This window comes from Nycticebus coucang, chromosome 18 (assembly GCF_027406575.1).
Source record: "Nycticebus coucang isolate mNycCou1 chromosome 18, mNycCou1.pri, whole genome shotgun sequence".
Classification (NCBI taxonomy): Eukaryota; Metazoa; Chordata; class Mammalia; order Primates; family Lorisidae; genus Nycticebus; species Nycticebus coucang.
In genome coordinates, this window is record NC_069797.1 from 35,084,720 (window position 1) to 35,193,994 (window position 109,275).

Genomic DNA, 109,275 nt, shown 5'->3' on the forward strand with positions numbered 1-109,275 from the left:
AAAGAATGCTTCCCTTCCAGGGAGGAAGGCCTGTGTCTGGGCAGGCAGTGTGACAGATGGTATTTACAATGTGCACTGAGAAGTTCTCACACAGCCTCGCTTGGACTGTGTGGCAGAGAGAGGGAGGAAACAGATTTGAGTGCCCACTGTCTCACTCCTCTGCCTGATGTTCCCAGGCCTCTGCCGCCGCTGCTGCTGCAGCATTTCTGTTCAGGGCTGTTTCCCTTGTACTAGCTGCCTCTTGCCACACTGAATATGGAGCTCTGAGATGTTTTTCTGCTGCTGCTGCTGCTGCTTCATCAGAAAGCCTGCTTCATGGACCCCCGAGTCATTCTTCACGGTAGCCCCTTCTTGGAGTAGGTGCCCAGTTGAACTGATGTTCTTCCCCAGAGGAGGCTAAAGAGGTCCCAGACGGCCAGACGCTGGGCAGACTGACCCATGGGAGGCCTTCTGTGGCCTGGAGAAGTATAAATAGGACAGGTTTATTCATTGAGCAAATACTTTTTCTGAACCTTCTATGTGCCAGGAATCATTCTAGGAGTCAAAGATAACTGCTGCGAACAAACCAAGTCCTTGCCTTCGTACAATACATTCTAATGTAAAGCTCTGCCATGGCTGCCTGACCTCATAGCTAACAGCCCATGGCCCTTCCGGACCCTCACTGTTTCCTTTCCCCTGCATTCTGCTGGATACCCTGCTGCCTGGCTCTGGGCGGTGGGAAATTAAAGCAGACCATCCCCTTTTTTTCTGCGGACACTGATTACACACGTAGCATAAGAGAAACAAAGCAGATAAACAGACCAATGAAAGCTTTTGCTGCAAAGCCAGAGACAGCCGCAGAGTTTCTGACTCATACAAGCCTGCAGCTGGAAAAGCCCTGCTTGTGTGCTCTGATGTAGCCCCACCCCAGTTGCCCTGGGACAACAGTCTCCGCAGGCAGTGGTCTGGTTAGGGCCAAGGGCACTGGCCACCGTCAGAGGCTTTTGTGTTTCACATAAGAAACTTGGTGAGAGCGATGGAGAATCAAACCTCTTCTCAGCCCAGGGATTTTAGTGTCTCCATTTGTGAAATGGAGGCAATTGTATCTGTTCTGCTTACTTTTTTAAGGAAGAAATGAAATGACAAATGTGAAAGTATTTTGAAATGAAGGCAGCAGGCTTACCAGTGTTATTATTATTTTCCAGAAGACTTTTTTTTCTGCATAACATAAAACGTGTCTCTTGGTGCGGGCTGAGAGTAATAACTATGTAATTAGACTTCATGTCATATCAAGAGAGGCATGCTCTGTTTTTCATTAAACAGACATTTGTTCCTTTCCTACGGCGTGCAATGTTGTGTATTGTGATGAATGCAAAATTGAACAAGCCATAATCCCCCCCTTCAAGGGATGTACGTTCTGGTATTAGGAAGTTAAAACTTAGATAATATAATGAACAGTCAAAAGAAAAAAGTGATTCAGAGGAAGGATGAGCTCATTTGAGTTGGAGAGTTGGGGAAGGGCTTTGTGTGTGTGGGGAGAACATTTACTGGAGAGATACATAAGATTAAACAGGATGTTTATTGAGGAGACAGGACCTACCTACAGCATGAGTGAAAATCATATAGAAGTGCTGTGGCCCATGGACCAGTGCCGTGGCTCACTCCTGTAATCCTAGCTCTCTGGGAGGCCAAGATGGGTGGATTGCCTGAATTCACAGGTTTGAGACCAGCCTGAGCCAGAGCCAGACCCTAAAAATAACCAAGCATTGTGGCAGGTGCCTGTAGTTCCCAGCTAGTTGGGAGGCTGAGGCAAGAGAATTACTTGAGCCCAGGAGTTTGAGATTGCTGTGAGCTGTGATACCATAGCGACAAATTGAGACTCTGTCTCAAAAAAAAAAAAAAAGAAGAAGAAGAAGTGTTGGGGCCCAAAGAGAATTCAGGTATGGGACACTTGGGACCAGCCAAGCCCCAAGGAGATGGCCAGAAAGGAGAGACCTGGTAAAACAGCTGTACGTTTCCCTGAATGTATGATTGGTTAAATCTTGGGACCAGGAAAGTTTCTCGTGTGCTTTTCTGAGCTCAACTTTTTGGGTGCCCACGCCTCTCTTTGAAAAGGTTCAGTCTGTGAACCTAGACATCTTTCAGTAATGATTTAAGTTATTCAGAAAATTGGGGGCCCTGGAGTGAGAGGAAGAGACGAAAGGGGAAAAAAAATCTGTTGAGCAGTCTTGTTCTGTTTGATCTGGCAGACCGCCGGCAATAGTGGAAGAAAGCTGGAGATGGAGATGGAGGGTGGTTGGATTCCACCACCCTGAGCTATGTCTGCTGTTTGGACTTGCAGACTTCAAACATGACTGGGGGATTCCTGGAAGACAGAAGTATTCAGGGCCCAGGCTTGGATCTCAGTCAAAAATAACTTATGTCTTCATCTGAGGCAGGCAAACAGCAGCAGCCCAGCTCAGGGCTGGTTTGCCGGTTTCTCAGAAGACAGGAGCCACAGGTGGGGCGAGGGCACTGTGAGGGTCAGCCTAGGTTCAGTTTTGCTTTAGAGAGAGAGGCCGGGCCTCTGAGGGTGTGGGCCTGGCTGGGGAGATGTCAGAACTGGAAACTGTTGTTGAAGAAGAGGCCTCAGCGGAAGAGGAGAAAAGTCCCCCCTTGTACCCACCCCCCCTTTTGGGCACTGCCATTTGCTTTGAGCAGTAATTACAGCCCTTAATGTTTCTTGCCTGGCTTCTTATTAACTCCAGGTATCCACAAATGAAGTGCTCAGCCCCCCTCAACCTCCTCCCTCTCCCGGCAGCTGCTCCTGGTTTTTCAGTGACAGCCCATTGTTCCTGCTCTCAGGTCCAGACCATCCTCAGGTCCTTAAAACACTTTCTTTCTTTCTTGGAGGCTACACCGAGAGACTCAGCCCCTGAAAGGCTCTTCTCTCTCTCCTCCCCTTTACCTCCCTGGCTGTAATTAAAAGATTATTAATTTTCTCCCAAGAGGCCAGGGCCTGGGTCTTATCCCCTTTGTATTCTCCGCACTTCAGCCAGGTCTGGGCAATAACGGACACTCACAAAATGTTGGTTGCACGGTGCTGTTGAGTTGCTGCCAGCTCTTCTTCCTAAAATGCTTCTCCACTGCCCATTGGGCAAGGCCCACCCTCCTCAGACTGGCACTCAAGGACTTTGGGACACGTCCTCCTCACCTGCCTTGCTGTCCTTACCTTTTTTTTTTGTAGAGACAGAGTCTCACTTTATGGCCCTTGGTAGAGTGCCGTGGCCTCACACAGCTCACAGCAACCTCCAACTCCTGGGCTTAAGCGATTCTCTTGCCTCAGCCTCCCGAGCAGCTGGGACTACAGGCGCCCACCACAACGCCCGGCTGTTTTTTGGTTGCAGTTTGGCCGGGGCTGGGTTTGAACCCGCCACCCTCCGTATATGGGGCCGGCGCCTTACCTTGTGTCCAGCCACTTGGTGGTCCTCAACACGGTCAACAGCTTTCCTGTCTCTGTGCTGGGCTGGGGAGAAGCCCAGCTCTCCGCAGAGAGCTCCCACTCTCTCCACATGGAAGCCGCCCCATCTTTCAAGACTTACCTGACAGCATGCTCCTGCCCCTTGGAACTGAGTTCGACCCCCCGGGGGTTGAGCTATTCTTCCCCAAGCTTTTGTCTTGTTCTCTGTTGACTCAGAGTGTTGGGAAGTTAAAAGAGGTCACAGGTATGGAGCACTTATAAGTGAAGAGTGGGATATCAATGCCAATCAGTCCTGTTGGCTGTCATCTCTCACTAGACCCCAAGGCTTCTCCCAGGGCAGGGCCATGCACAGCGCACCCCCAGGCATCTATGAGTGCCTGGCCCATGGCTACCATACAGTGAAAATGAGTAGCTGTCATCACCATTCCCTCCTCTGTCCCTACCTAATATGGTACAGAATGTGCCAGTCCTTAGGTTGTCTTAGATAAAAGTAGAGAGAGTGGAACAAAAGCTATCTGGTAGCCCCGCCGTTTTCATCCCTGAGGCTTGTAGGCCATGGCCCCAGGCCTCACGTCCCACACTGACTGCTGGGGAGTGGGTTGGGTTGTACGTAGTGCAGATTCACCTGGGGGTGAGGGACAGAGTGAGTGGGCTAGCTAGGCTTAGGCACCACTGAGGCCACAGGTGAGAGCATAGCCTCAGGTTCGTGGAGGATGTTGGCTATCACAACTTGTCCTAACAGTATCAAGGGTAGATGGCCATTCTCCTCCCAGCAGGGGCCAGAGAGAGGGAAGCTGGTGAAATCTTTGAAGGGAAGATTTTCGTGAAAAGTCAAGAATTCTTTCCTAGAAGACTTTTGGGAACAGTGTCTGGTAAGGTGCAGTAAATGGTACCAGTGCAGTGGCCAGCTGGGACAGGTACCAAGAGTCAGCACAAAGCAGGATAAGAGCCTGGGGGAAAACAGCTCAAAGTCCAACAGGCCAAACTCAGTTCAGAGGGGCAGGAGCATGCTATGGAGATAAGTTTTGAAAGATGGGGCAAGACTCATCTTCTCTCTTGGGAAGAGAGTATGGAAAGTCTTCCAGGTAGAGGGAACAGCTGTAGTAAAGGAGGAACAACATACCCTTCTGGACACTTCTCAGACCCGCCTTCTCCCTTTCATTCTAACTGTTGCTGTCCTCATGACCTCGTCCTTGGACAGCACCTCCCATGTCCCTATGTTCAGGCTAACTTCCCTCCTGTCTAGACTCCGTACTATACCCACAGGGGTCTTTTTATTTTTATTTTTTGTAGAGACAGTCTCACTTTGTTGCCCTCTGTAGAGTGCCGTGGCCTCACACAGCTCACAGCAACCTTCAACTCCTGGGCTTAGGTGATTCTCTTGCCTCAGCCTCCAGAGTAGCTGGGACTACAGGCGCCCACCACAATGCCCGGCTATACCCTCAGGGATCTTTTAAAACATTCCTCTCTAATTGCTTCTTGGTCTTTGGCTAAGATCAAGTGTAAAATATTACTCTCCGGCTCACAGTCCTTCAATGACTTCCCATTGCCCGTAGGGCCAAGTCCAAAGTCTCTTCTGAAACTCACTGCCTTTCGCAGATCCTCCCTCCAGGCTAGGCTCTTTACTTTGGCATCTTCCTGTAATTTCCAGCCACGCCAAATGGCTTGTAGCTTGCCTCCTGCGTCTTGCCGCTTCCCATGCCCATGCTGTTCCCTCTGCCTCGAACACCTCCTGTTTACCTTTCCACAGTGTCTGGCCCCAGAGGGGCTATCTTTTGGGAAACTTCCAGGTCTACAGAGACCCACTCCTTCAGCCTTCTATACCCATTGAGGTTCCCTTGAATTCAGTACTAGTCCTTGTGTTGAATGTGGCTGTCGCCCCCAACTATCAGTTTTTGGAGGGCAGGGTCTGAGTCCCATCCATCCCCAAAGGTCTGTCACTGGTACTTTTTAGAAGCTTCATACATATTCAGGAAATGAGCTGAGCCTACTAAGTTCCCTTCTACCTGAAGGCATGATGGAGTTGGACATGTTGGAAATAGCTGTCCCTGGACTGGTGCACAGGCAGAATCTGCACCAAGAACTAAGGGCAACTGGAGTCAGACCAATGTCCAGATCTGCTGGGCATTCTGCAGAGTGGCCAGCCCTTCCTTGTGCCCTTCTTCCAGCTACTGCGGAACCAGGCCTCCTGGCCCTCTTCTTCAGTCCCAGAGACCTAAGTGTAACAGAGCCAGCACCATGCAGGTCACCACACACGATAGCAGGAGGTGACAGAGGCAATGACACGGCCCTCAGGGCCCCTAGCATCTGCTAATCCTTCTGGGCTTCTTTCCACCAAGGAGTCAGCCTCTCTTCTGTCCCCTGAAGGCTGTTTTCAAAATCACACCCCATGCAGATAGTTTTATTTACAAGGAAATCTTGGCAGGATCTTGACTTGTTAGTAGAGTAGGGATGGGAAGGAGGATGGTGAGAAACAAAAATAGTTGAAATGATCACACTTTCTGAAACTGAGATGAAAATTGGTGTCTGTAGCAAACTCACCTAATTAGCATTGAGTTAATTTCCTTCTCTATGTTTAAGGGAGCAGTCACTGCTGAGTGAGATGGTCAGGGGTCAGTCCTAGGGCTGGGGTTATGTGTTTACTTTATGAGGAAGGAAGCCTTAATTGCAACTTTCAGTAATGGAAAAGAACCTCAGTTTCTGAAAGGGAAGGCAGGGGGCAAAGGCAAATGAGTGAGGGGTGGTGGGAGGAGGAAGGGAATACAAGTGGAAAGACCCAGTCTTGGTGTGGGCTAGGCTGGGCACTGAGTGAGGGTCATGGCCTCCTGGGGAGGACTGGCCAGCTGGCCGTCTGCACCAGTGCAGGCAGAGCGTCTGCTTCAAGATATAGTCTTTCCTGGGGGCTCTTTCAGCTTCGGTTGTTTTCTTTAAAAGATCACCTACTCCTTTTAGATAACTGCATTCCTGATTGCTTTAGTTTCTTTACCTGCCCTCTCCCAGGTGGGGCACTTTCCTGGGCTTACTTTTGTCAACTTGGTCAAAGGAAGACTAGGCATGGCCATATAATTCTGGGCGCAGGGACCACCAGTCTTGAAGAGTTTGGGGCCCAGGAAACCCGCCCCCGCCCCATTTCCAAAAAGATTTGATTTCTCCTGTCCTTAGGATTCCGGGACCTCCCAAATCTGAGACCGCAGTGAAGGGAAATCTAAGGGTGTAGGGAGTATCCCGTCCTCCCAGATCCCGCCAGCCCCACCAAGTACTGTTAACTCTGACGTTGCCAACTTAGTGAAAACCTCGCTTCTGTCTCCTTCACAAATCTGCCGCCTCCAGGAGATCGTTAACCCTGTGGGAGAGAGAAAGCAAGGCTCGGAGCGGAGGCTGCCGGTGATGGGGCAGGTGACAGCGCAGTCCCCATCCCCGCCCCGGGCCGTGCAGCCACTTCCCTGCCGGCCCCGCCGCAGCCCTCTCTCCTCCCCACCCCGGCCGCGCAGCTCTGACCGGCTGGGCCCGGGCGGTGGCGCCCGGGGTGGGGGGCGGGGACGGCGGTCCCCGCGAGCAGCCCCGCCCCCGCCCGCGCGCCGCCCCCGAGGAGTCCGCGGGGAGGAGGAGACTCGGGCCCAGAGCGGGGGCCGCGAGAAGCGGGAAGGGAGCGCGGGTAGCTGCGGGGCCGCGGCCGGCCCAAGGGCGCCCTCGCCTCGCAGCCGGGCGCGGGGGCCGGGGCGGAGGCGGAGGCCGGCGGGGCCGCGGGCGCGGAGAAGTTTGGCGGCGGAGAGGCCGGGCGTCCTGGGGTCGCGAGGAGGCGGCAGCGCGGGGGCCCGGGCCATGGGGGCAGGAGCGGGCGGCGGGGCTGGCGCGGAGGCGGCGCAGCGGGCATCGAGCCCCCCGAGCGACACGGCCGTCGCGGCGCAAAGTTAGCCCAGCGCCCCGGGACGAGCTCCGCAGCCGCAGGCTGCCCTGGACCCCCCGCCTCGGCCATGGGCGAGCACCCCAGCCCGGGCCCCGCAGTGGCCGCCTGCGCCGAGGCGGAGCGCATCGAGGAGCTGGAGCCCGAGGCTGACCAGCCGCTGCCCGCCGCGCCCGAGGACGTGAGTCCCCCTCCCCCTCCTGGGCAAACTTTCTGGGTGGCGGGGGGTCCGGGGGAAGAACTGCCCGGGTTTCGCCCCCCGGGGCAACTTGGAGGTTTCAAGGTGACGCGGGAGCGCCCGGGATTGGCCGGGTCCCCGCGGGAGGGAGGAGGGCGGAGGGACCCGTCTCCCCCAAACGCACGCGCGCGCCATCCCCTCCCCGCTTGGGTTCCCGCGGCTTCCCTGCGGGACACCGTCTCCGCTGCTGCGCGGGGATCCGCCAGCCCCTGGAGCCCTCCTCCCCGCGGCTGGTGCAGTGCCCTGGACACGGCGTTTTCCCGCAGAGGCGACCGCGTCATAGCAGTAACTCCCCCTCCCACCCCACTCGCGACCTACGGGCTCTCCGAGCCTGGGGAAGGAGTGGGCGCCGCAGAGTCCCCTGTGCCTGGCAGCGCAGACCCGGGTCTGGCGACCGCCTTCTCCGTTCCTGGATTAGCTTTGGCCCGCACCTGCTCTGTTGCGACACTGATTGAAATTCAGTGCTCCCTACTCTGGCCGATCCCTGAACCCGGCCGGCCAGAGCTGGGAGATGAGTGCTGGAAGGGGGGTTGCTCCCATATGGGGTTTCAGGAGTCCAAGACCGCGTGGGAGCCAGGGACGGTCCCCTGGGTGAGGACGGGATGGAGGGCTGCCCCAAAGCTTCCCCGCCGTCTGCTGCTCGGATCTCCATCCCTCTGGAGCCGGCACTGGGAAGTCCCGGGACCTGGAGTTTCTTAAGCTTCTCCCTCCGAGGGTTAATCTACAAATAGAGGCGAAAAACTGGCAGACACCCCGCCCTACCCCATCCTTCCTCGGGGTGAACAGACAGACGTGAAACCAGGCCCCCCAGCCTACAAAACCAAAGCTGAAAAGTCTGAATGGGGCTGGGGGAGTCTAAGAGCTTTCTTTGACTTCTATGGTTAAACCCATCACTTCCTTACTGCCCTCAACCAGTCGGACTCAGCCCTGGAAGAGAATGGGTAGGTTCCCCATTTGGGAGCTCCCGCCACCCCCCAAAACAATACTGTTCAGAAAAAATGTTAATGTTTATCAAGGGTTAGTTCTCCTCAATAGGGGTCTCTGACCCCCAGCAGGCTGAGACCCCGGCAGTGGGGTCTGCTGAATTGCACCTGGGCATGCATTCTGGGGCCAGAGAGTAGCCCTGTTATAAGCTTTAGGCAGCAGGAATTATTAGAGATGCTTGGACATAGTTGATGCCTTTATCTGTTAATTGTTGAGAATCACCCTGTTCTCATCCCTCACCCGCCTGCCTCAGAACCAGGAACACCCACCTTGCACCCCTAGGAGCACCCCCTCCACACACACACACACACACCCATCCCCTACCATGAGTTTCCACCCTTGGCTCTGTCATTTGGGGAGATCCTCCCAGGTTTTCCTTGGTGTCTGTGGCCAGTCCCTGAGCCTGGTGATGACTCCTGGGCAGCAGCTGAGAGGCTAGGTCAGAATCGTCAGGGGGCCACAAAGACTCTGGTGATAAGTGTGTCTTTCTCTCTTTTCTCCTCTTCTTCCTCTCCCACATGGCCTCCTCCTCTACAGCACTGGAAAGTCCTGTTTGATCAGGTATGTGAGCAGTTAAATCCCCCCCTTCCTTCCTGTCCTGAAATCAGTCTTAGTCTCAGTGCTTGCGTGGGCTTCCCTATCTCTGCGCTCTGGAGGTGGTGAGGTGGGGTGGAGGTGTGGCTTAACTGCATCTCTGGGGCTGAACGATGTTGCTCTCCAGGTATTAGTAGGAAGGGATGGGTGCCCCGGGGAGGATCCCTTTCTCTCCTCCTGCCAACTCCACCAGAGCCGGGTTTATACCTTGTAGAAACTGGACAGTATGTATTGAATGCCTGGGAAATTCTCTGTATGCCAAGAGATTGCAGTAGGGGGCTGGGGAGGAGAGAAGGGCTTGAATGAACAATTTCTCTCTCTTCTCTTTTTTACCTCCACCATGTCCACTGAAGTCAAATTTTTACCATCCTTAGGGGACAGGGGATATGTGTGTGTGACTCACAACATTGGCTCTTGTGAAGGCTGGTGCTATTTCTTTAATTCTGCAGTTGGGATGGGAGAGTGCTAGGGGGTCACAAAGGGGAAACAGTGTGTGATTATTTGCAATGCCTGGAGCATGGGTACAAGAAATGGAGTCAAGGCTCCGTGCCTGTGCCCCAAATGGTTAAGGCGCCAGCCACATACACCTGAGCTGGTGGGTTCGAATCCAGTCCAGGCCTGCCAAACAACAACGACGGCTGCAACCAAAAAGTAGCCAGGCATTGTGGTGGGCACCTGTAGTCCCAGATACTTGGGAGGTGGAGGCAGGAGAATCGCTTGAGCCCAGGAGTTGGAGGTTGCTGTGAGGTGTGATTCCATGGCACTCTACCCAGGGCGACAGCTTGAGGCTCTGTCTTCAAAACAAAAAAGAAAAGAAAGAAAGAAATGGAGTCAAGAGTGCCATGTATTGGCTTTTGAGTCTGGAGATAGACATTTGACCTTCAGCAAGGAAATGGTTCTCTTCTTTGGTTGGTCGTCATGTTGGGTGATGTGTCTTTCCTCCCACAGGAGGATAGTGAGTGCTGCAGTTCTGGAGTGAGAATGCTTGTGCCATGAAGTTTGTGCAACTTTAAGAGGTTGGTCTGGTCTGGTTGGGCCAGAGGGCATGTATTGAGTTAGAGAAGGAGATAAAGCAAAAAAAGTAGTTTTAACCAGACTTTTGTTGTAGATAAGGAAAGCCTATGAAAATTTTTTAGCAGGGTTGTTGTGAGATCCAAGCTATGTTTTAGAAAACTCCTGTGTGATCGTGGGAGGGGATGAGGTGGGTCACAGGATGAGAGAAAGGAGCCAGAGCCTGCAGCAGTGAATGGGGACTTGGAAGGTGACAATGAGAATGGAAAGGAAGAGGGACGTGGCGATGGGAGAACTGGAAGATCTTCATAGGCCTAAATAGATGAGAACTACATGTCTACTTTGAGATTCTGAACTTAGGAGGGAAAGGAAATGTCAAATGGTGGGGTTAAGAGTTGGCAAAAAATGACAACTTGGGTTTCAGAGAGATTCAATGTGAGGTGTCAGCCAAATCCAGACCCTGGAGTGGGACTGAAGACCGGGAAGTGCAAGGTGAGAGGCTTGGGCTGAGCTCCTGGGGTTATCACCCACATTAACCACAAGGCCTGGCTGTGGTTTGAGGAGCATCCCATGGGACAGAGCTCCTGAGTGCCCCCCACTCTCCCTCCAGTCCTGAGAGCACAGCAGCTGTTGGCCTGATGCCCTGAGGCAGGAGGGAACCCGCTGCCGCCACTGCTGCCACTATCACCAAGCTGCCAGCCCTTCACACCTCCTGCCAGATTTAGAATCAGAACCTAGAACAAAGTGTATCATTCTTTTTTTCTCTGTCTGTGTCTGTCTTTCTCATTTGATTAATTCCCTTTGCCAGTCCGTCTGTGTGTTTACATTATAAAACAAACCATTTGGGTGAATAGAGGTGAACTTTTAGTAGGAAGAATTTGGAACTTAAGGGCTCCGCGCCTGTAGCTTAGTGGTTAGGGTGCTGGCCACATACACTGGGGCTGGTGGGTTTGAACCTGGCCCTGGCCAGCTAAAACAACAATGACAACTGCAACAAAAAAATAGCCAGGCATTGTGGCAGGTGCCTGTAGTCCCAGCTACTTCGGAGGCTGAGGCAAGAGAATCTTTTAAGCCCAAGAGTTTGAGGTTGCTGTGAGCTGTGATGCTAGAGCACTCTACCGAGGATGACAAAGTGAGACTCTGTCTCAAAAAAAAAAAAGAAGAAGAAGAATTTGGAACTCACGGGAACAGAGGGAACATAGAACACCTAAAATTAGCCAGTGGGCTATGAAATTCAATTTTTCCAACTGGTGGCAGGTTCTGGGTGTCACAAAGAGCATCTCCCTGCTTCTGGGAGGCCCCACCATCCTGGACAGATAAAAATTAATTCTAGTATGCAAACTACTAAAACTTAACTCTGGACAGTTTTTACTCACAGTAAGTTCTACCTGATGTCTACTCCTCTTCCCTCAAGCAGTGTTAGAAGCCCTTTTCTTTTTTTTTTTTTTTTTTTTTTTTTTGGCCAGGGCTAGGTTTGAACCTGCCACCTCCGGCATATGGGACCGGTGCCCTACTCCTTGAGCCACAGGCACCACCCAGAAGCCCTTTTCTACTGTCTTCCTTCCTTTGGTGTTTGGTGTTTGAGGTTTGAGGAGAACTGCTCCTGAATGTGGGTTTGACCTCTGGCAGACATTCTGTCCCTCTGTGTTCATGCCTCCTGCGGTATTTTTTTGCAGTTTTTGGCTGGGGCCGGGTTTGAACCTGCCACCTCTGATATACGGGGTGGCGCCCTACCCCTTGAGCCACAGGCGCCGCCCAACCCCCCTGCTTTTTGAAGCCATCCCTCCACCACTCCCCCGTAGGTACGAATCTTCACCAATGGCTACATCACCTCGGAAGACTGCCAGGTTGATCAGAAAGCTGAGTGTTTTACCTTTTTGCCTCATCCTCTGGGCCTGCCAGGGGTGATTGGTAAACTTGGTACATCCAGAAAAAAGAAGTTCAATTGAGGGGGAGGCAGCCTCCCTGACATTTCACACAGAAGTCGACAGCCCTAATAGGTCATACTGTGATGGGATATGACACCTGTCAGAGTTCATCTTCCAGAGGTCAGTGGAATGGGAGGCACGTCCTTTCCTCCTAGGTCAGGCAGACACCAGTAGCCACCCACTTTCAAATTGGGATGTTTGGGGATCTGTTTTCCAGGTGTTAGGGTTAGAATTGGATCAGTCCCTCTCTACTGTCTGGTTCCTCAGCATATGGAGTAGCTTTGACCCAGCCTGAAGCTAAGTGGACCCCAAGAGCGTGAAGCCATGACATTGGTCTTGTTGGTCCTGTGTGGTCATGTTTCAACTAAATGGCCAGGATGCCTTTTGTGGAAATTGGAGGTGAAAAAAACAGGTGACCCCCGTCCCTTGGAAGTTTGTCGGCCTACCTGGTGTTCTGGCGTTTGTCTGGTCTGTTCAGGCAGGGGGAGAGGGGGCCAGTCTGTGCTACCCCTTCTCACTCTCCCAGCTCTTCCCCATGAGACCCAAGAAGTTACTGCAGGCGGGAAACCAGAAGGTCATCAGTTCAACCCCTGGTGTCCACGTGTCCATTTCCTATTTGAACTTCCTTTTGACAAAATTATCTTTTCATATATTTGGGATCTTGATAGTTTTCCTAAATATTTACTTTAAATTAAAAAAAAAATTCCTTAATATTTAAGTGGATTTAAAAGGTAACATAAATACCAATCTGTTGTTATGGTGTAATATCATGGTGAAAAATAGCTTATTTTTCTATCAAATCTGTTGGACTTTTTCTTCTTGATTCCTCCTATTGCTTCAGGCCTGAGAGGTTCCATCCCTCTCCAGATCTCATGAATACACTCTCTTATTTCCTATTACTTTTGCTGTAAGAAAAAATCAGTTATCCCTCTACTCCATCTGGATCTTATTCCTGTAAGAAAAGACTTATGAAGAAATCTTTTCTTTATACATTGTTTGAAAAATGTCATCAATTGGTAAATTTTTATTTGTAGTTAGGTTATTTTTTATTTCTGATCTGTGTCACTGATAATTTGCACAGGTAATGTACTATTTAGTTATTGCTTTATATTTGTTCCGTAAGTTTCTGACAAGATCTTTTTTTCCAGGTTATGCTTTCATAGTCTCAATCTGAGTCTCTTCCTGAATCTCAGGGAACTTTGAGTCAAGGTCAAATATTTGATCAAGGCTGGGAGAGGTGGCTCTCATGCTGTAATCCCAGCACTCTGGATGGCCAAGGCTGGTGGATTGCCTGAGCTCACGAGTTTGAGAACAGCCTGAGCAAGGGCTATCTCTAAAAATAGCCGGGCGTTATGGTGGGCGCCTGTAGTCCCAGCTACTTGGGAGGCTGAGGCAAGAGGATCACTTGAGCCCAAGAGTTTGAGCTGCTGTGAGCTATGATGCTATAGCACTCTACCGAGGGTGACAAAGTGAGACTGTCTCACACACACACAAAAAAAAGACTGTATTTCTAAGAAAAATAGGAAAATTAGCCAGGCATTGTAGCATGTGCCTGTATTCCCAGCTACTTGGGAGGCTAAGGTAGAAAATTGCTTGAGCCCAAGAAGAGCTTGACGTTGCAGTGAGCTCTGATGATGCCACTGCACTCTAACCTGGGTGACAGAGCAAGACCCTGTCTCAAAAAAATTTTTTTTTGATCAAAGAGTTTCTGGATTGGAAAAGCCAATTTCCAGGTTCACCCTTAAAATCCCTTCCAGATCTCCAAATGTTTAATGAGCAAAAGGGTTTGGAGCAGAGTTCTGTTAAGTCAACAAAGCACAGTTGCTTTTCAGCTCAAAAGAACAAAAAGGAAAGACTCTGTGCTGTGGCTCACGCCCTGTAATCCTAGCACTCTGGGAGTCTGAGGGAGGTGGGCGGATTGCTTAATCTCATGAGTTTCAGACCATCCTGAGCAAGAGTGAGACTCTGTCTCTACTAAAAATGAAAATCTGAGCTGGGCGCCATGGCTCACGCCTGTAATCCCAGCACTGTGGGAGGCTGAGGAGGGAGAATTGCTTGAGTTCAGGAGTCTGAGACTTGCCTGAGCAAGAGTGAGAACCCGACTCCTAAAAAAATGGAAAAACTGAGCTGGGCGCTGCACTGAGCACCTGTAATCCCAGAGGCTTCTGGAGGCTGAGGTGGCGAGATGCCCACAGCCTGAGTCTGAGGTTGCAGTGAGCTATGACGCCACTGCACTCTGCTCAGGGCATAGAGTGGGACTCTGTCTCAACAACAACAACAACAACAAAAGAAATAAAAAAATAAAAATAAATAGAAATGAAAAACTGAGGCAGGAGGATCTCTTGAGCCCAAGAGTTTGAGGTTGCTGTACGTCATGATGCCACAGCACACCACTTGGGGCAACAGAGTCAAACTGTCTCAAAAAATAACAGCAACAACAACAATCAAGTGGGAAATGGAAGACTTGAAAGTAACCTGATTATGTCTTTCCCCTCTTTCCCCCTTTTCACTGGAAGCATGCATCTCCTAGACCCTAAAAAGAGACTCCAATTTTGCTAATTTCCCAAAAGGAAAGCAGTATTGATTATCCACTGCAATTAAAACCATTTGCTGGCGTCGATGGGGCTGCCAAACAGCAATGACAACTACAAAAAAAATAGCCAGGAGTTGTGGCCGGCACCTGTCGTCCCAGCTGCTCGGGAGGCTAAAGCAAGGGGATTAGTTGAGCCCAACAGTTTGAGGTTGCTATGAGCTTTGATACCACAGGACTCTACCAATGGCGACATAATGAGACTCTGTCTTAAAATAAAATAAAAAATAAGACCATGTGCCATAAGCAGAGCATGGAGCAACTTAGGTGGGCCCTCGGAACCTTGGATTTGGCCTCAGAGAGACTTTGGGATTGGGGGCAATTATAGTAGCACTCTGAGCCTCAGTTTCCTCAGTAAAATGGGGATGATGATCTTTATTTTATTATTATTATTATTTTCTTTTGAGACAGAGTCTCACTATGTCGTCCTTGGTAGAGTGCCATGGCATCACAGTTCACAGCAACCTCAACCTCTTTCTCTGTCTCAAAACTCCTGAGCTCAGGTGATCCACCTGCCTCAGCCTTTCAGTGTTAGGATTATAGGCATGAGTCACCGTGCCTGGCCTTTTATTTATTTATTTATTTATTTATTTATTTATTTTTGAGACAAAATCTCACTGTCGTCTTAGCTAGAGTGCTGTGGCATCATCATAGCTCACAGCAACCTCAGACTCCTGTGCTCAAATGATCCTCCTGCTTTAGCCTCCCCAGTAGCTGGGACTACAGGCACATAGAGTGGCTGGCTAAGTTTTTCTATTTTAAGTAGGGATGGCGTTTCCCTCTTGCTCCAGATCTTAAGCAATCCTCCCATCTCAGCTTCCCAGAGTGCTAGGATTAGAGGTGTGAGCCACCACGTCTGGCCCCTAGGATGATAATCTTTAACTCTAGGGTACCAGGGTGACTGTGAGAATGAAACGGAATTGAAAACTTCTTTTGCAATATGCACTTCCCGATGGCCATTCCACAAATGTCTCTTGACTAGGAATCAGAATTTGCTGGGAGACGCACACGGGCCATTTCTGAGATCCAGGCTCCTACAGGGAGAAAGCTCAAGGCTCTTCCTTGAGAAAGTCAGTTCTGAGCTCATAGGATTTTTCTGCTTCCTCTCCCCCAGAGGGTCCCCTTCCCAGGCCCCTTCCCTCTGCCCTGAGGGTCTTCTCTCGGCCTGACCCTGACACCCTGTAGTCCTCCTGCAAGCTGGCCTACAGGGGTTCTGGGAGCCAAAAAAGAGGTTCAGATGGGACCACTGAATGGATTAGCAAGGAGGTGCAGAGAAGAAAGACCTGCCCCAGAGACAGAGGCATTGGCCACGGTCTCCAGAACACAGGATTAACCAGCAGAGTGGAGTTCCCAGAAAGGGACAAAGCTGTGGGCTTAACTGGAGGCCTTGCTCAGGCTGTGCAGCCCCATCCCCTTACCAAGTTGTCTCCAGGACTCTTGATGCTGTGCACTGCCCTTCACCGCAAAGCCAGCTTCCCTACCCTCCTCTTGCCCCAGTGACCCCATAGTCATGCTGGAGTTAATCCTTTATCCCTGACTACTCTTCAAAATGGATTTAATAGCAATGAGCTCTGGGGCCAAGGGAGCCAAGAAGGGACACTGCCCAGCGGCCTGCCTGACATGCTCTGTACATACATGTATGAGCGAATGACAGGTCGAACGACAGCCCTGTATTCATTATCTGGGGGTAAATAACCTCCCAGGACCAGGCTCTGACTGTGGTGCTCTTGGCGGCTCTTCTGTCATTGTGTGGCTGCTGCCATGTCAAGGACTTTGGGTGATTAGAAGGTTGATGGAAGCATCTTACCCAATCTCATTTTGCAAATTAGGAAACGGAAGTCAGTGACTTGCTAAGGTTACTTGGTGCCATAATGCCAGAGCCGGGACTAGACCCCAGCTTTGCTCTCTGTCTGAACTGTCCTCATGTCCCAGGCGCTGTGGGCTCCCGCTCACTTAGCTGGTGCCCAGAGTAACTAAGGCAGATGGAGAGGACACGCATCTGGGTCAAGCCCTAGTTCTGCTCCTCCTTGCTGCATGACGAACGGTGAGCCGAGCCTCTTCAGGCCTCAGTTTTCACATCTGTAAAGTGGCTAGAATGACACCTTCCCTCCGTGTTGCTATGAAGATGGGATGATGGCACAGCACACAGTGAGCACCTGATACACATTGTTGAGTGTTACTGGAATTTAAAGAAATAAAAACTTTTTACAAAAGGCACTGACATATAATAGACCTAAGTCTTGAATCAAAGTGTCCAAATCACCAATCTGGGTTCCTTCTACTTTATCGGGCTGCCTTCTTTAATGCAGAAGCTGGAAGCTACATTCCCTCTGAACTTTCCAGAGAGAAAGATTTTGTTTTTGTTTTTTGTAATTTTTGGCAGGGGCCAGGTTTGAACCCCCCACCTCTGGAATATGGGGCCAGCGCCCTATTCCTTGAACCACAGGAGCCGCCCATGAGAGAGAGATTTGGACAAAGGCTGCCTGGGGAGTATTATCCAGGGTGGAGGATGAAGGGTGAACACATCTGGCCAGCAGGTGGGCTGGGCCAACCCTGCTCTCTGTCTGGTGTTTCTGATTTGACAATTCCTACTATACCTTTCGTGGGAATGAGTCAATGTGTATCTTGAACTATGAACTACTAGAAGTAGCTCCATCCCCATTCCTCTGTCTTTTTTGAAGCCAGGTACAGGGTTTTTTGTTTGTTTTAGACAAATTCTCACTCCATTGCCCTGGGTAGAGTACTGTGGTGTCATAGCTCACAGTAATCTCAAACTCTTGGGCTCAAGCGATCATTTTATTTCAGCCTCCTAAGTATCTGGGACTACAGGTGCCCGCCACAACGCCCAGCTTTGTTTTTTCTATTTTTAGTAGAGACAGTCTCGGTCTTGCTCAGTCTGGTCTCAAACTTCTGAGCTCAGGCAATCTACCCGCCTCATCTTGTAGAGCGCTAGGATTACAGGTGTGAGCCACACTATGCCCGGCTCCAGGTACAGGTTTGAGTTAGTAAATACTCCTTTGAGGGACCACACATTGACTGTGTCGCCGCCAGCACACGCTTTTGTTGTCAGCAGGACGGTGAGGGGAGTGGTGCTGCCTCTTTACAAAGGAGAGAGCTGAGGCCTGAGGGACTGCGCCTTGTCCCCAGACACAGAGCAAAGGAGGACCCTCTGCAGCAGTTGTATTTGCCCTCCAGGCTTCTGCGTGGCCTCTGAAGCTAGGCAGAAGGGCCACAGAGGTGAAGGAATGGTTAGTGTCCCTTTGTCCCACCCATCCAGTTCCTGCACTGGAACCCTGTCCCCTCCTCGCTGGGTCTCCAGCTCCCTTTCTGGGGGCCGAGTAGGTCTTTTGCGTGGCTTCCAGGAGAAGCAGCAGGGGCCAGGATTTAGGCTGCAGGGGAGAGGGGGGCAGATGTCAGACCTCCCTCCCTCATGTCTGCTTGTTCCTCTGCTGCTTTGTTGAGACTCCTGGGCTTTGTGGCCCTGACACAGCTTCTGTCCCCAGGCAGCTGTGTCAGGCTGGGTCGGATGAGTCAGCATGGGTACTACCTCTGCTCGTCCTGGGTGTCCAGGGGTCCACCCCTGAGTCACAGCCCCCAATGCCCCCTCAGAGTCTGTGATGTGGCAAAGGCAAGGTCAAAGTCATCTATGTGCTGGGAGGCCTGGCGTGGTGGTGGTGGGGGTTAAAGGAGGGAAAAGCAGGGTCTTCTGTGTGGGCGGCTCTTAGGATGGAAAGTGGCTGTCACCCACCCCTCACTGTCCACCCAAACCCAACTTCCTGCATTCCAGAGAAGGTGTGAAGTCTTTCCTCCCCATCACTGCCCTGGTGTTGGGAGAGCTAGGTGGTTTTCTGGAAACATGCCGAGTGTCCAGAGGCTCGGCCTGGATTCTGGCCAGGCCGGCTGCTTCTCTGCTAAGGGAAGTGCCGCAGCTCCCTGAGCAGCCTGCCAGCCCCATCCTGGGATTCAGCTGTTTGACTTATGGGGAGGAGGTGCTCAGGCGCCTGGTGTGGGGCTTTTGGGAGAATCCCCTTGAGAGGGCTGAGCTGCCCTCTCTCAGTCCCCCATGGTGGCAGCTGAAATAGCAGAAATAGTACAGTGGGGAATCCTGGCATCTCTGAAGCCTCTCCAGCTGTCAGGGGCCTGGCCTGGCCAGATCCCAGCAGAGCAGAGAGCACAGGGACCCTTCATGCCTCCATCTGGGGAGGCCATGGGACAGGAGGGGTCAGAACCTGGTTTTAGGAGCTGGTCTCTCTCCTTCCCATGGATGCTTCAGGTCTGTGAACATCCACTCCCAGCCCCAGCTTGTAGCAGGCCAGACAGTGCCCTGTTCTGCTCTCTGGGAGTGCCTCTGGGCAGGTGGCATGTCTCTTGAGTATCTCAATCTGTTAAATGGGACTAGTCACACTTACTCCAGATTGGAGTGAGATTAAGAATAATACAATGTTTGTGAAAGTCAGTATTTTAAAGAGTTGGGGGAAAGGTCAGAAGAAAAATATAGGTTGTTTTCTCCATGGGGCGAATTAGCATCCTCATTTGCAAGAAATGAGAACTGGGAGAGAAAGCGCCTACTCCCATCACCTCCCCTCCTGACCTTGGCAGCTGCAGCCTGGACTTAATTTATGGGGCTGTAAATATCCCTGAATGGGCTTGAGTTCCCTGGTGGGCTCTGGCTGTTGGGTGGGGACAGCTCTGCTGAGCCATAAACCCCTGGGCAGCCGCTTTAATTCTGCTGTGCTCAGAAGCCGAGTAATGATGCCGGGAGCCAGCAGATGAGCCATGACAATCCCCCCACACACACACACACAGTGTGGAGGGACAGCTGTCTCCAGCACACATGCCCTGTGGTTATTTCCCAGGGTGCCTACTGCCTTGGTGAACAGGGAGGAGATGTGGGGACCCAGGTGGGAGCCTGTTTTATGTCCCAGGTCTCCACTTTCCAGACCCAACAGGTCTTCACCAGGATGGCAGCTTGTTTGTTGGCCTTGGGTGCTGCCTTTGGGGTCCTTAAGAGTGCTCCCACCCGTCACTGAGGTCCTGGGCTATCCAGACCAAGGAACGGGAGAGGGTTCTCCTGGAGGAGAGAACTCAAGCACTGGGAACAGGGACTAGACATATATTTGTCCTGGAAATGAAGTTTGTGCAAATCACACATATATAATAGATAGAAAATAGATGTGTTCCTTTCTTTTTCTTACACTGTCTTCCTGCTGGGTAGCTTCTGAAGCTTTGGCCCGGCTCACTGGCTGCTGGAGAAGCCGGGCTGCTGTCCTGGGTGCTGAGCAGGCAGATCCCAGCCCTTGAGTGGTGTGTTCCCCGAGCCCAGCTCAGCTGCCTGTTAGGCCAGTCACTGATTCCTCCACCTCTCCTGAGGCCTATTGTCCCCAGTCAACCCTCTGGCTGGGCCTGGATCTCATGGACTTCTAGCTTTGCTGGAGGACTCCAGTGAAGTGTCAGCTACCTTGAGAGCTTGTGCCACTCAGGAGATGGGAATGAAAGGCTGGCTTTGAACCACCAACAAAGCGGCTGGGTTTCACAAAAGGGAAACATGACCTGACCATGAACTCATGCCTTTTTCCCAAACAGTGTTCCATGGGATGTTACTGTGAAAAAAAAACATGCTCAAAGGTCAGATAAGTTTGAAAAATGCTGGGCTGAACAAAATCAGATAGGTTTCTGCATTGTTAGACCTTGTAGAGCCCTCAATAGAGCTCTGGGCAGCATCCCCCTCTAAGAGAATTTCCCAAATTTGTGGGACCACAGAATCCTTATTTCATATACTACCTTGGGCCTGGTGTTTCAAAAACTCTTTGCCAGGAGCTATATTTCATATGACTGAACAAGATATAAAACAAGGAACCAAGCAATCTAGTGAGGAACCCTGAACTATTTCCATCTCGACCTTTAACTTGCTCCCTGACCTTGAGCTAATTTCTATTGCTCATTTTGCTCTCTGTTTCCTCATAAAATATGTGTGATGTCCAGGCCACAGTTGATCCTCAGTAAAAGTGCTGGATGACTAGATAAGAGGATTGGACTGGGGTCTCTCAAACTCTTTTTAACCACAGCATCCTAATGAGGGGAGAGAATGTGTGGTCCCCTCTGCCTGGATGTAAATCCATCTGCTCCAATTACCAGCTGTTTAAATGCAGGCAACTCAGCTCTTGGTGCCTCTGTTTCTTCCCCTATGAAATGGAGCTAACAATAGTATTGTTACTGTAAAGTTTAAATGTGAAGTGGGGTTGACCATAAAATTTGTCAGCCAAATTGGGACACCTTGAGAGTGAAGGGGGCATTGTTAATCATCAGGCTTGGACAACAGATGTAAGTCAGGACCATCCCAGGCCAACCAGGATGTGTGGTGGCCTGAGGTTTCAATGAGGTCCTGCCCCACTTCTGCATGGAGCCCCCATCCTGATCCTGACCCTGAATTTTCCAGTAGTCCTCTTGACTGTGCAAGAATTCAGGATGAAGGTTGGCTGCCCCTGTAGGCTGTGTGGGCTATGGATTTCTCTGTCCCTCTCTCTCATTCACACATAGCATGTTTATATGCACAGAGGTGGGTATGGGCCTCCTTTCTTCTCCCTGAGAAGGGAGCGTTCCTACTTGATTGATGGAGAAACTGAGGCAGAGTGGTTGAATAAACTGCCCAAGAGGGCACAGCAGCTGAAAGTGGGGGGTCCTTCCTGAACTCTTCCCCTACCCCTTCCCCCACAGAGGGGGAAGGAGGCCCAGATGGCAGTAAGACAGAGAGAATTTGCTGGAGTATTTCCCCCGTCTAGGTGGCTTAAGTCCCCAGGAAAGGGCTCAAGGTGGGAGGTGGACGATGTGTGTGAGGTCCCACATTGGGGAGAACTGGCAACCTAGAGGAATAGGCTGGGTACTGGTGGAATTAAAAGTCCCCTCAGAGCCTCTGGAGCTCTTTTCTTTATTTTTTTGGACAGTGTCTCACTCTGTTGCCCAGGCTAGAGTGCCATGGCATCATCACAGCTCACTACAACCTCAAACTACTAGGCTCAAGTGATCCTCCTGCTTCAGTCTCCTGAGTATCTGGGAATATAGGCACCCACTACAACAAATTAGCCTGGCTAATTGTTCTATTTTCGGTAGAGACAGGGTCTCTTTCTTGCTCAGTCTGGTCTCGAACTCTTGAGCTCAAGTGATCCTCCCAGCTCGGCCTCCCGAATGCTAGGATACAGATGTGAACCACCGTGCCCGGCCTCTGGAACTCTTTTCAAGGCCAGCTCCACACTGCCTGTCTCCTCTGTCTACTCAGCATCCTCCACTCTGAGTGTGGACGTGGCCTGCCCTCCCTCCACGACTTTAGGAGGCAGCTGAGGACACTCCCTGGCTCCTGGTTCTCCACTGGGTTCCCCCAGAGCCGGATCATAGCCTGTACTGCTCCAGCTGCCCTCACCCCCACCAGACCAGCCCCAGACCTCACCCTGAGTGCCCTCCTGCTAAAGGCAGTGAATCCAGGGCATGCAGTACTTGGGGGTGGGGGCGGGAGACATTCAGGACCTTCAGCATGTTATTAACAAGGACCTTGCTTGTATAGGGCTTGTTTCCCCAGACTCCACACTGAGGAGCTGGTGTGATCTCATCCCTCTTAGCGGGCTATGACAGAGGCCAAAGTGTGTTCATTGTGCTCAGAGAGGGTCAACCAGGCTTCCCTGACAAAGGGGTGTGTCCAGTTTTGCGGGAGCTTTGCCCACTTGAAGTGTGCTGGCAAGTGGAGCAGGTTATGTAGCCCTGGGCCTGGTGAGCTGCCAGCCTGCCTTTGCTCCAGCCCACCACTCAGCCAGTGTGTAGGTCGGTGAGGTCACAGAAACCCTGGTTAGAGATGGAGACAAGACTAGGTTAGCCTTGTTCCTGGCTCCCCCACCCTGAGTGAGGGGTGTGGCCTCTGTTAGAAGCAGTGGGACCCACCTCTCTCCTGTGTCTCTGAGTCTCCTCCCTTTGTCTCCCTTTCTCTGTCCCTCACCCCCTTGCCCCATGGTCACAGTCAGTGCCTGCACTTACCCTCCTCTTCCCAGGTGTTGGGACAGGGGTGGAAAGGTGTCCTGTGTGCATTCACGGAACTCAAGCAGCTGCCGTCACTGCCTCTCCCTCCTCCCAGTCATCCTCCGAGCCTCCCTGGGGCCTCATTATTAGGGTAGCCATGACCCCCATTGTCTGGCCTGTCTGGCCCTGCCATGAAAGGTAGGGTTTTGGCAGGGAATGCAGGCTCGGCCTGATTCCAGCTTGTTCTCTGCAGTCTGGAGCCTGTCCTGTGCTGGGGCAGGGCGGGCAGGGTCGGGGCTGGAGGAGTCAGTAGGACAACAGCAGGGAGCCCTGGAGGGGGAGGAGGAGAGGAGAGCAGGTGGTTCTTTGTCTGGAGCCTGACCCAGCCCCCTACTCCCACCCCCATCCCAGCCCTCCCGAGCCTGTGAGGCAGCCCCTGGGAGGGGATTGGTCCCTGCTGCTCCCAGTGCAAAGCCACTGGGCCCCCTCCCCCAGCTGAGGCGGGGAGAGACTCCATGCTGGGGCAGACCCCTGTCCCCTGCAGTGTCTGCTGTTGGGTTTCCCAGGACTCAACCTCTACCCCCACCCCACTCCCATTTGTTCACCCAGCACAGGAGAGCCATGTGGGAGCTGAGTCCTTGCTGCAGTGGAGTAGGGATCGGTACAGGTGGCTGGTGGGACAGGCGGGGTCCCGGGCAGGAAGGAAGGAGACCACCCCTCCTGGCTGCCATTCCTACTTTCTCTAGACGGCACATCCCTTATCAAGCAATAAGGAGGTCAAACTGTGCTGTTTGAAGCTCTTCTCTGCTGTAAATATCTGTTTAGGATAGGACCATGAAACTCCTGGAACCCCTGCCTCTCCTGGGTCAGCACTTAACTTCTTTTGTCCATAAATTTTGCTTCTGAGCAGAAGAGCAGCCCTTGGACGCTGAGGGTCAGTGGCAAGCAGCCAGGGTTAGAGGGAGTGCTGAGCTGCCTGGACGTGGGATATCCTGGCTCTGCCACTTGCCGGGCAAGTCACTCAACTTCTGTGCTAACTTACCTGCGCCTCTATTTCCTCATCTGTAGTATGGGGATATTGATAGGATCTACTATCAGGTTGTTGTAGGAGTTATATACATCAAGTGCTTAGAACAGTATTTGGATCCATGGAAACACTCAGCAAATATTAGATATTTTTATTCTTTAAAAAAAAATTTTTTTTTATTCCCTTTTTCCAGCTGCTTTCCCACGCTCATTCAGGGTGGAAGTCTCCATGTTCAAGTTGCTTCTGGTCTTTTAAAATTTTTTTATTTAATCATAACTGTGTACATTGATGCATTTTTGGGGTTCAGTGTACTGATTTGATATACAATGTGAAATGCTTACATTGAACTGATTAACACATACATCACCTCCCTTACTTATTTGTTGTGGCAAAGACAATTATACTCTTTTCTTAATAGTTTTGTTTTGTTTTTTTTTTTTTTGGCCGGGGCTGGGTTTGAACCCGCCACCTCCGGCATATGGGACCGGCGCCCTACCCGCTGAGCCACAGGCGCCGCCCTTCTTAATAGTTTTGAAATGCACCATTGCATTATGCACATTAGGTGAGGTCCCCCAAATAACCCTCCTGTCTCCTGCCTCCTCTGTTCCCTCCCTTTCTCTCCTCTTCTCTTCTGCTTTCTGGAATACAGTTATTAGATTTTTTTTTTTTGAGACAGTCTCAAGCTGTCACTCTGGATAGAGTGCTGTGGCATCACAGCTCATAGCAACCTCAAACTCTGGGGCTTAAGAGATTCTCTTGCCTCAGCTTCCCAAGGAGCCAGGACTACAGGCGCCCACCACAACGCCCGGCTATTTTTTGTTGCAATTGTCGCTGTTGTTTAGCTGGCCCGGGCCAGGTTCGAACCCGCCAGCCTAGGTGTATGTGGCCGGCGCCCTGCCGACTGAGCTACTGGCACTGCCTTATTAGATATTTTTACTCTTAAAGATCTTGACGAATCGGCGGGTAGGTGAGTTTCCTGGAATACTTGATGGTGTGTGAACCAGTTAGGTGTCATCCCTGAAAGTTGATATTTTGACTTGATGGTGAGGGGGGGTCATGCTGATTTTATATTTATTTATTTATTTATTAATCACTCAGTTGCCCTGGGGTAGAGTGCAATGGTGTCACAGCTCACAGCAACCTCAAACTCTTGGGCTCAGGCGATTCTCTTGCCTCAGCCTGCTTGAGTAGCTGGGAGTGCAGCTGGGAGAGCAGCCACCACAACTCCTGGCTATTTCTTTTAGAGATGGGGTCTCACTCTTACTGAGGCTGGTCTTGAACTCCTGAGCTCAGGCAATCCACCCACCTGGGCCTCCCAGAGTGCTAGGAAGGTTTTGCAGATTTTACAATAGGCCTCAAACCGCGTATAGTGGCATGTGTTTGCAGTCCCAGCTGAAGCTGAGGCAGGAAGATGGCTTGAACCCAGGAGTTCCAGGCTGCATTGAGCTATGATGAGACCACTGCATGCCACCCTGGCCTACAGAGGGAAACTTCTCTCTAAAAAAATTCTTTTTAAGAAAAATAAATAAAATACAGCGGTACCCGTAGCTCAATGGGTAGGGTGTCGGCCACATACACTGAGGCTGGCGAGTTGAACCCAGCCTGGGCCAGCTAAAACAAAAAAAAATAGCCAGGCGTTGTGATGGGCGCCTGTAGTCCCACTTACATGGGAGGCTGAGGCAAGAGAATCGCTTAAGTCCAAGAGTTTGCGGTTGCTGTGAGTTGTGATGCCACAGCACTCTAACCAGGGCAACAGAGTAAGACTGACTCTGTCTCTAAATAAATAAATTCATAAAATAAATAAATAAAATAAGCCTTATTAGAGATGTCCTTTTCTGTTAGATTCTGATGGTGTGTGAACCAGTTAGGTGTCATTCCTGACATGGAATATTCTGTGACTGGGTCTCCAAGGGAGAATTGGAATATTCTGTGAATGGATCTCCTGACTCTTGGATCATCTTAGAAAGGCTGCACAGAATCCACTTTGCTAAAATATTCGTCATTGACCTTGTCTAAGGAAAACATAGGCTTCATCTCCTGGCCTTCTTTTTTTTGAGACAGAGCCTCAAGCTGTCACCCTGGGTAGAGTGCTGTGGCATCACAGCTCACAGCAACCTCCAACTCTTGGGCTCAAGCGATTCTCCTGCCTCCACCTCCCAAGTAGCCGGGACTACAGGCGCCCACTACAACGCCTGGCTATTTTTTCATTGCAGCCGTCATTGTTGTTTGGCGGGCCTGGCTGGATTCGAACCCTCTAACTCAGGTGTATGTGGCTGGCGCTAGAGCCCCAGGCGCTGAGCCTCCTGGACTTTCTTGTCATGCACATGCACACATCTGAGTGTCCGTTATCTTTTATTTTTTTATTTATATTTATGTATTTATTTATTTTTGAGACAGAGTCTCGTCACTCTCAGTAGAGTTGTCGGGCATCATAGCTCACAACAACCTCAAAGTCTTGGGCTCAAGTGATTCTCTTGCCTCCGCCTCTGGAGTAGCTGGGACCACAGGCACCTGCCTCAATGCTCGCTATTTTTAGAGATGGGGTCTCACTCTAGCTCAGGCTGGTCTCAAACTCATGAGCTCAGGAGATCTGCCTGCCTTGGCCTCTCAGAGTACTGGGATTACAGGCCATTTGTCTTTTAAAATCTAAGCAACTCAGCTCGGCGCCTGTAGCTCAGAGGCCAGGGCACTGGCCACATACACTGGGGCTGGCAGGTTTGAACCCAGCCTGGGTCAGCTAAGCAACAATGACAACTACAACAAAAAAATAGCCGGGCGTTATGATGGGTGCCTGTAGTCCCAGCTACTTGAGAGGCTGAGGCAAGAGAATTGCTTAAGCCCAAGAGTTTGAGGTTGCTGTGAGCTGTGATACTACAGCACTCTACCTAGGGTGACATAGTGAGACTCTATCTCAAAATAAATAAATAAAATCTAAGCAGCTCACATTAGCATGTCCAGATGTCACAAGTCCCTGTGTGGGAAGCACTTGGTGGACAGGAAAGCTCTCAGCCGTTAGTGTTGTTTCCTAGCAGGGGTGTGTTGGGGGTGCACTGGGTGGGCCTTGTGAAGAAAGACGGACAGAAAGGTTTAGGCAGGCCAGCACAGTGGCTCACGCCTGTAATCCTAGCACTCTGGGAGGCCCAGGCAGGTGAATCGCTTGAGCTCAGGAGTTTGAGACCAGCCTGAGCAAAATCGAGACCCCCATCTCTACTAAAAATAGAAAAGCTGAGGCAAGTGGATTGCTTGAACCCAAGAGTTGGAGGTTGCTGTGAGCTATGACATCACAGCACTCTAACCAGGGGGACAGCTTGAGACTGTCTCAAAAAAAAAAAAAAGTTAAGACAAAGGTGACTAGATCCCGCCTTTCTGACTGAAGCAGTGAAGCTTCTCATGGAAGAGCTGCGCCCATCTATTTCTCTGAGCATCCACTGTTTGTTCATCCGACAGGTCTCACTGAGTGCTGCTGATAATGCCAAGCTCTGTGCTAAGCACGGGTGGGGGTGGAGCTTGTGATACCAACCTGGGAGGGATTGGGGAGGGCTTGAAAGAGAATAGTCAGGGGCCAGTGTGGGCTGGGTCTGGAGGTCTCTCCAGAGTGCAGAGGGCCCACTGAGAACAGGCCGTGTCTGGGAGAGCCTCCAGAGAGGGAGACAGCTGAGTACTCAGGAAGGGTGAACCTTCCAGCGTGCCAAGGAAGGAAGGAAGGAGAATTCTGGGCAGGGGACACAGGTGTGCAAAGCTACAAAGGACAAAAGAGCAGTGTGTAAAACACAGGTGCACATGCACAAAACTGAACAGCAAAGCAGACTGTCTTGGGGGGCCCTGCCAGCCTGCGTGCATGGGTGCAGGTATGGACAGGGGTCGGGCCAGGTGCAGAAGTACTTACAAGGAGGGCTGTGCCTCCTGTGCCCCTGGGGCCCTCGAACAGCCTGCTGGAGTCCCTCATTGGCGTCCCTGAGGCCCAGCCCCCTTCCTCTTTGGCTGTCACCCTAGGTCTTCTGCTGAAACGTCCTCCTCCTGCAGGCCTCTCCTTTATCTCAGACCCCAGAGGTCTGTGCTCTCACTGCTTTTCTATTCCTGGCTTTCCTCTCCGGGTCAGCAGTAAGGGTTGAGGGGAGGCACTTTAACTTCAAGCCTCAGTTTTCTTATCCACATGAGATGTTGCATCGAGTGATCCTGAAGGTCTGTGGGGCCCTCTAGGACTTCCAGGAGTTATCCAGGCCCTATTTCCCTGTTTCCTGAGAGGTTTCCCAGGGAGCCTTGGAAACCTCTCAGACACTGCCTGGGTCTCTGCTGGCAGAGGGGTGGGGACAGAGCCATGGTGGAGGAGGGCTGGGGAGAGAGCCCGTGGTGGAGGAGATGGGGCACCCACATTCGTGCCGAGAGGATGGGCCCTGCTCACTCTGCTGCTGCCTGTGCTTCTCCCCCAGTTTGACCCTGGGAATACAGGCTACATCAGCACGGGCGAGTTCCGGAGCCTCCTGGAGAGCCACAGTTCCAATCTGGACCCGCACAAAAAGGAGGTGCTCCTGGCTCTTGCTGACAGCCATGCGGATGGGCAGATCTGCTACCAGGATTTTGTCAACCTGGTGAGTGCTCTGGGGCCCTTGCTGCTGGGAGAGGCCTGCTTGGAGTTGTGGCTGACACGCTTACACTAATGGGGGTGTAGACAACGAAAGGGGTCTGTCAGCCTGCAGCATTGAACTGAGCCAGGCTTCAGCAGGTGAGAGGTACTCCCAAGGACCCATTTTCTCTTTGTCTCTCAGGCTCTGCCTTCTGCAGTGTCAGCCCATCTGCAGGGCAGTCCCTGGCAATTGCAGACACTCCTACTGTGGCAGCCAAGTGGCTGCAGCTGTTCCTGCCCTCATGCCCTCAGGCCTCACCAGAAAGAGAGCGAGAAAGGTTTTTTGGTGGTAGCTCCTTTACAAGGCCTAGGATTTTCTCTGTCCCGTTAGTCTAGGTTGGGTCAGTAGAATGGGTGGATTGGCTCAAACTAATCAGTGCCCCACTCCTGGAGCTGAGAGGTGGGTCAGTTCCACCAAAATGCAGGGCTGCGAGTGGGGAGGGTATTGCTGGCAGGAGACGGAGCCGGGGAGTGGGTGCTTCGAGGCTCAGGCTGGACCTCCCCAGGCTGTGCAGCTCACGATGGAGGCTAGAGCTCATCAGACACTCCGGACAATGCCCTGGGTTGTTGAAGGGCCTGGACAAGGGAGGCCCATGAATCCTGTGCCATTTGGGGGTCTCCTGTGGGTGGGATTCCATGGGATTGAGCAGGCAGTACTTCCCCACTGTGGATGGACGTTACTTCAGCGGAAGCTGCGTGAGCAAGCAGGATGAATGCACTTGGTTTCCCTGTTGTGAAGTGGAGCTGATCACCTCTCTTCATGTCGCCCATAGAGGGAACGAGAGTGAGGTGACTTTTGTGATGTGCCCCAGGCTCTCAGAGTTCAAAGGCACCAGCAATGGAGGAGCTGGCACCACTGGTGCCTGACATCGAGCCACAGGAGCTCGCTGATGCGGCTGCCCAGGGTGTGGAGCTGCTTTAACAGCCTCTTGGCTGAAGGCTGGCCTTGGCACAGGGGTTGGCATGATTGTAGGAAGCTGCTGCGGGGCTTTCGCAGGTGGGTGGAGGAGTCTGCTGTTCAGAGTGGACTCGGGGAACAGACCTCTGAAGGGCAAGGGACAGCACTGAGCTGAGTGGGGCAGGTAGGGACGGTGAGGATTCCTGGGCTGTGGAGGTGAGGGCGGTGGACATGGAACCCGGCCCTGTCACCAAAGTCCAGGCACAGGCTGGAGCCTGCACAGGCTCATCTCAGCCTCAGTGCCATTGTATTTGCTGCAACAAGGTAGCCTGCTCAGTCTCAGGGCAGAGTGGGACGTGCTGGGCCCAGGAGTGGCTTTTCTCCTGCCAGGGGTCAGTGGAGCCTCTGTGCAAGCTTAGGACAGCAAGTTACTTGTTACTGTTGGGATTTCTCTGTCCAAAGTCTAAGCTCGAGCAGCCAGCCATTATCTGGATTCATATGAGCAGGGCTGTGCTGTGCTCTGTAGAGACCAGATGAAGAAGGGACTCACCAGGGAGGAAGCTTTGAGTAGGGTAGAGAGTTCAGGGTCTGGAATAAGGGAGACTCTGGTTCTCACTCAGACATCACCTCCTCCAGGAAGCCCTCTTTGACCACCTTAAGACTAGACAAGGCTCTCTCTTGTATATTCCCACAATAGCCTTTACTCGGAGCTGCAATTGCTGGTTACCTGTCTGTCCTGAGCACCACTGTATCCCCCATGCCTGGTAATGCGCCTGACACTTAGTGGTTGATCAATAAATCATGATGAATAGATGACAAGTGAGTGAGTGGGAAGAAGATACAGTGAACCAGGTTGTGGAGCCTTACTAGGATGGAACTTGGTGGGTTCCTGAAACTCTATGTGCCTTGGTCTCCTAATCTGGTAGAATGGAAATATTTATAGTCCTTATCTAACAGGTAGAATCGTAAGTATCCACGATTCACATGAGCTAAAATATGTGAGGTGCTTAGAATAATCCCTGACACACAGTAAAAGCTCAGTGAATGTTGCTTCTTATTAACTCTTACAGAAGGAAGGGAGCTGTGAGGTTAGGCCTGGTCTAAGGAACATGCTGGCAGGGAAGTGGGGGGCTCCCTTGGGCCTCAGCTATGCCTCTCTCCCGACCCCGTTTCTTGCACAGATGAGCAACAAGCGTTCCAACAGCTTCCGCCAGGCCATCCTGCAGGGCAACCGCAGGCTGAGCAGCAAGGCCCTGCTGGAGGAGAAGGGACTGAGCCTCTCCCAGCGGCTGATCCGCCACGTGGCCTATGAGACGCTGCCCCGGGAGATTGACCGCAAGTGGTACTACGACAGCTACACCTGCTGCCCTCCACCCTGGTTCATGCTCACGATCACACTGCTGGAGGCAAGGACTAGGGAGGGTAAAGGGGTGCTCAGCCTGGGGAGGAGGGCATGAAGGTGTGGGGAGCTGAGAGGGTGTCAGAGATCATGGGGGGGGACCTCCTGCTCCACCATGGGGTGATAGTTGAGCTTCAATAGTAGTTGTCAGTGTAAGTCAGGCTGGGCGTGGTGGCTCACGCCTGTGATCCTAGCACTCTGGGAGGCTGAGGTGGGTGGATTGCTTGAGCTCAGGAGTTCAAGACCAGCCTGAGCAAGAGCAAGACCCCGTCTCTGCTAAAACATAGAAAAAACAGCTGGCCATTGTGGTGGGTGCCTATAGTCCCAGCTACTCAGGAGGCTGAGGCAGGAGGATCACTCAAGCCAGGAGTTTAAGGTTGCTGTGAGCTACCATGATGCCACAGCACTCTACCCGGGGCACAGCCTTAAAGCAAACAAACAAAAGTGTTGGGATAACCCTGGTCTGCAAAGAGGTATTCCAGAGATTATTATTACAAGCAACAGAATCTCCACATGACCATACCCACAAGAACAATACCATAGGGTCATTGATTTGGCCAACTCATTAAAGCCCATTTATTTTATTTTATTTCCTCTCTGAGCTGGTAATGGAGATGACTCATTTGCTCCCTTGGGATTCTATTTTCCCACCTGAAAATCAGGAGTAACCAGACCAGCCCTCTGTCTCTCAGGGGCGCTCTATTTCAAGTGAGAGAATGGCTGTAGGTGCTTTCTGAACACAAAAGCATCATACACATACATCCAGAAGGGAGTTTATGAACAGGTAAATATGGGCTTAACATTCTTATAGAACATTCCCCCCTAGGGAGTCATCAATACCTACTGTCATGCTAAAATTCTCCTGCTTATGCAACTGAATCCCCACCACTTGCTGTGTCAGTGCCCCTGAGTGATGAAACTCTGAATTCTTTTTGCTGTTCCATCTGAGGACCTGTGCTGCCCACCCCAGCTCCAACTTCTAAATAGATGCTTGGCTTCCCTTTGGTGTTTTATGATCTCCACTGTTTCTCTTCCAAAGCCACAGGCCTAATTACTGCCTCTGCATATGTTCTTGTAAAGTTCCTACCTAATCACACAGCAGGATCGTGAAGCTTCGCGGCATCCTTCTTTTCCTTCTATTTTTTCTAAATCAGAATATCTGGTCTGCAGGCCGCAGCTCCGCTGTTTGTTGTTATGGCTTCATCCAAGTTCACATTGAAGTTGCGATTTTTCTGTGATATTCTTAGAGTTGTTCTTCAAGCGCTTACTGTGTTGGTCTATTTATTAACTTCCATTTGAGGACCAATAATAATGAGATGCCTTGGAAGGTGTATTTGCTGCCAGGATACCCACATGGTGTTAGGTGGACAGAGCAGGTCCTCAGAGAGCCCGGGAGAGGACAGCTGCCAGGAGCCTGAGATGTTCCCAGGCTTAGACCAGAAGGTTTTAACTGGACACTAATTATAGCTTTGTTCTCTGAATGTGTGCTAGACATGAGGCTGGCTTTTCTGCGGACTCTATTGCTTTTAAACCTCATAACCACTCTGGTACCCATTTCTAGATAAGGAAAACGAGAACCAAGGAATTCAAATAATTTCCCTAAGATGGTCCAGAGGAACCAGGTTGTGTGTCTAGATTATTTCAAATTTCTAGAAATCTCAGCTGCGTAAACTCGAACCACCAATCTAGAAGAAACTGGCAAATGCCCAAATAGCCGAAATAACTATCGCAAAGCCCTTTTGCTGAAGCCCTTTTTCTTTGTCTATAAACAGTTCTAGTAACCTAGCTTTCTGATTCCATAACAGAAACTAGAAGGGGCTCAGTACTGGCCATAAGAAGTAGCAGCTGGGGCTGCGCCTGTGGCTCAAAGGAGTAGGGCGTCGGCCCCATATGCTGGAAGTGGCAGGTTCAAACCCAGCCTCCCAGCCAAAAAAAAAAACTGAAAAAAAAAAAAAGAAGTAGCAGCTGACAACCCAATAGTGAGGGAAATGACAAAAGAAAATTTAAGGCTGGGCACAGTGGCTGAGGCCTTTAATCCTAGCATTCTGAAAGAGCGAGGTGGGTAGATTGCTGGAGCTCAGGAGTTCGACACCAGCCTGAGCAACAGTTAGACCCCATCTCTACTAAAAATAGCAAAATTAGCCAGGTGTTATGGTGGGCACCTATAGTCCCAGCTGCTCAGGAGGCTGAAGCAGGAGGATCATTTGAAGCCAGGAGTACGAGGTTGCTGTGAGCTATGCTGAGGCCATGGCACTCTAGTCTGGGCAACAGAGTGAGACTCTGTCTCCCAAAAAAAAAAACACACGCAAAAAAAAAAATTTAAGTAGACCTAAATGTTAAAGAATTTGGGGCCGTGAGTATACAAGCACACACCCCATCCTCCTGGGGTTGCTGGAGACGACAACACTCTTATTACCCAGGTTGTTGCCTGGGACATCCTTAAATAGTTATGCATACGTCCTGATTAAGAACACAGAGACATAAATGGTGCATTTTAGAAAGAGGTAAAATAAATACCCGGTTAGGGCTTAAACAAAAAGTATGCTTCAGTTATGTGCAAAATCAATTTATGTGGAGCGTTGGTGAGGATGTGGAGAAATTGGAACCCTTGTGCGCTGTTGGTGGGAATGTAAAATGGTACAGCTGCTATGGAAAACAGTCTGGCGTTTCCTCAAAAAATTAAACATAGAATTACCATGTGATCTAGCAATTCCACTTCTGAGTATATATGAAAAGAATTGAAAGCAGGGACTAGAAGAGGCATTTGCACATCCGATTCATAGCAGCATTGTTCACAATAAGGAAGAGGTAGAAGCAGCTGGGTGTGGTGGCTCACGTCCGTAATCCCAGCACTTTGGGAGGTCAAGGTGAGATGCTCCAAGGAGTTGGAGACCAGCTTTAGCAAGAGGGAGACCTCATCTCTACAAAAAAATAGAAAAATTAACTGGGTGGAGTGGCACCCAGATATAGCCCCAGTTACTTAGGAGGCTGAGGTAAGAAGATCAGTTGAGCCCAACAGTTTGAGGTTACAATGAGCTATGATGACACCACTGCACTCTAGTGTGGGCAACAGGGCGAGACGCCATCTCTAAAAAAACAGCAGCAACAACAACAAAAAACGGGTGGAAGCAACCTAAGTGTCCATCAGTGGATGAATGGATAAACAAAATGTGGCATACATATACAATGGAATATCTTTTAGCCTTAAAAAAGAAGGAAATTCAGGCTTGGTGTCCGTAGCTCAGTGGTTAGGGCACCAGCCACATACACGGGGACTGGGGGACCTCAAGCCTGCTAAAAACAATAGTGACAACTACAACAAAAAAATAACCAGGCGTTGTCGCAGGCCTGGTTATTTTTGGGTTATTTGGGAGGTGAGGCAAGAGAAACGCTTAAGCCCAAGAGTCTGAGGTTGCTGTGAGGCAACCAAGGGCGACATAGTGAGACTCTGTCTCAGAAAAAGGGGGAGGAGAATTCTGATGCATGGCTACAACCTGGATGAACCTTGAAAACACACTAAGTGAAATAAGACAGTCACAAAAAGACGGATACTGTGTGATTCCACTTACATGAGATACCAGAGTAGTCAAAAGCATGGAGATAGAAAGTAGGTTGGAGGTTTTCAGGGGCTGGAGGGAGCAGGGAATAGGGAGTTGTTTAACGGGTACAGAATTTCAGTTTCACGAAATGGATGAATAGTGGTGATGGTAGGAAAGCACATAAATATTACTTAATGCCAATGAACTATACACTTAAAACCGATTAAGATGTTAAATTTTATGTGTATTTTACCACATTAAAAAAAAAATCAACCTATATGAAATGGATCATCCCCCAAGAGGGTGAGTGAGTTTTTACTGGAATTAAAGTTTAAAATCAGGCTGAGTAAGGTGGCTCACGCCTATAATCCTAGCACTCTGGGAGGCTGAGGCAGGCAGCTTGCTTGAGCTCAGGAATTTGAGACCAGCCTGAGCAAGAGTGAGATCCTGCCTCTACTAAAAATAGAAGATCTGAGGCAAGAGGATGGCTCCAGCCCGAAGAACTTGAGGTTGCTGCGAGCTATAATGCTATGGCACTTTAGTGAGGGCGCCAGAGTGAGAGACTCTGTCTCAAAAATAAATAAATTCAAATAAATACGTACATAAGTAAAGTTTAAAGTCATCCAAACCCTTCCTGATTAGCACTGAGGAAGTGTGGGCAGAGAGACCCCATGGCCATGTTGTGACCATTTATTACAAAGTAATTAAACAGAAGTGGGAAAGGGATGGCTGCAGCTAAGCTGGGGAGCTGACCGTGGGGTGTCCCTCATTCTCTGAGAAGGAAAGTTGAAAACTTCCTGTCAAAAAAAGAAAGAAAACTTCCTGTCGGGACTCCCAGCGTCAGCACAAGAGGAGGTTCACGGACAGTTTTACACCTAGTAATGGGCCCTTGCCATTCTGTGCTTTCATCCAGGTTGCCTTTTTCCTCTACAATGGGGTGTCACTGGGTCAATTTGTGCTGCAGGTAACTCATCCACGTTACCTGAAGAACTCACTGGTTTACCACCCACAGCTCCGAGCACAGGCGTGGCGCTACCTAACATACATCTTCATGCATGCGGGGTGAGTACCTGTCTTATTCTGTTCTTTTTTTTTTTTTTTTTTACGGTTTTTGGCCAGGGCTGGGTTTGAACCCACCACCTCCAGCATATGGGACCGGTGCCCTACTCCATTGAGCCACAGGCGCCACCGTCTTATTCTGTTCTTTCAGGGGTCCCTTACAGAAAAACAAGTCGTTCATACAGCCTGGATTGAAATACATATTTTTAGCTTGTTTTTATCTCTTTGGACACAAGATTTGAGATGGCTACTTGGAACTCATTTAATACCCAAATGTATAAATAAATTATTGAGAATATGTGAGAAAAGAAAAATATAGGGAGGAAAATGCTAAAAGCTCACAGTAAGAACAATATACAGATACACAAGCACAGCCTGTGATTCTATGTACTTGCTAGACGCAAGTTGAGAATTTGTTCTGAGCTCCCTAGTGGCCAAAGCAAAAAGGGACACATGATCATCCAGCAGATTTATTGTCCGTAACTATGTATGTGAGTGCCTCTATAAGTGAAATGAAATAAAGGACTAATTTATTGAAACCACCTTTGATTTAAGGTGGTCTCTATATGTGGTGAGGGTCTTCTTTTTATTTTTTTTTATTTTTTTTGTAGAGACAGAGTCTCACTGTACCACCCTCGGTAGAGTGCCGTGGCATCACACGGCTCACAGCAACCTCTAACTCTTGGGCTTACGCGATTCTCTTGCCTCAGCCTCCCGAGTAGCTGGGACTACAGGCGCCCGCCACAGCACCTGGCTATTTTTTTGTTGCAGTTTGGCCGGGGCCGGGTTTGAACCCGCCACCCTCGGTATATGGGGCCGGCGCCCTACTCACTGAGCCACAGGCACCGCCCGGTGAGGGTCTTCTTAAGGAACTTTGGCAATGATGATAGTTTCTGTTCACAGAGCCTGTAGTTTCTTTTGGGGCTGGTGCCTCCCACCTCATGATAAGGACCTGCCACTTGGCCAGGTGACCATCCAGGTCCAAGTCCCTTGAAGAGCAGCAATCTTGGCTGAAGATTGTTTTAAAATAGCAGAAGCACTGAGTTGAAAGTTTCCTTCCAGACTTCCTAGAGAAGTGAAGGACCTCACTAATAGCCTGGAAAAAGTCCTGGGGTTGCCTGTCTCTTGGGTTGGAAAGGGGATCACTCTGGTCCCCATGGCTGTATCATTCCTGTCCCTCAGCGGAAAGACCCCCAGTGGCAAAGAGGGAGTTGGACTATGAGCCTCCTTTCCTGCTGAGCCTCTCAAGTGAGCACAAGACCAACCTCTATTTGGCTGCACCTGTTAGGGCAGGTGCTTTAGAGTGAAGAGACATCTCGGTGGTTGCCGATGAAGGTCTCTGCTCTGGGCCAAAGGGACCCCGCAGGCTGTTGAATTGGTCTTCTTGTCCCAGGCTTTGATCTCATAGGGCTAAGGAGCTGAGGAAGGGAGGGGTGTCATGCTTCAGTCCTCTCATGAGCCAAGGTCTGGAGACAACAGAGATGGGGAACTTCCCAGCGCAGGATGCCCATGGTGGGGACTACCTTCTGTCCAGGACAGTTCTGTGGCCTCCTCTGGTCCCTCAGGGTGAGGAAGGGGAATAGCCAAAGCCTCCAGAGCGTCTTTGCTCCATTCTCTGCCTCCTAGCACTGAAAATAGTGCTCCCACAATGGAGAGGGCACAGATGCCCTCGGCTAAGGCCCCGGGTGGCCTTGGGCCTTTCTCCAGCACTTGCTTTTGATGGAGCAGTGCCTACCAGGACAAGCCCTGGGAGGATTCTCCAACTCTGGATTTCGAGGGAGAGGCCTCTCGGCTAGTCTGACCAAGCTAGGCACAGCAGTAGACAGGAGATAGGGACAGCTGGCCAGCGTCTAGGAAGGTCCCAGGAAGGTGACCCATTACTCAGAGACACACTGTGGACCTGGGAACCCAGAAGTAAGAGTGGTAGAGAAGAGCTCAGATGAGGAATCAGCAGTCCTGGGTTCTCATCACCTGGCCGCCAGTCCCAGGTTCCAAGGCTGCTAAACTAGGCATCGGATCAGAAAACCTAAGGCCCTTCTGACTGTGAGTCTGAGGCTGTTTCCAAGCTCCTTTACAGTGGATTTCTCCGAAATTTCTAATCTCCATAGAATCCATTAGCTGGCAGTCAGTGGACGGTAGGTGATTCCAGCATGGCAGGAATTCAGGACATAGGCCAGCTTGTCTGAACTACCTCTCAGGCTCCCTCCCAAGCAAGCAGGTGCCCACATGCTCTCTGCAGAGCACAGCTGGCCCTCCACGCAGGGCCCTGCAGACCAGGAGCAAGATTGTGACCTAGGCCAGGGCCCAGAGCCTTTGTTACAGACTCTTTTATTCCCCAACTTTGACCATCCCCAGAGTGCTGGGGGAGGAATTTAAGTGAGATAATGGATGTTAAAGCGTTTTGTATATTCAAAAGCACCACATTGACTTAGCAATATTACGATTTGTGGGGCGCATGGTGGCTCACTCCTGCAATCCTAGCACTCTGGGAGGTCAAAGTCGGTGGACAGCCTGGGCTCAGGAGTTTGAGACCAGCTTGAGCAAAAGCTAGACCCCATCTCTATTAGAATAACTAGCTGGGCACTGTGGCAGGTGCCTGTAGTCCCAGCTACTTAGGAGGCTGAGCTGAGGGAATCTCTTGAGCCCAAGAGTTTGAGGTTGCTGTGAGCTGGGATGCCACAGCACTCTACCCAGGATGACAGAGTGAGACTCTGTCTCAAAAAAAGAGAAAAAAAATACCAAGCATTGTGGTGGACACCTGTAGTCCCAGCTACTTGGGAGGCTGAGGCAAGAGAATCGCTTAAGCCTAAGAGTTTGAGGTTGCTGTGAGCTGTGACCCACGCACTCTACCGAGGGTGACATAGTGAAACTCTTAAAAAAAAAAAAGCAATATTACATTTTTTTCTGATAACATATCACTTGGCTAAACACCACACACATTTGGCAGCAAGATCTGCTCCCAGGTGTTTAGGATTGTTCAGAGGAGACATTCACAGGCTACAAAAACGTAGGGTCCCCTCTCCTGACCTTGAGAGTTTTGAAGCAGAACAGGTCCCTTCTCACACCAGGAAGGAACCTCCCCTATGAGACTCTGAGGGAAAACTTTAAATTACTAAGTTATAAGTGGTATCTTGAATGCTTTGAGAATATCTTTCTCTCTCTTTTTTTTTTTTTTTTTTGGCCGGGGCTGGGTTTGAACCCACCATGTCCAGTATATGGGGCCGGCGCCCTACTCCTTGAGCCACAGGCACCGTCCTGAGAACATCTTTCTCTTTAAATATTAGTAGCTTTTACAAATGGAGAACTAGAGCTGCTAAATGGAATAGGCCAGGCAGATTGAAGACCTGGGTGATGGTCCCAGCCTGGCCACTCACCCAGTGTGTGACTTTAAACTAGGCACGGCCTGCCTCTGAGCCTTGGTTTCTTGCGTGTTAGCCAGTGGAGTTGCTGGATCTTGATGATGGTCAGTCCTTTTTTCACTGCAGCAAGTGCAAACACGGCCCATCACCACCCCGGTCCTACACATGTGTTCCTATCCCAGTTGGAAGGACCACTCTGTCTATGATGGTCTCTGCTTTGTCATTCCTCCCCCCACCACAAGCTCCTCAGGGGCAGGGATAGTCTTGTTCACTGCTGGATGCTTGCATCACCAGGGGATCCAGGTGTTTTTGAATGGATGAATGAGAGTGGTCTCTCTGTCACAGGATAGAACACCTGGGACTCAACGTGGTGTTGCAGCTGCTGGTGGGGGTGCCTCTGGAAATGGTGCACGGAGCCACCCGAATCGGGCTTGTCTATGTGGCTGGCGTTGTGGCAGGTAGGCGGGCAAGCCCCACATCCATAGGTCTGGCAGGCTGTCCTGGGGGTAGGTGGGTAGGTGGGTAGGGCAAGCCCCAGGCTTCCAGGGCACACGAGGCTCCTGACTACTTCAGGAACACCCCCCTCCCGGGAGGCTGAGAAGGGGACTGCTCCTTGCCGGGGTGATGGGATAGCAGATGGGAGCACTGGATTTGGAACAGGCAGATTGACCGAGGCTCAATCTCTTCACCCCACCTTGTTACAGTGGTGTAGGCTTGGGAAAGTCCTCTCCCTCTCTTGGAACTAATGAGATCTGGCTGTGGGGTTGCTGGGATGGTGGAACAAGGCAACAGGGGGTAGACTAGCGCCAAAAGCATAGTCAGGTCCCTGTGGGAGAACCCGGCCAGGGCACCACCTGCACCCGAAAGGAGGTCCTGCCTCTACCCAGACTGGCAGTGGTTTCTTTGCATGACCCGTTGCTGACAGGAGAACCCAGCCTAAGAGATAGTGAGCTCTCACCCCATCCGGAGAAGTCCCAGGCTCTGGCTAACTCAGCATACCTGTGACCGGCAGGTGACCATTGCCTCATGGGTAGTGGCCTGGGTGACTTCTGCTAAGCCTTTCACCTCTGGAGGTGAGGTGAGCAGTGTGAGCTGGGAGAGCAGAGTAGATTTCTGTAGGAAAAGTCACCAGCCAGGCTCCTGAACAGAAGGATCTCTCTTGTGGTATTTCCAACTTTCTTGCTGGCTTTTTTTTTTTTAATATTATAACAAGGTTTGCCGCCTCAGCTCTTCAGCTTGACAGCTGTGCCCAAGGGAGCTTTGTGTGTGTGTTTAAGTAAGCTCTTAATCCTTTCTGAGTGGCATTAAAGTTGTCATCAGGAGAACAGGGCAGCATCAGCCTTGTAAACAACGGCTAGGCAGGATCTTGGGGGGAACTGAAGTGGTTTCAGAAACCAAGGAGGGAAGGGTCCCCCACACACATATGAGGCTGGTCTGCGAGTGAGTGAACCCCTGGTCTGGGAGATGTGCCCAGCACACCTCCTTTGCTCCATTATGTGCTAGGTGAAAAAATCTGTGACCACATTGGACAGCACCCCTGCAAGGCGCTCCCAGAATCTAGCACCTTCTGGGTCCTTGAACAAAGGTGCTCTGATGAGCGTCTTCCTGTGCCAGACTTGCTCAGCCACCCACACACCCCCTCGTCCTGACACCTGGGGATTTGTAGCCCCATTTTCCATACCTAAATGCCCAGAGACCCAGATGTCAAATGACGAGGAACAGGGAGGACACTCGTAACATTTGCTGTTAGTATTCAGTTAGACAGGAGTGCCAATAGCCTAGACGACTGTAATAAGATTGAGAATGACTCAGCTCACCCACACCACGTGACACGCAGTGGGGAGACAGCACAGGCACCACCACCATCACCCCCCAGGGATGCCTGTGCAGAGTGGGAAGATCCCAGACAGAAGCAGCGCTCATCAACTGAATGCGAACATGTGGGGCTGTGTCATAAAGCAAGTGACTGCGCTGTTCTGTCTGAGCCATTGATTCAGTCCAGAGGGCAGTCTGGTTACCACAGATCGTGTTATTGATCACTGGGGTTGAGCTGATTTATCTGCCACTGCTGGGCACCCTCCCTGCTCTCTCACATCCCTCCTCCAGAGGAGGCCTTGTTACAGACAGCCCTCAACTGGATAGCCAGCTGTCTTCGGTGCCTACTGTGTGTAGGCCATATTTAATCCTCACTGCAACACCACCAGGCAGGCACTAGGACTCTCCACCTGGCACGGATGCAGAAATCAAGGCTTGGAGGGCCAAGAGACTCACCCAGGAAGGCACAGGTTATCAGTAGTTAGAGCTGGCCTCACACCCATGTGTTTGACCCCCAAGCCTGTGCTATAATTCCAGCACTTTGGGAGGTCAAGGCAGGAGGCTCACTTGAGCCCAGGAGTTCAAGACAACCCTGGGCAGCATAGCAAGACTCCTTTCTCTACCAAAACAAACAAACAAAAAAAACATGAAACAAAAGATGTTCCCAGCTACTCTAGAAGCTGAGGCAGGAGGATCGCTTGAGCTCAAGTGTTCAAAGTTGCATTGAGCTATGATCATGTGATTGCACTCCAGCCTGAGTGACAATGAGACCCTACCTCTAAAAAGAAAAAATAAATAAACCGCTTCCATCATGTGAAGGGAACCAAATGGCAGATCTTTTCCTTTGTGCAGATATTTATAGTCAGAAATCAAGGGACGCTTTAACAGATATCTGGTCCTCCCGTCTCATTCCTGCCCAACGAAAGTATCCATGACCATCCATTGCACTTTGTGGCAATGACAGCCAACTTCTACTGAGCACACATGATAAAGGGTTCATGTGTGTAAGTGCCTGTATTCTTCACAACAGTCCTATGAGGTGGGTTCTTGTTACCTCCATTTAACAGGCAGTTCAGAGAGGTGAAATAACTTACTTGATTTACTCAGCTAAGAGGTAGTAGAGCTGGTGTGGAGCCCTTCCCAAGCCCTGTGCTTCTAACCAAAGCTTGAGGCCAATGTGTAACTCACTTATGGCTACCAATTATATGGCAAGCAATGGAGGTACGATACTTCAAAAAACAGTATTGGGGCTCGGCACCTGTAGCTCAATGGCTAGGGCACCAGCCACATACACCAGAGCTGGCGGGTTTGAATCTGGCCCGGGCCTGCCGAACAACAGTGACAACTACAACCAAAAAATAGCTGGGTGTTATGGCAGGCACCTGTAGTCCTGGCTACTTGGGAGGCTGAGGCTGAGGAAAAGAATTGCTTGAGCCCAGGATTTGAGATTAGTATAAGCTGTGATGCCACAGCATTCTCACCCAGAGCAACATAGTGAGACTCTGTCTCAAAAAAAAACACCAAAAAACAAAAACAACAAAAAAAAAACAGTATTGGGCAGGTATGGTGGCTCATGCTCATAATCCCAGCCCTTGGGGAGGCTGAGATGGGAGGATCATTTGAGGCCCAGAGATCAGCCCTGGAAACATAGAGAAATCCTATCTCTACAAACAAATAGAAAAATTAGCTGGGTGTTGTGGCTTGTGTCTGTGGTCTGAGCTACTGGGGAGGCTGAGGCAGGAGGATCACTTGAGTCCAGGAGGTCAAGGTTACAATGAACTATGACACCAGTACCCTCCAGCTTGCTGTGTCTCAGAGTGACAATAGCAACAATAAAAGCCCAGTATCTTAAATATGTCACCAGGCTTTCATTATAGATCATATAGATTATAAACCATGTGCACATCCACAGAGCCTAGCACAGGGTCTAGCATATGTTAGACAATAAACATTTGTAGAATAAATAAATTTGCATTGCTTTGGCTGGTTGCAGTGGCTCACGCCTATAATTCTAGCCCTTTGAGAACCTAAGGTGGGTAGATCACCTCAGCTCAAGAGTTCAGGAGCACTTGAGCAAGAGTGAGATCTGTTGAGGGACTTTATCTAACAAATGCAATCAGTGTAATCTGGTTTATTGTACCCTCAATGAATCCTGAACAATTAAAAAAAAAAGAGTGAGACCCGTCTCTACTAAAACTAGCCAGGCATTGTGGCAGGTGCCTGTAGTCCCAGCTACTTGAGCCCAAGAGATTGAGGTTGCTGTGAGCTGTGATGCCACAGCACCCTACCCAGGGCGACATAGTGAGACTCTGACTAAATAAATAAATTAATTAAATTAAAAGTTGCATTGCTTCAAGATAGACATTTTTCTGATTTTTTTTTTCTTTTAAAACCCAGGACTATTTTTAGAGAATACCTGCTTTAAAAGTTTGAGGCTAAACTTGTTATAGCTGTGCGTTATGACAGAGTTACCAATTTACCCACATGCTGGCGTGGACTTAGAACTTTTACTGGGAAATTCATAGCCAAATTCATACTGGCTGAATCTGACTGTCACCTGTCAGGTTAGGGTCATAACGGCTTGCGAGGGAATCCTGCCTGGCCTGCACCTGTGCCCAGGATGGGATTTCTATGTGCACATCTCTTTCCCAGTTGGTCTAGTCTAGAGCTTCTCTGCAGGAACTGGAGGAAAGGCTTTATACAAATGGAGGGCAGGATACCTTGGAGATTCTAGAACCAGGACTTGAGCCTCAACTCCTGGATCTGGCGCTAAGACTCAGATCATTGAATTTCTGATCTGGAAGGAACTCCGGAGGTTTCCTCCCGGGGCTGGAAAACGGCTGCCCAGGCCCCATTCCCACTCAGCTGGAACTGCTGTCTGTACTCTGCACCATGAGTTAGGGCAGTGGGTCTCAATGCCGCAACCCTTTAATACAGTTCCTGTGGGTCCGCGACCCACAGGTTGAGAACTGCTGAGTTAGGGCATCCCAGAAAGGATTCCTTTGAAAGGAGGGTTTTGCTGCACAAAAGTTGGAAAGCCTTAGACCTCCTCATTTCACAAATGTGAAAACTGAAGCCCCCAAAATTCAGGGGCTGTGGCCAAGGTCACACAGCTAGCCAGCCATGCTTCTTCCACACTCCTGCCACAGTCCCTAACTGAGCCTGACTCTGGGGTCAGGGCCCTGTGCCATGCATAGGGTGAGGGAAAGGTCAGTGTGTGCAGGCTTGACCCTGGCAGGGGCCCTTTCCTGCTGGGGGCTACCCTAGTGGGCCCTGCTGGGGCAGGGATGAGGCTGCAGAAGCTGGGCTGATTTGTATGGACCTGCTTGCTCTGAGGGGAGAGGCCAACCCTGGGAGGGAGTCCGGGGCTTCCTCTGTCCAAAGGGTAATTAATGAGGAGCAGCTCGGCAGCCCTGCAATGCAGCCTTCTTACACAGCCTCGCCGCCGGGAGAGCGTGGGAATCTTTTGTCATGCAGATCCCGCTGCCTGTTTGCCACCCTGGGATATTTTTTCCCTCTTACATATGGCTGATCTCTTGGCCAGGCAGTAAAAAAAAAAAACAGAAAGAAAGAAAGTTATCTGACAATAGATCAATACTTAATTAAAGCCAGAGGGAAAGCATGAAAGATTTATAGTTGCCCTGGGAGTAGGGAAGGAGTGGGAGTCCTCAACTCATGACAGGTTTTTTTGTTTGTTTGTTTTTTGAGAGATCATGTACTCCCTTGAGACTAAGTATTGGTTGTGGAGATCTCTTTTTTGAAGGATCTCAGTGAATGGAGGAGCCTTGATAGAGGTGGGGCAAGGAAGCAGGTGGTGTTATTGGGCTCTGCTGTCCAGGTCAGCAGGGACTCTGGTTCCTGGGCTGGGCCCAGCCTCCTCCTCTGTGGTGGATCCTCTCCCAACCACAGAACCTGCAGAATTGACTTTCTGCCTGTCCCTCCTCTCTCCAGCCGCTAATTGGCTCATGAGCCTGCGGGCATTTTCCAATGATGATATCTGCATGCTCACCCAGACCAGCCACCTCTCATCCTCTGAGCCCTGGGCTCTACCTCCCAGTTATTTTTAGTCTCCTGTGTCCTTCCCTGGAAGCCAAAGCATTGATCACACTTAAATGAGACCAGAACAATAAATTTCTCGTCTCCTCTCTGCCCAGCTTCCCTCAAAATTTTGTCATCCCCCAGACCAAGCAACCTATACCCTTCCTTTCCTCCACAGGGTATGACCTCATATTTCTCTCTCCTCTCTCTCTCTCTTCCCAGTGACTTTTCAAGGACATTTTTGCTCCAAAGAAGCCCTACTCCAGGAGATCCTGTTGGCCTTTTGTGATTTAGCTCAGCTAGAGGAAGGGTGGGGGTGGCTTTGGTCAAGAACACAGGGTTTGGGGGGCGGCGCCTGTGGCTCAGTCGGTAAGGCGCCGGCCCCATATACCGAGGGTGGTGGGTTCAAACCCGGCCCCGGCCAAACTGCAACCAAAAGATAGCCGGGCGTTGTGGCGGGCGCCTGTAGTCCCAGCTACTCGGGAGGCTGAGGCAAGAGAATCGCTTAAGCCCAGGAGTTGGAGGTTGCTGTGAGCTATGTGAGGCCACGGCACTCTACCGTGGGCCATAAAGTGAGACTCTGTCTCTACAAAAAAAAAAAAAAAAAAACAGGCGGCACCTGTGGCTCAAGGAGTAGGGTGCCGGTCCCATATGCTGGAGGTGGCGGGTTCAAACCCAGCCCCGGCCAAAAAAAGAACACAGGGTTTGGAGGGGCTCAGTGACTCACACCTGTAATCCCAGCACTCAGAGGGGAGACCGAGGTGGGTGGATCACTTGAGCTCACGAGTTCAAGACCAGCCTAAGCAAGAGTGAAACCCCATCTCTAAAAAAAAATTGCCAGGCATTGTGCCAGGTGCCTGTAGTCCCAGCTACCCGGGAGGCTTAGGCAAGAGGATTGCTTGAGCCCAAGAGTTTGAAGTTGCTGTGAGCTATAATGTCATGGCACTCTACCAGGGGCAAGAAATGAGACTCTGTCTCAAAAAAGAAAAGCAAAAACAAAACAAACAAAAAAGCACCAGGTGGACCTGCTCTCAAATCCTGGTTCCAGCACTTCCTAGCAGGGGACTCTGGGCTCAGTTTCCTCATCTCTGCAATGAGGCTACTAGCATCTGCCTTAAAGGGCTGTCTTGAGGGTTGAAGGGAAGGATGTATGTAAAGCACTTGCCCAGTCTGACATATAGTGCCCCCTAAGTGGCAGCTGTGTCTGCGGTAACTACTGCTACTGTTTTTGTTATTGCTCTAGAATCCCGAGAGTACACTGTCAGGCAGAGGCAGATGATGTAGGCTGAATTCTACTTTGGGTAAATCCCTTTCCTTGTTTGAGACTTTGTTTCCCCTGTAAAATACTCTTGAATCAATGGTTCTTTCGGCCATAAGTTAATCCTTGAAATGCATAGGAAGCTCCAAGGTTAACATGGAATCAAAGGAGCAAGAGATGAAGCCCCTTGCTGTAGAGTCTTACCACTGAGGCTGCAGAATCCAAGGCCCAGGACTGGGTTTGGGGAGCTGAGTCCAGCGTTCTTGAAAAATCTTGCTGTCTTTCTGTACCAGGGTCCTTGGCAGTGTCTGTGGCTGACATGACCGCCCCAGTCGTGGGCTCTTCTGGAGGGGTGTATGCGCTCGTCTCTGCCCATCTGGCCAACATCGTCATGGTGAGCACCCTTCCCATTCCCACTGTCTTTCTTGCCTTTCCTTTCGCTGGCCCAGGCCAATCAGGCAGGGGGCAGATGTGGCTGGGAGCAGAGTTCATGCACCCTCATTGCCCTCTGCAGGCCCATTTCAAATAGGCCCTTCCATATTCAATTCGTGTTTTCTCCACTCAAGGTGACCATCTCCCAATTCAAACTCTTTCCCATTCAGTGACTTTAAAGAGTTAAATTTTAACTACTAGATGGTCATTGGAACTTGTTTGTCATAGATTGCTTAAAGTAAAAGGACCTTATCATAATTTAAAAAGGGCTATAATAATGGGGTGGGGGGAGTAAAAATACCAGCTGGCCGCAGTGGCTCACACCTATAATGCTAGCACTCTGGGTACCCAAGGCTGGTGGATTGCTTGAGCTCAGGCGTTTGAGACTGGCCTGAGCAAGAGTGAGACCCTGTCAGTCTCTACTAAAAAAAAAAAAAAAACTAGCAGGCATTGTGGCGGGTGCCTATAGTCCCAGCTACTGGGCAGGCTGAGGCAGAAGGATCACTTAAGCCCAAGAGGTTGAGGTTGCTGTGAGCTGTGACACTACAGCACTCTATCCAGGGCAACAGAGTTAAGACTGACTCAAAGAAAAAAAAGAGTATGATGATGGAGCCATCAGACTGTATCTAAATCTCAGCCTCCCAGTTCCTAAAGAGTGACCCCAAATTAATTAACTGCCTTGTGCCTCAGTTTCTACATTTGTGAAATGGAATGTTATGCAATAAATTAGCCAGAGTGAAAATAACCACTTAATTTAAATTTTAATCTGGGAGGCTGAGGTAGGTAGATTGTTGGAGCTCAGAAGTTCGAGATCAGCCTGAGCCAGAGTGAGACCTCGTCTCGAAAAATAGCTGGGCGTTGTGGCGGGCACCTGTAGTCCCAGCTACTTGGGAGGCTGAGGTAGGAGAATCGCTTAAGCCTAAGAGTGTAAGGTTGCTATGAGCTATGATGCTACGGCACTCTACTGAGGGCAGCATAGTGAGACTGTCTCAAAAAAGAAAAAAAGCTGGCGCTGTGGCAGGTGCCTGTAGTCCCAGCACCTTGGGGAGCTGAGGCAAGAGAATCACTTGAGCCCAAGAGTTTGTGGTTGCTGTGAGCTATGACGTCACAGCACTCAACCCAGGGTGAAAAAGTGAGCCTCTGTCTCAAAAAAAAAAAAAGTTAACTTAATTTCCTATTCCTCACAGAGAGACCTGGGTGGGCTCAGACTATACAAAACTTTGAAGGCAAGAAACTGGGATGAATCTGATGGTCTTAGAATGTGTTAACATCCTTGTTTTGGATGAAGTTGGGAGGCTGAAGGAGGAGTCACCTGTGGCATCTGCCTGACCCCGCCTGACCCTGCCTGATGCCTCTGCTGGCCTGGAGCCATACCCCAACACACAGCTGCTTTCCCTGCACCTGATGTAGGGCCGGGCACTTGGTAGACAGTGCCCACTAAATTCTGGTGAAGGAAGGAATGAGCAACTTCTTGGCAGACGTGCCTCTTTGGGGGGCCTGTCGTGCTCACCCCTTCTCTATGTGGCAGATGTGTGAACGCTCAGTGATTGCAGTTTTTGGAGTTTTTTTTTTTTGTAGAGACAGAGTCTCACTTTATGGCCCTCAGTAGAGTGCCGTGGCCTCACACAGCTCACAGCAACCTCCAACTCCTGGGTTTAAGCGATTCTCTTGCCTCAGCCTCCCGAGTAGCTGGGACTACAGGCGCCCGCCACAACGCCCGGCTATTTTTTTTTTTTTGGTTGCAGTTTGGCCAGGGCTGGGTTTGAACCCGCCACCCTCGGTATATGGGGCCGGCGCCCTACCGACTGAGCCACAGGCGCCGCCCAGTTTTTGGAGTTTTTAAACGCCTGTATTTTTCTTCCTCATCAGTCCTACTCTCCCCTGCCCTTCTCCCTCCTGCACCGCTTTTCTTTTCACCAATGCCCATCTGTATATTGAGACAGAGAAGCGAGCACAAGGGGCAGAGAGGCACAGAGGGGGAGACAGGCAGGCACTCGATGCCTGTCTGCTCTTGCTACTGGCCTAAATTTTGGCACCTTTGGGTGAATGCTCAGAGACTGCGGTGTCAGGAAACACGTGGTGTGTGAGAGTCTGTGTGAGGGCAGATGTGTATGTTTACACACACACACACACACATACACGCTGCTGGGTCTGCTGGAAACCCAAGCACATGGGCCACCTCCCATGGCCCTTTTAAATGGGTCATTCTGTATCAGTGCCACATCTTTCCCCAGACACAGCTTTTCCTCTGCCTGCTGTACTCCCCCCTCCCCCTGCCCCAATTCTTTGCAGTAGGGGAAGGAAACAGTAACCTCCTTCCTCCTGTTCTGATCTGCCCAAGATGTGTGTGTGTAGAGGTGGTGAGCGAGTGCAGCAGAAAGAGAACGTGGAAAGGACAAACAAATGGGGGTTCACACTGTGCCCCGTTCCCACCACTTTCCCCACCTCCTGATGCCCAGAAGCTCCTAGTGCAGGTAACCCACTTTAGGGATCGTGGGGTAGGGCGTGGGGGTCCAGGGACGTGTGGGGGCAGTTTTGTGCTTCTGGCCGGTAGGCCATGGCCGGCCTGTGGCAGCAGCAGTGAGCAGCTCCATCTTAGAACCTGGTGCCCTCCCAGATGCAAACAACTTTCCCTGCGTAATTGGGAGCTTTGTGGCCCCCAGAGCATGACCTGTGGGTAGTCCTTCTAGAAGGACTTCTGTGGATAGAAAGTTGTGTGGTGCTTATTGACAGCAAAAGAAAATTCGTTTTCTCACTAGAAATGTCAGTTTCCCTTTGTCAAGAGACCACGTTTACCCAAATTAGCTTAGTGCTGAGCAATTCAGATATGAGTTGCATCAACCCATGTGAAATCACCATTTCTGTCAGCCATGAGCATTTAAATATTGGCAATTTCATATGGTTCAACCTAATAGATGCAGTTTTCTGTTTTTTTTTTTTTGAGACAGTTTCACTGTATCGCCCTCAGTAGAGTGCTGTGGCATCACAGCTCACTGCGACCTCAAACTCTTGGGCTTAAGCGATTCTCTTGCCTCGCCTCCTAAGTAGTTGGGACCACAGGTGCCCGCTACAAGGCCCGGCTATTTTTTGGTTGCAGTTGTCATTGTTTAGCAGACCTGTGTCGGGCTTCATCCTGCCAGTCTTGGTGTATGTGGCTGGTGCCCTACTCGCTGAGCTAAGCCATTTTCTTTTTCTTTCTTTCTTTTGTTTTTAATTTTAGACAGTCTCACTCTGTGGCCTGGGTAGAGTGCCATGGAATCATAGCTCACAGAAACCTCAAACTCTTAGGCTTAAACAATCCTCTTGCCTCAGCCTCTCAAGTAGCTGGGACTACAGGTGTGCACCACTACATCTGGTTGGTTTTTCTATTTTTAGTACAGAGAGGATCTTGCTCTTGCTCAGGCTGGTCTCAAACTCCTGAGCTCAATGGATCCATCTCCCCTTGGCCTCCCTGAGTGCTAGGATTACAATGACTTTATTTTAAACACTAGTAATGTAAAGAACACACCTTATTGAATAATTTATTAATTGTCTCCTGCTGGGGCTCATAGGCCAGTATTGCTTTTCTTTTTTTTGAGACAGAGTCTTACACTTTCACCCTCTGTAGAGTACTGTAGCGTCATAGCTCACAGCAACCTCAAATTCTTGGGCTCAAGCGATTCTGTTGCCTCAGCCTCCCATGTAGCTGGGACTTCAGGCAGCAACTACAATCCCCAGTTATTTTTTACAGATGGGGTCTTGCTTTTGCTCAGGCTGGTTTCCATCCTGTGAGCTCAGGCAATCCACTTGCCTCAACTTCCCAGAGTGCTAGGATTACAGGAATGAGCCACCGCACCCGTCTGATTTTTAAACATACAAAACTTTTACCTACCTTTTGCTCTGTATGATATTTTTCCAAGATTGCAGATCTGAATTTTCACAAATTGAACCATATCATCAAAGCACAAGGAAAGATAGTTGTCTGCAAGACACAAATCAGGAGGCTGAGGTAAAGGGATCACTTGAGCCCAAGAGTTTAAGGTTGCTGTGAGCTATGACCCCATGGCACTCTACCAAGGGTGACAAAGTGAGACTCTGTCTCAAATAAATAAATAACACAAAAGATTTCTGTTACAAGATTGACTTAAGTAAAAATCCTTTTGTAGGACAAATAATCGCTCCGTAATTTATCTGTGTTATCTTTTATGTTTCCTGTGTTGGGTTTTCTTGAAGTCATTTGACAGGAAGCTATTTCTACCAGAGATATATAAAGCTATATTGGCATGGAAGCTGCCTGCCTGGGTGTCAGCCTCTGAGCTCTTAACTGGTGGGGTGAGGAAGATGCGGAGGGGACTGGTTACTGAGTTGTTTGCTGTGCATGAGTTACTATCTCCCCCAGAAAGTCTCTGGGGAGAATGAAATGAAAGGGCCTGCAAAAGATTTGTATTCCCCAGGGACCCACGGTTTTTTTTTTTTTTCCTTCAACATTTATAGAAGCAGCAGTACGGCTGTGTGTGAGATTTTCCCTTTTCTCCTGTTGTTTCATTGCACTCATGTTATTGGAGGGAATAATGGGTCTGGAAAATAAGGCAGCTGGTGAGAAGAGCTGACTTTCTAGATTAACCCATCAGCTGCTGGGAGGCAGGTCATTTACTGACATTAGCTTAGCTTCGTGGGCATGCAGACCGGACAGCACAGGCAGACAGCATGTGACCCAGCCCCTGAAGTGTGTGTGGACACAGCCCTGGAGTAGGAGCCCTGTCCACTTGCCCTTCACTCACTGTGACCTTGAACTAGCCCTCCTGGATCCTCAGTGTCTTCTTCTCTAAAGTGCAGTGCAGAGGGTTAAAATGGATCGGCTTGGCAAACCCCAGCACTTTCAGGGGCCAGGCAGGTGTAATACACTCATGAAGCTGGCCTAAGCAGTGCTGTGGCAGGACCGAAGCACCCCAGCTCTGGCCAGGGTCATCCAGAGTCAGAATTTTTATTTTATTTATTTATTTATTTTGAGACAGAGCCTCAAGCTATCACCCTGGGTAGAGTGCAGTGGCATCACAGCTCACAGCAACCTCCAACTCCTAGGCTCAAGCGATTCTCCTGCCTCCGCCTCCCAAGTAGCTGGGACTGCAGGCACCCACCACAATGCCCAGCTATTTTTTGGTTGCAGCCGTCATTGTTGTTTGGCAGCCTTGGCTGGATTCAAACCCGCTAGCTCAGGCGTATGTGGCTGGCACCTTAGCTGCTTGAGCCACAGGCGCCAAGCCAAAGTCAGAATTTTTAAAGCCATTCATCATCTTTGCCTCAGGTCTAGACACTAATGTTAGACACTTTCATGATGCTTGCTGTGTGCTGGGAGGTGTTTTTAGGGCTTTTTTTTTTAGCAGTTTTTTGGCCAGGGCTGGGCTTGAACCCGCCACCCCCCTTACTCCTTGAGCCACAGGCACCGCCTTTTTTTTTTTAATTTTTTTTGAGACAGAGTCTTGAGCTATCGCCCTGAATAGAGTGCTATGGCATTATAGCTCACAGCAATTTCCAACTCGGGCTCAAGTGATCCTCTTATCTCAGTTTTTCTATTTTTAGTAGAGATGGGGTCTCACTTTTGCTCAGGCTGCTCTTAAACTCGTGAGCTCAAGCAATCCACCTGCCTCAGCCTTGCAGAGTGCTAGGATTACAGGCATAAGGTATCATCTCACCTAGCCACTTTTAGAGATTTATACACATTTCAGGGGTCCTCAAACTTCGGCCTGCGGGCCACATGAGGCGGTGTGATTGTATTTGTTCCCGTTTTGTTTTTTTACTTGAAAATAAGGTATGTGCAGTGTGCATAGGAATTTGTTCATAGTTTTTTTTCTAAACTATAGTCCGGCCCTCCAACGGTCTGAGGCACAGTGACCTGGCCCCCTGTTTAAAAAGTTTGAGGACACCTGTGAATTCATTCCACAACCACCTAATGACATGGGTAATTGAGATAGGTACTGTTAGCCAAGCTCGGTGGCTGATACCTGTAATCCTAGCACTCTGGGACATCAAGGCAGGAGGATCCCTTGAGCTCAGAAGTTTGAGACCAACCTGAGTAATAATGAGGCCCTGTCTCTACTAAAAATAGGAAAATTAGCTGGGCATTGTGGCAGGTGCCTTAAGTCCCAGCTACTTAGGAGGCTGAGGCAAGAGGATTGCTTGAGCCCAAGAGTTTGAGGTTGCTGTGAGCTATGATGATGCCACGGCACTCAACCCAGGGCAACAGGGTGACTCTGTCTCAAAGAAAAAAGAAAGAAACAAATAGACAAACAAAAGAAAGAAAGAAAAGAAAAGAAAAAGGAGTCACCCCACAGTTGGCTGGCCCAGACCAATTGTAGATAAGGCTTTCTAAGATGGATCCCAGCTAGGGCCCCGGGGGTCTGCAGGGAGCTCAGCTAAAGGAGAGAGCAGTTCATACATTGAAACTTACTTTGCCTCGTGTTATCACTTGTTACCACGGTGAAAGAGACAGTGTCGTCAGATTAGATATTCAGAGGGTTTTATGAGGAAAAGTGATATTAGAAGTGTTCTGTATTGTAGTAAATACACATAACATAAAATTTACCATCTTACCCATTTTAAGCGCACAGTTCGGTGGTACTAAGTACATTCACATGTCGTTCAGCCATTAACCACCATCCTTCTCCAAAACTCATTTCTGTCTAAAATTGGAACTCTGAACCCATTAAATAATAACTCCCCATTCCCTCCCTCCCCCTTCCCCTGGCAATCACCCTTATAGGTTCTGTCTCCTTTAATTTAACTACTTTGAGTCCCTCATATAAGTGGAGTCATACAGTATTTATCTTTTTATGACTGACTTATTTCACTTAGCATCATATGCTCAAGGTTCATCCACGTTGTAGCATGTGTCAGAATTCCCTTCCTTTTTCAGGCATTCCAGCAGTTGTACATATCACATTTTGTTTATCGTTGTTCATCCATTGACACACACTTGGGTTGCATCTACTTTCTGGCTATTGTGAATACTGCTGCTATGAGCATGAATATCACTTTTTTATTTTTTATATTTTTGAGACCATTTCACTCTGTCACCCTGGGTAGAATGCAGAATCATAGCTCACAGCAACCTCAACCTTCTGGGTTCAAGCGATCCTCTTGCCTCAGGTTCCCAAATAGCTGGAACTGCAGACGCCCACCGTAACGCCCAGCTGGTTTTTCTGTTTTTAGTAGAGACAGGATCTCACTCTGCTCAGGCTGGTCTTGAACTCCTGAGCTCAGGTGATCCACCTGCTTCAGCCTCCCAGAGAGGTAGGATTGATTACAGACGTGAGCACCCAGCCTGAGTATCACTTTTAAGGGAGAATTAAGGCTGGAGGTATAGTGGCTCATGCTTTTAATCTTAACACTTTGGGAGGCCAGGGTGAGCAGATTGCTTGAGGTGAGTAGTTTGAGAAACCATCTCTACTAAAAATAGAAAAAAGTTAGCCAGGCATTGTGGTGGGTGCCTATAGTCTCACCTACTAGGGTGGCTGAACCAGGAGGATCCCTTGAAGTCAGGAGTTTGAACTTGCTATAAGGTAGGCTAATGTTATGGCACTCTACCCAGAGTGAGGTTCTGTCTTTAGAAAAAAAGGAGTGGGGCTTGGTGCCTGTGGCTCAAGCGGCTAAGGCGCCAGCCACATACACCTGAGCTGGAGGGCTCGAATCCAGCCCAGGGCCGCCAAACAACAATGATGGCTGCAACCAAAAAATAGCCAGGTGTTGTGGTGAGTACCTGTAATCCCAGCTACTTGGGAGGCAGAGGCAGGAGAATCACTTGAGCCCAGGAGTTGGAGATTGCTGTGACCTGTGATGCACAGCACTCTACCCAGGGCGATAGCTTGAGGCTCTGTCTCAAAAATAAATAAATAAATAAAAATAAAAGGAGTGGGGGCCAGGTGCAATGGCTCACGCCTGTAATCCCAGTACTTTGGAAGGCTGAGGCAGGTAGATACCTTGAGCTCCAGAGTTCGAGACCAGCCTAAGCAAGAGCAAGACCCTGTCTCTAAAAACAACAGCTGGGCATTGTGGCGGGTGCCTATATCCCAGCTACGTGGGAGGCTGAGGCAAGAGGATTGCTTGAGCCCAAAGTTTGAGGTTGCTGTGAGCTATGATGCCACGACACTCTACCGAGGGTGACAAAATGAGACTATCTCAAAAAGGGCGGGGGGGGGGAGGGGACAATTAAGATTCATGGGTGAATGTTGTTACAAGGAGGCACAATAACAGGAGGAAAGTTTTCAGTGGTCAAGAGTTCTTCAGACTGCCCCAGGAGGTAGTGAGCACCTCATCACAGGGGCTGGAGGGACATCTTATTGGCTACTTGGCCATACGTGGACCCCTTTGGGAAGAAATTTCCTACTGGGTGATTCTCAGGATTCTTCCCATCCTAGGGTTCTGGACTGGAGAGGAGCTGAGGGGCCACCCACTGCCTGCTGATTGAGCTAGCTGGGACTGGCTTGCAAGAGCCAGCAGAGGGCACCAACTCCCATTTTGTTCCTCATCTCTGGCAAAGCTTCTCTGTGGACAGACAGCAGCAGATGACAACGTTATCCTGCCATCTGCTTCTTAGCATGGGAACATGTCGGCAAGCTTTCCATCTAAGGAGGGGCTGCATGTTGCCCACCTCACCTTCTGTGAAGAGGGGGTTGCTGGTCAGTGGGGAATAATGGAGAAATGGGAGGAGGGGTCCAGAAACTGAAGGCCACAGAGATTTCTCCTTTTTGGCAGCTCCCTCGTGTCCTGCTTGCTCAATGGAAGCTTTTGTAGACATTGTTGTATGTGCCAGTGTTCAGGGCCTCCGTAAAGTTTAACGTATGTTCCCACAACCTCAAAGAAGTGCAAGACATGCCCCAGAGCTGGGCCTGGGCCAAGCAGCAGCAAAGGCAGATTGGGTGGTTGGGAGGGCACCGAAGCCCCTGACTGTGCCCTGCACACTCCTTCCCTGGGGCTGATGTGTTCCAGGCTCATTTCTGTGTATGTGTCTGTATAAATGGGATAGTGCTTTCAATGCACTGCAGGAGTGCCTCTCAAAAGAACCCTGTAGCCAAGTCTTTTGTAAAGTGAAAAATCCTTTTGTAAGGTGAATAATTGTACTGTTTATCTGCTTGGGAAGTTCCAAGCCTCTCAGGGGAGAGAGGGAGTTGTTTGAAGGCCATCTGGCCCACCCCAGGCCCATGCCTGATTCTCCTCTGGAGCATCCTCTCCAAGTAGTGAGAAGTCCATATTTAAAACCCCCAGTGGTGGGAAACTTATGACCCCCCGCCCCCCGGGTTGGGTCATTTCATCTCTGGACAGCTCTGCTCATTAGAAATGGAAACGTACTCTGAGCATTTTTTTTTAATTTATTTTATTTATTTATTTATTTTGAGACAGAGTTTCACTTTGTCGCCATTGGTAGAGTATCCTGGCGACACAGCTCACAGCAACCTCCAACTCTTGGACTCAAGCGATTTTCTTGCCTCAGCCTCCCGAGTGGCTGGGACTACAGGCGCCCGCCACAATGCTCAGCTATTTTTAGAGATGAGGTCTTGCTTTGGCTGAGGCTGGTCTCAAACCCATGAGCTCAAGCAATCCACCCACCTTGGCCTCCCAGAGTGCTAGGATTACAGGCGTGAGCCACTGCGCTCAGCCCCTTCTTTTTTTTTTTTTTGGTTTTTGGCCAGGGCTAGGTTTGAACCCACCACCTCCAGCATATGGGACCAGCGCCCTACTCCTTGAGCCACAGGCGCCGCCCAGCCCCTTCTTTCTTTAAAAAACACAAAACTCTCTGAAGTTTTTATCCTTGGAGCCTTCTATTTGCAAGTTACATTGAATTGAATGTGACCTTTCTTTGTGTTTACTCTCTTGATATTTGACAACATGGAACTTAGTCTTCTCTTCTTTGGGCTAAAAGATCCCGGTTTCCTCATTTGTTGGATTTTGATAGTTCTTTTGTCATTCTGATGGTTCTGCTTTGACTTTGCTTGGGTTGCTATCCTGTATCCATTTGCAACCAGGGGACCCATCAATTAAAGCAGTTCTCAGGAGTTGTCTGTCGGTACCAAGGACAGACGTCTTCTAGATCTGGCTTTTCCTCTGTAAATGCAGCTCAAGAGCTGTCATGACAGGAATAAATTAACCATTGCCTAAAATTTCAAATTCATGCTTGCTACTAAGTCACAACCCCCTCATTCAGAAACTCATGGAGATTTTTTTTTTTTAACGTCAGGTTTTCTTAAGCAAGGAGTGGCATGATCTGGTACTAACAGAACTCTCTTCTTTTCCCTAGAATTGGTCGGGCATGAAGTGTCAGTTCAAACTGCTGCGGATGGGTGTGGCCTTGATCTGCAGTAAGTAAGGATGGGGCAGGTGGGGTAGCGGAGGTAGAAAACCTGGGGCCCCGCCCTGGGGTACAAAGATGGCACAGTGCCCTCCCCTTCAGGGGTTGTGATGAAGAAAAGAAAAAAAAATGTGGAACACATTGAAAGTGTACAAAAAAGTGTGGATAAGAGAAGCTTGTCGCACTATGCGGCCTTTCCCTTTTCTCCCCCTTCTTCACGTTTTTACTGACATGTGATATGCAAACAGGAAAGTGCTCAATCCCAGTAACCAGATTAAGAAAAATAACTTCTTAACCTTTTAGGTCACAGAGTTGATCCTTGAGATCCCCTGTTGAAACTTAGAGAATTTCCGGGGCAGCACCTGTGGCTCAAAGAGGTTTAGGGTGCTGGTCCCCTTTGCCAGAGGTGGTGGGTTCAAGCCCAGCCCCAGCCAGAAACCACAAAAAAAAGGAAAGAAAGAAAGTTAGAGAATTTGGCCAGCACTTGGGGAGGCCAAGGCGAGAGGATCACCTGAGCTCAGGAGTTCAGAACAGCCTGAACAAGAGCAAGACCCCATCTCTACTAAAAATAGAGAAACTAGACCTCGTACAGTAGCTCACTCCTGTAGTCTTAACACTCTGGGAGGCCGAGGTGGGTGGATTGCCTGAGCTCACAGGTTCAAGACCAGCATGAACCAAAGCAAGACCCCCATCTCTAAAAATAGCTGGGTGTTGCGACGGATGCCTGCAGTCCCAGGTACACAGAAGGCTGAGGCAAGAGAATCGCTTGATCCCAAGAGTTTGAAGTTGCTGTGAGCTATGGTGCCATAGCACTCTACCAAGGGTGACAAAGTGAGACTGTCTTAAAACAATAATAAAAATATTGATGAAAATATTTCAAATGGGGCGGTGCCTGTGGCTCAAAGAGTAGGGCGCCGATTCCATATGCTGGAGGTGGCGGGTTCAAACCTAGCCCTGGCCAAAAAAAAAAAAAACAAAAAAAAAGAAAATATTTCAAATGGTATATAAAACCAGCACATTGTACCCCATGATTACATTAATGTACACAGCTATGATTTAATAAAAAATAAATAATAAAAATAGAAAAACTAGGCTGGGTGCCTGTTGCTCAATGGTTAGAGTGTCAGCCCTGTGCACCAGGGATGATGGGTTCAAACCAGGCCAGGGCCTGCTAAACAAAAGAAAAGAAAAGAAAAACTAGCCGGGAGTTGTGGCAGGTGCCTATAGTTCCAGCTACTTAGGAGGCTGACGCAAGAGGATTGCTTGAGCTCAAGAGTTTGAGGTTGCTGTGAGCTATAACACCACAGCACTCTACCCAGGATGACAAAGGGAGACAATATCTCAAAAATAAAAAAGAGAGAGAGAGCGCGAGAACTTGTCTCCAGACAAAAATCCATATACGCACGCATGGGCACACAGGTACACACACTTCTCTCAAAAGTAGCAGTTTTAACCGGTTCAGGGAGCCCTAAGAAGAGGCTGTGGTCAGAGCCCTAGTTGTGAGAGGTCAGTTCTACCTGCAGAGGTCATGTCGAGTGTTAAAGACAAGCAGATGTTCACCAGGTAGACAAGGTGAAGGAGGGCATTTCGGGCAGAAGTGCTACGTGAACAAAGATACAGAGGAGTGAGGGTCTTGGCCAGCACGTTCGTTCACAAAACTGAGGAGTGAGGTGTGGGACTCTGTGTGGTTGTGATTTGTGATCAGAAGTAAAGCTAGTGAGATAACAGGAGTGGTCAGATTATTAAGAGCTTTCGATGCTAAGAAAAAATATATACTTCACCCTGAATGCCCCTGGAGACCACTGGAGGGCTTTTAGCGTGAAAGTTATTGACAGAGAACCAGAGTTTTAGAACACCAGGCGGCGGTGTGGAGAATGGTGCGGGGGTGGGAGGGACCCGAGGCCGAAGGGCTGGTTCTGAGATGGAAGGAGATGAGTCGGAACGGAAGCAATGGAGGTAGGAAGAGAAGGGGACTCACAGTTCTCATTCAGTCCTCCAAACATGTTTACAAGAGGTAGGATTAGGCTTAATTTATAGGCAGAAACTCAAAGCGCAGAGAGTTAAGTTCCTGTGCCCAAGGTCACCCAGCTAAGAGGTGATAGACTCAGCCAGCCTGTGCCATTTCTAATGCCCCACACTTTAGCCAGCTGGGCCGCGAGCACCTTGACCTTCTCTGCCGGGGCCATGCACCTGCTGTGTGAGTAAGAGGAAGACGGAGCAGCACACGTGGGGTGGAGGGGCAGGCCTGCTTTATTTCACTTCCCTGTTGCATGGTTCTTAGGAAATTGTGTGTGCCCATGGCCCACTGTGGGGCTCTCCAGATCTCAGTTTTCTGTATGGGGATGGAGGCTTTCTAATCTCAGAAAGGATCTTCTGGACTTAAAATTTAAGGACTCCGGGTGGCGCTTGTGGCTCAAGGAGTAGGGCGCCGGTCCCATATGCCGGAGGTGGTGGGTTCTAAACCTAGCCCTGGCCAAAAACCACACACAAAAAAAAACTTAAGGACTCCTTGAGTCAAGGCAGTTGGGCACAGTGAGGTGGGGGTGGGGATGAGCATAGCTTCTGTGTCTGTTCTTGAAGGAAACAGAGGGATGAGTCTTGCTGGGGTTTTGTTGTTGTTGTTTGTTTGTTTTTTGAGACAAAGTCTCACTCTGTTGCCCAGGCTAGAATACCCTGGCATCAGCCTAGCTCACAGCAACCTCAGGTTACTGAGTTCACGTGATCCTCCTGCCTCAGCCTCCCCATTAGCTGGGACTACAGGCACCTGCCACAATGCCCAACTAATTTTTCTCTTTTTAGTAGATACAGAGTCTTGCTTTTGCTCAGGCTGTTCTCAAACTCCTGAGCTCAAGGGATCTTCCTGCCTCGGCCTCCCAGAGTGCTAAGTTACAGGCGTGGATTAAAAAAAAAATCCACTGGGCATGGTGGCTCACACCTGTAATCCCAGCACTTGGGAGGCTGAGGTGGGTGGATTGCCTGAGCGCACAGGTTTGAGACCAGCCTGAGCAAGAGCGAGACCTGGTCTCAAAAAAGGGCCAGGTGTTGTGGTGGGAGCTTGGGAGGCTGAGGCAAGAGAATCACTTCAGCCAAACAGTTTAAGGTTGCTGTGAGCTGTGATGCCACAGCACTCTACCCAGGATGACAGAGTGAGACTCTGTCTCCAAAAAAATTTTTTTTGAATAAAAATAAAATGTTTATTAAACCCAGGACCTGGTGAAGAAATGAGAGGGATGTGTTGGTCCCTGGATGCTCCTTTTCTGCCATCTATTGGCCATCCTTGGAGTTGCAGGGTCCAGTCCAGTAGGCTGGGCAATCCCTAGGAGAAGAAGGAAGGTCCCTGGAGGTCCCTGCAGGGTGGTGAGGGGTGCGCTGGCTAATTCAGTGGCAGCTGAACAAAATTCCTCTCAATGGGCTTTTCTTCAATTTGTTACAATTTCCTTGGTTTCTTCAGGGGGATAAGTTGCCATTAATGTTTTACCAGCATAGCCTGGTACATAGAGGCTGAGGTTTTCTATGGATAGACAGATGGGGAAATTGAGCCTCCCTCACAGCATGACCACAGACATGCGTGTGAGAGTCTCTGGGCTTCTGCACAAGCTATTCCCCTCTGCCTGCAACATTGTTCTTAGGGTCTGGTTCCAGTGAGGTCCTGTTCAATATTCAGACCTCAACTCAGATGTCACCTGTTCAAGGAGGTCTTGCCTGACTTCCCAAACTAAAGACTCTCCCTCCTTGTGCTGGCCTTGATTCTACAACACCTAGTTCTCTCCTGCACATGTATCTCCTCCTGAAATTATCTCATGTTTGTACTTGATCACTGGCATATCGCCAGACTCTGTGAGCTCTGGGAGAGAAGAGGCTTGTCTGTTTCCTTCACTGCTGTGTCCCCAGTGCAGAGAAGGGCCGCTGCGGGGGGGGGGGGGGGGGCGGGTGGTGCACCAGCCTCCCCCTCAGCTCCTCCCAGGGCCCTCCCATGACTTCTGTCTGCTTCCTCCCCTTGCAGTGAGCATGGAGTTCGGGCGGGCCGTGTGGCTCCGCTTCCACCCCTCGGCGTATCCCCCGTGCCCTCACCCAAGCTTCGTGGCGCATCTGGGTGGTGTAGCAGTGGGCATCACCCTGGGCGTGGTGGTCCTGAGGAACTACGAGCAGAGGCTGCAGGACCAGTCGCTGTGGTGGATTTTTGTGGCCATGTACACCGTCTTCGTGCTGTTTGCCATCTTCTGGAACATTTTTGCCTACACCCTGCTGGACTTGAAGCTTCCACCGCCCCCTTGAGGGCTGGCAGAGGAGGGGAGGGAGCAGCTTCTACAGGGAGTACCTGTGTGCTTTTACTCATCACCAGCTCAGTGAGGACAAGCAGGTGAGGGTGGGACCCTCTGGGCTGCTGTAATATTTGTGCTTTTGGACAGTGAACTCTTTCCTGAAAGGCATCTGGTGGAGGAGTTGAATGTCACGGCCATAATTTTTCTAGGCTGCTCTGACGACACTGGGCCAGGGTGAAGGCTTAGGGTGGGCTGAGAGTGGCTCCCCTCCTAGGCTGGGCTCAACCCCTCTTGCAGACAGAGATCGAGCAGCAGCCTTCTCCCCCCTCACCCTCGACCCTGAGAGACTCCACGCAATGGAGGAAGGCTGGAGAGTTGTCATAGGCAGGCAGAGATAACTGCAGGCCAGGCAGGGTCCCCTCTATAGCTGCTGGGCCTGGAACACGGGTGAGAAGAGGGCCTGTGGTAGGCCTGCTGGCTTTGACCTGGCTTAGACCTGAGTGTTCTCCCCTGGGGCGTGTCACTGATCACTGGGGCACGACCTTGACTGCCTGATCTGGGCAGAGCAGGAAGATGCTGTAGCACTGTGCCCCACTCCTGCCCTGGGGGTACCCCGTGAAAGAGACCCAACAGTGAGGAACAAACTTCACCCCAAGTCTCAACCTGAGGAAGATGCAGGACCCATCTTAGACTCCTCCCTCCCTCCCTTCCAGGATGTTGACGTCTCATACCAGTGCCCAGCCTGTGTGCCCTGCTTTGCTTTTAGGGTCTTTCTTTCGTTCCACTGCCCTGGCTCTACTTTGGGCCTCTCCCTTGGAGACAGTGTTTTGATCATGCATGTGTGCACACGCGCCTGTGTGATGGGAGAGACAACGTGAGGCCAAGTGGAGCATGCAGAGGGGCACAGATGGGGAGGTGTCTGTGAGAGGAGAAAGGTGCCGAGACGTGGCAGAGTGTGGAGTGGGTCGTGGTTGCTGAATGTCCTTGCTTTTTGCAAAGCTCGCCCCCTTCTTTCCCATCTCCTGTCCTCTCCAGGCCCCTCCCTGAGCATCACTGATTAGCAGGAGAATCGTCCATGCTGGAGGGACATCTTGAGCCCTTCTAGGGCCCCTTGGGATGCTGAAGTTCCCTCACCTTTGCCGGGTTCTGCTCTTGCCTTCCTCTGGGATGGCCTTCATATCTGAACAGGTTCTGTTCTGTCTCTCTAAGGAGAGAGGAGCTTTGGGGAGGCAAGAGATGCCCAGGCAGGAATATTGAGTCCGTATGTCCATTTGAGTTGGGGGGGACAAGAGGCTGCAGTAAGAGGACTTACAAGTTAGGTAGAAAACTGCTTCTGAAGAAAAATTACTAGGTGCCTGGATGATTGTCAGAGGTAAAAGATGCCAGTAGATGTGAGAGAGAACATGGAGATTATCCATCCGCTCCCCCCCACCCCCGACCCCCAATCTCACAGTTGGGAAAATGAGGTCTCAAGAACGATCTGGATGGCGCCTGTGGCTCAGTCGGTAGGGCGCCGGCCCCATATACTGAGGGTGGCGGGTTGAAACCCAGCCCCGGCCAAAATGCAACCAAAAAATAGCCGGGCGTTGTGGCGGGCGCCTGTAGTCCCAGCTACTCGGGAGGCTGAGCCAAGAAAATCGCTTAAGCCCATGAGTTGGAGGTTGCTGTGAGCTGTGTGAGGCCACGGCACTCTACTGAGGGCCATAAAGTGAGACTCTGTCTCTACAAAAAAAAAAAAAAGAAAAGAAAAGAATGATCTCCTAGCAGAGGGCAGTGCAGGCTTTGAGTGGAGGGTGTGAGGAGGATGACCTTTGACAAAATATGCCATGCCTTCACACTGCTGTTAGAATACCCTGCTACTAGTAGTCCAGAAGGACAAAGACCCCAGGCCTGGGAGGTGGAGGGGCTGGGTCTATGCAGGAACCATGACAGGAGTGTGGGAACTGTTCTCCACCAGCCTATGTCCTTCCAGGCCCCTGAGTATATCAAAGCCAGCCAGGCCAGGCATTTGGGGGTCTTGGGCCACGGTGGCTTCCTGTCCTAGTGATTACATGTAAATGGGCAGGGTCTTCCCACCCAGGGACATACCCACCTATATGCAGGCTGTGCCAAGTTCATACTGATCTTTGCCCAATGCTGAATAGATTTTCCTGGTGCCATTCCGGAGGTCATGCTACCTTTGTGCCAAAGCTATGAGGGGGACTGTCGACCTGAGGCAGCATGGGCCCACATCTTTGGAGGGGCCCTGAGGTAGAGCTGAAGCTCCCTTCTCTAGTCTCAGCTCTAGATCAGGATTGCATCAGCCTGGAACATCTTGTCTGCCCTGTTTGCCATTCTCAGCCTAAGGAGCTAGGGCAGCGGTACTCAACCTGTGGGTCATGACCCACAGGAGCTGTACTAAAGGGCTGCGGTATTAGGAAGGTTGAGAACCTCTGAGCGAGGGGCTGAGAAGACTTAGGTAATGATGGAAAACGAGCCAGGACTTTGCTTCCTCTGCCGTGGGCTGTCGCCGCAGATAAGCCTGAGCAGAGCTGTCCCTTCCCAGAGCGGAAGAGAATCCCCTCCAGATTCCTGTCCTGGTACCAGGAGGGTTTTCTGGGAGGTGGGTGAAATGAGCAGAGTGCCACCCCTGTCTTTGTCTGGTGTGGCCTAGAGAGGGGTCTTCCTTCAGGGGTGAGAAGGCAATGATCTAGAAAGTTCCAGAAAGCCCTGGGAGAAGGACCCACTTCCCTCAGGGCTTGTGATGGAAGGTTATTACTGAGAAGGGTGGCCTGAGGCAGAATTGCATGCCCCAGCTAGTGAAGTCTGCCCTCCCAGATTGGAGACTAGAAAAGGGAGCTTCAGCTCTACCTGTCTACCTCAGGCCACCAGCCCCGGCTGCACACCCACCTACACCACCCTCTCTGAACCATCACCTCCCAGTAGGGCTACCGAGTGGGGACAAACGAGTCAATGTCACATGACCTAGGCCTCTACCATGGCCAAGAGGCAGCCATCTGGCCAGAAGGGTTTACTTGGTGGCATCTGGCTTGCTCTTCAGCAGGTCCTACCATCCCTGAAGTTGGCTGTGTCCTCCCTTCCCCCTTCTTCCTCCTGGGGCAGCTGCCAGCAAGGAGGCTGGTTGTAAATCTTCAGGGCACTGCCAGGGGAGTAGGGGGAGTAGGTGGGCCTCTCATCCACAATAGGATCTGGAAAATGAGAGCTGGGGAATCCCCAGACTCACTTGCTGCGGATGGGAGAGAGAAATCATCACAGAAATGGGGGAAGGGAAAACAAACCTTCAAAGGAGAAATTTCACTTTAATGATGCCATTCATCATTCGTTTTTTAATTAGCAAAAGCTCCCTAATGAGTCTCTTTTGCCTGCTAATAGGACTCTCAATTTCCATGAGAACCATTCTTATCCCCGAGGATTAGGGGAGCCATTGCTCACCAAGCCAGGCTCATCCTCTGGCTTCCAATTTAATGTGCATAATGCGGATTCCCGGGTGGAGTCGAAGCTCTTTCCTGGCATCATTCATGTTGCTCCCAGGGCTGGCTGGAAAGCATCAGTTCTCTGCCTTAAAAACAGTGCCCAAAGTGAACTGCCCCTCCAAGGACTTGAGTAAGTGGAAAAAACAGAACAAAACACAAACTGCAGTGTTTGTTCCTAAATATTTTTGTATTGTGTACATTCTGTATATTTTTGTTGTAACATACTATTTGAGCACAGATTCCATTAAAGATTTTTTTTTCAAGCCATTGGTTATTCAGGAAGTGACCTGAGGGTTGGTATTGGGATCTGTTTCATCTGGGTCTGGGTCAGGGCATTTGGGTTAGGGTGAATGGCGATGGTGGAGCTTCGATTTATAAATTACAGCTCATGGCATCAGTGCCTGGCACCAGCCTCTCTAGCTCAGTGATTCTTAACCCTTTTTGAATCACTGAAGTCTTTTGAGTGGTTGATAAAAGCTATGATTTCACATAAAAATGCGTATCTATAGACATTTTGTGTACAATTTTGGGAACCGGGGGGCTTATGAGTAAGGAAATTCATTTATGGCTTCAGGTCAAGGTCTTAAGCCCTTCACCCTTAAGAGAGATTAATATTATCACTATTATTATTGGAGAAATGTTTGAAATATCCTAGAGACTTCCTCCTTCACCCTAATAGCTTAGTATTTAAGGCTGGGCATGGTGGCTCACAGCTATAATCCTAGCACTCTGGGAGGCTGAGGCAGGTGGATTGCTTGAGCTCAGGAGTTCGAGACCAACCTGAGCCACAGCGAGAACCCGTCTCTGCTAAAAATAGAAAAAACTACCAGTCGTGGTGATGGGTTCCTGTACTCCCCACTACTCTAAAGGCTGAGGCAGAAGGATCACTTGAACCCAGGGCTTTGAGGTTGCTGTGACTGATAATTAAGCCACAGCACTTGACCCAGAGCAACAGAGTAAGACTGTGTCTTAAAAAAAAAAAAAAAAATAGCCTAGCCTTTAGGTCTTCTAGCGGCTGTTGCATATCCTGACCTGGAGGAATAGGTCAATGTCACATGTTCTCAGGGTTTTTAAAAGGGCTTAAGTGGATTAAAATCAGAGAAGTATAAATATTATAGGTAAGGCTTAGTGCTTGGCAAGTTAGTCAAGTTGGTTTTGAATGGATGAAGCCTGGGAAAGTGAGTTGTTTCTAAACCAATGTCAGTTTATGTAGTTTTGCCATTCATAACTGTTAAATTTCTACTTAAGGATTAAACTACCCTGTTCAATTCATCATGGGGGGGTTGTTACCCAGAATGTTCTTTCACATCAGTTTCCTGTGTATCATTTAAAAAAATATTTCTAAATGCTGCAGAAGCCATTGCAGAACAAACTTAATATATAGTTCAGACTAAAGTTGAAAGAACCCACTTCTAGTTGGAGTACAGAGAACTGACTTCCTCAAGAAAAACTGGGACCTTCTCTGAGCACTGGTGTTGCTGTGAGCCAGTTCCAAGCTCAAATACCTAAGGCATTTAAAGGTCCTTGGAAAGGTCCTTTGGAAAGCCAAAAGCTGTTCAGTTAGCTTTGCCTTTGCTCTTTTATCCTTCCCTTTTTACTTCTCTGGTTTCTCCCGCCTACCAGATTCTCATTCTTCCAAGAACTTAATAAAGCATTTACCAATAACAAGGTAATTGGCTCAGCACCTGTAGCTCAGCGGCTAGGGCACCAGCCACATACACCAGAGCTGGCAGGTTCAAACCTGGCCTGGGCCTGCCAAACAATAACTACAAAAAATAAATAAATAGACGAGCATTGTGGCAGGCGCCTATAGTTCCAACTACTATAGCTGAGACAAGAAAATCGCTTAAGCCCAAGAGTATGAGGTTGCTGTGAGCTGTAACACCATGGCACTCTACCTAGGGCGATGTAGTGAGACTATGTCTCAAAAGAAATAGAATAAAATAGGGTGGTGCCTGTGGCTCAGTGGGTAGGGCGCCGGTCCCATATACTGAGGATGGCGGGTTCAAACCTAGCCCCAGCCAAACTGCAACAAAAAAATAGCCAGGTGTGGTGCCTGTGGCTCAGTGGATAGAGAGCCGGCCCCATATACAGAGGGTGGCGGGTTGAAGCCTGACCAAACTGCAACAACAACAAAAAAAAATAGCCAGGTGTTGTGGTGCACGCCTGTAGTCCCAGCTACTCGGGAGGCTGAAGCAAGAGAATCGCCTAAGCTTAGGAGTTGGAGGTTGCTGTGAGCTGTGATGCCACGGCACTCTACCGAGGGCGACAAAGTGGGACTCTGTCTCAAAAAAAAATAGCCGGAAGTTGTGGCGGGCACCTGTAGTCCCAGCTACTCAAGAAGCTGAGGCAAGAGAATTGCCTAAGCCAGGAGCTGGAGGTTGCTGTAAGCTGTGATGCCACTGCACTCTCCCGAGGGCGATAAAGTGAGACTCTGTCTCTTAAAAAAAAAAAAGAAGGTAATTAAGAAATGACAATTTACTGAGTATCTACTATATGCTAGGCACTGAGGCAAGCATTTTCATTGCTATTTTGTGTTAAGTGGGTATAAATATCCCTGTATTTACACACGGCAGGTAAGGGGAAGCTTTGAGAAGCTGAGTTACTTGATAACACAACTGGATTCATACCCAAGACTGCTGGTTTCTTTTCTTTTTTTTTGAGACAGAGTCTCACTTTGTTGCCCTCAGTAGAGTGCTGTTGCGTCATAGCTCATGCTACCTCTTGGGCTCAAGCGATTCTTATGCCTCAGCCTCTGAGTAGCTGGGACTACAGGCACCGGCCACAATGCCCGGCTATCTTTAGAGACAGGGTCTCTTGCTCAGGCTGGTCTTGAACTTTTGAGCTCAGGCAATCCAGCCGCCTCGGCCTCCCAAAATGCTAGGATTATGGGCGTGAGCCACTGCACCCAGCCTAAGACTGCTGGTTTCAAAGTTCAAGCTCTTAGCCATCAAGTGTTTGTATGGGACTTCAAAGTCACTAAACATCATAGACATGTCAGAGTGTCTGTTTAAAGATCCAGCCTCATTGCATTAGGCCTTGGACCATCCAGTAACAGGACTGAAACATTCAGAGTTCATGTGACACAACCAGCACTTTCTCAGCCCACCATATGTAATTTACAAAAAAACCCACACAGCTGAGTGTGGTGGCTCACACCTGTAAGCTCAGCAGTTTGGGAGGCCGAGTCGGGTGGATTGCTTGTGCTCAGGAGTTCGATCAGCCTGAGCAAGAGCAAGACTCCATCTCTACAAAAAACAGAAAAACTGGCTCAGCACCTGTGGCTCAGCAGCTAGGGTGCCAGCCACATACACTGAAGCTGGCAGGTTCGAATCCAGCCCAGGCCTGCCAACCAACTATGACAACTACAATCAAAAAACAGCCAGGGGTTATGGCGGGCACCGGTATTCCCAGCTACTTGGGAGGCTGAGGCAAGATAATCATGTAAGCCCAAGAGTTTGAGGTTGCTGTGAGCTGTGACATCACAGCACTCTACCAAGGGTGACATAATAAGACTGTCTCAAAAGGCAGTGCCTTCTTAAACCTCAAAGTGGAAAGACTTCACTGAAGCCAGCAGGTTTCCATTAACTGAGAAGACACACAGTTAGGAAAAACACGGTCCTGGTAACTGAATCTTATTTCCAAGAAGACTGCAGGCTTTCCTGGAATGTGGTTTAAGTGATCCTCTAGTAAAGGACAGGCATTCTGTCATGGTTAATAATGAATGAGAGTGAAAGGAAGTGACTTGGGTTATGGAGTTCTACAGGTGTAACTTTACTGGACAATGAATAAAACACTGATGGAAATTGCTCTCAGGCCCAAGTTGATGCTTCCTGCAAGAGGCAGAAACTTACATCCCAACCACCAGTGATTTGATTTTCTTCAACAAATTCCTTAGCAGAACAAGCATAATTTCCCCCACAAACTTGTTGGGAATTAATACAAATGTCATGCCTGAGAATTGAGCATAACTGCCTTGATGATAAGCTAAGTTTTATTATTATTATTATAAATATAATTACAGACAAATTAAGACCATTTTGATACATGACAAATATACATTGCCTCTGTATGTATAGTACACAAATAATACATAAATGTATCCTACGTCTAAACAATCTTTAAAAGTTAATACATTAGCTTATTAAAATCTAAATACAGGGCGGCACCTGTGGCCCAGTCGGTAAGGCGCCGGCCCCATATACGGAGGGTGGTGGGTTCAAACCCGGCCCTGGCCAAACTGCAACCAAAAAATAGCCGGGCGTTGTGGCGGGCGCCTGTAGTCCCAGCTACTTGGGAGGCTGAGGCAAGAGAATCGCTTAAGCCCAGGAGTTGGAGGTTGCTATGAGCTGTGTGAGGCCACGGCACTCTACCGAGGGCCATAAAGTAAGACTCTGTCTCTACAAAAAAAAAAAAATCTAAATACAGTACATGGTTCTGGTCATAAGCTTTTTAGTTTCTTCTCATGACCAAGATATTCAATTCCATGACATCATTTGCTTCATCCATAGTAGTGATACATAGTTTGTCACAGATTTTTTAAAACAAGACTACTGTATCAAACTGTGTAATATATTGAACTTACATTCCAAAAAATATATACAGAGAATATAATTATGCCTTGCCTATATCCATAAATGATTTGAAATAAGTAATACATTTGTTTTTATATGCCATTTACAACATGGACTCTTGAATGACATTTGAATTTGCAAGTGAAAAATATGTTTTCCAGACTCCAGGATAGTGTCATAAAATTGCTGATTTTTCAGTCATTCTGAATACTATAAAACAATGCAGCTGGGCACAGTGGCTCACGCCTGTAATCCTAGCACTTTGTTAGGCCAAGGCAGGAGGACTGCTTGAGGCCAGGAGTTTGAAACAAGTCTGGGCAATACAAGACCCCCATCTCAACAACAACGAAAAATTAGCTGGGCATGGTGGCATGCACCTGTAGTTCCAGCTACTTGGGAGCATGAGGCAGGAAGATTGAGGTTGCTGTAAGCTATGATGATGCCATTATACACTAGCCCAGGTAACAGAGTGAGATCCTATCTCCAAAAAAAAAAAAAGGTTTTCAGATTTTTTTCTACACTGCTACAGTCCAAGTTATTTATTAAGGTAAACTATATGAAAACATTTGTGAAAATCCTGAATTGTCCTTCTCATTAAAGCAAAAGAAATGATTTGGCGAGTATATCCCTACACTTGTAGAGGAGAAAGCAGAAGACCATTGTCAGTCATTTTGAAAAGTAAAACTCAGCGCTTAACGTGAATTCGGATCCATTTAAGAGAGTATTCCTTATTTTTATGGGGTTGTTTCTTTGAGCATTTTGATGGTAGTTAGAATACAAGACTTTGATATTCTAAACAAAAATCATTATCAAATGAATTTATTAAAGAGCTATGCAGAACAAATTGTAATCGTGTAAAGCTACAATTGACTTACACAGGAATTATGTAAACAGCTAGCTGAGGGAACTTTCAATTGATTCAGAGTAAAACAATCTGAGGCTTGTAACAAATGTACAAAAAAGTACAATCAATGAGTAACTGATAAGCAGAATCTGTTTACATTCTTTATGTTCCTATTTGCTTGTAAAATTTATGTACCTAGTTTTTTCTCAACACTCTGTTTAAAAATGCCAGCATTTTTATCAAAAAAAAAAAAAGAAAGAAAAGAAAAGAAAATATGGGTTCTTGCCAAATACCTGTGAACAAATTAATTAAAAAGGTGATAGAGCTACTTTTGTGGTAATTTTCCATCAGAGAAAATGCTTTATGTTGAAGCTAATGCATCCTATTTTTTACAGCTCATTTAATTTCTCATATACTCATGATTTATTTGCATATTGACCTAAGAGTTTGCTTGCTTTATCATCCATATCATTATCAATCAGACAAAAAAAAAATGTATCAAGCACCCACAGGATGCATAGATCTTTGAAACGATATAGTGGTTCTAATCTGTCCTAAGACTAGGATTATATTTTTTGTTTGTTTGTTTTTTGAGACCGAGTCCTGCTCTGTCGCCTGGCTATAATGCAATAGCATCATCACAGCTCACGCAACTTTAAACTCCTAGGCTCTAGAGATTCCCTTGCCTCAGCCTCCCAAGTAGTTGATACTACAGTTACATGCTACTATGCCCAGATAATTTATTTTCCTATTTTTTGTACAGAGGAGTCTCACTTTTGCTCAGGCTGGTCTCAAACTCCTGGACTCAAGCAATCCTCTGGCCTCAACCTCCCAGAGGCTAGGATTACAGTTGTGAGCCACTGTGCCCGGCCTAGGATTACATTTTTTTAAAGACACTACTATCTATTGAGAAAGAAGTATTATGATTTTTCTGAGAGTAAAAGTTGCTAAATACTGCAGAAAACTCCTGAGATAAGCCATAAACAAAATCACCTCTGAAGTGTTTTAAGCAACAACTTCCTGAAGTCTAGAATTTATGGGACCAGTGATATACTAAATTTTCACAACTCTAACACATACATCTATCTAGGACTTGAAGACATTCCTCAGACTTTTAAATTTATAAGTACCAAAAGGAAAAAAGAATGTGGAATGAATTTCGAATAATCTTAAATAGCAATCCTATGAACAATTACAACAACTGCAATTTCAAACACTAAGGCTTGAATGTATAACTTCATGATACAATTATCATATGATCAAAAACTTTGGGTAAGAGCTTCTTTCATGAATTCTTCAAGGACAGCTACCACATTTTTGGCTTCAGGCATTTCTTCGTGTTCCACTTTAACAATCTTCAAAAGTATATCTCCACTACCACAGTTTTTAAGGAACATGTAACATTTAAACAAAGCATAATGATTCATTTCCGCCTGCCGGATAAATCTCTTCAAATTGTTTGTGTCTTGTATGGCCTAGAAAAAGATTACCTAGTTAAATACGTGTTTGGTGAGAAAATAATGAAGCTTAAAAATTATCTCCAGGACAGTGGTATTTTTGAGACAGGACTCTTCCACCCTCCTCATTTGCTAGCATATTAATAAACTTCCCTTTTCTTCTCAAAAAAAAAAAAAAAAAACCTCTTATTTAGCTGAGAACTCAGCATATGTTACTGAGATATTTGCTTTTTATTTTAAATATTTCCATATTTTTATTGCCAATATGGTTTGGTGAAACAAAATCTCTTTTTTTTTTAATTTTTCTTTTTTCTTTTTTGGCCGGGGCTGGGTTTGAACCCGCCACCTCCGGCATATGGGACCGGCGCCCTACCCACTGAGCCACAGGCGCCACCCGAAACAAAATCTCTTATACATAGTATAAATAGTTCTAAAATCTTCTAAATAAGTGGCAACACTCACACCTGTTAGAGTTTGGAAGTCATAGGCACTGAACCACATTTTTGTGCTTTGCAACTAAGAGTCAAAATGATAAGACTGATGTCCCTTAAATTTAAGCAAGCATTCAACCCAATTCACTAGCAATGATACGTATGCAGAAGCTATTGAAAAATAAAGTCTAAGTGTCATCTGATGATTTCAACTGAGAATGTCCTAATTAATAGACATTATTGCTGTAAAGCAGATTTGTTACCATTACTGGCACTAATTAAAATTCAGACAAAAATGTTATGTGACACTCGGCGTATAGCCAACTAATTACCTTTAGTTTAAAGTTCTCCAGTACTTGTCGGAAAAGAAAAGGGTTGCCCCCTTCAGCACCATTTAAAAAAGCCTGCATCCAATCCTCACAAAACCGATTGCTTCCTACAAAATATTTCGGAGAAAATAAAGCAATAAAAACAAAATCCTGCAAAGCACAAGACATTTCTTTTTAAATTTTTTTTATTTTTAGGCTGGGAGCAATGGCTCATAACTATAATCCTAGCATTCTGGGAGGCCCAGTAGGGTGGATTGCTTGAGCTCAGGAGTTTAAGACCAGCCTGAGCAAGAGTTAGACCCTATCTCTACCAAAAATAGAAAAGCTAGCCAAGCATCATGGTGGGTGCCTGTAGTCCCAAGCTACATGGGAGGCGGAAGCAGAAGGATCACTTGAGCCCAAGAGTTTGAGGTTGCTGTGAACTATGACTCAATGGCACTTTACCAAGGGCAACAAAGTAAGACTGAGTCACAAAAAATAAAAAATATGGGCGGCGCCTGTGGCTCAGTAGGTAAGGTGCCGGCCCCATATACCGAGGGTGGCGGGTTCAAGCCCAGCCCCGGCCAAACTGCAACCAAAAAATAGCCGGGCGTTGTGGCGGGCGCCTGTAGTCCCAGCTGCTCGGGAGGCTGAGGAGGCAAGAGAATCGCTTAAGCCCAGGAGTTGGAGGTTGCTGTGAGCTGTGTGAGGCCACGGCACTCTACCGAGGGCCATAAAGTGAGACTCTGTCTCTACAAAAAAAAAAAAAAATAAATAAATAAAAAATAAAAATAAGAATGAAACTAAGACTCAGTCTCAAAAAAATAATAATAATTTTTAAAATTTTTATTATTTTATTTTTTTAATTTTTAGAGACAGAACCCTCACTGTGTTGCCCTGGCTAATGTGCAGCACTAAACAGGGGTGTGATCATAGCTCACTAAACCTTCAAATTCCTGAGCTCAAGTGACCCTCTTCCTATAGCTGGGACTATATTGTGCCAAGACATTTCTTTCTTTCTTTTTTTTTGAGACAGAGTCTCACTATGTCACCCTAGGTAGAGTGCCGTAGTGTCACAGCTCACAGCAACCTCAAACTCTTGGGAGTAAGTGATCCTCTTGCCTCAGCCTCCCAAGTAGCTGGGACTACAGGTGCCTGTCACAACGCCCAGCTATTTTTTGTTACAGTTGTCACTGTTGTTTTAGCTGGCCCGGGCTGGGTTCCAACCCACCACCCTTGGTGCAGGTGGCTGGTGACACAACCACTATGCTACAGGTGCCGAGCCAAAGACACTTATTTCTTTATGAAAAACATGTATAATGACTTATTTAAGACTTTTTTTTTTTTTTGTGGTTTTTGGCCAGGGCTGGGTTTGAACCCGTCACCTCTGGCATATGGGGCTGGTGCCCTACCCCTTTGAGCCACAGGCACCACCCTTATTTAAGACTTTTATAATGGTCTAAAAAAATCGTGTGCTTGGTGCCGGTAGCTCAGCAGCTAGAGTGCCAGCCACATCCACCCAAGCTGGTGGGTTCAAATCCAGCCTGGGCCTGCCAAACAACAAAGACAACTACAACTAAAAAATAACCGGGCATTGGGGTGGGTACCTGTAGTCCCAGCTACTTGGGAGGCTGAGGCAACAGCATCACTTAAGCTTAGGAGTTGGAGGTTGCTGTGAGCTGTGATGCCACGGCACTCTACCCAGGGTGACACAGTGAGACTCTGTCTAAAAAAAAAAATTGTGTGCTGACTACATGTCTAAGAAATGTCAAAATGGTTGAAGTTCCTAGTGCGCTCTTCCCTAAGCACACCCGTTCTTTCCCCTCAGAAAGGATTATCATCCCACATATTTCATTATTTTTTTGTTTGTTTATTGTTTTTATTTTTTAGGATTTATTTTATTATTTATTTTTATTTTTTCAAATTAATGTGAGGGTACAATTTTTAGGTTACATTGTTCTCACGTCTGGGTTATTTATGTTTTTTGAGATGGAGTTCCACTCTGTCATCTAGTCTAGAGTACTATAGCATCAGCCTAGCTCATAGCAACCTCAAACTCCTAGGTTCAAGGAGCCCTCCTGCCTCAACCCCCAACTACCCTGTTTCCCTGAAAATAAGACATCCTCTGAAAATAAGACCTACTTACAGGAAAGATAAGACGTCCCCTGAAAATAAGACCTAGTGCATCTTTGGGAGTACACCTTAAAATAAGACACTGTCTTATTTTTGGGGAAACAGGGTAGCTTGTATTAAAGGAGCTTATTTCCTTAAGCTTATTTCCACAACACTCAGCTTATTTCCTCTAATTTTAATAGAGATGGGGTATTGCTCTTGTTCAGGCTGGTCTGAAATTCCTCAGCTCAAGCTATCCTCTTGTCTTGGCCTCCCAGAAAGCTAGGATTATAGGCATGAGCCACCACGTCCAGCCATATTTTTTTTATTTTTAATTTTTTTAGTAGAGACAGGGTCTCAGTTTTGCTCAGGCTGGTCTGGAACTCCTGACCTCAATCCTCTCACCTCAGCCTCTCAGAGCACTAAGATTACAGGTGTGTGCCACCATGACTGACCCTTACATGTTTCTTTAAACTCTTGTCACATACCTTTGTATCTCTAAGCTTATATATATTATTACATATGTTAAAATTTTTTTTTTTTTTTTTGAGTCACCCTTGGTAGAGTGCCTATGGTGTCACTGTTCACAGCAACCTCAAACTCTTGGGCTTAAGCGATTCTCTTGCCTCAGCTTCCCAAGTAGCTGGGACAACAGGCACCCCGCCACAATGCCCGGCTATTTTTTTGTTGCAACTGTTCAGCTGGCCCAGGACGGGTTTGATCCTCCACCCTTGGTATATGTAGCTGGCGCCGTAACCACTGTGCTATGGGTGCCGAGCCACATATGTTAAAACTTTGTGTATTTTTCTTTAATGGCTATTTCATTAAATAGTATACTTGAGAGCTGTACTGACACATGCCTCTAGTTCATTCATTTTCACTACTTTGCATTATTCCATTGCATGAATATAGCAGCTTATCAATTTCTCTGTTGATAAACATTAAGTTGCTTCCGATTCCTTGTTTTTTTCATTCTTTTTTTTTTTTTTGCAGTTTTTAGCCAGGGTTGGGGTCTGAACCCGCCACCTCCGGCATATGGGGCCAGCACCCTACCCCTTTCACCACAGGCACCGCCCTCCTTGTTTTTTTCAAATAATACCTTCATGGACTTTTAAAAATTTGTGTCCTTGTGTACACGTGCAAGGGTTTCTTTATATAACCAGGAATAGAATTGTGAGGCATGATGTGATTTCCATGTTTCTAGAATTACTATTGTTTTTGGCAAGTTTGAGATTACTATTGTTTTTGGCAAGTTTGAGATAAGTGTTGTAAAACTGCACGAGGTAGAAAGAATATATCTGTTGGAGGCTCATAAGAGACCCAGGAAGGCTCACCTGCATTGTAAAACTGAGGCTGGGAGCTACTGCAATCGATGACCACAGATCTGTGCTGCTCCTCCGTCATGGCCATGCACAAAGAGGTCATGGTGCCTTCGTGAATGAGTCCTTGAAGACTGGCCACACTCAGAAACCTGCCACACACACAAGTCCTTTTCCACAAACAATATTGCAGGATAGGAGGGAGAAAACAAATTCATTTTGCACTGGGGGATTCAGAGGGGTGGTTAAAATGTAAATGTCAGGCTTGTGGAAAAGCTTCTCTCTTGGGCCAGGCACGGTGGCTCACGCCTGTAATCCTAGCACTCTGGGAGGCCGAGATGGGTGGATTGCTTGAGCTCATGAGTTTGAGACTAGCCTAAGCAAAACCGAGACCCTGTCTCTACTAAAAATAGAAAAATTGAGGCAAGAGAATCACTTGAGCCTGAGTTGGAGGCTGCGCTGAGCTATGATGCCACAGTACTCTACCCAGGACAACAGCTTGAGACTGTCTCAAAATATAAAAATAAAAAATAAAACATAAAAAACAAAAAAATGTGAATTAAAAAAAAAAAAAGAAAAAGAAAAGCTTCTCTCTTTGCAAAAACCATGGTTTTTACCTGTTAATGTCCCTCTTTGTTTTTTCATCTGATTCTTTAACCTCAACAGGAGTATAACTCAAGGCCTAGGAGAGAAAAATAAAGATTGATTGATACATGTACTGCAGTTTTCCTTATTGAGCAGCAACTCATGACTAAATGTTGCCTTCTGCAATAACCACAACAGACAACAACTGATGGGCACTGCCCATGAGCTCTCTCTCTAGAATCTTGTTCAGCTGCTGCTCACTAAAACTTTTGTGCAGTTAAAATTGCTTTGGATTTTTTTTTTTTCTTTTGAGACAGAGTCTCACTGTCACCTTTGGGTAAAGTTCCATGGCATCATGGCTCACACCAACCTCTAACTCTTGGGCTTATGCAATTATCTTGCCTCAGCCTCCCAAGTAGCTAGGACTATAGGTGTCCACCATGAGGCCCAGCTAAGTTTTTCTATTTTTTTTTTTTTCAGTAGAGACAGGGTCTCTCTCTTGCTCAGGCTGATCTCGAACTCCTGAGCTCAAGCAATCCACCCACCTGGGCCTCCCAGAGTGCTAGGATTACAGATGTGAGCCACTGTGCCCAGGCTGGATTTTTGTTTTCCTTTTCAAATTGTTTTGGAAATTATATCTCGGGCGGCCGCCTATGGCTCAGTTGGTAAGGCGCCAGCCCCATATACCGAGGATGGCGGGTTAAAACCCAGCCCAGGCCAAACTGCAACCAAAAAATAGCCTCAAGCTGTTGCCCTGGGTAGAGTGACGTGGCATCACACAACTCACAAAAACCTCCAACTCCTGGGCTTAGGCGATTCTCTTGCCTCAGCCTCCCAAGTAGCTGGGACTACAGGTGCCCGCCACAACACCCGGCTATTTTGGGGTTTTTTTTTGCTTGTAGTTGTCATTTTGTTTGGCAGGCCCAGACTGGATTCGAACCCGCCAGCTCTGGTGTATGTGGCTGGCACCTCTGCCGCTGAGCTACAGGCGCTGAGCCACTAATTTTTTTTTTTTTTGAGACAGAGTCTTACTTTGTTGCCCATGGTAGAGTGCCATGGCATCACAGCTCACAGCAACCTCAAATTCTTGGGCTCAAGAGATTCTCTTGCCTCAGCCTCCAGAGTAGCTGTGACTATAGGCACCCACCACGACTGGCTATTTTTAGAGACGAGGTCTCCCTCTGGCTGAGGCTGGTCTCAAATCTGTGAGCTCAGGCAATCCACCAGCCTTGACCTCCCAGAGTGCTAGGATTACAGGTGTGAGCCACCATGCCTGGCCGTGAAAAGTAATTATTTTTAAATGTTTTATCTTATTAGGAAGACTCAGCTATCATTTGCAATTCAATTCTACCTTAGTAAAATAACTTTCTAGGTCTGAGAAAATAAAGTGTGGTCCATCTCGATAGCAAGGATATTTTGAGTGACTATTAGGGGCTGGGGCAAAGTAATGTTCAGATAAAATAAGTATGTCTCTAAAAGAATCAAACTCTGCCAAAAGGAAACACTCTTGTTTGGATAATACTTACAGCATGTAGCAGAAAAGTAAGCTTCTCCTGAAAGAGAAGAACAACCCTTTGGATTGGGCACACAACATCCTCAAACCAGCTGCACAGATAGGACTTTATGTGGTTCTCCAAGCCCCTTTCCTAGATCAAGAAAGAATGTCATTTGCTTTAATGAACATAATTATATTACTATAATCTAATATAAGCTTTCACCTTAGTGGACTTAAAATCTTATTCACTATACTCTTTAATTTTTTTTTAAAGGAGAGAAGAGGAGGATTCAAGTTTTCTTTTAATAAGACAGAGTCTCCTTCTGTTGCCCTGGGTAGACTGCAGTGGTGTCATTGTAGTTCACTGCAACTTCAAACTCCAGGACTCAAGTGATCTTCTTGCCTCAGCCTCCCAAGTAGTGGGGACTACAGAGTCGTGCCCAGCTAATTTTTCTAGTTTTAGTAGAGACGGATCTTATTCTTACACAGGCTGGTCTCTAACTCCTGAGTTCAAGGAATCCTGCCTTGTCCTCCTAGAGTACTAGGATTATAAGCGTGAGCCACAGCACCTCCTTATATTAAGCTAACACTACTAATTTAAAAAAAGGAATTGTGATATAGCTTTTTGGGGCATGTTGGACAAGATGAAAATTAATTCTAGGGCGGTGCCTGTGGCTCAGTGAGTAGGGCGCCAGCCCCATATACTGAGGGTGGCAGGTTCAAACCCAGCCCCAGCCAAACTGCAACCAAAAAATAGCCGGGCGTTGTGGCGGGCGCCTGTAGTCCCAGCTACTCGGGAGGCTGAGGCAGGAGAATTGCCTAAGCCCAGGAGTTGGAGGTTGCTGTGAGCTGTGTGATGCCACGGCACTCTCCCAAGGGTGATAAAGTGAGACTCTGTCTCTACAAAAAAAAAAAGAAAAAGAAAAAGAGAAAAAAAAAAAAAAAAAATTAATTCTATGTTGAATTTCTTTATAAAAACACACTAAGAAATACTAATGTCTAAGATGAAGAGACTGAATTGATAAGGTTACATATAGGACGCTCCTTTATTGGGAGGAGTCTCGGATTTACAGGTCCATCTCCCCCCACTATACTGTGTACTCACTGGCGGTACTCTCTCAATATTATCATTTCTGGCTGGGCACCGTGGCTCATGCCTATAATCCTAGATATCTGGGAGACTGAGTCGGGAGGATCACTTGAGCTTGGGAGTTCAAGACCAGCCTGAGCAAGAGACAGACACCATCTTTACTAAAAATAGAAAAACTAGCCATGCATGGTGGTTCACACTGTAGTCCCAGATACTCAGGAGTCTGAGGCAAGAGGATCACTTGAGCCCAAGAGTTTGAGGTTGCTGTGAGCGATGACACCACCAAACTCTAGCCTGGGACAACAGAATGAGACTCTGTAGCTAAAAAAACAATCATGGGGTGGCACCTGTGGCTCAGTGAGTAGGGCACCGGCCCAATATACTGAGGGTGGTGGGTTCAAAGCTGGCCCCAGCCAAACTGCAACAACAACAACAACAACAAAATAGCCGGGTGTTGTGGCGGGCGCCTGTAGTCCCAGTTACTTGAAAGGCTGAGGCAAGAGAATCACCTAAGCCCAAGAGCTGGAGGTTGCTGTGAGCTGTAACGTCACAGCACTCTACCAAGGGTGACAAAATGAAACTCTGTCTCTTAAAAAAAAAAAAAAAAAAAAAAAAGAGGGGTGGCGTCTGTGGCTCAAAGGAGTAGGGCACCAGCCCCGTATGCCGGAGGTGGCATGTGCAAACCCAGCCCCAGCCAAAAACTGCAAAAAAAGAAAAAACAAATTTCCCCAGCACCTAGTACAGAGACTAAAACATGCATAATACAAGCTTATTACATGCTCACTGAATGACTAAAGGAGTATAGACACAGAACTCAATGTACTCAAAATGTGAACAGGGACGGGTACAGGGAGCCCATCAAAGCACACTAACCCGCTCTCGCTGTCAGGTGTGCTGCTCTCTGAGACTAGTGTCACCTAGCAGGAGCTCTAGTCTCAGGGGACAGATCCCCCCGTCATGCATCCCTGGCTCACTCCTATGCTATCCTTTCCTCCTCCATCCTATGGTGTCCGGTACATACATGACAAGTAAGAGGACTATTACTATGTAAGTTAGGGGCATTAAATTTATGAGAGTCATAACATTAACAAATACTATACGCTGAAAGCATAGTTTTTAAAAGCTATGGATAAATTAGTCAATAAGGATATATCTAATTAATAAAAAATTGATTAATAAAAATGGAAAGTTTCTAACAATCATTAATGTTGAGATCAAGGACAGCTATATCATTGCACAGTATGTCTTTGGTACCAGAGGCTGCACGGACCATTAGTTCTGATCAGAATATAAACCTATGTGCCTAGAAATTAGGAAAAGGGCATCCTCTTTCTTCCCAGACATGTTACTACATGCCAATTAATTTAATAGATTGAATTTTTCACAGATATCAAACATCAGAAGTAGTCTTGTGAAACTTTCAGCACTTATAAGACTATATTCTGGGCGGCTCCTGTGGCTCAGCGGGTAGGGCGCCGGTCCCATATGCCGGAGGTGGCGGGTTCAAACCCAGCCCCGGCCAAAAAAAAAAAAAAAAAGACTATATTCTTTGCTTCCCTTAAAAATCAACTGTCAGTCATACACAGTGGCTCATGCCTATAATCCTAGCACTCTGGGAGGCTGAGGTGGGTAGACTGCCTCAGCTCACAGGTTTGAGACCAGGCTGAGCAAGTGCGAGACCCTGTTTGTAAAAATAGGCGGGTGTGGTGAGTGCCTGTAATCCCAGCTACTTGGGAGGCTGAGGCAAGAGAATCACTTGTGCCTAAGAGTTTGAGGTTGCCGTGAGCTATGATGCCACAGCACTCTACTGAGGGCAACAAAGTGAGACTCTGTATCAAAAAAAAAAAATAGGGCTCAGCACCTGTAGCACAGTGGTTACAGAGCTGGCCAGATACACCAAGGCTGGCAGGATTGAACCCAGCTGGGGCCAGCTAAAACAACAATGACAACTGCAACAAAAAATAGCCAGGCATTATGGCAGATGCTGATAGTCCCAGCTACTTGGGAGGCTGAGACAGGAGACTCGCTTAAGCCCAAGAGTTAGAAGTTGCTGTGAGCTGTGACACCATGGCACTCTACCGAGGGCGACATAGTCATACTCTTTCTCAAAAAAAAAGAAAAAAAGAAAAAAAAATAGGCTAGGTGCCTGTAGCTAAGCAGCTAGGGAGCCAGCCACATATATCAGGGCTGGCAAGTTCAAACCAGGCCGGGCCTGCCAAACGATAATGACAACTACAACAAAAAAATAGCCAGGTATTGTGACGGGCGCCTGTGGTCCCATGTACTTGGGAAGCTGAGGCAAGAGAATCGCTTAAGTCCCAGAGTGTGAGGTTGTTGTGAAATGTGATGTCACGGTACTCTACTGAGAGCGAAATAATGAAACTTTGTCTCAAAATAAATTAATTAATTAAATTAAATAAACGGTCTACTAGCCCACAAGGCAGGACGCTTCTATAATTTAGCTGTCTTTGTTTTTACTTATATGATTTGGCAAATATATTGTGTTACTCATTTCAGTCTTGGCTAGTACAGTGGCTCATGCCTCTAATCCTGGCACTCTGGGAGTCCAGGGTGGGAAGATCGCTTGAGGTCAGGAGTTCAAGAACAGGCTGAGCATGAGTGAGACTGCATCTCTACTTAAAATAGAAAAAATTAGCTGGGTATTGTGGCATGTGCCTGTAGTCCCAGGTACTTGGGAAGCCGAGGGAAGAGGATCACTTGAGGCCAGGAATTAGAGGTTGCAGTCAGCTATGATGATGCCACTGCACTCTAGCCTCAGTGATAGAGAGCCTATCCAAAAAAAAAATCATTTTAGTCTTAAAAAACTATTAAATCAATCCTCTTACCTCACAGTTCATGTTATTTTTCAGCCCTTGAATATACTTGTCCAATTCAAGCCTGAAAGTATATTCTTAAGGAAGCAATAAAGGATAACTAATCAAGAGTATTTTAACTTTCAACAGGAAATATAGATTCTCTCAAATTCAAGTAAATACATAAAGGTGTAGAAAACCATTGTAGTACTACTCCTCCACTTGCTTTCCTGATACCCTCAAAGACTTAAGAAGGATATAGTTCAAGTCCTTTTTCAGATCCTCCTAAAAAACAGACCACATACTCTGAAGGGTTATGTTCAGAGTCCACTGTTGTTTCAGAAAGAATTTTTTCTTGTTGGAAAAGGCAGTAATAACAACCAACTCGGTAACCTGGAATTCTAGAAAAGAAAGAAAAACGTAAACAACAATTTTGGAAACTCATGCATCTGATTTTGTAGACTGCTCTAAACCCTGCTCATGTTGACATGACAATATCATTAAGCTGCCTACAGCTTCCCAGACTTTTTGTTGATTTGCTCATAGTAGAGGGGAAACTCAATGTGTACCCTGATGGACTTTAGTTAAAGCAGCCCCTAATGTACATGAAATTTCTTTAAATTCTCCTGTCTTATGTGAAAAATGCATGCAAATTTTACTCTTGTTTATAGTACAGCCATGTTAACATTAATAAAAGCATGTTCTTCCCTCTCTCAAGCCTTCACAAATCATGGATTTTTCAGGCAGGTGTGCCAGCTTTAATCTGTGGCCTCATCCATGGGTCATAACCTCACACTCTTGAGGTGACCTGTATGCTGACTTTCCGTCTGAGTTGAACTACTATCAAACTCCTCTGGGTCTCTACCTAACTCTTCTGGGTTTATTTCCTCAACTGAAAATGGAAATAAGAGTATCTGCTCTAGAGCGATGCCTGTGGCTCAGTGGGTAGGGCGCCAGCCCCATATACCAAGGGTGGCGGGTTCAAACCAGGCCCCGGCCAAACTGCAACAAAAAATAGCTGGGTGTTGGGGATTAATGGGATTACACCTGCGGTGCATCTTACAAGGGTATATGTGAATCCTAGTAAATGTGGAATGTAAAGGTCTTAGCAAAATAACTAAGAAAATGCTACAAAAGCTATGTTAACTAATGTGATGAAAATGTGTCAAACGATCTATGAACCAAGTGTATAGTGCCCCACGATCATACTAATGTACACAGCTATGGTTTAATAAAAATAAATTAAAAAAAAAAAAAATAGCCGGGTGTTGTGCAGGGTGCCTGCGGTCCTAGCTACTGAGGAGGCTGAGGCAAGAGGCAAGAGAATCACCTAAGCCCAGGAGGTGGGAGTTGCCATGAGCTGTGACGCCACAGAACTCTACTGAGGGCAATAAAGTAAGACTCTGTCTCTACAAAAAAAAATTAAATTAAATTTTTTAAAAAGAGTATCTGCTCTATCTTCCCTTTGGGTTTTTTGTTTTTTTTTTTTTGAGACAAAGTCTCACTCTGTCACCTTTTGCCTTAGCCTCCCAAGTAGCTGGAACTATAGCTGCCCACCATGACACCCAGCTAGTTATTCTATTTTTAGGAGAGATTGAGTCTCACTCTTGCTCAGGCTGGTCTTGAACTCCTGAGTTCAGATGATCCACCTGCCTTGGCCTCACAGAGTGCTAGGATTACAGGCATGGGCCACTGCACCTGGCTTCTATCTCCCCTTTATAAAAAGAACTGTATCACAAGTTTGTGAAAGCACTTTATAAACTATAAAGTATACAATTTTAGCTTTAGTAATTAACTCTTTTTGTCCAAGAACTAGACAAAGTACATTTAGGTATCAGAGTCTCTGACATTCAATTAATTCCACTACAGAAATATTTATGTGTATATTCCAGTGCTCAGGCTGCCAGAAAATAAAGATAAATTCTGCAGGTCTAGCAGAAGCTGATCTTTTAGAGTTTTGCTTTCTTTCTTTCTTTTTTTTTTTTTTTTTTTGTTGTTGCCGTTTGGCTGGGGCCGGGTTTGAACCTGCCGCCGTTGGTACATGGGGCTGGCGCCCTACTCACTGAACCACAGGCACCGCCCTTTTTAGAGTTTTTCATCAGTTCTCATATTTAGCTCAGAAATAAAAACTCAGGACATAGCATTTTTACACTTACCTTAGCTCCACAGATGCAACATTACCCAGCCCTTCAAAAACTGCTCCCTTTGAAAGACGCTTAGCAATGAAACTGCGCAGCTCTGGCTCCACTTCAGATGGTAGATTAGTATCAACCAAGGAGAGGCTTGACAAATGAAAGACACACATTCCTTACTAATGGACTAGTACATTCATACTTGTAAGCCAGACAGAATGGTATCAAAGCCAGGGTCCTATAAGAACTTGAGAAAGCTTTCTATATGACTCCTATTGATGAGGCTTGTAGGAATGTACGTCACCAAGTATGATCTACCTCATCAAATAGTTTAAAATATTCCTATCTTTCCAGCTCATTCTCTCCAGCACTGTGACTCTACTGGAACCCTCAATTTTTTTTTTATAATAATTTTTATGTTTTTTCCAATTTTGAATGTCACGTATATAATTCATAAATGGCATAACCTTACATACGTTAAATGCAAACCTCCTCTAGGGAGCGCCCGGTCCCAGCGCAGAAAAAGCTGCTGTAGCAGCCTTGAATATGTGGGAATCACATCATCTGTCACTCAGGGCCCTAGAAGGACGCTCTTGGTACCCTATCCAATCAGAAGCTCCTTAATTTTTTTTTTTTTATAGTCCCTGAAGTTTCTCATTTCTCTTCCCTCCTTGCTCAGCTTAAATTCCACAGTCAGTCACATTATAATCACATTCCTGTACACATTCTTTTTTTTTTTCCTTCTTTCAACTTTATTTGGTATAATTGACAGTTTAAAAGCTTCTGCCCCAGGGGCGGCGCCTGTGGCTCAGTGAGTGGGGCGCTGGCCCCATATGCCGAGGGTGGCGGGTTCAAACCCAGCCCCGGCCAAACTGCAACGAAAAAATAGCCGGGCGTTGTGGCGGGCGCCTGTAGTCCCAGCTACTCTGGAGGCTGAGGCAGGAGAATTGCCTGAGCCCAGGAGTTGGAGGTTGCTGTGAGCCGTGTGACGCCACGGCACTCTACCGAGGGCAATAAAGTGAAACTCTGTCTCTACAAAAAAAAAAAAAGCTTCTGCCCTGGTTAGTCCAGTGCTCCACCTACTCTGTACCTGCACCTGTGCAGCTGAATGTGGTTGGATAAAAACTCATATCCACAATGTCTAGTCTCATTTTAAACGAATGATCACCAGCCGCAAGTGGGCCCTAACTGCTGCCCAACTATCACTGCATTTCCTGCTTCACTCACTCTTCTCCTCTCTATGTTACTATTTTGGGCCTCTTGCTTTTCCTCAATCCTCCAACTACGCACTGCTCGTGAATAAACACACCAGTTCAGTATTCCCTATGAACAAAAAATCAAAATTTCAGTTTTTTTTTTTTCAGTTTTTTTTTTTTGTTGCAGGGCCAAACTGCAACAAAAAAATAGCCGGGCGTTGTAGCAGGCACCTGTAGTCCCAGCTACTCAGGAGGCTGAGGCAGGAAAATCGCCTAAGCCCAGGATTTGGAGGTTGCTGTGAGCTGTGTGACGCCACAGCACTCTACCGAGGACAATAAAGTGAAACTCTGTCTCTACAAAAAAAAAAAAAAAAGAATATAAACAGAGACTATAAAGTGAATATACAGAAAAAAAAAAGCTCTTCTATAACCATACTTCACAACAGGGAATATAAACCCAATACTTCTCAAGGTCTTTTGTTTTAATTCATATTGTGGAAAATTTCAAGCAAAAAGCAGATAGAGGGCGGCGCCTGTGGCTCAGTGGCTAGGGTGCCGGCCCCATATACAGAGGGTGGTGGGTTTGAACCCGGCCCCGGCCAAACTGCAACACAAAAATAGCCAGGCGCTGTGGCGGGCGCCTGTAGTCCCAGCTACTCGGGAGGCTGAGGCAAAAGAATTACCTGAGTCCAAGAGTTGGAGGTTGCTGTGAGCTGTGATGCCACAGCACCCTACCGAGAGCGACAAAGTGAGACTCTGTCTCAGAAAAACAACAAACAAACAAAAAAGCAGATAGTGCGGTATAATGAGCCCACATGTACCCGCCACCCAATTTTAACAGTTACTGACTCATGACCAATTTTTTTTTTTTGAGACAGTCTCAAGCTGTGGTCCTGAGTAGAGTGCTGTGGTGTCATAGCTCACAGCAACCTTAAACTCTTGGGCTTAAGGGATTCTCTTGCCTCAGCCTCCCAAGTAGCTGGGACTACTGGCGGCTGCCACAACACCGGCTATCTTTTGTTGTTGTTGTTGTTGCAGTTGGTATTGTTGTTTTAGCTGGCAGGCACCCTACTCAATGAGCTATGGGCACCACCACATGGCCAATTTTTAAAAAAATTTTAATTTTATTTGGCTGGTGCAGTGGCTCATGCCTATAATCCTAGCACTCTGGGAGGCCAAGACAGGTGGATTGCTTGAGCTCACAGGTTACAGACCAGCCTGAGCAAGAGTGATACCTCATTTCTAAAAATAGCCAGGCGTTGTGGCAGGCGCCTATAGTCCCAGCTACTTGGGAGGCTGAAGGCAAGAGAATTGCCTGAGCACAAGAGTTAGAGGCTGCTGTGAGCTATACCACCACAATACTTTACCAAGGATGACAAAAATAAATTAATTGACTAAATTTAATTACTTAATTTTTTTGAGACAAAGCCTCGCTCTGTTGCCCAGGCTAGAGTGTCATGGTATCAGCCTAGCTCACAGCAACCTGAAACTCCTGGGTTGAAGCAATCCTGCCTCAGACTCCCAAGTAGCTAGAACTATAGGCACCACAATGCCCTGCTCATTTTCTCTATTTTTATAGAGATGGGGCCTGGTTCTTGCTGAGGGGTCTCAAAATCCTGAGCTCAGGGCGGAGCATGTGGCTCAAGGAGTAGGGCGCCGGCCCCATATGCTGGAGGTGGTGGGTTCAAACCCAGCCCTGGCCAAAAACTGCAAAAAAAAAAAAAAATCCTGAACTCAAGTGATCCTCCTGCCTCTGCCTCCTAGAATGCTAGGATTACCCACCACCCCTGGCCTCATAGCCAATCTTATTTCATCTGTACACCTATATTGCTCCCCCCATCTGGCTCCCAGATTTTTTTTTTTTTTAGACAGAGTTTCACTTCATTGCCCTCGGTAGAGTGCTATGGCGTCACAGCTCACAGCCACCTCAAACTCTTGGGCTCAAGCGATTCTCTTGCCTCAGCCTCCCAAGGGGACTATAGGCACCAGCTATAACACCCGGCTATTTTTGGTTGTAGTTATCATTGTTGTTTAGCTGACCCAGGCCAGGTTCGAACCCACCAGCCTCAGTGTATGGGGCTGGTGCCGTAACCACTATGCTACGGGTGCTGAGCCTGATTTTTTTTTTTAATAGACACAGGGTCTTGCTCTGTTGTGCAGGCTAGAATACAGTAGTCTAATCATAGCTTACTGTAGCTTCAAAATCTTGGGCTCAAGCAATCCTCCTTCCTCAGCTTCCCAATTTATTTTTATTTTTTGTAGAGATGGGGTCTCATTATATTGTCAGATCTGGTCTTGAACTTGCCTCAACCAATCCTCCTCCTTGGCCTCCCAAAGTACTAGGACTACAGGCGTGAGCCACTGTGCCTGGTCTCGTTATTTTGAAATATGTCCCAGGTTGGGGGTGGCGCCTGTGGCTCAGCGGGTAGGGTGCCAGACCCATATACCGAGGGTGGCGGGTTCAAACCCGGCCCCGGTCAAAACTGCAACAAAAAAATAGCCGGGCGTTGTGGCGGGCGCCTGTAGTCCCAGCTACTCGGGAGGCTGAGGCAGGAGAATCGCCTAAGCCCAGGAGTTGGAGATTGCTGTGAGCTGTGTGATGCCATAAGCACTCTACCGAGGGCGATAAGGTGAGACTCTGTCTCTACAAAAAAAAAAAAAAAAGAAATATGTCCCAGGCATCATATCGTTTCATCTATAAATTTCTTACTATGTAACTCTAGAAGATAACAACTTTTTCCCCCACTTTGAATGAGTTCAAGGGGACTTGAACTATTTTTAAATTTCAGAATATTATAGAGAAAAGGATGAAGACTTTTAAAACATGTATACAGGGGTGGTGCCTGTGGTTCAGGGAATAGGGTGCTGGTCCCATATACCGAGGGTGGTGGGTTCGAACCAGGCCCCGGCCAAAACTACAACAACAACAACAGCAAAAAAAATATATATGTATACATAGATAAGACAATACTCTTATCTATGTATACATAAATATTTACGTATACATATATAAGACAATACTGTATTGTCAAATATATATGTATACATATATGACTGTTATATATAAATATAAATATATATAGTATACATATATAAGACAATACTGTTATGACATCTGAAAAATTCCTTAAGTCACCCATTATCCACTCAGTGAACACAGTATTCGTGTATTAGAACTTATTTTTCACCAAGTGCCAAGCTGCATTTATTCATTCATTTAACAAATATGTATTAAATGTCTACCCTGTGACAAATTCTACTTGAGGTACAAGGTAGGGAGACATCAATTAACAAAAGAGACAACTCCTTCTGTTTTAGAGTTTACATTCTCATGTGTGGTAGAAGAGTTTTACCAAAGAATATTCAAAGGGGAAAACAAGAGGATTTTTAATTTATTTTCTTTCAGCCAGGCATGGTGACTTACACCTATAATCTCGGCACTCTGGGAGACTAAGGAGGAAGGATCGCTTGAGGCTGAGAGTTTGAGGCTGCAGTGAGCTATGATTGTGCCACTGCACTCCAGCCTGGGTCACAGACCAAGATCCTGTCTCTAAAAAATAAATAAATAAGTAAAAATTTTTCCAAAGTTATTTACTTTTTTAAATAAACATAAAATTATCTGCGTTTATCATGTATAACATGATGGTTTAAAGCATATACACAATATATAATGGTTAAATCTAGCCAAGTAACATACACATTACTTCACATAGTTAACACTTTTGTGGTGAGAACACATACCATACATTTTCTTAGCATTTTTTCAAAAAATACATGTTGGCGGCGCCTGTGGCTCAAGGAGTAGGGCACCGGTCCCATATGCCGGAGGTGGCGGGTTCAAACCCAGCCCAGGCCAAAAACCACAAAAAAAAAAAAAAAAATGTTGTCATTAACTATAGTCACCATACTGTCCATTAAATTCCTTGATCGCAATATGATAGCAAATATCTTACTGAAGTTCCAATCAAGAAACTCAGAATAATTCTCTCTCTGGCTAATCACCAGGGAACTCTATCAGTATTTGCATCTGCCCCAGTCTTGAATGAATGAGCCAGTGAGGAAATTAGGAAGAGATTTCCCAGGACATAGAAGGATTTGATGGTTTGATTCAGGGAAGGCTCAGTGGAAATAGGACACATACTGACAGCTACAGGCAAGAAATGCAGGTAAGATAAAAAGCACATGCATGGGTTAAGCTGTTTTTACCTGAAATCATCACCAGAGGGAGTTTCTGCATTTATGCCACTTGGGCTTCCATCATCACTGTCCCCTCGCTGCTGTGCCAATCTGCAAGCCACAAAGGCAAAAGTGCTGTCAATTTGGGGCTCTAAATCAAGCAGAGTATGGAGGCCTCCCAAGTAGGGTAAGGGCGAGGAGTCAACTAAAAATGCGGGAAAGTCAAAGTGCAAGGGTCCTCCATTGCCTGTCTTCATGGCAGCAAAACTCCATAAAACAATGCTGACAAGAACCCCTTCTCTCTCCAGACCACCTAAGAGGGTGGAGGAAAGATTACCCAGCCAAGTTCAAGGAAACGCCTCTAAAACACCCCAGACTTTACAGAGCCAAGAGAGCCCCAGGAAAGTCAGACAGGCAGTAGGAATAAGAGGCAGCAAAGACAGACGAAAACCGGGGTATGGGTGTGTGTGGCAGAAATAGAGGAAAGGGGTGGGAGGTACAACAGAAAGAACAGGGATGGGAAATGACATTCCAGAGCGTGCAGGGCACTGCGTTAAACACAGGGCAGCGGCGTGAGGAAGGGGCGGGTATGACACAGGGACAGATGGAAAACATAAGCTTGGGAGAACCAAGCATTAAAGCCCAGGATCGGGGGCGGGAAGAACGGCTTGTAGGGCCCTTCGGGCCAGAGACCTGGGCTGGGACAGGAGATGGCGTTTGGGAGCGGCCAGGCCGCCGGGCCGTGGGTGGGGTTGCAAGGCCGGGCAGCAGGCCCGGGGTGGGGACGCGAGGGCGGCCGGACAGGCTGGGCCGGGCGCCGGCACCTGCTTCCGCAGTAGCTGTAGAGACAGTAGTGGCTGCTGGGAGGCGGCTCGAGTCTCCTCTCCTCGGCGGTGCCACCCTCCTCGCTGCTCTCTAGCTCCTTTTCATCCCCGTCCAGCGATTCCTGCAAGGAGGGGAGCATCGCTGTAGCCTCGGAGCAGCCCTGTGTCCTTGCCAAAGCGCTCCCCCGCTGCGGTACAGTCCTCGCTGGCCGGGCTCGTGCGGCTCACGGGCCTAGCACACCTGAGTTCCGCTGGTTTCCTCGCGTTCTCGGGCAGAGCCGCTGACTTGGAAAGGAAGGCTTTTCTCCCCCCAGGGGCTAGCGGACTCACTGAGTTCGGCTTTTTGCCATTTCATTTAACTCATTTTGCTCCTCTATCGTTTGAGACGCAGGAGGCTTACTATGCGCTAAAAGTGGCACAACTAGTTAGCTAGCCACATGCAAGAGAATAAAGCTACTGTCCTACCTCCTGCCCGCGAGCAAACACCCACTCACCCACACATATACATACACCAGTTTGACTAAAGACTTAAGGCTTTGTAATGAAAAAGACAAAAGTGAAAGCATGGGAGAATTTTTAAAGTTTAGGTGGTTAAAAGGTCTTTCTAAACATGACAAACCACTTAGAAACCATACAGCAAAACTAAAAAATCTTGAGGGCCAGGCTCAGGGACTCAAACTTGTAATCCTAGGACTCTAGGAAGTACAAGCAGGCGGATACCTTGAGATCAGGAGTTCAAGACCAGCCTGAGCAAGAGCCAGGCCCCATCTCTACTAAAAATAGAAAAATTAGCAGGATATTGAGTCTAGTAGCTGCCTGGAAGGCTGAGGCAGGAGGATTGCTTGAGCCCAGGAGTGTGAGGTTGCTGTGAGCCAGGCTGAGGCCATGGCACTCTATCCCAGGCAACAAAGCAAAGGCTTGTCTGAAAAAAAATTTAATCTTGAGTACATAAAAACTAAACCAAATTTCTAGAATACAAATGAAAAAAACCAAAGTCAGAACACAAATGACGAACTGGGGGTAAAAAATCAACATGTACATATAAAAGATGAATGGGTCTCATTCATCAGTAAACAAAAGAATAGAAAAAATAAATTCATAGAACAAGGAACAAAAATGAATACATAAATTGCTCAACTTCAAATAAAATGATAGGCTCGGACCAGTAGCTCAGTGGTTAGGGTGCCTGCCACATGCACTGGGGCTGGTGGGTTCAACCCAGCCTGTGCTTGCTAAACAAACAAACAACAACAACAAATAGCTGGGCATTGAGGCTGGCACCTGTACTCAGTAGTCTCAGCTATTTGGGAGACTGAGGCAAGAGAATCACTTGAACACAAGAATTTGAGGTTTCTGTGAGCTATGATGCCACAACACTCTATAGAGGATGATGAAATGAGACTCTGTCTCAATAAAAAAAAAAAGAAGAAGAAGAAGACTGCTTGAGCCCAAGAGTTCAAGGTTGCTGTGAGCTTTGATGATGCCCTGGCCTTCTACCCAGGGCAACAGAGTGAGACTCTGTCTAAAAAATAATAATAAAATTAAAAAACACACATGTTTTGGAAAAACATTTGACAATGTCTATTAATATTTTTTTCTTGCGACAGTTTCACTTTGTCACCCTTGGTAGAGTGCCGTGACATCATAGCTCACAGCAACCTCAAACTCTTGGGCTCAAGCAATCCTCTTATTTCAGTTTTTCATTTTTAGTAGAGACAGGGTCTCACACTTGCTCAGGCTGGTCTCGAATTCATGGTGAATTCAAGCGATCCCCCCACCTCAGCCTCCCAGAGTGCTAGGATTACAGGCATGAGCCACTGCACCCAGCTCCATCAGTATTTTGTTTTATTTTATTTTATTATTATTTTTTCTTTGAGACAGAGTCTCAGGCTGTCCCCCTGGGTAGAGTGCCATAGCATCATAGCTCACAGCAACCTCCAACTCTTGGACTCAAGTAATCTTCTTGCCTCAGTTTTTCTATTTTTAGTAGAGACTGGGGTCTTGCTTTGGCTCAGGCTGGTCTCAAACTCCTAAGCTCAAGCAATCCATCCACTTCGGTCTCCCAGAGTGCTAGGATTATAGGCGTGAGCCACTGTGCACAGCTCTATCATTACTTTAAATACACATGCCCTTTAACTATCAATGCAACACCTAGGCCATCATCAAATAGATGTACTCATATAAATGTGAAAATACATGAGTCAAAGGACTTTCCTTGCAGTGTGGTTTGTAATGTGAAAAACTGAACATAACTTGAACATCACTAAGTAGAGGATTGATAAAATACATTATGGCAGCAGCGCCTGTGGCTCAAAGGAGTAGGACACCAGCCCCATGTACTGGAGGTGGTGGGTTCAAACCCAGCCCCTGCCAAAAAAATATATATATGTATATTTATACATGTATATTTACATGTATATACATATATACATTCTGCTTGAGCCCAGAATATACAAATATATATATTCTGATTCTTTGGGTGGCACCTGTGGCTCAATGGGTAGGGCGCCGGCCCCATATACCGAGGGTGGCTGGTTCAAACCCAGCCTCGGCCAAACTGCAACAAAAAAATAGCCGGGCGCTGTGGCGGGCGCCTGTAGTCCCAGCTACTTGGGAGGCTGAGGCAAGAGAATCCCCTAAGCCCAGGAGTTGGAGGTTGCTGTGAGCTGTGTGTGTTTTTTTTTTTTTGAGCCTGAGTCTCAAGCTGTCACCCGGGTAGAGTGCCGTGGCGTCACAGCTCACAGCAACCTCAAACTCCTGGGTTTAAGCGATTGTCTTGCCTCAGCCTCTCAAGTAGCTGGGACTATAGGCACCTGCCACAATCCCTGGCTATTTATTGTTGTAGTTGCCACTGCTATTTTAGCTTGCTGGGAACCTGCCACCCTCCATATATTGGACTGGTGCCCTACCCATTGAGCCACAGACACCACCTGGGCCCAGCTTTTTTTTTTTTTTTTGGTTGTAGTTGTCATTGTTATTTGGCAGGCTCAGGCTGGATTTGTACCTGCCAGCTCTGGTGTATGTGGCTAGCACCCTAGCTGCTGAGTTACAGGCGCTGAGCCTTTGTTTTTTTTTTTTTGGAGACAGAGTCTCACTATGTCACCCTTGGTAGAGTGTTGTGGTATCACAGCTCACAGCAACCTCAAACTCTTTTTTTTTTTGTAGAGACAGAGTCTCACTGTACCGCCCTCGGGTAGAGTGCCGTGGCATCACACAACTCACAGCAACCTCTAACTCTTGGGCTTACGCAATTCTCTTGCCTCAGCCTCCCAAGCAGCTGGGACTACAGGCGCCCACCACAACGCCCGGCTATTTTTCTGTTGCAGTTTGGCCGGGGCTGGGTTTGAACCCTCTACCCTCGGCATATGGGGCCAGCGCTCTACTCACTGAGCCACAGGCACCACTCGCAACCTCAAACTCTTGGGATTTAAGCGATTCTCTTGCATCAGCCTCCCAAGAAGCTGAGACTATAGGCACCCACCACAATGCCCAGCTATTTCAGTTATTCTTATAAAAATAATAAGTTAGGGACTGGGCACAAGTAGCTCAATGGTTATGGCACTAGCCACATGCTCTGGGACTGGTTGGTTCAAACCTGGTCCGGGCTTGCTAAACAACAACAAAAAAAGAAAAATAGCTGGGCTTTGTGGTGTACCTGTAGTCTCAGCTACTAGGGAGGTTGAGGCCAAGAGAATCACTTGAGCCCAAGAGTTTGAGGTTGCTGTGAGCTATGATGCCACAGCACTGTACCGACGGTGACACAGTGAGACTCTGCCTCAATAAAAAATAAATAAATAAATAAATAATAATAAATTAGGAACAAAAAATAAGTTAGGGCCAGGCCCGTGGCTCACCCCTGTAATCCTACCACTCTGGAAGGCCGAGGCAGGTGGATCGCCAAAGCTCAGGAGTTCAGAGATCAGCCTAAACAAGAATGAGATCCCCTTCTCTATTAAAAACAGAAAAACCAGCAGGCGTAGTGGCAGGCCCTGTAACCCCAGCTACTTGGGAGGCTGATGCAAGAGTATTGCTTAAGCCCAGGAGTTTGAGGTTGCTGTGAGCTATCATGCTACAACACTCTACCCAGGACAACTCTATCTCAAAATAATGGTAACAATAATAATAATAAAATAAGTTAGAATATGTGTGCATATAGAAAGATAATTCATTACTTAAATTTTTGTTGTGATGAAGCTGACAGCATAACCAAAGAGACAAGGTGTGGACATGGGGGAAACAGAATGTGATTACAGCCAAAGGACTGTTAGGGTGATTTTAGGAATCTCATTACTGGGCTCTTGACCATCTGTGAACATAATCTAAGGGCATTCGTCTTTGCAAGTTAGCCTATCAACTGCCAACAGCAATAATAATATCAATATAGCGTTTATAGTTTAATAGCTGCCATTCATTTAACAGTAACCATGGGCTAGGATATTCACCTATTTTATTTCATTTATTCTTGGACCAGTGCTGTAACAGAGGAGTTTATCCTCAGTTTATAGACATGGAAACTGAGGATCAGTACATATAAATGACCAAACTATGTCTAACTGACTTCTGAGTCCACACTCTCCAGTGTTGTTTTATGTTATACTATGCTGCTTGGGTCTTAGAGACAGCCCTGAGGAGAATCCAGACCTGACAGCGTGTTCTGTAGAAACCGGCCTGATGCAGCCCTGCCTGCCTCCTTCTCAGACTTTATCTCCTACCCCTCTCCGGCTTCCTCCCTCTGCCCCAGTCACGTTTCCGGATGCTTTTCAAACACTCCAGATTGATTCCAGTTTAACAGTCTTTTCATTTCTCTTCTCTGTGCCTGGAAATGCCCAGTCATTCATCTGGCTTTTTCCCTTACTTCATTCAGGTCTCTGCCCAAGTGTCACCTCCTTGGAGTTACCTCTGACTGCCCTGTGTAAAACAACCCCACACACCCCCCTCTACACTGCTCCCATAAGTCTATACCTTATCCCTTTACACTGTTGAATTCTCGCTAATTACATTTGTCAGCCCGGACATTGTATATTTGTGTACTGTCTCCCCAGCTACAGTGTCAGCTTGTTTTTTTTTGTTTTTAGCTGGGGCTGGGTTTGAACTCACCACCTCCAGCATATGGGGCTGGTGCCCTACTCCTTTGAGCCCCAGGCACCACCCTTTTTTTTTTTTTTTTTTGAGGCAGAGTCTCACTGTGTCACCTTGGTAGAGTGCCGTGACATCACAACTCACAGCAACCTCCAACTCTTGAGCTTAGGCGATTCTCTTGCCTCAGCCTCCCGAGTAGCTGGGACGACAGGTGCCCACCATAACGCCCGGCTATTTTTTTGTTGTAGTTGTTATTGTCGTTGGGCAGGCCCTGGGCTGGATTTGAACCCCCAGCTCCGGTGTATGTGGCTGGCACCCTAGCCACTGAACTACAGGTGCCATCAAGCTTGTTTAGCACTGTGTCCTGCACTTAACCTACAGTGCTTAATTAAGTAATCACTAAGAAGTTTCGGATTTTCCCTACAGCTCTCTTCTTCTAATCTCTCACCAGAACAGAATTGCCTTTAACATTCTGTTCACAGAGATACATGCTTTTTGCAGCCTGTTCCTCCAAATTCAAATCTCTGCTGTTACCCAGTTCCAAAGCTGCTTCCATATTTTCAAGTATTGTTCCAGTAGCATTCCACTCCTTGTGCCAATTTTCCATCTTATTGTCTATAACTGAACATCACAGACTATATAATTTATAATCACTTTTTTTTTTTTTGAGATAGAGTTTCACTATGTCGCCCTCGGTAGAGTGCTGTGGTCACAGCTCACAGCAACCTCAAACTCTTTGGCTTAAGCAATTCTCTTGCCTCAGTCTCCCAAGTAGTTGGGACTACAGGAACCTGCCACAATGCCCAGCTATATAATCACCTTTTTTATTTTATTTATTTATTTATTTATTTATTTTTTTGGCCGGGGCTGGGTTTGAACCCGCCATCTCCGGCATATGGGACCGGCGCCCTACCCGCTGAGCCACAGGCGCCGCCCTTATTTATTTATTTTTATTTATTTTTTGGCTGGGGCTGGGTTTGAACCTGCCACCTCAGCATATGGGGCCAGTGCCCTACTTCTTTGAGCCACAGGCGCCGCCTGATAATCACCTTTTTTAAAAAGAGACTCTCAATAGAGTACCATGGCATCAACAAAGCTCAAAACAGGAACCTCGAATTCCTGAGCTCAAGTGATCCTCTTTGTGCCAGCCTCCCAAGTAGCTGAGACTATAGAGGCCTGCCACAACTCCCAGCTACATTTTTTATTTCTAGTAGAGATGGGTTACCCCTCTCTACTAGAGAGGTTCAGGTTCGTCTTGAACTCCTTACTTGAAGCAATCCACCCACTTCAGCCTCCCAGGGTTCTAGGATTATAGGCAGGAGCCACTGTACCCAGCCAATTCTTCTATTTTTTGTAGAAAGGGGATGTACATAAGCTAAACCAATTTGTTGTTGTTGGTATTGATCTTGCTCATTTGCCTGAGCTAGTATTTGTTTCTTTCTTTTTTTTTTCTAAATTTATTTTTTATTTACTTATTTTTTTCTTACATTTTCCTTTTTTCATAGATGAATATAGTATGTCGCCCTCGCTAGAGTGCCGTGGTGTCACAGCTCACAGCAACCTCCAACTCTTGGGCTTAAGTGATTCTCTTGCCTCAGCCTCCTGAATTGCTGGCATGATAGGTACCCACCACAACGCCCAGACATTTATTGGTTGCAGTTTGGCCGGGGCAGAAGTATCTGTTTCTTTACTGTAAAGTTACTTCCACCACCACCTTTCCATACTATACTTTTTGGAAGGAATTCACTATTCTGCGTGATTGTGTGTGCATTCACAATGAAAGAATGGGGATTTGTGGTCCCGCTCCTTCAGGGTAGAGTCTCTACATAAATATTTGGAATTATTCTGCAAGAGCCATTTGTTTGTTCTCCCCCCACTTATTTCTTTATTCAATTATTTCTCTTTATCAGGGTTCTACCAGTTCTATTAAGTTATACTAGACTACCTTGAGTTATGATACAATACTACTTTTTGCTCACCTTATTCCAGCTTTGTCCATTTAGACTCTTACAGGGGTCTTCAAACTTTTTAAACAGGGGGTCAGTTCACTGTCCCTCAGACTGTTGGAGGGCCAGACTACAGTTTAAAAAAAAACTATGAATAAATTCCTATGCACACTGCACATATCTTATTTTGTTTTTTTTTTTGCAGTTTTTGGCCGGGGCTGGGTTTGAACCTTTCACCTCCAGCATATGGGGCCGGCGCCTTACTCCTTTGAGCCACAGGCACCACCCCACATATCTTATTTTGAAGTAAAAAAACAAAACAGGAACAAATACAATCATGACTGCCTCATGTGGCCCGCGGGCCATAGTTTGAGGACCCCTGAAACTGGCTTCCCTTTCCCTTTGCTCACCAAGGTGGGTGGTGTTTGCTGTTTTTGTGGTGGTTGTTTTTTGAGCACTTCCTTCCTCACTTTCAAACACTGGGACATCCTCCAGGCCTATTTTGTACATTTCATGGGTCAGTCCTAGATCCAGCTGTCTGTCCAAGGAGTCCAGGTTGCTATTATTAGAGAATGGTATTATGTTACAAATTAAGATTTGGGTGCTAAGGATGCTCATTGCTCCTGGGACTTCATGACTTCTAGGTCCTCTCAGCTGAGAGAGGATAAAGAAGAAGGGGAACAGGGCGGCGCCTGTGGCTCAAGGAGTAGGGTGCCGGCCCCATATGCCAGAGGTGGCGGGTTCAAACTCAGCCCCGGCCAAAAACTGCAAAAAAAAAAGAAGGGGAACAGGTGCTTTGTCCAAGGTGTCCCCTAAAAGGCAGATGACTTGGTCTACAAAGAGGAATGAATTTAGCTTGGTGACCACAGCTCAGTGTTTAGGGCGCTGGCCATATACACCAGGGCTGGTGGGTTTGAAACCGGCCTGGGCTTGCTAAACAACAATGACAACTGCAACAACAAAAAAAATAAAAATAGCTGGGCGCTGGGCGGCGCCTGTGGCTCAGTCGGTAAGGCGCCGGCCCCATATACCGAGGGTGGCGGGTTCAAACCTGGCCCTGGCCAAAGTGCAAAACAACCAGAAAATAGCCAGGCGTTGTGGCGGGCGCCTGTAGTCCCAGCTACTTGGGAGGCTGAGGCAAGAGAATCGCTTAAGCCCATGAGTTGGAGGTTGCTGTGAGCTGTGTGAGGCCACAGCACTCTACCGAGGGCCATAAAGTGAGACTCTGTCTCTACAAAAAAAAAAAAAAAAAAATAGCCGGGCGCTGTGGCAGGCACCTGTAGTCCCAGCTACTTGGGAGGCTGAGGCAAGAGAATCACTTAAGCTCAAGAGTTAGAGGTTGCTGTGAGCTGTGATGCTATGGCACTCTACTGAGGGTAACATAGTGAGACTGTCTCAAAAAAAAAGAATAGCAGGGCCTTGTGGGGAGTACCTATAGTTATAGGTACAGGAGTTTGAGACCAGCTTGAGCACGATAAAGATCCCATCTGTAAAGAATAGTGGAGCATTGTGGGGGGCACCTGTAGTCATAGCTACTTGGAAGGCTAAGGCAAAAGGATGTCTTGAACCCAAGAATTTGAGGTTGCTGGGAGCTGTGACTCCACAGCACTCTACCAAGGGAGACAAAGTGAGACTCTGTCTCAAAAAATAAAAAACAAACAAAAAAACAAAACAAAAATATTACTTTTCAAAGTTGCCCAGGCTGATCTCAAACTCCTGACCTTAACCTGTCCTCCCAACTGAGCTGCCAAAGTGCTGGGATTAGAGGCAGGAGCCACCTCACCCAGCCCAAATAATATTCTATTGTATAGACTATATCGCCATTAATTCATCAGTTGATGTTCATTTGAGTTACTTCCCCTCTTTGGCTGTTCATAATGCTGTTGTGAACATTTATGTACAAGAGTTAGTGTGGATGTACATTTTCCTTTTTCTGTAATATCTACCTATGAGTGGAATTGTTGGGTGACTATGTTTGATCAGTGAAGAGTTGCCAGATTTTTTTTTTTTGGAGACAGAGTCTTACTTTGTCACCCTCAGTAGAGTGCTATGGCATCATAGCTCACAGCAATGTCAGACTCCTGGGCTCAAACAATTCTCTTGCCTAAGCCTCCCTAGTAGCTGGGACTACAGGCGCCTCCCACAATGCCCAGCTACTTTTAGAGACTAGGTCTGGCTCTAGCTCGGCTCATCTGGAACTCATGAGCTCAAGTGATCCACCCGCCTTGGCCTCCCAGAGTGCTGGGATTATAGGCATGAGCCACTGTGCCTGGCCCCTCTAACAATTTTTAGTGTGGATTTTTTAGGATTTTCTTTTTCCCTTTTTTTTTTGAGACAGTGTCTTGCTCTGTTACCCAGGTTAAAGTGCCATGGCATCAGCCTAGCTCACAGCAACCTCAAACTCTCAGGCTGAAGCAATCCTCCTGCCTCAGCCTCCTGAGTAGCTGGGAACACAGGTGCTTGCACAACGTCCAGCTAATTTTTTCTATTATTTATTTATTTATTTTTGAGATAGTGTCGCATTTTGTTGCCCTGGGTACCGTGCTGTGGTGCCATCATAGCTCATAGCAACCTCAAACTCTTGGGCTTGAGCAATCCTTTTGCCTCACCCTCCTGAGTAGCTAGGTCTACAGGCCTGACTAGTTTTATTGTTTTTAGTAGAGATGGGGTCTTGCTTTTGCTCTGGCTGGTCTTGAACTCCTGAGCTCGAGCAATCCACCTGTCTCAGCCTCACAAAGTGTTAGGAACACAGGCATGAGCCACCAGTCATTTTTAGGATTTTTTTTTTTTTTTTTGTAGAGACAGAGTCTCACTGTACCGCCCTCAGGTAGAGTGCCGTGGCATCACACGGCTCACAGCAACCTCTAACTCCTGGGCTTACGCGATTCTCTTGCCTCAGCCTCCAGAGCAGCTGGGACTACAGGCGCCTGCCACAACGCCTGGCTATATTTTTGTTGCAATTTGGCCGGGGCTGGGTTTGAACCCGCCACCCTCGGCATATGGGGCCGGCACCCTACTCACTGAGCCACAGGCGCCGCCCCATTTTTAGGATTTTTAAAATACAAGTAAGTTCCTCAGACTCTAGGGCTCCCATAACAAAATACCACAGACTGAGTGGCTCAAACAACAGAATTGTATTGTCTCACAGTTTTAGAGGCTAAAAGTACAAAATCAAGGTGTCAAAATGTAACCAGATGAAGAGGGTCCGGCTGCCTGTCGCTGTCAGCCATTATGCAGAGATGGGGATAGGTCCACCAAATTTGTCAGAAGGCTGGGATTCTGAAGAATAGAGTAGCCTCTCCAAGACTGTTCTGTTCTACTATTTCCAAAATCACAGTTTTATACATAAAAGTTCAAAGCAAAGACTAATAAGCATAACTCAGCAACCTATTGCAACATTCCAATTCAAAAGTTAATCTCCTAAATCAATCCACCTAAAGTACACAAGAGCGGCATCTATAGGGTGGGAGCTAAATTTACAAAACAGTAGGAATGGGAGATAGGGGTAAAGTCAGGCAGGAACTAAACTGACCACATCAGCTGTGTCATATCGCTCCTAGAATAAGATCTTATTCTCACTACATGTGCTTTCGAACATAGTTGTTTTTTTCTGAGTGCTGGAGGAAAAGGATCTATTTTAGAGCTTTCTCCTTGGCTTATAGAAAACTATGTTTTTCCTATGTCTCTTCACATTGTCTTCCTTCTAAGTGTATCTTTGTGTTCAATTTCCCCCTTTTTATTTTATTTTATTTTTTAGAGACAGAGTCTCATTTTATTGCCCTCGGTAGAGTGCTGTAGCGTCACAGCTAACAGCAACCTCCAACTCCTGGGCTTAGGCGATTCTCTTGCCTCAGCCTCCCGAGTAGCTGGGACTACGGGTGCCGGTCACAACGCACAGCTATTTTTTTGTTGCAGTTTGGCCAGGGCTGGGTTTGAACCCGCCACCCTTGGTATATGGGGCCAGGGCCCTACCCACTGAGCCACAGGCACTGCCCAATTTCCCCTATTTAATAAGGATACCAGTCATATTGGATTAGAGTCCACCCCAAATTAGCTTCAAAAGAACCTATCTCCGGGCGGCGCCTGTGGCTCAGTGAGTAGGGCGCCGGCCCCATATGCCGAGGGTGGCGGGTTCAAGCCCAGCCCCCGCCAAACTGCAACCAAAAAATAGCCGGGCGTTGTGGCGGGCGCCTGTAGTCCCAGCTGCTCGGGAGGCTGAGGCAAGAGAATCGCGTAAGCCCAAGAGTTAGAGGTTGCTGTGAGCCGTGTGACGCCAGGGCACTCTACCCGAGGGCGGTACAGTGAGACTCTGTCTCTACAAAAAAAAAAAAAAAAAAAAAAAAAAAACAAAAAAAAAAAAACAAAAGAACCTATCTCCAAATAAGGTCACCTCCTCAGGTACTAAAGGTTAAGAATTCAACATACGGGGCGGCGCCTGTGGCTCAGTGAGCAGGGTGCCGGCTCCATATACCGAGGGTGGCGGGTTCAAACCCAGCCCCGGCCAAACTGCAACAACAACAAAAAAATAGCCGGGCGCCTGCAGTCCCAGCTACTCAGGAGGCTGAGGCAGGAGAATCGCCTAAGCCCAGGAGTTGGAGGTTGCTGTGAGCTGTGTGACGCCACGGCACTCTACCGAGGGCAATAAAGTGAAACTCGGTCTCTACAAAAAAAAAAAAAAAAAAGAATTCAACATACGAATTTTAGGAGAAACACAATTTAACTAACAGGAAGATTGAGCTATTCATGAATAGGGATGGTTTTACTTCCTTTTCCAATCTGGATTCCTTTTATTTTTCTCTTGTTAATTGGGCAGGCTAGACCTCTAGTATAATGTTGAATAGTAGTGGAAATCCTTATCTTAGACCAGAGGTTCTCAACCTGTGGGTTGCAACCCATAGGAACTGTATTAAAGGTCTGCAAGCTTAGGAAGGTTTGACAACCACTGTCTTAGATGAATCACCTTGTTACATGTTTTTTGATTTTGGTAGAGCACTTGGTACTATCTAAAATTATCCGGCTTGTTTCCTTGTCTATCGTTTATTTTTATTTTATTTTATTATTATTTTTTGAGACAGTCTTAGTGGGTAAGTAAGCTGGGTAGAGTGCCCTTGTGTTATTGCTCACAGCAACCTCAGAGTCTTGGGCTTGAGCAATCCTCCTTCCTCAGCCTCCTGAGTATCTGGGACTACAGGCTCTTGTCATGATGGAAGCTAGTGTTTCTATTTAGTAGTGACAGGTCCTCAGTCCTGCTCAGTCTAGTCTAGAACTCTTGAGCTCAGGTGATCCACCCACTCCAGCCTCCCAGAGTGCTAGTTATGAGCCACTGTTGCTGGCCTCCCAGGATTATCTCTTGCCACCAGCACTTTCACTATCACCTCCAGTCCTACTGGAAGTTTCTCTTTTTTTTTTTTATTGTTGGGGATTCATTGAGGGTACAATAAGCCAGGTTACACTGATTGCAATTGTTAGGTAAAGTCCCTCTTTGGAAGTTTCTCAATTTATCAGCCTCTGGTTCTTCCTTCCTTTCCTTTTTTTTTTCTTTTTGTTACTCTGTTGCCCTGGGTAGAGTGCAGTGGCATCATCATAGCTCACAGCAACCTAAAACGCTCAAGAGATGTCTTGCCTCAGCCTCCCAAATACTTGGGCCTACAGGCTCCTGCCTCTACCCCCTGCTAGTTTTTCTTTTTTTTTTTGTAGAGACAGAGTCTCACTTTATGGCCCTCGGTAGAGTGCCGTGGCCTCACACAGCTCACAGCAACCTCCAACTCCTGGGCTTAAGCGATTCTCTTGCCTCAGCCGCCCGAGTAGCTGGGACTACAGGCGCCCGCCACAACGCCCGGCTATTTTTTGGTTGCAGTTTGGCCGGGGCCGGGTTTGAACCCGCCACCCTCGGTATATGGGGCCGGAGCCCTACCGACTGAGTCACAGGTGCCGCCCCCCTGCTAGTGTTTCTAGTTTTAGTTTTAGTAGAGATGGGGGGTGGGTGGTGGTGGTGGTTTTGCTCTTGCTCTGGCTAATCTAGAACTCCTTAGCTCGAACGATCCTCCTGCCTCTTCCTCCTAGAGTGCTAGGATTCCAGGTTTGAGCCTCTGGGCCCTCTGACTAGTACTTTTTACTCCCTTTAAAGAGATACCTTTTTCTGGGCGGTGCCTGTGGCTCAGTCGGTAAGGCGCCAGCCCCATATACCTGAGAGTGGCGGGTTCAAACCCAGCCCCGGCCAAAACTGCAACCAAAAAATAGCCGGGCATTGTGGCGGTAGTCCCAGCTACTCGGGAGGCTGAGGCAAGAGAATCGCTTAAACCCAGGAGTTGGAGGTTGCTGTGAGCTGTGTGAGGCCACTCTACCAGAAAGTGAGACTCTGTCTCTACAAAAAAAAAAGATACGTTTTTCCTTCTCCAGCTTTTCCCATTGACCCTTGAAGAAGTATTTTTTAAAATTAATTAATTATTTATTTATTTTGGAGACATAGCCTCAAGCTGTCGCCCTGGTAGAGTGCCGTGGCGTCACAGCAACCTCCAACTCCTGGGCTCAAGCGAGTCTCCTGCCTCCGGCTCCCAAATAGCTGGAACTACAGGCACCTGCCACAACGCCTGGCTATTTTTTGGTTGCAGCCGTCATTGTTGTTTGGCGGGCCCTGGGCTGGATTCGAACCTGCCAGCTCAGGTGTATGCGGCTGGCGCCTTAGCCACTTGAGCTACAGGCGCCGAACCAAGAAGCTTTTTTTTTTTTTTTTTTTGGAGGCAAAGTCTCGCTGTTGCCTGGGCTAGAGTGCGATGGCGTCGACCTAACAAATCCCTGGGGGTCAAGTGATCCTCCCGCCTCAGCCTCCTGGGTAACGGGAACTACAGGCATTCGCACCACGCCTGGCGCATGTTTTTTAGTAGAGACAAGGTCTCCCGCAGGCTCAGGCTGGTCTCGTGAGCTCAAGGAAACCTCCTGCCTCCGCCTCCCTGAAAGAGCGCCACGATTACCGACGTGAGCCACCGCCGATTGCTCAACGTAGCCAAAGACCACAAGGACCGGCGGTCAGGACTCCCCTCCCCTGAGGTCCCGCGGCGCGCTGCATGTCCCCCCACTGGCCACGCTGACCACTCCGAGTCGCTTACTCCTCTGCCGCTAATCTGCGAGTTACCAGGTAGAGATTGTGACTTACTCGACTTAACACGGAGTAGGCACATAACCCGCACCCTAGAATCGATTCTTCCGGACAACAAACGAAATTAAAAATTGGGCGCTGCCTTAGTTATCCTTTATTTGTAATTTTCTCTTAATTATACTAGTCGTCTTTTCAGGGGTTTTGTTTGTTTTTTAATTCGTTTGTGCCTCGGCGCACTCAGGTTGCTAGCTACCTCACAAAACAAACCAGATCTGCAAACTCAGCCAGGAAGAGAAGAGGCAGATCAAACTGACAAGATGGCGACCGCCTCTGGGCGGCCGCAAATCTCCACCCACTTTGGGCGGAGGTCTGCGTCATGTGACCCTTTTCCTGGCTCCGCCTCCCGCCCCAGTGCCTGACGGGAGTCGGAGCGGCGAACGAGGCCGTCGGCCATTTTGTGTCTGGTTCCTGTGGGACGCGGTGGTGGCCTTTGGGTCGGAAAAGTGAGCGATATTCTCCTCTTTTTCCTTGTTTTTCTCCTAGTTTTTCTTGGTCGGTAGAGCGCAGGTATGGGTCGCAAGAAGAAGAAGCAGCTGAAGCCGTGGTGCTGGTATCCTTTTGGTTAGTTTGAAGTCGAGGCCGAGCCGTGGTGCCGGTAGACGGGCCCGCACTCGGAGGCCTGGGTTTGGCGTGTGGCGTGGAGCGTCTGGGTCTAGGCCTCGGGGTGGCTGGTTTGGTGGCTGGGATCGGATTTGGGGGGGCTCTTCGGAAAATGGGGTCCCTTGGGCGCGAGGCGGTATTAATTGTGGGTTGTGTGACGGACCCGTGGCTCAGGAGGATCGTATTTGGTGCGAATTTCGACCCACTGGGAGGCGGCCTGGACCCCTCCATGAAGGACAGTGTCCCCTCGGGACTTCTTAGCCACGGTCCGTTGTTGGGTGACGGTCCAACAAAGGGACTTTCTTCGCTGATGGACTCCGTGTAGTTCTGCGGAGGAAGCGCTTCCAGAGCCTGTCACCCGCTTTCTCTGTGTTTGGTTGCTACTGCTGCTGTTTTTTTTTTTTTTTTTTTTTTTTTTTAGCGGATCCGTTCTCCCCCCATTTTTTTGCGGGGGTGGAGGAGAGTGAGCTTCCGTGTTAATCTTCAGGAAGCGTTTTCACAGGGTGGAGTTTCTGTATCTGTTACCCAACTTTGTAGGAGCAGAAAGAAATGCCTCATGACAAGGAAAACCGCTAAAACGTGGAATCCTTCAACGCTTCCGGAAGCGTTAATGCTCTTTACGTTAAAATTGACTGAATTTCCTGGATGTAAAACGGATTGTTATGGAACTGCGTTTATTTATAAGGATGACAAATAGTTTAACGGCCGTTATGAATTTTGTAACGTGCTTTTAGTATAATCTGAGTCGGGAGGTAAGAATTCTCAGCTTCTTTAGCTCCTGTGAATTTAAATCACATTGCTTGGCAACATAAATTCGTACTGAATTGGAAACCATTTCATGGGTTGTTAATTACGAATTATGTGTCGTTGTAGATACCACGTAGTTGGATTCCACATGTTGATAAATTCCTAATACTTCCATTTTTTTTTTCCTCTCTTACATATCTGTATGAAATAATAGTCTGGACGGGAACTTAGGGATTTCTTAACAGGAATCTGTTCTCCATGTGCATTCGTGGTGACATTTAACAAGGAAAAAGTTCATTTCACATCTCTGTTAAACAGGAAGTTGACAGAAGTTTATTGCTGTTTAACTGAGATAATGAAGTACCAATTTGGTTTTAGCTGTTTCCATATATTTATATTATCCCTACATTATAGGTTAGAGCAGGCAGTGTCATTGTCCTATTTTTCTGCCTTAACAGTATCTATCAGGTATTGTAATAGAGATTTTGATGATGAGAAGATCCTTATACAGCACCAAAAAGCAAAGCATTTTAAATGCCATATATGTCATAAGAAATTGTATACAGGACCTGGCTTAGCTATTCATTGCATGCAGGTAAGAATTTTTCTTCTTCTGGGTTGTGCCTGTGGCTCAGTGACTAGGGCTCCAGCCCTCATATACCTGGGGTGGCAGGTAAAAAACTGCAAAAAAAAAAAAAAACAAAACAATTTTTCTAAAGTATTTAGTTTTTGCCTGTTTGTAACTTGGAAACAACATAAAAGCATACTCTCCACTTTGTCTTTGACAGCTGTAATTTTGTTTGCTGCCAAAGAGAAGATAGCTAGTTTTTATGAAAACCCAATCTCTTTTATAGCCATCAAGAAGATAGATGGACTTTTTATGTTTAAAGAGAATTTATATTTGTATTTATCTTTAATTACTGATAATATCTTTCTAGGTGTGTGACAATTAGGTTGAAATCACAAATATGTTCTGAGTACTTGGGCAGAGAACAAGGATCGTTGATTTAGGCTTGGGGCCTGTGGCTAAAGCAGCTAAGGCGCCAGCCACATACATACCTGAGCTGGTAGGTTTGAATCCAGCCCGGGCCCGCCAAACAACATTGATGGCTGCAACTAAAAAATAGCCAGGCGTTGTGGACGCCTGTAGTCCCAGTTGCTTGAGAGGCTGAGGCAAGAGAACTGCTTAAGTCCAAGAGTTTGAGGTTGCTATGAGCTGAGACGCCGTGGCACTCTACCCAGGGCGACATAGTGAGATACTGTCTCAAAAAAAAGATGAAATTAATTAAAAATTATGTAGTAGAGATTTAAAAATTTAATTCCTTGGTCACATTAAATTTCCACTGCTCAGTAGGCTGACTACTCAGTGGGTAGTGGGTGACTACTATGTAGGATAATGCAAATATAGAACTTTTTTGTTTATCACTGGAAATTTCTATGGACAACATTGTGTTAGAGTTTTTTTTTTTTTTTTTTGTAGAGACAGAGTCTCACTTTACTGCCCTTGGTAGAGTGCCGTGGCGTCACACGGCTCACAGCAACCTCCAGCTCTTGAGCTTATGTGATTCTCTTGCCTTAGCCTCCCGAGCAGGCACCCGCCACAACACCCGGCTATTTTTTTGTTGTTGCAGTTTGGCTGGGGCTGGGTTTGAACCCACCACCCTCGGCATATGGGGCTGGTGCCCTACTCACTGAGCCACAGGCACCGCCTGTGTTATTAGAGATTTTTAGGCACTGTGCAACATTTGGTCAGAATTAAGGTGTGGGGAAAATAAACTTTGAATATTTAGTCTGTCATATAGCAGTAAGTGAAACTAGATAGGAAGCATAAGGAGAGCCACAAGTTAGAAAAGGTCTAAATCAGACACTGACTTATGCGTGGAAATCTGAAAGGAAGTAAGGGAGATTGTCCATGGAACAGCAAAGGAAAGGCCTTCACACCAGGATTGTCCAATATTGAAAGAAGGGAAAGGGGGCGGCCCCTGTGGCTCAAGGAGTAGGGCCCCGGTCCCATATGCCAGAGGTGGTGGGTTCAAACCCAGCCCCGGCCAAAAAAAAAAAAAAGAAGGGAAAGGGGCAGCATTATGCCTCCTCATATAGAAGGGTTATTTATTACAGGCCATTTTTCTTTCTTCTTCTTCTTCTTTTTTTTTTTTTTTTTTTTTGAGATAGAGTCTGACTCTGCTGCCCTGAGTAGAGTGCTATGGCTCAAACTGTTGGGCTCCAGCAGTCCTCTTGCCTCAGCTTCCTGAGTAGCTGGGACTACAGGCATCCACCACAACGCCTGGCTAAATGAGCCCAAGGGATCCTCCTGCCTCATACTCTAGAGCAGTGGTTCCTGTGACCCACAGGAAGTGTATTAAAGGGCCGCGGCATTAGGAAGGTTGAGAACCACTGATATAGAGTGCTAGAATTATAGGCTTGAGCCACTGCTCCCAGCCCAGGATGCCTTTTTTTTTTTTTTTTTTGAGATAGGGTCTTATTTTGCTGGAGGCTGAGGTGCCTCAGTAGAGTGCTGTGGCATCACAACTCACAGCAACCTCAAACTCTTGGGCTTAAGGGATTCTTTTGTCTCAAGTCTCTCAAGTAGCTGGGACTACAGGCACTTGCCACAACGCCTGGCTTTTTTTGTAGAGACAGTCTCACTTTATCACCCTCAGTAGAGTGCCATGGCATCACACAGCTCACAGCAACCTCCAACTCCTGGGCTTAGGAAGATTCTCTTGCCTCAGCCTCCCAAGTAGCTGGGACTACAGGCGCCCACCATGACGCCCGGCTATTTTTTTGTTGTAGTTTGGCCAGGGCCAGGTTTGAACCTGCCACCCTTGGTATGTGGGGGCCGGCGCCCTACCCACTGAGCCACAGGTGCCACCCGTTTTTTTTTAGAGACAGTCTCATTTATCACCTTCAGTAGAGTGTGGCATCACAGCTCACGGCAATGTCCAATTACCGGGCTTAGGCAATTCTCTTGCCTCAGCCTCACCACCCACAGGCAGGCGCCCAGCCATTTCCTTGTTGCAGTTTGGCTGGAGCTGGGTTTGAACCCACCTGCTGCCTGGTGTGTGTGGCCGGCGCCCTACCCATTGAGCTGTGGTCCCTGCTCAAGGAGTTAATTTTTTTTTTTTTTTTTTGAGACAGAGCCTCAAGCTGTGGCCCTGGGTAGAGTGCTATGGCATCACAGCTCACAGCAACCTCCAACTCCTAGGCTCAGACGATTCTCCTGCCTCCGCCTCCCAAGTAGCCGGGGACTTCAGGCGCCCACCACAATACCCAGCTATTTTTTGGTTGCAGCCGTCATTGTTTGGCGGGCCCGGGCTGGATTCGAACCCGCCAGCTCAGGTGTATGTGGCTGGCGCTTTAGCCGCCTGAGCCACAGGCACCGAGCCAAGGAGTTAATTTTTTTTTTTTTTTTTTTTCCTGTGGATTTTGGCTGGGGCTGGGTTTGAACCCGCCACCTCCGGCATATGGGACCAGCGCCCTACTCCTTGAGCCACAGGCGCTGCCCCCAAGGAGTTAATTTTTTTTTTTTTTTTTTTTTTTTTGGCCAGGGCTGGGTTTGAACCCACCACCTCTGGCATATGGGACCGGCGCCCTACTCCTCGAGCCACAGGCGCCGCCCTAATTTTTTAACAAAGTCAAATGCTGGTGGCTGCTTAAGGAGAGGTCTGAGATTCGATCAGTCAGAGTGGAGGTTGTTGGTCACATTGACACAATTGGCTTCCAAGGGTGAAAATGAAGCGCGGTAGAGTGCTTTGAAGAGAAAACAGGAGAGGAAATAGAGGCACTCTTTTGAATTGTACTATAGAGAAATGAGAAATTGAGCAGAAGCTTGAAGGAAGAGTTTAGTTGAGATAATACGGGTTTTTTTTTTTTTTTTAAGACAGTCTCAAGCTATTGCCCTGGATAGGGCGCCATGGCGTCCCAGCTCACAGCAACCTCAGTCTCTTGGGCTTAAGCTATTCTCTTGCCTCAGCCTCCCAAGTAGCTGGGACTTACAGTGGCCTGCCACAATGCCCAGCTATTTTTTTTATTTCAGTTGTCGTTGTTTTAGCTGGCCCCGGCTGTGTTCGAACCCACTAGCCTTGGTGTATGTGGCTGGCACCCTACCAACTGAGCTATGGGCCCTGCCTGAAATTATTCTTATAATGGACTTCTGTGATGCACTTTTGTTTATCTTATCTAATTAAAATTTGGCTTT

At 47.9% G+C, this 109,275-nt stretch overlaps 3 protein-coding genes across 18 annotated transcripts in view; 2 read left to right on the forward strand and 1 right to left on the reverse strand.

Moving 5' to 3' along the window:
• Positions 1–7,390: 7,390 nt before the first annotated feature.
• On the forward strand, positions 7,391–62,528 carry RHBDL3 (rhomboid like 3). 5 transcript variants are annotated; one of them, XM_053568985.1, is made up of 10 exons: positions 7,539–8,522; positions 9,103–9,126; positions 10,108–10,175; positions 28,147–28,305; positions 30,420–30,644; positions 35,090–35,238; positions 38,940–39,052; positions 45,999–46,099; positions 56,408–56,468; positions 60,462–62,528. In XM_053568985.1, exons 5-10 carry the CDS (start codon positions 30,420–30,422, stop codon positions 60,731–60,733), a joined length of 921 nt encoding a protein of 306 aa, XP_053424960.1. In that variant the 5' UTR covers positions 7,539–8,522; positions 9,103–9,126; positions 10,108–10,175; positions 28,147–28,305; the 3' UTR covers positions 60,734–62,528. The 5 variants fall into 5 exon arrangements, with proteins under 5 accessions (XP_053424956.1, XP_053424958.1, XP_053424957.1 ...); XM_053568981.1 differs by lacking the exons at positions 7,539–8,522; positions 10,108–10,175 and adding an exon at positions 7,391–7,524; XM_053568983.1 differs by lacking the exons at positions 7,539–8,522; positions 10,108–10,175; positions 60,462–62,528 and adding exons at positions 7,391–7,524; positions 57,163–57,336.
• Positions 62,529–70,501: 7,973 nt separating this feature from the next.
• Positions 70,502–89,733, reverse strand: C18H17orf75 (chromosome 18 C17orf75 homolog). Of its 5 annotated transcripts, none has more exons than XM_053568986.1 (10): positions 89,550–89,733; positions 88,756–88,836; positions 83,378–83,503; positions 81,482–81,622; positions 81,255–81,312; positions 77,350–77,469; positions 75,856–75,920; positions 75,254–75,408; positions 71,832–71,935; positions 70,502–71,086 (listed from the first exon to the last, which is right to left on the reverse strand). In XM_053568986.1, the coding sequence occupies exons 1-10, from the start codon at positions 89,687–89,689 to the stop codon at positions 70,871–70,873; spliced, it is 1,206 nt and encodes a 401-aa protein (XP_053424961.1). In that variant the 5' UTR covers positions 89,690–89,733; the 3' UTR covers positions 70,502–70,870. The 5 variants fall into 5 exon arrangements, with proteins under 5 accessions (XP_053424961.1, XP_053424962.1, XP_053424966.1 ...); XM_053568987.1 differs by having other exon boundaries at positions 75,254–75,390; positions 89,550–89,724; XM_053568991.1 differs by having other exon boundaries at positions 89,419–89,643.
• Positions 89,734–103,371: 13,638 nt separating this feature from the next.
• Positions 103,372–109,275, forward strand: part of ZNF207 (zinc finger protein 207) — a 28,615-nt gene continuing 22,711 nt past the window's right edge. For 3 of the 8 annotated variants that reach the window (XM_053569340.1, XM_053569341.1, XM_053569339.1), the window contains exons 1-2: positions 104,011–104,280; positions 105,546–105,672. In XM_053569340.1, the coding sequence (XP_053425315.1) occupies positions 104,240–104,280; positions 105,546–105,672 (168 nt within the window). In that variant the 5' untranslated portion in view covers positions 104,011–104,239. Of the gene's footprint in view, positions 103,710–103,810; positions 104,281–105,545; positions 105,673–109,275 lie in introns of those variants that run through there. The other 5 variants (XM_053569342.1, XM_053569343.1, XM_053569344.1 and 2 more) reach the window with 4 other exon arrangements.

Coding starts and splice junctions, on each gene's coding strand:
- C18H17orf75 (XM_053568986.1), bottom strand. CDS start 89,689: ATGCTCCCCTCCTTGCAGGAATCGCTGGACGGGGATGAAAAGGAGCTA. Junction 75,409..75,855: donor ACAAAGAGGGACATTAACAG/GTAAAAACCATG, acceptor TTTGTGGAAAAG/GACTTGTGTGTGTGGCAGGT. Junction 71,087..71,831: donor TGGAGAACTTTAAACTAAAG/GTAATTAGTTGG, acceptor ATCTTTTTCTAG/GCCATACAAGACACAAACAA.
- RHBDL3 (XM_053568981.1), top strand. CDS start 7,414: ATGGGCGAGCACCCCAGCCCGGGCCCCGCAGTGGCCGCCTGCGCCGAG. Junction 7,525..9,102: donor TGCCCGCCGCGCCCGAGGAC/GTGAGTCCCCCT, acceptor CCTCCTCTACAG/CACTGGAAAGTCCTGTTTGA. Junction 46,100..56,407: donor ATCTGGCCAACATCGTCATG/GTGAGCACCCTT, acceptor TCTTTTCCCTAG/AATTGGTCGGGCATGAAGTG.